A 144,179-nucleotide genomic window follows, 5' to 3' on the forward strand; every position below is an offset into this window, starting at 1 on the left:
TTTACCTCACTGGTGGACGAAGATCACCAATTCCTTGATTTCTTTCTTCTACACAAAAGATAATGTGAGCAAACATACACACACACACATGTACATACACACAAAATGGTCCTCTGTATTTGTTCCTTTCTTTGTTGACTTGTACCTCAGCAGAAGTTGTTTCCCGACTTGCAGTCTGATAGAACATCTGTTGATGTTTCCTCTTCTTTGTTTTAGTCCAGTCTCTATAACTCTCTTACCACACTGATTCCTCTTCACATTCTCTGAAGAGACATTATAAAAATAAATACATAAACCCCAAACTAAAAACCAAAAACAGAAAATTCCAATAATTCTTCCCATTGTAGTCAGGGGGATTTTTCTTTTCTTTCTTTCTTTTTTTTTTGAGACAGAGTCTCACTCCGTTGCCCGGGCTAGAGTGAGTGCCGTGGCATCAGACTAGCTCACAGCAACCTCAAACTCCTGGGCTCAAGCCATCCTTCTGCCTCAGCCTCCCGAGTAGCTGGGACTACAGGCGTGAGCCACCATGCCCGGCTAATTTTTTCTATATATTTTTTAGTTGCCCAGCTAATTTCTTTCTATTTTTAGTAGAGACAGGGTCTCACCCTTGCTGAGGCTGGTCTCAAACTCCTGACCTCAAGTGATCCTCCTGCCTCAGAGGAGTGCTAGCCTCCCAGAGTGCTAGGATTACAGGAGGGATTTTTCCAGATACGATCCAACCATATATATACTTCCCCCTTCCATGCCCCTCACCTCAGCACTTCTCAGGGCTTAGGATATATTTAAAATTCCATCTCATGATGTGTGTGGTTGCTCTCTTCCCAAGTCCTTTTTCCCTTCTACACCCCTCTCTCTTTTCTGCAGGAGTCCAGCTGCTCAAAACAATAAGCCATACATTTTAACTTACTTCCCACTCCTTCCTCAGTCTGTCCTTTCTGATCATTCTGCAGAGACTGCTCTTGAAAAGGTCACTAGTGATCACCAAAACAAATCTCAGCAAATCTAGGGCTCTGCTCTCCATCCTCAACAGCCACTGCAATGTTTGAAGATACTCTACAACATTTCTTCCTAAAATTTTTCTTGTTCATTGACTTTCAAAGAATAAATTATTTTTTCATGCCTTCCCTTTAATTCTGCATTCACTATTTTCATGTCCTCTTTCTGGATCCTCTTTCTTTCCCCATCCCCCAAATACAGAGAGTCTCCCAAAGCTCTTTTTTCCACATATTTCACCCTCTACACACCTGGCTGGATGGCAACATTATTGTCTTTCTTGTGCTTCCAGAGGCCTTTGCACTTAGAGGATTGCACTTGGTCAAGTCGAATTTGCCTGGTGCTAGTTCTATGCATAACTTATTCCCCTTATTTCATTGCAGGTCTCTTTATAGAAGGAACTAAGCTTTAATGACATTTATAGCTTGTTTTATGCCTCTAGATCTGCATGCAGATACTAGAAGCTTAGAATTGTTTGAACTGAATTAATAGAGTCTGGGGAAGCCAAGGTCATGTGCTAGATAGCAGCATCCTATCCCATGATCATAGCCTAAGTCAAGGGCTTCATGTTTTTGTATTCCTTGAGTCAAAGGGTAAAATGGTTAACAAATATGGACTAACTAGTAAAACTTAATCACAGACCTAGATAAAATAAATCAAAATTATGTGTTAAAAATCCTATATATAACCTGTAGTCAGCAGTCAAATTTCATTAGGAATTTCTTTAGTATTATTTTAGCCTTTTGATCCTCTCTTAGTTCTGCTTATCAATCTGGGGTCTGGGAGATACAAAGGAGTACTCCTTTTCCTAGCTACTATTACTATGTGCCCAATATGGGAAGAGCAATTCCATTTAATCCTCACCATGCAGCAGATAAGATATTATACTCTTCATTTTTAAGATTATAAAATGATAAAAGTAGAATAAATTGTCCAAGGTAAAATATCTAGGAAGAGGCACAGCTAGACAGAAATCAGGACCTATCTGACTGCAATGCCCATGATGTTTAATAGTATGCTGTCTAAGGTAGGGGTCAGATCCAAGGGCTGAATCTTTCTCTGGAGAATGATTCTGTTTGGGTGCCACAGTGCTCACCTATATTTCCATTTAATTTGGATGCTTTTAGGTGGGGTGTGCCCCAGGCCCAGGACTCCCTCCCTTCCTGGGACCACCTAGCTGATTCACACATTCATGCTGCACGCCTAACACCATTATTCATCTCAACTCTCCATGATGAGGCATCCTTCCTGGCTTTACTGAGATTATATTAATACTACATTGAGGGGATAAGAAGAGAAACAAAGAAAAGATATCCAATATTACAATTCTAGTAGATCTTAGGACATATTTTAAGGTTCCCCATAGGTGAGGGAAATGTACTATGGAGCTGCAGCTTACATTTATAGAGCTGTGTGCTGGAAACTGCACTATTTTATAATCATCACCTGATCTACACTTCCTAATAACACTCTGAGGTGAGGCTTTTATGATCCATCTTTTACCAGTGAGGCATCTGAGTTCTGGAGAGGTTAGGTCATTTTCTAAGACTACAGCTGGTAATGGGCAGGCGCAGGACTCAAACAGAAGCCGCCAGATCCCAAATTCAAGATGATAAGCACTCCTCTATACTAATTCTGATTTAGTCCATTACTGTAAAAAATGGGCATGTGGAGGCACTTCTAGTAGGATCTTAAAAAGCAACATTTTATCCAAGCATAACATACCTACAAAAAGGTACGTGTCTCAGAAATGTATATACCACACTGAATTTTCACCAACTGAGTGCACTGAGATAATCAAGACCCAGCTGAAAAAACAGAAGAGACCAGCACCCCTGAAGTCCCCACTGGTGCCCATGCTTAAAGCTAAACACTGTCCTGATACTTAATAGCATAAATAAATTTTGCCTGTTTTCTGATAAATGGACGCACACAGTATGTCCTCCTTTGGGTTTTCCCTCTCTCACTACGTTTGTGAGTTTCATCCATACGGTTGCATGTATTTGTATATCGGTTCTTTTCATTGTGATTTAGCTGAATGGGATTTTATTATTACATTCTGCTTTTGTATTAAATGAAGATATTGCTGATCATTTTCTTTCCTGGCACAGAAAAAAAATTGATGTTCAACTAAAGATTCATGAAATACTATCATTTAAGTAGATGCAAGAAAGTATTAAAAGGTGAAAGTAGCTTATTCCAGGATATTACCCATGTGTGTTTGTAAATTTATAACAGTTTTGATGGAGAATGCCACAGTTTATTTTAGGAGATTATATATTTCACTTTCATAACCTGCTATGAATACTTATTTTGTTTAATGTAAATTGTTTATTCATTTGATTTTTTGAAAAATTCTTCATATCTAGAATGAGTCATATACAATAAGGTGGAAAATACCATGAGCAAAATTAATCATAAATATTTGCATATTAAAATAAGTATCACATCTGTGTTTTAAATAGATTCTTTAAAAAATAGGAATGATAAACATAGGAGTAAATGATATGTTTTCATTTAAATTTTTCATATTTTATAATCATTTAAATTATTTTGCATTTAATTAGTTTTAATTTGAAAGTTTCTTCAAACAACCCCTTCAACTACCCAAATATGAACCTGGAGGACACTAAAGTTTTATATTTCATCAGCAATGAAATTTTTTCTTTCATTAAGATGCTCTCTCCTCTAGGCTTTTCATTCTATTACTGTATCCCTCCACTCCTCCACCCAGAAGTCTAAGTTAAACAAAAATAGAAGAAACAGATCTTCCAGTTGTAGACTTGTTTTTCAGCAATAAATAAATAAGGCACGGAAATGCATAGTACCCAATAATTATTATTTTAAAGTAATGTTTCACTGATTGCCTTGTTTTAATCTCTAGTGCATGAACATGATCCTACTTTGAATGTGTCTCCTAGTTCTAATCCAAGCTGTGCCTTGGTTGCTGGTTTTCAGAAAGCCCCCTGGCTAGGCTTGCTTCTACTCTGCTTCTAGTTCTGCTTTGATTCTTCTGGGTTAGATCTCTTGCCATCTCCACAGCCTCCTCTACCTGATCCTGGTACTTCCAACTTAATGTTGAACCTCTTGGTTGCATCAGTTTTCTTCTGGTGCACAGCCTAATGGGCAGCTGATTTGTTATCAGCCTGGGAGTTTGATTTCCTTCAGAGATGGCAAGGGAATATTATTCTGCTTGGCTGTCACACTACAGCAGTGGTCCTTAACTTTGGCTGGTCATTATAATCAAGTTGAGTGCTTTAAAAAGCTCTGAAGCCCAAGTCCCAACTCTCAAGATTCCGAATTAATTGGTATGGGGTGTGGCCTGGATATTGGGATTTTAAAGCTTTAGGCAGCCAGGTTTGAAAAACACTTGCATTCCTTTTAGCTCTGAAGTCCAGGGTACTCTAAATATGAGATACATTCCTACTTTGATGAGAGCCCTTTAGGATGGTATTAAACTATTTTCTTTTGTCTTTTTCCTATTATCTAAATTTTTTGCCCAACTGAGTAAGAGTACACTTGTTTTCTCATCTGAGTTCTTAATCTTGTTACCTGCCTATTTGGACTTTTCCTCCCACCTCCTGATTTTCCATTTCCATTTCCTTCCCACTTCATTTTACAAGTGTCAATGGTCCATCCCATCGCAGGAGCACCCACTCCCTGTTCTCACTGTAGACCAAGCCCCAACCCGATCCCTGTGGCTCCTCTGGGAATCCATATATTCTGGTCACCTGCCTGGAGCTCCCCTATTTGTTTGGCTCACTTTACCTCTTGGTTCTTGCCTCTTACACTGAAATTTCTTTATGCTTTGGACTCACTGTGAGGTGGGGAAGGATAGGGAGTGTGTCTGGTCCACTGTAGGACAGTAAGTGGAGAACATCTCACTATGGTTTCTCTAGGTCCATTTGTGATCATCTCCTGGTCACCTCTCTTTCTGATGTGGCTTCTTACATCAATGGAGTTCTTAACAGCACCAATTTATTAATTCATTCGTAAACATTCATTGAGTATGCTGTGAGTCTGTTTTTAGTTTTATAAAGTAATCAAAGGTTGATACATTGAATCTGTTAGTTATTGCTGCATTTTCATCTAGAAATAAAGAAGTCCATAGTGGATAAACATCTTTTTAGACAGCCAATTGGCTGATGACTACCAATTTAAATATATAACAGAAGTGGTCTTCAATATCTTTGATACTGTCAAGACGTATCCTAAAATCTAGAGTGCTTAAGCAGGGTAACAGATAACAGCACCACAAAAGGAAAATTTCCTTTTTATTATTTTTTGATTCATGGAACAAAAGTTGAGTGTGTATCATAAGGCAGATATTGTTCCCACCCTTAAAAATATAGTTGAATGGGATACACAGACATATAAAATATAGTAACACAATGATATGTAACAGCCATACACACATATATGAGAGAGAGAGATAATAGATAATGTGACATAAGCACAAAACCCACAGGAAGTAACTCTGGGTGGGAAGGGGCCAGTTGGAAAAGACTTAGTGAGGAGATGCCATTTAAACTGTGTTTTGTAGAGTGAGCAGAATTTTAGCAGGCATGAAGAAGGTGGATAGATGGTCATTCCAGGCACAGGACATCACATGTAAGGGCATAGGGCAGTGAGAAGGCTGGTGGGAAAATTTCAACAAGCTAAAATATTAGCATGAGTGACACAAGAAAAGTGTATACCTAGTCAATATTTAGCTCAGAGTAGATACCCCACAAAAGGGTATCAAATGAATGACTGGTAGGAAAGATTCCTGAAGGAATTCACTAGGTGGCACTCTTTCTTCTTTGGCAGTATCTTCCTAATAAGTGGCAGAATATTTGAAATTATGGATGAATTTTTGAGATTCCTCCAGATGCGTGGTGTAAATAGATACAACCTGAGACACTGTAGCCTTTCTGTCTCTGTGGGTGGTTCAGGGAATGCTAGGAATGAGGATTCTCAAGTGATATAGAAAACACTAACAGAATAATTGAGATTCTTGGGTGTGTGATAGTCTGGAATTCTTTTTACCTTGGTAAATTTTTGCCTGTATTTGCAATTCTTCTATTTCAATCATTTATTTAAAGTTCTCTACTCCTGGGGAATGTTCATAATTTTTTTTATATATATCTTGCATTTGAAAGTCATCTACTGACTCTATTAGAATCAAAACTTTTTTCACTTTTCATTTTGGAAATAAGAATATTAAAACATAAGTTTCTGTACTCTCAAAGCCATAAAATAGAAAACTTCATGTAAAAGGATTTTACCAATATATAGCTAATAGTTTTTAATTACAATTAATTCAATGTCTTCTGGAAATAGTTGAAATATATAAAATTCATAAATAAAATTATAGCACATATTGGGTCACATGTTAATTTTGAAATATACAAGTTCTCAAATCAATTAATTAGAAATTATTTTTGCCATTGATTTTGACATGTTTGGAGAGAGATTGGCAGGTACTTGAATAACATGTGCAGTGAAGTGGCAATTTAAATCCAAAATTCTCTGGAATAATTACACTTCCAATTATCCTTAATAATAGTGCAGATCACATTTTGTTGTTGTTGGTTCTTAATGAAACAAGAAACATTGTCCTAATGTGCCCTTTCCGGGTTCTTCATCTCTTAACAATTGTTAATTATTTAGGAAAAAACATTAAAAAAAAGTTGCAATAGAAATTCACATTTTAGGAAGGTTTTTTTTAAATGGAATCCTGATAAGAAAGAAGCAACAAAGTTTTCTAAGACTTCCAGGTAAACCAGCCAATATTCTCGCTGAGGATAGAGAGTAAAGTTAGGGGAGGAGAAAGATAAAAATCAAAATGAACATGTAAACAAACTTTAAAGAGAAAGTCTGTGAGTAATATTTCTATGTATTTGATGCAAGAGTATGGAGAGCTCATTACATGTAGTAGAATATAGTAAGCCTTGTGAAAGGAGAAGAAACTAACAAAATAAATATACAAAGTTTTTTGTTTTTTCCCTATCTTCATATTGTTTGCACCAAGAGCAGATCTTAGACATTGATTGCTAACTTGTCTGGAAATACCCTTCAGATGAAGTACTGACAACGGTTTTGAAAAGTAGCTTTCTTGCACATGTAGGATGATGTGTGATTGTACCTCTTACCCGTCTCCCTTATGATTCATGATGTATGTATGATAAGGTATGCTCTGGACATACTCTGTTCTTGAGACGTAGAATGTCTTCCCTGATTTCCCAGTGAACTGTTCTTCAAGGCTCAGGTTGAATATTGCTGCCTTTTAATATGTCCAAGAACTCCCATTGGTGTTCTCCCAGTTCTGCTTCCATCGTACCAAAGCTGGTTGCTTGCTGTGCAGGTGAATGCTGATGCTCCCCAACCTTTGGGCTTCTCTGCTTCTTCCTATGTGCCTACTATATGATTTCCCAGTTCCCTGAAGTTAAAGGGAATTGTTTCGATTCTAGCCAATTGAATGTGGATTGCATGGATAAATGCTACTTCTACATTTACTTTAAAAAAAGCCCCCACATGCAAAAATTCACTCTTTATCACCCTTCTGATCCTGAAGACCATTTATTGAAGATGGTGGCACCAAAAGATGGGAAGAACCTGTGTCCCTATGTCACTTGTTGGACTCATTCTACTGTGAAGGGAGAATGAAAGTTCAATTTATTAAGCCACGTGATATTCTGGGGCTGATTTATTACACAAGCTAGTATTACTGAGGTTATTTTCTGTCCTCACTCTATTCCTTGTTCCCAGCACTCCCCTCTCCAACTACTTTTGCTAAGATTCTCAATGGCCTATGTATTGCTAATTCAATGGGATCCAGTGGGATCCAATGGGATTAGCAATGCATAGGTATTGCTATGAAGGAAGCCTTCAGTTGCTAGACTCTTCACTTCCTTGATTCCTCCTAAAGCTGCATCTAACCCTTATTCCTGAGCTTCCCACAAGGGCATTAAGTGCTTATTTGACATCTTTGCCTGGATGTCTCTGAAACACCTTAAGTTAAATTCATCATCTTTCTTGCCCAATTTACTTCTCCTCCAGTGTCCTTATCTCAATCACTGGTTCCTCTTAACCAAGCCAGAAACCCCAGTTTCTCCCCCATATCTTCCATCCAATCAGTTTTAAATACTATTAGTTCCATCTCCTAAGATGATATATACATAAATTATATATTATATATACAAATTATATATTACATATACTATATATAAATTATATTTTACATAGATATATAAAGTTTTTTCCCATCTTGATAACTATCACCTCAGTCTACAATACCAGCTTCTCTCCTTAGGCCAGTGAAGTCACCTATACACTGGTCCTCTAGCACTCAAAGTAGTCTGTGGTCTGGCCTGAATCAGGGTGATGAAATTCCAAATCTGATTTGCTTGAAACTTTTCTGGGATTTCCCATTGCCTTTAGGGTAAAGCTCAATACTTCCTGCACCTGCATCCTTCTCCAGTCTATCCCTCTTCCCACTTTCAGTACATACTTTTAAGACAATAAACTTCTCTCAGCTCTTGCTATGTGCCAATCCTATCTAGCCTCTAGGCCTCCACACATGCCAATTCCTCTGCCTCAGGTTTGACAAAATCTTAGTTATCCTTCAGATAAATGCTTAAAGGTCATTTCTTCAGGGATGCCAGACCTGGTTCCTTAGACTATATCTCTACCTAACATGTTTTCTGCATTAAATTTATATCTTTTGTCCCTATACTTTTCACCACTGTATCCTTAGATCTTTACACCATGTCTAGCACAAAGGAGAAAAATTAAAGTTAAATAATTGAATCATTTTATTTATTAAACGGGAACAAAAATGTTATTTTTATGCATCTTTCTTTCACTATATTTTGAAATCCTTAAGCTCAGAGACCAGAATTTCCATTGCTAGCACAGCATCTGGCTCAGAGCTGGTATCTAAAAGCGCTGAATGAATAATTATATGATTGAATTAGCAAAAGGAGTTCCTATGCTTGACCCCTGTCCTAAGAAGTAAGATGTGACAGTTAAGTGTGATCACGGTTATGATGGTGGAACTTCAGAGAGTCCTGAGAGACTACAATGTCTATGTGTTTGTGTGGGTATGGTGGGGGGGGGGGGCTTGAAGAGCTTCTCTAGAGTTCTACTCATCACATATATAAAACAGGAACATAAACTACAAACGTAGTTTGATATTCATGGGTGGGATTTTTCTGCACCCTTAAGAAAAGATATTGATGGAGCAAATGTGAAGTGTAGGAAAAGCTAGTACTTGCTGGGTTAGAGTAAGAGATTTCAGTGAAGAGTTAAAAATGAGATGTGAGGAGAGAAGCTTTAGGATAGATATGGGTGAAAGGACAAATGAAATGCAAGAAGAATGAGGATGAAAGAGGGAATTTTAAGAAGCTGTGGATTAGCAATTCATATTCATTGAGGAACATAAATCATAATTTTAATAAATATTTAATTACTTTGGATGTTGGACTGTTTGGTTAAACATAACTCCATGCTGAGACGGGGCCATATAAATCCAAGGGATTTATTTGGGAAAGAAAAAGAGCACTTATTTTTTTAAGTTTTACATTTAATTTTCAAATAATAGTTGTACGTATTTATGGAGTACAGTGTGATGTTTCAATACATGTATACAGTGTATAATGATTGAGCATTTATCATTTTTTGTGGTGTAAACATTCAAAATCCTATCTTCTAGCTATTTTGAAATATACAATGTTATTGTTAACTATAGTCACCTACGGTACAATGGAACACTAGAAATTATTCTTTCTATTTAACTGTAATATTGTATCCATTAACCAATCTCTCCCATTCTCCCCTCCCTACCACCCTTCCCAGCCTCTGGTAATCACTATTCTACTCCCCACTTCTATGAAGTCACCTTTTTATAGTCCACATATGAGTGAAATCATGTGCCTGGCTTATTTCATTTAACATAATATCCTCCAGTCTCCTCTAGGCTGCTACAAATGACAGGATTTCATTAGTTTTTATGGTTGAATAGTATTCTATTGTGCAAATATATGACATTTTTTTTATCCATTCATCTGTTGATGGATACTTAGGTTGAGTCCATATTTTGGCTATTGTGAATAGTGCTGCAATAAACATGGGAGTGTGGATATCTCGCCAACATACTGATTTTATTAACATTTCCTTTGGATATATACCCAGTGGTGGGATTGTTGGATCACATGGTAGTTCTATTTTGAATTTTTTGAAAAACCTCCATACTGTTTTCCATCATGGCTGTACTAATATACATTCCCACCCATGGTTTATGAGAGTTCCCCTTTCTTTGCGTCTTCACAAACATTTATTTTTTTGTCCTTTTATTTTTCATTCTGTGAACGTATTTAGTTTATTTGGCTTTTGTCCCTCCCCTCACCCCCAAACAAAGAGAGTAGAATGAAAAATATGTAAGTGAAAAAGGCTAAGATTCAGTATTTAGTTCAACTCTGGTTTTATGATACTTAGTTTTTCTTTTTCCTTTTTAAACAAATCATTTAGAGGAAAGAATAATCTGAGAAATAAGACAGAAAATGCAAAAACAAAAAGATTTCTCTCTTTCTCTCTCTCTCTCTCTCTCTCTCTCTCTCTCTCACACACACACACACACACACACACACACACACACACACAGAGAGACACAATTTAATAGAGATTGGATCAAAATAGCCAACCAAGCATAAGCACATACACCTTGCCTGTCACCTAAAATCAGATGAAATGACAAAGGGGACACTTTTAAAAGGTAAAAAATATCCTAAGGAAACAAGAAAAATTGCCATCAACAAACCAGAAATGTTGAGAAAAGACAATACAGATACATTACAACTCAGAAAAACAAAATGAAAGGAAAATTCAGCTCAAATCATGAGGGGGAGGTGTGTAAGGCAAAGGTAGGAGCAGTTGGGGAGGGCGTGAAAGCTCATAGTTATCAGGTCAAGATGCGAGGGGGAGGGCACTGAGGCATTTGTCAGGGAGAGTAATTGGGGAAAACATTTAGAGTAGTTAGTCTAATCAACTCCTTTCTCCTCCCCAACTGGATCTAAATTGTGGCCCAAGGAAGCTAGACTGCCAGAAAAAACAGGAGTCTCCTACCCCTTGAAAATGAGCTATCAACACATCCTTGCTTGCTTTTTTTTTTCTGAGGTTTTTTAAAATAAATGACACATAATAATTCTACCTATTTATGAAGTACAGAGTGATATTTCCATATATGTATACAATGTGTAATAATCAAATCAGGTCATTGAATGTCCATCACCTCAAACATCTATCATTTCTTTGTGTTAGGAGCATTCAAAATCCTCTTCTCTAGCTATTTGAAAATATACAACAAATTATTGTTAACTATAATCACCCTAGTATAGAATACTAGAACTTATTCTTCTTTAGCTGCAATTTTGTATTCATTAACCAACCTCTCTCTAATCCCCCATCTCAGCTTCTAATAACCACAATTCTAATCTCCAGTTCTATAAGATCAACTTTTTAAGCTCTCACATCTGAGAACATGTGGTACTCACCTTTCTGTGCTTGACTTATTTCATTTAACATAATGTCCTCCAGCCTCATCCATGTTGCTGTGAACAACAGAATTTCATTCATTTTTATGGCTGAATAGTATTCCTTTGTGCAAATATATCACATTTTCTTCATCCATTTATCTGTTGGTGGACACTTAGGTTGAATCTGTATCTTGGATGTTGTGAATAGTGCTGCAATAAAACGTGGGAGTGCATGTATTACTTTGATATACTAATTTCCTTTCCTTTGGATAAAGCTCTGACTTGGGTGGTGCAAAGGCAATGTATGTAACCAGAGTGTTTGTACCCCTGTAATATTCTGAAATTTAAAAAAATACCCAGTAGTAGGATTGCTGGATAATATGGTATTTCTATTTTTAGTTTTTTAAGGAAACTTCACACTGGTTTTCGTAATACACGTTTTCAACAACAGTGTATTAGAGTTCCCTTTTCTCTGCATCCTAACCAGCATTTATTATTTTTTGTCCTTTTGATAATAGCCACCCCTAACTGGGTTGATATATCTCATTGTGATTTTGATTTGTATTTCCCTGATGATTAGTAATGCTGAACATTTTTTCATATGCCTGTTTGCCATTTGTGTGTCTACTTAGACCCTTTGCCCATTTTTTAGTGGGTTTATTTTGGTTTATTTCCTTTTTTTTTGCTGTTGAGTTGTTTGAGTTCCTTTTATATTCTGAATATTAATCCTTGTCAGATAAATAGTTTGAAAATATTTTCTCTTAATATGCAAGTTGTCCCTTCACTCTATTGATTATTTCTTTTTCTGTACAGAAGGTTTTTAATTTGACATAATCCCATTTGTCTAGATTTGCTTTTGTTTCCTGTGCTTTTAAGTTCTTATCTAAAAATCCTTGCTCAGATCAGTGTCAAAAAGCATTTCCTCTATGTTTTCTTCCAGTAGTTTCATAGTGTGGAGTCTCACATATAAGTCTCAACCTATTTTGAGTTGATTATTATGAGTGGTGAGAGATAATGGTCTAGTTGCATTCTTCTGCATGTGGTGTTCAGTTTTCCCAAAATCCTTAACAAAATACCAGCAAACTGAATCCAACAGGATGTCAAAGAGATTCACTGCTGTGATCAAGTAGAACTCATCCTAGGATTCAAGGATGGTTCAACATATGCAAATCAATAACTGTGATACATCACACTAACAGGATATGATCATCTAAATAGATGTAGACAAGACATTTGGTATAATTCAACGACCCATTATGAGAAAAGCTTTCAACAAATTAGGCATAGAAGGAACATAACTCAAAATAATAAAGGCCATATATGACAAAGCCACAGCTAACAATGTATTCAATGGGGAAATATTAAAAGTTTTTCCTCTAAGAACTGGACCAAGACTGGAATGCCCACATTAACCACTTTTATTCAACATAGTATAGCAAGTCCTAGCCAGAGCAAGTAGGCAAGGGAAAGAAATAAAAGGAATTCAAATTGAAAAAGAGGAAGTCAGATTGTCTTAAATTCAATCATATGTAGAAAACCCTACATGCTCCACCAAAAATCTGATAGAACTAATAAACAAATTCGGTAAAGTTGAAGCATACAAAATCAATGTACAAAAATCAGTAGTTTTTCCATATAGCAATAACAAACTATTTAAAAAAGAAATCAAGAAATCAACTCCATTTACAGTAGCTATAAAAATAAAATACCTAGGAATAAAGTTAACCAAGGAGGTGAAAGAGCTCCACACTAAAACCATAAAACACTAATGGAAGAAATTAAAAGGAACACAAATAAATGAAAATAAATCCTGTGTTCATAGATGGGAAGGATTAATACTTTTTAAATGCCCACACTACCCAAAGTCATCTATACATTACTTATTATATTATATCCAATGTAATCCATATAAAAATACCAATGACATTCTTCAAAAAAAAAATAGAAAAACAATCCTAAAATTTATATGGAACCACAAAAGATTTTGAATAGGCAAAGCAAACTTGAGCAAAAAGAATGAAGCCGGAGGTATCACACTATCTGACTTAAAAATACACTGCAAAGCAATAGTAACCAAATCAGCATGGTACTGGCACAATAACAGACACATAAACCAGTGGAGCAGAATAGAGAATCCAGAAATAAATCTACACATTTACAGCCAACCAATTTCTGACAAAGGTGCCAAGAACACACATGGGGAAAGGACAGTATCTTCAATTTAAAAAAATCAGTTCTTATTGACATTTTTATATGGCTATCTCATTTGACCTGCACCAAAATCAAATAAGTAGTTTGGATCAGTATTCTTATGACCATTTTACACACAGAAATCTAGACTTTGAGAAGTTAATAGGCCTAACCAAATTCACAGATAGTACACGAAAAATGGGAAGTCATCCAGGTTTTCCCACATTAAGCCCACACACCACATGGTATCTACCACCCTTTATGCTACCACTGAAAAAAGAAGACAGAATATTTTATTCATTATTTTATAATTAAGCTTTTAAAAATGAAAATAGTTAAAACTGAAAGAATCATTACGTAAGATTCTTACAAATAGTTTTATAGAATAAGAAATAAATCTTGCTTTTACATACTTTTAACATCAAACTCATGTGCTTATTTGCCCACAGGAGAATCTATTTCTAGTTAAGCATTTTTCTCTATACACTATCACATTAACTGACTGACTTTTTATTTATTCATTCATCCTTTCATCTATTCAACAAACATTTATGAGGACCTGTTAATACCAGCAAGAAGACTAAAAGATAAATAAGATAGAGCCTGTTCTCAAGGAGTTCACCCATAGTAGGCAAGAAGATGTATTTATAGAAAATGAGAACATAATAACGTTAAATACGTTGATAGAAAATGGATGGAGTGTTATAGGAGCACCAAGATGAGTTATCTAGTTCATTCTGGAAGTGGGACCATGAAAGACTTTCTTAGTGGTTGACCTGAGCGGAGTCTTATAGGTGGAGGAAGCATTTCAGACAGTAAGATCAACATAATCATACAGTGTAGATGGCAAAGCATTTTGTGTGTGTGTGTGTGTGTGTGTGTGTGTGTGTGTGTGTGATTTGACCATTATCAAGTGTATGTCTGGCAGAAGAACATTTACAAGGTAAGGAGTAGAGAAAATATGAAATAAAATATGAAGAGTCTCGTGTGGCAAGGAGTTCAGACTTTATGCTATATGTACACGATGAGGGAATCATTAAAGGGTGTGTCATGATTAGATCTGCATTCAGATAGATGGCCCTGGCTATTAGGTGAAAAATGGATTTGAAGAGCAGAAGATTGAAAGTATTTTATTTGATTATCTTTAAGCCATTTATCCTATGAAGCAAAGATTGATCTAATTCATATATTCATATGAATGAAGCAATGCCAAAACAAATTAATAACATCAACAAATTTTATAGGAATAGAATACAATTCAATTTTCTCATGTTTTATACTTCTGTGTACATTAGTAGCGTCTAAAGATTTTGAAACTTTAGATTTTTTTCCATGTATTTCAAGTTTACAGGGTAAGGGTTAAGAATTCATCAAATAAGGAAAAAATATCCATCAATCACTCATTAAAAAGACAATAACTGCTCAATATAGAAAAGATGATTTTTTTTTAAAAAAGGTGTTTCTGAAAATAATCAGAAAAGGAGAATTTATAAGAAAGATGCTGAGAAACTATGATATGAGACAATGAGTGATCAAGGTTAACAGGTAAGGGCATGCCATGCTGTATAGCACCTGGACATTTGGACCACATGACTGAAAATTTTTATCTGACTGGATTTCTGCTTATAAATGAGAGCTCTATTATCCTCAGTCAACAGATAATTAAGGATAGAGCCTTATATCAAAAGGTCCCAAAACAACAAATGCTGGCATGGATGTGGAGAGATAGGAACACTCATACACTGCTGGTAGGACTGCAAACTAGTACAACCTGTATGGAAAGTAGTATGCAGATACCTCAAAGAACTAAAAGTAGAACTACCATTTCATCCAGCAACCCACTAGTGGGTATTTATCCAAAGGAACAAAAGACATTCTATAAAAAAGATGCCTGCATTTGAACGTTTATAGCAACACAATTCACAATTGCAAAGATGTGGAAACAATCCATGTCCATCAATACATGAGTGGATTAACAAAATGTGGTGTGTGTATACCATGGAGTACTACTCAGCCATAAAACAGTGGTGAACTAATACCTCTTGTATTAATCTGGATGGAACTGGAGCCCATTCTTCTAAGTGAAGTATCACAAGAATGAAAAAAAAAAAAAAACCACATGTACTCATCATTAAATTGGAACTAATCAATCAACACTTATGTGCATATATGAAAATAACAGTCATCAGAAATCAAGCAGGTGAGAGGGGGAGGAGGGAATGAGTAAATTCACACAATGGGTACAATGCCCACCATCTGGGAGATGGGCACACTTATAACTTTGACTCAAATGGTACGAAGGCAATTTATGTAACCAAACATTTTCACCCCTGTAATATTCTGAAATAATAAATTAAAAAAGTGAAAAAAGAAAAAAAAAAGAATCAAGCCAATGCTTCAAAATGAGAGGACCAGGAGGAGTTTATATTATGGACAAAATTCTATTTCTCTTATATTTTTCATACATAAAATGAAATGATGAATATAGGTACAGCTTGGATTTTAAATCCTACCAGGAAATTGTACTACTGCATTTGAGATGACAAATTGTTTTCTACTGATTACTTTTTCTTGGACCAGACAAGTATGCAGGAAGAAAGATCAATCTCAAACTTGAAGGGCTAACACTGAATTTCTGCAAATGGTATTAAGTATCTTTGTGAACGATAGTAGTTACACTATTATAAAAAATTATATTCTTAAAAATAGTCCAAAAGAAGAAAAAATGGTGAATATTTTCTACAAGTTTCGCTCCAAAGATAATTGCAGCTCTATATTGCCTGTCACAGTGTTATAAACAACACTAAAATCTTAGGATATAATAGTTTTGAAGAATGTATCCCTTTTCTCATTCTGTGGATAGCTTCAGAGGTCTCAAGTAATAACTTTGAAGTTACTGCTAAAAGGAAAAAGCAGGTATAAGATTTCAAGGAAAAAGACATATTCATGCAAAACCTAGTTTTTAAAAATTCTGCTATCTCCAGCCATTGTGACCACTTTAATTGTTTTTAAACTTTGTTGAACATCAGAATCATTTGAAGAACTTGTTAAATAAGTTTTCCTGGGTTCCATGTAAAAAGTACTGAATCAGATATTACTGATTACTGGATGTCTCAGAGTTCATATGTGCTTTGAGAGATATAAAAGGAACAAACATTTTTTACATTGGTGAATTATGGTACAGTGCCATAAAGTGAGTTGTAAAAACCAATGGCTACTGTCCCCTGCCTTTACTCCATTAACTCATGTATACTTTTTCAATTTTGTTTAAAGATCAGTGCTAGTTGGTGTAGTCAAAGATTTATTAAGCATGTCATTCCTTCTTAGGAATAATTGTCTTTGGGTTTTTAGAACTCTTCCCTCAAATAATGGTTAAATACAACTCAAAAGTAAAAATTTAAAAAATCACAAAATTAGGTTTTCTGGACTGCCTTTACTTGCTCTTAAAAGATGCACACATTTCAACATGGAAACGAATTTTATACAGATATCTGCTGCTTTCTATGTGTGTGTTCTTTGGTCAATATTACATTTTTGTGATATTTGTAAGATGAAGGAAATTAAGTATCAAAAAAGTTAAAAAAGAAAATGATACTTTTTGATAGAATGCTCTGTAATGGCCTGTGAGTTGCAGAACATCAAACTTGTTTTTGCAATGAAAACTTTCATTTCCTGTATTTAAAAAATAGAACACAGTACAATGACTCCAGAGGAAAGTTTAAAAAAAAAAAAAAACAGAAGTGCCTTCATAAGTGACTTCTAGTGATCTTGTAAGAAAATATACTATAAAATAAGAAATGAAACTTTTCGTACTCGCACATGCATTTTTATTTTCATATCTTTTACTATTAAATGTCTCCACATGTAGGAGTTTAACAATAATATTTTTGCATTTCTCCTTGCAGCCTACACAGAGGGTAAATAAAGAAATAGATTGATTATAAAAATAGGTAACACCAACGTACACAACAGAGTGTGGTACATCTATCTGGTAGTCTCACTGAGTGCTTCCACTTTCTTGATTCCTTAAGTAAGAACACATAATCATTTCACCATTATATATTCTGGAGTACATTAGTTTACCCAAGCACCGCCTCTAGTATTCATTTGTCATTCATTTGACTGGCTTAATTGTATGATCAATGACTGTCATGCACATATTTCTTAGGATGTATGATGAGGGGAACAAAATTTGCAGTCTTTCAAGCCTTCTGAAAGTACAAACACCAGGAAAATAGTATTAACAGCACAGCAAGATAATATGGAAAGATGTGGAGAGTCAGAGGCAGGGAGGAAATGTCTAAGAAGAAACAGTAAGTGAGTTCAGAAGATGTTATCAAATGGACAACTGAAGGGTTAAGAACAATTGAAGAGTTAAGGACATACATGACCAGTTCTAAAGAAGGTGAAAGCCTGGAGTCTTCCCTTTCTTTTATTCTCGTGAAGCCCATACCATATATGATACAATAATATCAACCTGTCCCCAGCAACACCCTCACCTTTGGCACTTAGTGTTCTCGCCTGCCGTGTGTGGCAGCAACACTTTAGCACCATGCAAAGGTGGGGGTGCACCCTGACTTCACGTGTGAGCCTGGGCATAAAGTCCCTGCCACCAGTGGGGTTGCAGTCACCACTCATCACCACAGACAGGTGGCCTCGTGTCTCACCTTCTCCAGCCTTTGGTGGTAGCAGGAGTGGGTACGCAGCAGGGAAGGAGGGATTCGGTTATCCACATGACAGCTCAAGCACAAAGGCTGTTCTGCTGGTGGGAGGGGAATTCACATTTACTTGCAAAGCCAGACACAGAGTTTGTGCCATTGTTGCAGGCAGTGTCACTTCTTATAGCCCCAGACAGGGAACTCTCAGACTCTGGAAAGCATACACTTTGGTTTCCTTTGTCCCACAGCTGCATTTTGGGTACATTCCACCTTTCTTTCCTTGGAGAGAACAATACCCTGCGGACTAAAGCACTGTGGGGACCTTGGAGCACCTTTGGCTCCAGCCAGAACAGTGCCACTGTAGCTTTCTGAGTGGATGCTGGGGAATATCAGTGAAAGCATCTGGGATTTGGAGATACAAGGACTATTTCTCCAAAAGTAGGATGCAGTCCCATGATGACTGCACTCCCAAAATAGGTCTTTGCTGCAGATCTCAGGTTGGGTGAGTGACCAAGTGCAAGTTCCTTGTCTGGTACAATTCCCTTATGGGATGTTCAAATCACTGCCCCTGCTAGTGTCAGGGCTCATGAGAGTAGAAGAGCTCTCTTGTGATTTGGATCACAGCAATCTGAAGCAGGTATGTGGACTGCCAAAGCTCTCTCACCCTTTGCTTGCAATACTGAGCCCCTCTGGGCTCCTGCTTGATCCCTGATCCCAGCTGAGCTGTCTGCTCACCTCCATCTCCTTCTATGCCTCAGGCATTTCCCATGAGCTCTCCATAGAGCCTAGTATTCTTTCCTAGATATTCTATTCAATATATGCTTTCTATTCATAATTTTGGTCCTTCTTTCTTTCTGGAGAGGGTGGGTGTCTGATGTCTCTAGTCAGCCATCTTGAACCAGAATCCTTTTATTTATTTTTCTTGCTATTTGCTCTGGCTAGGACTTCTAGTACTATGTTGAATATAAATGGTAAGTGTGGATATTCTTGTCTTGTTCCTGATATTAGAGGTAAGATTTTAACTTTTTACCACTGAATATGTTAGCTATGTGCTTGTCATTTATATCCTTTACTGTGTTGCAGTACATTTCTGTGGCTAATCTGTTGAGAATTTTTATCATGAAAGGATATTGAATCATTTAGTCAAATGATTTTTCGGTATCTATTGAGATTATCATATAGTTTTTGTCCTTTGTTCTGTTGTTATGGTGTATAATACTTACTGATTTGCACATGTTGAACCACCCTTGCATCCCAGGGATAAATTCCACTTGATCATGATGAATGATCTTTTTAATGTGCTGTTGAACTTATTTTTTTCTTTTAGTGTTTAGTATATTTTCCATTTTTATATGGAAGCTAGATTATTGTGTGCACAAAAATTTACACTTATGACATCTCCCATTTAAATTGAACTCATCATGAAATATACTTTATACTTATTAAAGATTACTTTGTCCAAAATTGATATAGATATACCAGCTTTTTTTTGATTAGTGATTGTATCTTTTTTCAAAATTTGATTATTATATTAATGTATATTTCATTTTTTAAAATTTAGTTTGTACACTCTGTATTTTATTTAAAATATTTAGTCCCCTTAATTTAAATGTAATCACAGTTATATTTAGGATTAAATATACTATCTTACTATTTGTTTTCTGTTTAAGATATGTTTTCTGTTCTTTTTTTCTCCTTCTCCTCTTCATCCTCCTTCTTCTTTCTCTTTTTCTCTGAATCAAACATTTTTATCATTCATTTTTCCCAAATTTACCAGCTTGTTAGTCATGTATTCTTTTATTTGCTTTTAGTGGTTTCCTTGGATTATCAGAGTATAAAAATGAGTATTTTTATTGCTTTATAGGCAATGTGAAAAACTTAGAACATTTTAATCCTTTCCCACCTTTGGGCTGTCTGTGGTTGTGTATTTTGATTCCACATATAATTTAAATCACACAAGACCTTATTATCATTGTCATATAGACAATATGTTGATTTAAATATGTAACCTTTTCATTGCTTTTAATGTCCTCTTACATTTTCAAGATTTCACTAGTTTTATTTTTCTTTCATATTTCTTTTAAAGTAGTTTGTTGTGAAAGAATCTTCTTAGTTCCTTTTCAGTTCTTTTTTTTAAGAACTTCTTTAGGACATAGAATTTCAAATAGTTGTATCCTTTAATTGCTTTAAAAGTATCTTTTAGTTTTCTTCTAGCATATATAATTTCTGCTGAGAAGTTGATTTTTAGTATTATTGCCTCATTTGAGGTAATAGGCCTTTAAAGCAGCCTTTTTCTTTGGCTGCTTTAAATATTTTTGTTGTTTTTGACTCTCAGAAGTTCAACTATGGTGTGCCTACTTTTGATTTTCTTTTTTGAAAATTTATTCTTCTATGGATTTGTACATTCTTTAATCTATAGAATGGTGTCTCTCATCATTTTAGAAAAATTTTTGTCATTATATCTTCATATATTGCTTCTACCTTCTGTCTCTCTCCTGTGCTTCTGGAACTACAATTGCACATATACTAGAACTTTTCACTATGTCCCACATTTTTCTCAAGCTGTTTTTTTACTTCCCATATTTTTTACTTTGCTTTAGTCTGAACATTTTCTATTGACCTGTTTTGTGGTTTGCTATCCCTTTCTTCTGTTGTAACTAATCTGTCATTATTTGTTTCTAAAATTCAGTTGTTGCATTTTCCATTTGATTATAATTTTCTATAGATTTGATTTGACAGTGTCTAATATTTTGGTGAAATTCTCCATCTTTTCATTTATTTTCCTGAGCATTTACAGTTAATTTAAACTTCTTGTCGGTTAACTTCAGTATCTTGATCACGTGATATTGATGAAAAATATATCACCATCTATTTGCATTGTCCTTCTTTTCTCTTGGCTTTTGATAATTTGCTTTGTCTCTTGAAATTTCTAAAAGTGTTTTATTGAAGGTTGAATAACATGTATGGAAAATATTAGTAATATTTTGAGGCTCTGCATACTACTGTTTTACTCCTCCAGAGAAAATTTATTTTGCTTTTTCACAGGCAGTTATAGTACAGGAACCTGGACTGGAATTGATTCAGTTTTGTAAGATCCACTTTATTTCCAGTTTATTTTTACTCTTATGATACTGTTCTTTCTGGATGTTTACCATGGCTCCTCCTCCTTGGTAAGCCCTGGGCTCCATTTTTTTCTCTCTTGCTGTATGATTTTTTCCCAAGAGCCCTGTTGCTTATCTTTCCAGACTACTAGACACTGTTTTGTGCTTAGCATCTTTGCCTTGAGCTCCTGTGCTGTTTAAAAGATAGCACATTCCTTCAGGGAAAATATGATGAAGAATATTGTGCTTCCCTTAATGTGTTTTGTTTCTCTCTGGATTCATTTTTCTGAAATTTCAGCCTACCCTGATAGCCCTGAACTTTTAAGTTTTGCCTACCCAACCTTGATAGACTGCCAAAAGCTCATCTCAGGTTTCTACCTGCTAGCGTGTATGTTAGCAACCTCTTTCTGCTTTTTCTTTTTTAGCTTAGAAATCAGAAAATGTCTCAACTGAAAAAATACTACAGAATATAACGTTCACTTCAATGTGTTTCTCTTCTTTCTGGAATTCTGTCTCCTTTGGTATCTCACTCATGCCTTCAAATGGATGTTTTTGTGTGTGTGCTCTAATCTGACTTTTTCAATTGTTCTGGGTGGGAGTATTCATCAACACAAATCAATAGGAAAACTAGAAATTTTTATTATATTTTTCCTTTTTGTTACTGTATTTTGAGTTCTTAAATTTCCATTTGGTTCTTCTTTATATCTTCTTTTGCTTTGCTGAGAATGTCTATGTTTTCTTCTGTTTCAAGATGGTTCATAATTGCTCATTGAAGCATTTTTTTTTAATAATAGCTGCTTTAAAGTCTGGTTAAATAATTCCAGCATCTGTGCCATCTTGGTGTTGTGTCTGTTGATTTTTTTCTCATTCCACTTGAGATTTTCCTGGTTCTTGGTGTGACATGTGACTTTTTATTGTATTTAGATCATGTTACTCAATAATACCAGGCTGAGATGGCAGTCAGGTCCCACCAACACACATAGCCTCCACAGACATACACTGTCTAGAAGTAGGCACCTTGCAGTTACTGCTGGGTTGTGGTGGTGACCTCTGCTCACATGGCCCTGGTGTCAGCTGCCACAGATGACAGGTTGGGGAAGGGCAAAATTTTTTCTGGAGTGTGTCTGGTGTTGGTCAAAAGGTTATGCCTTACAAGGCCACTGCTTTCCAGATCCTTTGGCTAAAGAGACCATGCTTATTTTGTTTGGTGGGTTTTTTTGTTTTTTTTTTTTTTGCTCTGCACTTATTCTTCTTTCTGGCTTATGAAATTCTCTAGTACCCAGGCTGGGATATTTAGGAGGCAGAAAAAAATTCTGCCAGCTTATTCATTGAGTCTCAGTGTCTCTAAGAAGAATAGCTTCTTTTCTTCATATTTCAAAGACTTCTGATGTTTGTTTTATGTATTTTGTTCAAGGTTCTTTAGGTGTTATAAGCTGAGCAAAATAGGGTAAAATGCATCTGGTTCATTTAGATAGGGTGAACTGGAAATCCTCCTTATCTTTTAATATATATCTTCCATTTAAACATCATTTTACAACCTTTTAACTCTCTAGCTTTACTCAGTATAAAATTGTTATAGAAATCATGCTCCAGGGTGAAAAGGGTCAGTCTGGACAGAGCTTTGTACAAATCACTTAGATTCCAGCACCTCAGCTCACATGCAGAGAATTGGACCCTGGTGACCAGCCTTTGTCTGTAAAATGAGGTGGACTGTTCTTATTTTTCTGAAGATAAAATAAATCTTTATTCACCAGAGTAATTTTAAACATTCCTATAATTCTAATAAAGGCTTTAAAATCTCAAATCCAGATCCCCAAATCCAGGCATGTAAAACAAATTTTATTTTGGTATATCTTACTATCCTATTTAAAAATTACTTCATACTTTTAATTTCTGAACTCTTGATAACCTCTTCGTTAGTAATTAAACATGTGCATATCTTTTATTAAAATCAAACAATAGCAACAAATTTCTAGACTTCACATCCCTCTTTAGCTACCACCCATCGTTTCACTTACTAGCCAGTTTGTCAAAATACTTAAGTCTCTACTTCACCATGTGATACTTCCCAAGTTGTTGCTCTCTGGGTGCTCTCAAGTGACCTCCCTGCTCCTAAATGTGGTGGGCACTTTCTAGCCTTTACCTTGCTTAATCTCTGACCAGCATTTGATTACTAGTTGACATTTTCTCCTCCTCTCCGTTTTCTGTTTTAAATAGTTTTTCTTTTTTCTTACTATATCGGAAATACAAATTCATGCAAAACATTCAAATGATACTTAAGAGAAAACTAAATCTGTTTTCCTTATCAACTCTTCATGTACTTCTCCAGAGGAGGGCATAGTTAGCTTTCTGCTTATAATTTCAGTAAATAAAAGCTTTCTATTTTACATGATAATATTTTGATACACTTAAGAATGTATTAATATTTCCAATTCATGGTAACTTTTTAATTGCCCTTTGGTTATCCCCCTTCCGATGATGTTAACCCGTCTCTTGAGAGGGTGAAATAATTTTTAAAAACATTTCTCACTCTTCTGAGTTTCAAAATAGACTGTTGAAACTCATGTTAAAGTAATAGTTTTGAGGAAAAAAATTTTTGAGCTCTGAATTAATGCTATTTGCTGAATTAATGCTCAACGCTATTTGATATAAGCCCTATTTCAATGTTTGCTGTCTCACATAAATGGTGCCCTCGTCTACACAGTTGTGCAATTCAGAAACCCAGAATTCATCCCAGCACTTTCTCACTCTCATCCTCACCTCTCTCTAATTATAGGCTCCTACCAAGTGTACTTCCTAAACATCGCTAGGTTATTCTAGTTTTTCCCATCTTCACTGCCATCACTCAACGTCTAAGCTACTAGAATCTCTTGTCTGGATGTTATTCCATTGTAGACACTATTTCCATAAATCTTCATCCAAAACTTGTATCTATCTGGCTCACCCAAAACTACTTCCACATTTGCAGCAAGAATGATGCTTTCAGAGTGGAAATATTATCTCATTTTAAAACTTTAAAAGCTCTTCAGAAATGCTTTATTACTTTAAGAATGGAGGAGGAAGAATCCCAATCATGGCTTACAAAGCCCTGTGTATTAGGCTCTCATTTTAACTCTCCAACCTCATTTTTCATTCTCTCTCCCCTTACTCTCAGCTGGAGTCATACAGCTTTCCTACGCCCTCCTGATAAGGTTTGAATCTACTCACACACACAGAGTTGACTTCCTGCACTTTCCTCAAGTGTTTATTCTGAGATAGTTAATATTTCTCATTTTTATTACATATTCAGATTTTTTGGTATATTTTAAAACTTCCCAAATCTTTTTATTGTTTTGATACTTTCTAGACCTGATTTTCTTCTTTGTTTTTTTAAAATTCAGTCTCCATAGAGACCGTTAAAAATTGTCAGTGCTGACTATATTGCAAGTTGTCATAGTGGGGTATTGGGAAAAGTTTTCAATTAGCAGTAATTGTGCCTAGGTAGACCTCACTGGCTATGATACTGCCACTGTGTGAAGCTAGAATTGATTTTCAAATATAAAATGGTATCATTCTTAAATAATAATGTGTTACTTACTTTACAATATTCTGCTAGCTTTCTTCCTTCTTAATTAATTATATTGCTTAGTACTTCTAAAATAATATTCAGTGATAATGAAGAGACAGGGTATCTCTCCTGTTTTTCTAATATGTGTCTAACCATCATACTGACTTTTGAATATGTATGTGTATTTATGCGTGTGCGTGTGTGTGTGTGTGTGTGTGTATAGAAAGAGAGAGAGTGTGTGTGTTAACATAGCAAACGTGGGAGTGCTGTCTTTATGAAGGCCTGCTTGCAAGGTTGGCCGTTGGCTGGCATCTGGATTTCTAGAGGGTTCCCACAATTACCTAGTAAGAATGGCTTACTGTGCCTAAATTCTTTCTGTAAACAATATGGTTCATGTGGAACTTCTTCTTTCCTTCTGAGAATTTAGAAAATGCTAGGAAGACAGTGCCTGTGTGCCCAGCTCCCAGTAAAAACCTTAGGCACTGAGTCTCTAATGCGAATCCCTGGTAGACATTTCACTCATATTGCTGGAGGAATTAAGCTCAGCCTATGTGACTCCAGTGGGGGAGGACTCTTGGAAGCTTGTGCCTGTTTTCCTCTGGACTTCACCCCATGCACTTTTCTCCTTTGCTGGTTTTACTTTACATCCTTTCACTGTAATAAATCATAGCTATGATTACACACAATTATATGCTGAGTCCTGTGAGTTCTCTTAGTGAACTGGCAAAACTGGAATCGTCTTGGGGACTCCCAACACACATACACACACACACACCTGCATGCATCAACACAACCACACCAACATACACACACACACATCCATGCATGTGTATGCATATATTATTATGTCAAAATATCCATTGAGTTCTACCAACTCTTTTATAATCTGTCAATATGATTATATCATTTTTCCCTTTGGCTCAGTCATATATATTTTATAAATAGATTCCTATCACCAAGTTATTCTTTTATCCTGATGTGCTCTCTCTCCTTGACCTCTGTGACACTGCACTATACTGGATTATTTCCCCACCTCTTTGATGGCTATTTCTAAGTCTCCTCCCTGCACACATTTCTCTTTCTTTGCCTGTCCTTTAGGTATGCTTGTGCTTTGTCCTCAGCTCCTTTTCTTTTCTCACTTTTTAATTATAAAGATTATAATTAAAAATTATAATTTAATTCTTAGACTCTTTCATGCACACTCATTATTTGAAGTATGCTCCATATGCTCATGACATATCAAACTCTGTCTCCAGTAGCTCTGACCCCGTCCTGAATTTCAGATGCATTTATCGAATTGCCTCCTGGGCATCACCTCTAGATGTTCCATTTGTACTACAAACTCATCGTGTTTAAAATTGAACTCATTATCTTTCCCTCACTTACTTCTCTGTTTTCAATATTAGTTAATTACACTAAGCTATAAATATGGGCTTTATCCTTGACTCCTTTCCCTTATTCATCCCACACAAATTATCATTCTCCAAGTTCAGTGGATTCTAAACATCTTTCAAGTTCAACTAGTTTGTTCTCCCTCCTCTGTACTAGCCCCAGGACAGGCTACTTCATCTTTGCTGTCATTGCTAATGCAGTTTCACATTGGTCTCCTGACTCCAGGCTGCCCATCAGCCACTATATTATCTATATTGCCATCATGGATTATTATAATTTACAAATCTGATCACCTCTCTCTCCTCCTAAAAGTTACAGTAGTCATCCATTGCCACTCAGAAGTGAAACAAGTTCTACTGAGGGTTACAAAACTCTTCATACTCCCTAATCCCTTAAACTACACCACTTGACATAACCTCTTACAAACACACAGATACAAATTCCAGCCATTCTAAACTATTTTCTCAAGAAGAAATGAATTGGACATCCTTTCTTGACTTTCCTACAAGTTTGGGTTGGGAATGTTTTCATGCTGCTCTCTTAGTATTAGCACATGCGCATAGTAGCATCACATACATGGATTTTAATTTCCTTTATTCTATTTTAAACTATTAGTATAAGGGCAGGGACCATGTGTGCCCTGTTGCCACCTTATGGTGCATGTTCAACGCATGTATGTTGAGTGAGTAAATAATGATGCTATAAATGTTTTGAGTACTGCTTTATTTATTTTAACATCACCATCATTGTGCTATCTCCCCATAAGCCTTTCAGAGGGAAGCTTCTCTCTACTTAACCCAGGCTGAAGGACAGTGATATACAGCCATGTCTGGAAACGTGGGCATGTGTTTCAGTCTTCCATTGTCAGAAACAGATTAATGGGATGGCCATAGGAAAAAAAGCAGAGATGCAGAGAATGGACAAACCCTTTGCAGCTTCCAAAAGTCTCCCCAATTCTGGATGGTTTTTTTATTCCATACTAGTTTTACTTCATACCTACCCTCATGAAAAAAATGCCCCCTTACTTGAGACAACTTGAGTGAAACTCTTTTCCTTGGAGTGAGAAAAAGAGAAAATTTCAACCAGAAGTATTTTTCTCATGTCATTTAAAGTTCTCTAAAACCCCTTTAATAGCTACATATATTCAATGTGGACTAATGACAATTTATTTAACTAACATTTTATTGCTCATTCACAATTTTTCTTTTCTATTATAAATATCTTGATCATATACATTTTTGTACTTAAAAATCTGTGTGCATTTAAATTATTTCTTTAGTGTGTAGTCTTACAAAATGACACTCTGGATCAAATATATAACATTTTTAAAAAGGTAATTGACAAATATGGCCAAATTCTCTAAATTGCTTTCTGGAAATTTTCTACCAATTAATACTTCCATTAAAATGGGCCTCATGTTCAAGCTTTCGTTTGGAAAGAGACAGGCATGGGCTGCAAAGTCAAGCTCAGCAACAGTTTTTCACCTCCCAACCCACCCACCACTGCTCTCCCATCTCATATCCACAAATAGTGCTGAGTGGTCAGGCAAGACAAGGGTATGATGCACGACTTATGAAGGCTGCAGGAACAGAATAGCTAGTTGACTCCTGATACGGTAATAACAATATTGGTGTTACTATTTCTATTCCTATTTGCTTTTGGCACAGATGACAGCCAGTTCTGCAAAGGCTGGAGCTGTTTTCCACTGCCAACATGTTCTACTAATGATCACTGCAAAAATGCCAGCTGCAGCTATGGAGGGAAGGAGTTTTTTCTGATTTTCCTGCCTTTAGGAATGAAAAGAAGAAACAGTACTAACTGAATGTTAATTGGAATCCAGTTGGGTAGTAATCCTTCCTTCTCTGGTTCCATACCTTCTACCCAAAGCTGTCACGCTATACTGCTGGTGATGCAATTCCCCCACTTGCTCTCTAATCAGATTTTTCTGCCTTTACTGTGTATTACATCCTCATTACATTCAGAAAGGGGTGAGCCTCATCATTATATTCCTATGAAAATAGGAGAAAAGTGCCAACTCTCTTCTTCTGAACTGGCATCCTTTGAAAGTTCTGAAAGGTCTGCAAGGGCAATCAGTGCTTCAGTCTTCATTTAGTCCCCTCTGATCTCTGGAAGTGGCACTGATCAGGACCAACCTAGGGAGCACAAATGCTGCTTGGAATTAATAGCCAGAACCAAATTCAGCCAGTGACAAGGCAACTACCTCTCTCTGGAGTGTTCTGGGAATGGGAGTGGGCAGGTTAATTGCACTCCAGAATCCCCAAGGCCACCTGGCCATGGCATTCACAGTTATTTCAGCCATTGTCCTGTCAGGTTGATTACATAGTTAAACCCAAGACTGTTTTGCATAGGTTTCAGGAGCAGCTCAGCTGCTTAGCTCCTCAGAAGCACTAATGACTTAGAATCAGAGTGACAGGAGAGTCCCAGGGCCCAGTCCTCTACTGTGAGCTCCTGCCAGTGTCTGTTTGTCTTGAAAAGAAGAACTGGAAAACAGGAAATTTGCTCATGCCATTTTGTCCTTAGCAATAAATATGTATACTGCTCATGGAGGGCCTACTCTGTGCCAGAGGCCTTACATAAATGATCTTCAATTTTCACAGCCCTCTGAGATAGCTACTTTGATTTCCATTTTGAAGGTGAGAAAACTGAGGCTCAGAGAGTTTAAGGGATTTCCCAAGGACACACAGCTAAAGCTGCCAAAGCCAAGATTTGATTCAAGACTGTCTGGTGCCATGACTTGGGCTCTTCTTCCCAGGAAATACTTCCCACAATCTTCCTTAGCAGCTGATGAGAGCAATGGTGTATCTGTCCAATATTAGTGACCAACACAATAGAAGCAACCACAGAAGGCAGTGGTTCAGGCTAAGAGAATAGCAGCTAAATATGTTAGTGTTGGGAAGGAGATGTGATATTTAAATTTAGCTAGAGATTTTAACATGAAGCAGCTTCTTTGTATTTAAAACAGACTATTAAAACTTCACAGTAAAGATCTAAACTGCTCCGCTAACCCATTGTCTGGTGACTGTAACTCCTCTTGCTCTCCCAGTCCACACTGGCAAGGATTTAGGGTGCTCCTCAGACTTTGAAAATCAGATCACAACACTCCTTCATTTACAAACCTTCAGTGATTTCTCATTACCTTAAAGATTAATTCCAAACTCTTTAAAGTAGCAAATTAAGTTCATACCTTTCACTACTCCCACTTTCTTCTCTAGCCCCTCTCATTCTATCCATACTGAATTATATGGAGTTCCTGGAGCAAAGCCTCCTTCTTCTCTCAGTTTTTGTATGTGCTGTTGCTTCTGGCAGTAGCATCCTCCCTCACTCCCACTTCTATCTTCCAAATCTCAGACATTTAAGAATCAACTACTCTCAGAAGAACTCCCTGACTAATCTTCTCATAAGACCTGCTTATGTGCTCTTCCTCTGTGACTCTAGCATTCCACACTGACTGTTATCATCACACATCATGAGAAGATGTGGTTGGGTCCACTTGACTTCTCTCTGACTAGACTGTGGACTCCTTGGGAACATGTGTTGCTAGTAGCACGTATTAGGCAGTATTAATAAATACTGGATTTAAAGAATCTAGCAAAGTTTGAGTTAGGCTCTCTCTGGCAATTTTTTGGTTCTTACCTTCCTTGGTTCAAAGAGGTAAAAGACTTCTGGATTACCACTTTTCCTGAAAATGTATAATTAATTTAGGATCCGTTCACTTTCAAGTATGTATTGAACTTCTGTGGCAAGCTCCTCTTGGGGTCCTGTTTCTTCATGGTAAATGGAAATACTATTCATCTAAAAAATAGAGCTGACATAGACAAGGTTAGAAGCTAAAGTTTTTAAAATAAGAATTTGCTGCAAATATTAGTAATGTAAAACATGTATTCTATGCCAAACTGATCATATGCAGCATATATAGCATAAAGACCCGAGTCAGTCTGTAAACTGATATTTGCTTTGATACCAAGTACAAGGAGTGAATAATAATATCCTCCAGAGGAGTTAAATAACAAAAGTCAAATGCCTGCTTAAAATATATCTTCATGTGAGACAAACATCTGAAAACAATATGGATTTGTTTGGCTTCAGATATATTCTTTCTTTATACTTTTGGAATATGTGGAGTGAGAGGAGGCATAAAGAATAAGGTTGGTTTAATAAAAACTTTTGGTTTATCTTGAAATTAGCATGTAAATAATTCAAATGCCTTATTCATGGGCAATACTTGTGTGTCCTGTCATAGGTTTAGCTTAAGTTATTTAAAATGCATAGGTGTGTTATATTATTTCATGCATACATATCAAATAGAAGTGGTTGAATTACAGGATTGGACTCAGAGTGGAAGACTGCATTTTCAGTCCAGACCCTGTCATAGAGCCTGTGGTCTGCAAATGGAGTGTAGTATAGACTCCCAGAGTAAGGATAACAGCAGAGCAGATGAAAGTTTATTACACATTCTTGAAGAGTCTGTACATTCACATCATCCATGATGTGGTTTTCATTAGAAGAATATTTTAAAGATCCCTCATTTAGAATAAAGCAGCATAACTCCTTAATGCAGAAAAGGGTGAAGAGTACTGTGAATATATTTTTGTTTGCAGAATGTTTTCAAATGTTAGCAGACTAAACCAAATATATATGGATTATTTGTACAAGGATTTCACATTTGAGAGTTCAAAAAACAAACAAAAAGTTTAAGGTTGATTAATGTGGTCAAAGAAAAAGCAACCTTTACTAGGGTTAAAAAACTTATTTCTAGATGACAATGTGCATTTCAGAACCTTTTTTAAGCTATTGCCCCACTGGACTAAAAAGATTTTATAGAGCTTAACTTTTCTGCTTGCATTATGAATTTCATGTTATTTATTTCCCATTTGTAATAACACATTATTAGACATGATTTTTCAAACTCCATGGTACCCTTACCCTACTACCTTGAAAATCACATCAACTTTTGTAAGCATAGACATTTTACCTACCACTTAATTAACCACCAGACTTCAAAAGACAAGGTTTAGATGAGAAATTATTTCATGGCATCAGCTTCTACCCAAAGCATTACGTAGTTCTGAGAATATTTTATTCCTGGTCCAAAAGGCTTATTAAGGGAGGAGAACCCAACCTGTAAGAGGGGTTCCATGGAGTGACTAACAGTTCAGGAAATAACTCATCATATATAAATCTACTTCCTTAAAGAGAACAGGGCATAGATGTGGAAAGGTTAGGAAAACACTCACTTATTATATAATTATATTTTCAGCTTTCTCCGTGAACTTTAAGAACTAATGCTTGTGTCCATACAAACCTTCACTTTTAAATATCATAAAACTATCTGTTTTTAAAAATAGGTTGTAAAAAATCTTCATGCTCTATACTTAAACTTAGTTACATAATGGAATTTCATTAAGCCTACTTTAGATAGCTAGCAATCCTGATTAAACATTTAAAATTTAAAAGATGAATATTTCAGACTTTTCTCTCTTGGGAACTTTTAATTTGGTAATCTGTTTACTGTTTCATTAGGTGAGCAATATAATCAGAGACCCACAGTGGCTTTAGAAATTACTAACTTTAATGATTCAGGAATTTCCCTGAAGTGAAAATAATAACTAAACTGAATAATCTAAATTGATTAGTTTTGCTTGTGTCATAACATCTCTTGGGACCCTAATATTAAACTTATCAGTTCAGTATTTGAATTAATTCATGTATATTCCAGTATCCAAAAGCAATTCTGCAAATGCAGTTTACCATTTCATTTTTTAAATTGCTTTTGGCTTTGTTGTTTGGTGACTTTGAGATCTTATAATGCAAAATCATCATATAAATCTCATAACGAAATTAAGAATCATTTAAAATATGTGGCCTATCTCTCTGATTCTTAAATTGTCCGATGAAGCAAACTATTGACTAAGTCCATTGAAACTGCCACAGTACAGTAATTTTGGAATGCTGTCATTTGGATTTGCTTTCAGAGTGAATTACAAAACCACATGGGAATACCTGTATTTTATTGATACACTTTTTTTAAACCTGAAGATACAGTGGGCCAGATTCATTAACTTGACTTTTACTTATTTTCATCTGATTCTAAAATCACATTTCTCATGCTGAGGATATTAAAATTACATATGTGCCTCAGCATCTGAAAGCACCTGCATTAAAGAGAAGTATGGAATTACCTTAACAAAATGCATGATTTTTCAAGTTGGCAAAATTGTATGTCTAGTATTTGTATAAAATGTATGTATTTATATAATGAATACATATTTGTACAATAGAATACAATGCTATAGGATTTCAGATGAATGAGACTTGGATAGCAGACAGAAAGGACAGGGCATTCCTGGTAGAGAAAAAAAAAAAAAAGTAAAGGAACAGTGGAAGGAATTAAACCACAGGGAGACCAGTAAGCATTTCAAAAGATGACTGAAAAGTGATTTTGACACATTTGATAAACAGTTAAAAAAAGCAGGGGGGAAAAATTCAAACAACTGAAAGATTTCTAGCTATGGTTGTTAGTACTCATTATAGAATGAGAGGTGTTGACACTCAAGTAAAGATGGTAATTTTGTATTTAGAAACATGGGGATAACATAATTTTAAAGCTAGAAAAAAAACCCTTAGATGCTATCTAGTTAGAGCTCCCTTCCTTTGTAGAAAATAAATGGAGATTCTTATTTATGCATGCAAATTATTAATAGTACTAAGATGTAAATATGAAAAATATTAACTTTAGAATATTTATTTCTGGTGAGGAAAAGCAGAAAATGTAATTGCAGAGGGATACAAAGAAGAATTCATCTAATCAGTGAAGTATCATTTTTAAAAAGATAGACTTAAGAGATTAATACTTGCTAAATATGGGTAGTAAATATATGTATGTTTATAGTATGTTCTAATTTTCTGTGTATCTCACAGTAAAAGAGAGTGGAGTTGGAATTTCTAAAGAAAACAAATGGAAAATGTATTTGACTAAAAGCATGAAGCCAGTCCAAAGAGGCAGAGCTGACACCTGCTAATATTTCCTCTTTAAAATAGAAGTGTGCCTTTCTGAGCAGGGGAGACAGTCTAGTGGACAGAGCGGTGATTTGGGGTAAAATAAAAAGTTTGATAAAAGAGGTCTGGCTGTGTTCACAGAGAGCTGAAGGTAGAAACCCCCAGACTCAGGACTTTCAAAAGGAAACACGGGGAACAACGAGGCTCAGCTGGGGCCAAGAACACTAGAAGTGTTACAATGCCAAGTTCACTAGTGAGAAGGTAGTAGCTGAAAGATCAGGTAAGAAACTTTCTTATTTTCAAGTTTAAAAAATAAAATTAAAAATTATATATACATTTAATAATAAATAATATCGATACTCTTAAAATAATTATGTACTATTAAGGAAATTGAATTCATAATGTAAATAATTTTAATAGAGAAATCTCCAGGCCAATATGGTTTCACTGGTGAATTCTACCAAATGCTTAAAGAAGAATTAACACCAGTTCTTCCTAATATATTCCAGAGAGTAGAAGAGAAGAGAACACTTTCCAACTCATGTTATTAAAATCCTGATATCAAGGCCAAAGTACAAAAAAAACCCTATATATCTATATATATCTATATAAATATATATCCCTCATGAATAGAGATGTAAAAATTCTTAAAGTATTAACAAATAGAATTCAGCAATATAAAATATTAATATATAATATTAATAGTATGTATTAAGAATTATCTACCATAAAGAACTGGAGTTTATTGCAGGGATGTAAGCCATCATATTAAAAAGCTAAAAAAAAAATCACATTTTCGTATAAGTCAATGCAGTAAAGGCACTTGACAAAATTCAGCATATTTTTACAGTAAAACACTCAAAAAACAGGCATAGAGGGAAACTTACTCATCTTGATAAAGAACATCTGCAAAAGCCCTATAGCTAAATATTAAGCTTAATGATAAAAGACTGAATGCTTCTCTCCTAAGATCAGGAATAAGGCAAGATGTTCACTCTACCACACTTATTCAACATAATACTGGAAATTTTAGCCAGTGCAATAAGGCAAGCAAATGAAATAAAAGACACACATTTCAGAGAGGAAGAAATAAAACTGTCCCTATTTTCCAATGGTATGATTATCTACCCAGGAAATCCCAACAAATGTACAAAAACCTGCAAAATTTTGTTTGTAACTCTTAAAATTCATATGGAGATGAAAAGGGCCCAGAATACTCAAAACAAATTTTGAAGAGAACAAAGCTGTAGTAGCCATAATTCCTGTTTTAAAACTTACTACAAAGCAACTATAATGAATCCCATGTGGTACTAGCATAAAGATAGAAATATGGATCAATGAAATAGAATTGAAAGTCATTTTAGAAATAAACTATTACATTTATGGTCAATTGATTTTCAACAAGGGTGCCAAGATTTTCAATAGGGAAAGAATAATCCTTTCAACAAATGGTGCAGGCACTTCTGGATATAAATATGCAAAAGGTAGACCCCTACTTCACATCATATATAAAATATTAACTCAAAATTGATCATAGGCCCAAATGTAAGAGCTCAAATGGTGATATAGGAGTAAATTTTCTTGACCTTAAGTTAGGCAACGATTTTATAGATATAGCATCAATAGTACAGCTATCTTGTGACAAAAGAAAAAGAAATTGGCATATGGGAACTCATCAAAATTAAAACATTTGTGATTTAAGGGATACCATCAAATATTGAAAAGCTAATGGGAGAAAATATTTGTAGATAATATATCTGACAAGGAACTGGCATCAAGAATATACAAAGCACTTTTACAATTCAAAAATAAAAAATTAATGACCCAGATAAAAAAATGGGAAAAATATTTGAATAGACACTTTTCCAAAAAAGATATACAAATGATCAATAAACACATGAAAAGAGTCTTAACACTATTAATTATTAGACAAAAGCAAATCAAAACCACAATGAGATAACACTTCACACCACTAGGATGATTATAATAAAAAAGATACAAGAGATGAATGGATAAAGAAAATGTGGCATATATATACAATGGGATACTGTTCAGCTATAAAAAATGAAATTTCATCTTTCGTGGCGACATGAATAAGCCTGGAGGACGTTATGTCAAGCGAAATAAGTCAGGCATGGAAAAATAAATACTGCATATTCTCACTCGTATGTGGGAGCTAAAAACAAATTGAGCTCATAGAAATACAGTAGAATTGTGGTTAAAGAGGCTGAAAAGGGGAGGGAGGAGGAGAGGATAGGGAGACATTGGTTAATGGTTATAAAGTTATAGCTAGATGGGAGGAATAAGTTCTAGTGTTCTGTAGCACTATAGGATGAATATGGTTAACAATAATTTAGTGTATATTTTCAAAAAGCTAGGAGAGAGGATTTTAAATGTTCATAACACAAAGAAATGATAAGTGTTTGGAGGGATGAATATGCTAATTGGCCTGATTTGGTTAAACATTGTATAAAGGTATCAAAGTATCATTCTGTATTCCATAAATATGTACAATTATTACATGTCAATCAAAAATAAAAGGAAAAAAGATGAACAATAAATATCGACAAGAATGTGGAGTAATTAGAATCCTCAGACATTGCTGGTAGGAATGTAAAATAGTGGAATCATTTTGGAAAATGGTTTTGAGTTCCTCAAAGAGTGAAACAGAGTTACCATATGACCCAGAGATTCTACACCTAGGCATATATAGAAAAGAACTGAAAACATATGGGCATGCAAAAACTTGTACATGAGTATTCATACTATTTATGACAGCCAAATGTGGAAACAGTTCCAACATTTATCAGTTGATGAATGGAAAAACAAAATGTGATATGTCCACATAATGGAATATCGTTTGGCCATAAAAAGGAATGAAGTACTGATACAAACTACAACATGGATGAAATGTGATGATATTATGCTAAGTGAAAGGAGTTAGACACAAAAAGTCACATATTATATAATTCTTTTTATATTAAATGTCCAGATTTGGCAAATTCTTAGGGACAGAAAGAGGGCTAGTGATTGCCAGTGACTGGAGGGAGAGGAGAATGGGGAGTCACTGCTCATTGATGTGGGGTTTCATTTTTGGGTGATGAAAATGTTCTGCAATTACACAGTAGTGATGGTGGCACAATTCTGTGAATATTCTAAAAACCATTAAATTTTATAATTTAAAGGAGTGAACTTTATGTGAATTATATCTCAATAAAGATTTTATTGAAATAATAATAATAATAAACTTAGTCATCTAGTGCTTTTAAAACCGTCAACTTAAAATATTTACCTGAAATCATACATTAATACGAAAGCAAGTTGTGCCTGAATATACCTAACTTGACCTACATGGAGTGTAGATCCTTTTCTACATCTAATCTCTCCACATTGGGGAAAAAGCATAAGTTGTTGAATTAGATATTTGAAACCCTTAAATTATATAAAGAAACATTAAATAATATAATGATTTATTTATATTTATCAAACAATTGCTACTGATTTTAATTTCTCATACTTTATAGTAAAGTAAAAGCATCATGAATTTGAAATACCTCTTGCTCATATAAAATCTTCAAATTTTCAAATAAACTGTAAACTAATCATAAAAATCTTGAACAATGTAAGTATTCTATCTGTTTTTAAAACTAATAGGAATCTGGTAGGTCAATATGTTCTTTCATTATTTCACATTTCATTATAGCACTTTGAATGTTCCTGTTTGGCAAAGACAGACTTAGAGTGTTATAAAAGTTTACCAATATATGAACAATGAACAGATATTATTATATTTATATACATATATATATATTCCTCAAATTAGATAAACAATTCTTGCCTCATGAGAAAGTCTTATTCTGAAGTGATTCTATTTCTTATGTTGATAATCATATTGATAGTTGATATTTTGTTGTTCTTAATATATTTGTGACAGAAAACCTGTATGTTTTTGTTTTTGCTGCTGTCAATTTGTTTCATTGTCTGTGATGTGAAAGTGAGGAGGAGGGATGAAACTGGAATGATTGGGTGAGTTTATAGTTTGCTTTGGTGCCATCAATCTCATAATTGGGATGTCGGAAGAGACCCCTCTGCTTCCATATTTATTTATTTATTTAGTTAGTTAGTTTTACATTTTTTTAATTTCAGCATATTACAGGGGTATTAATGTTTAGGTTACATATATTTCCTTTGCCCTACCTGAGTCATAGCTTCAAGCATGTCCATCCCTCAGATGGTACGCACCGCATCCATTAGGTGTGAATAGACCCATCCTTTCCTCCTCCCTCCCATCTACCCGACACCTGATGAATGTTACTACTGTATGTGCACATAAGTGTTGATCAGTTAATACCAATTTGATGGTGAGTACATGTGGTGCTTATTTTTCCATTCTTGTGATACTTCACTTAGTGGAATGGGTTCCAGCTCTATCCAGCATAATACAAGAGGTGCTAAATCACCTTTCTTTTTTGTGGCTGTGTAGAACTCCATGGTACACATATACCACATTTTATTAATCCAGTCATGTATTGATGGGCACTTGGGTTGTTTCCACATCTTTGCAATTGTGAACTGTGCTGCTATAAACATTAGAGTGCTGATGTCTTTTTTATAGAATGCCTTTTTTTGTTTTGGGTAGGTGCCCAGTGATGGGATTGTTGGATCAAATGGTAGTTCTACTTTTAGCTCTTTGAGATATCTCCACAGCACTTTCCGTGGAGGTTGTACTAGTTTGCAGTCCCACCATCAGTATATGAGTGTTCCTATCCCTCTGCATCCATGCCAACATTTGTTGTTTTGGGACTTTTTGACAAAAGCCAATCTCACTGTAGTTAAGTGAAATCTCATTGTGGTTTTGATTTGCATTTCCCTATGATTAGAGATGTTGAACATTTTTTCATGTTTGTTGGCCATGAGTTTGTCTTCTTTTGAAAAGTTTCTTTTCATGGCCTTTGTCCACTTTCTCATGGGATTGTTTGATTTTTTCCTGCTGATTTGCCTGAGTTCTTTATAGAGTCTAGTTATCAGCCCTTTACTGAATGTATAGCATGCAAATATTTTTTCCCATTCTGTAGGTTGTCTATTCACTCTAATGATAGTTCCTTGGCTATGCAGAAGCTTTTTAACTTGATCAGTTCCCATTTATTTATTTTTGTTGTTGCTGTGATTGTTTTTGAGGTCTTCTTAATAAATTCTTTGCCTAGGCTATTGTCTATAAAAGTTTTTCCAACATTTTATTCTAGAATTATTATGGTTTCTTGCCTTAGGTTTAAGTCTGTTATCCACTGTGAGTTGATTTTTGTGACAGGTGCAGATCCTGTTTCAGTCTTCTACATTTGGCTATCCAATTTTCCCAGCACCATTTATTAAGGATTCTTTTCTCCATTGTATGTTTGTCTGCTTTGTCAAAAATCAGGTGGCAATATAAAGATAGTTTTACATCTGGGTTCTCTGTTCTGTTCAAGTGGTCTATGTCTCTGTTCTTTTGCCAGTACCATGCTGTTTTGCTTACTATAAGCTTGTAATATGGCTTGAAGTCTGGTAAATTGGTGCCTACCAATTTGTTCTTTTTGCTTAATATTATTTTGGCTATATGGGGTCTTCAATGTTTCCATACAAAGCGTAGAATTATTTTTTCTAGATCTGCAAAAAATGAGACATTTTAACAGTGTTGATTCAGCTGATCCATGAGCATGGTATTATTTTCCATCTCTTTATGTTCTCTGCTATTTCCTTCCTCAATGTTTCATAGTTCTTGTAGAGGAAGATATAGATAGTTAGATATATTACTAGATATTTTATTTTCTTTGTTGCTATTGTGAAAGTTATTGAGTCTTTGATTTGATTCTCAGCTTGACTGTTGTTGGTGTATAGGAATGCTAGTGATTTGTGTACATTGATTTTGTAACCTGAGACTTTGCTGAATTTATTTATCAATTCCAGGAGTCTCTTGACAGATTCTTTCAGGTTTTCTAGATATGAAATCATAGCATCAGCAAAGAGCAATAGTTTGACCTCTTCTGCCCCCATTTGGATGCCCTTGATTTCCTTCTGTTGTCTGACTGCTCTGGCTAGGACTTCCAACACTATATTGAATAAAAGTGGTGATAGAGGATAACTTTGTCTGGTTCCAGTTCTAAGTGGGAATGCTTTCAATTTTTCCCCATTCAGTTGATGTTGGCTGGGGGTTTGTGGTGTATGGCTTTTAACATTTTTAGGTAAGTCCTGTCTATGCCTATTTTGTTAAGCATTCTTATCATTAAAAGGGTGCTGAATTTTGTCAAATGCTTTTTCTACACATATTGAGAGGTTCATATGGCAATAATGTATTTTTTGTGATATTTTAAATTATATTGATAACAGATGAGTTCCTTTAAGTAACGTCACAGATCAAACTTATTAATGTGGTCCTTCCCTAACAAAATTATGTGTGGATTTTGGTTGACAATTTATGCAACCATTTATTTTTAGCTTATTCAAAGATTGGTTAATTCATCTGTTTTAAACTTCTGATACTCTTAATTTCTACATTTAACCACTGCTCATGATCTCAGGATGTATCTGAGTATTGTAATTGTTTTAGTGCCTCATTGTCAAGTGGCATGAAGAAGGAATTTGGTGGCAGTCATTGGAATTTCTTTTTCTGCAAACTGGTACGAGACATCTTCCAAAGTAGAATATCTGACATACCCATAATTGGTAATGAATTTGGGATAAAAAATATTATTGCTACATATATGTGTTGCCCAAGAGAAGGAACAAAATTTTACTAATAGATCTCTCCAATCTTTTCAAGATTTAGTAGGTAAATTTGTTGGCCCCAAGGTTTTTTGGCTGGTGAACAACCTTGTCTGATGGGAAAAGATTCTTTCGAAATACTGTGGATTTTTTTCATGAATTAAATTAGTCAAGGACAATGAAGAATTGAGGATCAAGGATAACTCAGTAAAGAAATGGATCATTGTAAAGGAGGGAGACTCTTGCAGCATAACAACTAAGGGAAATAAGAAACTTGAGCAGGTCAGGCAGTAGAAACCCAAGCATTAGAGGGTTTGAGGGCTTAAATAACAATCTAAGAGAAAGAATAGATCCTATATAAGTGGTAAATCAAAAAATATAAAAATTTAACTAGAAGTGGTAGAGTTAAAGTGTTTATTGAAAGTAAGAATGTGTTAGGTGTGTAAATATTTACGATTGTTATGTCTTCCTGTTGAATTGCTACCTTTTCCATTATGTAATGACCATCTTCATCTTTCTTTACTATTATTGATTTAAAGTTTATTTTATCTGATAAAAGAATGGCTACACTTGCTTTCTTTTTGTTACCATTTGCATGAAATATTTTTAACCTTGAGTCTGTAAAAGTCATTGTGTGTTAGATATGTTTCCTGGAAATGGTAGAAACTTGACTTATATTTTTTTATCCATTCAGCTGGCCTATGTCTCTTGAGAGGGGAATTCAAATCATTCACATTAATTAATAGAATTGATATGTAGGATAATATTCTGTTCATCTGGTTAGGTAGTACCTCATTTTGTTTTACCTCTTGTACTATTGTTTTATATGAGCTCTGATATTTAGCTTTTGGGTGGTTTTACACTTGTAGGTGACCATTATGCTGATCCATGTATAATGAAGTTCTGAGTATTTCCTGCAGGGCAGGTCTGGTCTTGACAAATTCCCTCAGTGTTTGATTGTCTGGAAAAGTCTCTACTTCTCTTTCATCTATGAAACTCAGTTTTGTAAGATACAAAATTCTAGGCTAGCTGTTGTTCTGTTTAAGAAGACTGAAGATGGGGGTCCAATCCCTTCTGGATTGTAAGGTCTCTGTTGAGAAGTCTGCTGTTAGCCTGATGGGTTATCCTTCGTATGTTACTTGATGTTTTCTGCTTCCAGCTCACAGGAGTTTCTCCTTCATGTTGACTTTGGTCAGTCTGATGACTATATGTCTTGGTGATTGCCTCTTTGCTATGAGTCTCCCAGGTATTCATTATGTTTTTTGAATCTGGATGTGTAAATCTCTAGAAAGATCAGGGAAGTTTTCCTCAATTATTGCCCCAAATATGTTTTCCATCCCTTGTGTGCTTTCTTTTTCACCCTCAGGGATGCCTGTGATTCTTATAGTTGGCCATTTTACATAATCCCATACTTCTTGTAGGACTTGCTTTTACATTAATTCTCTGTTCATTATTTTTGACTGACTGAGTTAATTTGAAAGAGTTGTCTTTAAGCTCTGATATTCTTTCTCCAGCTTGGTCTACTCTATTCTTAACCTTCCACTGTGTTTTGTATGTCCTTAAATGAATTTTTTATTTCCGAAAGTTCTATTTGTTTTTTCTTTAATGTGTCTATCTCTTCAGTGAATTTTTCATTCTAGTCCTGAATTGTTTCTCTGGTTCCTGTGTGATGATTGTCCATTTTATTTTAAATTTTGTTGAGTTTCCTTACAATCCATATTTGGAATTCTTTATCTGTCCCTTCAACATTTTCATTTTGGTCATATCCATTGGGAGAGAGCTGGTGTTCCCTTTTGGGGTGTCCTTTCACTCTGATTTTTCATACTTCTGGAGTTGTTTCAATGATTCCTTGTCCTTTGAAGAGATGATGCTTCTTATATTTAGATTTTCTTTTGGGTAGATGGGGCTCCCCTCCCACTCACACAGGTGTATTTGTAGTATATAAAGATTCTCAAACTGGATGACAAAGGGGACACAAACTATCAAAATCTTTGGGATTCAGCCAAAGCAGTCCTGGGGGAAATTCATAGCCTTAAATGCCTACAACAAAAAGACATAAAGATCAGAAATTAACAATCCAATGACATGTCTCAAGGAACTAGAAAAAGAAGAGCAAACCAAACCCAAAGCAAGCAGAAGAAAAGAAATAACAAAGGTGATGGCAGAACTAAATGAAATCAAAACCAAGAAAATAATACAGAAGATCAATGAAACAAAATGTTGGTTCTTTGAAAAGATCAACAAAGTCAATATACTTCTAGCTAGATTCACCAGGAATAGAAGAGAAAGGGCTCTAATAAGATCAATCAGAAATGAAAAAGGACGTATTACAACTGATACCACAGAGATACAAAATGACATTGGTAAATACTATGAAAATCTCTGTGCACATAAACTTGAAAATGTAGAGGAAATGGACAAATTCCTGGAATCACACAACCTCCCAAGACTCAATCAGGAAGAAATAGAATACCTGAACACCAATAATGAGCAAGGAGTTTTAAGCAGCACTAAAAAATCTTCCAAAGGAAAAAAATTCCCAGACCAGATGGATTCACAGCCAAATTTTATCAGATCTATGAAGAACGGTTAGTACCCATACTACAAAAATTAATCCAAAACATTGAGAAGGAGGGAATCCTCCTTAATTCATTCTATGAGGCCAGTATCACCTTATATTGAAGACAGGAAAGGACAGTACAAAAAAAGAAAACTACAGACCAATATCCCTCATGAATATAGATGCAAAAATCCTCAATAAAATACTAGCAAAACAAATTCAATAGGACTTCAAAAAAATAATCCGCTATGACTAAGTGGGCTTCATCCTAGGGATGCAAGGATGGTTCAACATATGTAAATCAATAAATGTGATTCACTACATAAACAAGTAAAAACAAAGATCATAGGATCATCTCAATTGATGCAGAAAAATCATTCAACACAATCAGCACTGTTTCATCATAAAAACCCTCCACAAATTAGGCAGAGATAGAACATATCTCAATATTACAAAAGCCATATATGGCAAACCCAAATCCAACATCATACTGAATGGGGAAAAGCTGGAAGCATTCCCCCTAACAACTGGAACAAGACAAGGATTCCCATTGTCACCACTTCTATTCAACATAGTGCTCAATGTCCTAGCCAGAGCAATGAGGCAAGAGAAAGCAATTAGGCATATCCAAATGGGGAAAGAGGAAGTCAAACTATTGTTGTTCGGTGATGATATGATGTTATATCTAGAAAACCCCAGAGATTCTACCAAGAGACTCCTGGAATTGATAAATAAATTATACAAAATCTTAAGGTATGAAATCAATGTACTCAAATCAGTAGCATTCCTATACATCAATAACAGGCAAGCCAAGAGTCAAATCAAAGACTCAACATCATTCACAATAGCTACAAAGAAAATAAAATACCTAGGAATATACTTAACCAAGGAGGTGAAAGATCTCTACAAAGGAACTACAAAACACTGACAAAGAAATTGCAGATGATACAAACAAGTGGAAAAACATATCATGCTCATTGATTGGTAGTAATAATATTGTTAAAATGTCCATACTACCAAAAGTAATTTACAGATTCAATGCAATCCTCACCAAAATACCAATGTCATATTTCACAGATCTTGAAAAAATAATTCTATGCTTCTTTTGGAACCATAAAAGAGCCAGAATAACCAAAGCAATCTTAAGCAAAAGTAACAAATCTGGAGACATATTACTACAAGAGTTCACTATATAATACAAGGCTTTAGTAACCAAAAGAGCATGATATTGGCACAAAAATAGAGACATAGACCAATGGAACAGAACAGAAAACTCACATATAAAACCGTCCACATACAGCCAACTAATATTTGACAAAGCAAACAGTGATATACACTGGGGAAAATAATCCCTATTTAATAAATGGTGGTGGGAAAATTGGACAGGCACATGCAGAAGAATGAAATAGGAACCATATCTCTCACCACACACAATTAAGTCAATGTGGGTAAAAGACTTAGATCTAGGACATGAAACCATAAGAATACTAGAAGAAAATGTTGGAAAAACTCTTAGATATTGGCCTAGGCAAAGAATTTATGAAGAAGACTCTAGTGGCAATTATAGCAACAACAAAAATAAATAAATGGGACTTGGTTAAATTAAAAAGCTTTTGTACACCAACAAAATAATCACTAGAGCAAATAGATAACCTACAGAATGGGAAAAAATATTCATAAGCTATATATCTGATAAAGGGCTAATTACCAGAATTCACAAAGGACCCAAGCAAATCAGTAATAAAATATCAAGTAACCCCATCAAAAAGTGGGCAAAAGACATGAACAGAGGCTTTTCAAAAGAAAATAGACAAATGGACAATAAACATATGGAAAAGTGCTCAATGTCACTAATCATCAGGGAAATGCAAATTAAAAGCACAATGAGATATCACTTTACCCCTGTTAGAATGACTTTTATTTAAAAGTCCAAAAATAATAGATGCTGACGTGGATGTAGAGAGAAAGGAATGCTTATACACGGTCAGTGGGACTGTAAATTAGTACAACCTCTATGGAAAACAGTGTAAAAATACCTCAAAGACCTAAAAGCAGACCTACCATTTGGTCCAGCAATCCTACTACTGGACATTTACCCAAAGGAAAAGATGTCATTTTATCAAAAGACACCTGTACTAAAACATTTATTGCAGCACAATTCACAATTACAACAATGTTGAATCAACCCAAATGCCCACCATTTCATGAGTGGATTAACAAAACATAGTATATGTATACCAGGGAATACTACTCAGCCATTAAGAAGGATGACTTAAAGCCATTTGCAACAATTGGGGTAGACCTGGAGACCATTATCCTAAGTGAAATATCTAAAGACTGGAAAAACAAATACCACATGTTCTCACTATTATATTGGAACTAAATGATGAGCACACATGTGCATAGAGGGAATTAAAAACTGAAACTGAATGGAAATCCAACAGAGGGGAGAAGGGTGGAAGGGATGGGCAATAATCTACTTAACCGATACAATGAACACTATCTGGGTGATGGGCACACTTATAACTGTGACTCAGACATTATAAAAGTGATCCATGTAACCAAAAATATTTTCACCCCCATAATACTTTGAAATTAAAATAAAAGAAAATGTGGTATATATATATATATATATATATATGGTATATGAATAGTACTCCCTGATATGTGTGTGTATATTCAGGAAGTACTATTCAGCAATAAAAAGGAATAAAATGTCTTTTGCAGCAACCTGGATGGAACTGGATGCCATTATCTTAAGTGAAGTAACTCAGGAACAAAAATACAAATACTGCATGTTCTCACTTATAAGTGGGAGGTAAACAATGGATATGAATTCATACGGAGTAGCATAATGGACATTGGAGACTCAGCGGAGGAGGTTTGGAGAGAGGGTATATGATGAAATATTACCTATTGGGTGCAATGTACACTATTCAAGTGATGGGTACACTAAAAGCCTAGACTTCTCCAGTATCCAGTTCATCCATGTAACAACAAAACATTTGTATCCCTAAATCTATTAAAATAAAGTTCAAAAAAGGACATTTTAATCAATAGGAGATTGTTAAATTATAGTTCTTTCTTATAATGCACTAGGTAAAACAACTGAGGGAGATTTATTTCTGTACTCAAGTCAAAATTTTAAGTCCATAAAATAAACCAAGTCACAGTATGGGATAGCTGGCATGATCTAATTCAAGTTAAAATGCTCTTATGTTTATATGTATTTATGTGGGAAAAAGTCTAGAAGGCTACTGTCGCTTCAACTTTTTTCAGTCTTATATATATTAAATGTTCACAGGGGCTTTTTATCACTTTAGCAGTTATAACACTCAGTAAAGAGATTTTGAAATATGAGATTGTTAGAAGCCCAGAAAGGAGAATGTCTTGCCCAGGATTAACCAGAAAACTAGTGGTAGAGTCAGGACTAAAATCCAATCAGTAGAGGTATCGCCAAGGCTTCGGAAATTTTAACTTTCCCCCTATATTTCTATCAATACTCCTAAACCACCCTTAATAATAGTAACAATGATAATAAATATGTGTTAAATCTAATGTAAAGTGTGAATAAAAGTATCTTCAGTGGGAAAAAAAATCTGACATTTTGAGGAGGGCTAGAGGAAATGATTGGGAAAAGCTAAATAAAGGAGATGTTAAATGAGAGAAGCCTTGAAAACCGGCGTAGGTTTTCTGACAGACTGACATGGGAATGGAGCTGTGATCAGAATTACATCAAGTCATGTGAGGGCACAAAAACAAAACAAAACTTTATTTGACAAACATAGTCTTTTCTGCTCCTACTCTTGTTTTTATCACAAGAATTAATACAGAATTGATAAAGAGGGGAAAGTATTGAGTTAATGTGGTAGTCTCTTTAGTTTATAAGTGATTTTTCTTGGAGTGTTAATGGTTTTTGTCATCAGGTAGTAGCAGCTGAACGAAAAAAAAAAGAAAGAAATAAAGAAAAAAAGAACATTCTCCTGGTTATTTATGAGAAATTGTACAGGGCAGGGGTAGAGCTGTTTTTGTCTGTTTATCTCTAGGATCTGGCACTTCTGGAAAAGAAGTAAAATGAATCAGCAAAGTCAGACAGTTAAAAATAAATGATCAGTGAATAGTTGGAAGAAGCAATGACACATATAACCCCCAAAGAGCAAGCAACCCCAGAACCTCTAGAGTAGTACATAGATAATCTATCTCCATGGCTTCTCTCTCTCTCTCTCTCTCTCTCTCTCTCTTGCTCTCATACACACACATGCACACACACACGCACATGCACACACACACACATGCACACACACACACACACACACACACACACACACACCTGGTAGAAATCTTCACCTCATAAGGACTTAATACGGAGAGAGCACCTTCTGCTGCTGGTTGTTACAAATCCAGTCTGGGAATTTTTAATAGGTTCTGACAGGATGGTTAGTGAGACCCAACACTTCTTAATTTACTAGGAATTATCTGTAGAGTAAAATATGTATGCTTATTGATTTAACACCATGACCTGACTCTAATTTTCTTAAAACTTTTGATCTAAGGTGATTTTCACAGAGTGTGTTCCACAGGCACTCATCACTGTGAGATAACCACAAAAAATGGATTCTTTGTTCAAATAACATTGGAAAAGACCAGGTTAAGCAAAGTTAAACAGGTTTTTCCATGACAGAAATTCTCAGGACCTTTAAAATATACTTCATGAATCAGAAAGAAGCGGTCATCTGTATTAGTACTGTGCGGCTGTTTCTGACCCTCATTCCAATGTGCGTAATATTTGTAAGAAGAAAATTATTTAATAGAATGTTCTTATTCTATGGCCAGCACACAAAGTAGTTGAGCCAGCTCTAGACAACCTTATCCTTTATCTCATTTGTTTTTATTTGGTTTGTCTTTGATACAAATGGTTTTAAATTTTTTGAAAAATTTTTGAAAAGAAAAGTACTGTAACACAGACATTTTTTTTTTCATTCAAGAAAATGTTTTACATCTTTATTGGTTCTGAGGAGGCAAAACTCTGGGAGAAGAAAAAAGTTCAGGGGATTTTGGAATTAATTCTGCCAGGTCTGTCCATCAGTGTTAGTGGCCTTCTTGCTACTCCCTTCCTCCTCAGTGGGTGCAAATAGGTGGTGTTAGGGAGACCTGGTGTTAGGGAGTCTCCTTTTATACCCACGTGCCACGACCTCCACTAGATCAACAAGCCTGGTCTCCAACCTCACCCTTATTCACTCTTCCCCTGGAGGAAGGCAGATGTTGTCTCTCTGGGAAATCACAAGGGGGTGATCTATGGAAATGCCATAGTTTGGGGATTGCATTTTTCTTTTTTCCTCGCCACTCCAGACCAGTGTGAAGTAAGGATCCGGGCAATTGTATCTGCCCTGCAGAACCAAATATTTCCTTAAGTTACCTTGAGAATTTTGAGGAGTGTTGATATTAAAAGATTCCCATCTCTTCAATTGAGATAAGCTGTTGTTTTTATCATGACTAGACTGGGGTTATGTGTTTGGGAGAGGAAGACTATACAGGTAAAGTGCCATTCTTATCATACTATATTAAGAGCACACACTATCAACGTGTCTTTCCACTGTTGATGTTGACCATGAACACTCAGGTAAAGAAATGTTAGTTAAGTTTCTCCACTGAAAATGTTGTGGAGTTTCGCCATAACACTGTAAGTAATTACCACTCTTTTTTTCCCCTTTCCATAATATATTACAGGCATATCTTGTTTTGTTGCATTTTGCTTTATTGTACTTTGCAGATAATTGCATTTATCATACATTGAAGGTTTGTGCTAACTGCATCACACAAGTCATTTGGCTCCATTTTTTTAAACAGTATGTGCACACTTCATATCTCTGTGTTACATTTTGGTAATTATCACAATATTTGAAACTTCTTCATTTTTATTATATATGTTATGATGATCTGTGACTAGTGATCTTTGATGTTACTATTGTAAGTGTATTGGAGTGCCATGAACTGTGCCACTATAAGATGGTGAACTTAATTGATAAATGTTGGGAGTGTTCTGAGTGCCCCACTGACAGGCCATTCCTCCAGCTCTCTCCCTCTCCTTGGGCCTCCCTAGTCCCTGAGACCCAAGAGTATTAAAAAATAGGCCAATTAACAACATTACAAATGGCCTCTAAGTGCTCAAGTCAAAGGAAGAGTAGCATATCTCCAACTTTAAATCAAAAGCTAGAAATAATTAAGCTTATTAAGGAGGGGATGTAGAAAGCAAGATAGGTCTCTCTTGTCATATAGCCAAGGTATGTATGCAAAGGAAATGTTCTTGAAGGAAATTAAAAGTTCTACTTCAGTGAACACACAAATGATAAGAATGTGAAACTGTCTTATTGCTGATATGAAAGAATTTTAGTGGTCCGGATAGAAGGTCAAACCAGCCACAACATTCCTTTAAGCCAAAGCCTAATTCAGAGCAAGGCTGTAACTCTATCCAATTCTATGAAGGCTGAGAGAGGTGAGGAAGCTGCAGAAGGAAAGTGTGAAACTAGGAGAGATTAGTTCATGAAGTTTTAAAAAAGAAGCTGTCTCTATAACAAAAGTACAAAGTGAAGTAGCAAGTGCTGGTGGAGAAACTGCAACAAATCATCCAGAAAATCTAGTTAAGATCACTGATGAAGATGGTTACACTAAACAGATTTTCAGTGGAGACAAAACAGCCTTCTACTGGAAGAAGATGCCACCTAGGACTTTCATAGATAAAGAGGAGAAGTCAGTGCCGGGCTTCAAAGTGTGAAAGGACAGGCTGACTCTTGTTAGGGGCTAATGCAGCTGAGGATTTTAAGTTGAAGTCAGTGCTCATTTATCATTCTGAAATCCTAGAGCCTTTAGCAATTGTGCTAAATCTACTCTGCCTGTGCTCTATAAATGGAACAACAAAGCCTGGATAACAGCACATCTGTTTATGTACTTCTAGTTAGCATGGCTTACTGAATATTTTAAGTCCACCGTTGAGACCAACTTCTCAGAAAAAAGATTCCTTTCAAAATATTACTGCTCATTGACAACACAACTGTTTACCCAAGAGCTCTGATGGAAATGTACAAGGATATTCACTTTATTGCAGTGGTCTGGAACAGAACCTCCAATATCTCTGTGGTATGCCTCTCTTTGGAAGGAAGTCACTGTGTACAACCCACACTTAAGGAGTGGGGAAAGTATGCCCCACCTCATCAAAGACTGAGTATACTCTGTTGAATTTTACTGTTAGGTCTATTATACCCATGTTTTATACAAATTTTACAAGGGTTATGCTGCTTAGTTACTAAGAATATTTATGGACTTATAAGACAATTGGCATACTATCAGTAAAAGTGCAGAACTGAGTAAAGAAAGGAAATGCATTTGTTCATTCACTGTACACTTTGGGAGTTAGTATGACCCTGGCCTCAAACTTAATGCTGTGTCAAAGATCCACTCTCAAGAAGGTTACAATAAAACACAACAAGCTAATACAATTTTTAAAATATCATATCTGCACTAGGACATGTGGATAAGAATTTTAAGATACAAATAAAACATTTTTTGATGGCTGGAGGCAAATTTCCAGTGTGGTGTTTCCCAGAGTCTGTTGGGAATTTAGTGTGAATAGACATACGGAGTTGGGTCTTTCAAATACTCAGAATGTGACCCTGTTGCTGTCTAGAGAACAGGCATGGTACCTAACCCTTAGCTTCTGCTGGTGAGTTCCCACAGGGCGTGAGAGCAGTATGATCCCCTGAGGCATCTGTGCAGTAGGGCAAAAGATGAGGGGGCCAGTAAAAATAATTCTCCCATTTTATTTTTCACAAGCTGCTTAAGTTTATTTATTTCTTTCATTTGAATAAAATAGTAATTTTGCTCCATTTATTTAATCATTATTTGGGGCTTTAAAACCTCACCTGTACATCCTTGACAAGAAGTTCTCAAAGAATATTCCAAATCACCAGGTCACAGGATGTCCATATACGATATGCCAAAAAATTCTTTCGGTAGTTAAATAATCTTGAAGTTTCATTGGGCTTAGTGAACTTGAGGTTTATTTTTACTCTTTTCTTTTTATTAATCAGACCTAAAATAAATATAGCTTGCACCAAGAGTATCATAAGTGACTTTAAATTATTTGTTTTCCTCTTCTTCCATGTTGAAAGAGGCTTAATCATATACAGTGTCCAGCTTTGACCAGAATGACTACTGAGAACACTCTGATTGTTCTAAACCTACTACAGTGATCCCGTTCTTCCAGCCAGGGGTTTGTTTAGGGTGGGTCCTGAATGGAACTTAGGGAAAGTCTACTGAGAAGAAAGCTTTGGGAAAGAGTTTGCATCATTCCTTAAATTAAATGAATGAAGGAGAGACTTTGTATGTCATTCTATATGGATTGACACACCATGGACTGCTGTGGCCATTTGTGAGCATCCCCTGTGGCTTCAGGGCAGTCAGACATGCCAAGAATGGCAGAACAGAAAGATGAAAAGAGCTTTGGTGCCCATGATATGATTGAGCAATTGAATTAACAAACTGTGAAGTATCTGTGAGATGACAAGCTTTCCTCCTTGTTCTTTAAGCCAGTGGGTCAAGGTTATTTGCTATTTGCAGCAAAGGCATCCTACAAGGTACTAGGGTTGTGTACATAAAACCACATACATGAAGGGATTTAGAGATATTTATAAGATATTTCAAAAATAATTTTGTCTGTACTTAGTTTTGTAATGTGTGCTAACTCTAGAACCTAATCCCTACTAATAGGCAATTCCACAGAATGTTTACTGATGAAAGCTAGTAATTTCTTTTTGGTAATATCTATCTAGTTGTCTTATATTTTGGGTTAATGTTCTAACTATGTTTCCTTTGCCTGGAAAATTTTTATCCCACTATAGTGGTTAGCCTCATTGTATCTCAATAGCCTTGACCTCTAGTTATAGTTTTCTTTGAGAAAGGAAAAACAACAATAAGGTATTTTTCCTATTCTCAAATTCAACACTTAACACAACACTTTTGATACCACATATGTGGGGAATTTTCCCAACAAACCAGTGGACACCAACTGGTGTCCTACAATTTAACTCAATTCTAACACTATTTACCTGGAGTTAGAGTCAGATTCCACAGGTTCAGGGCTCAGTCTCACAAGACTGTCCCCTCCCAGATGCCAATTGCAAGTATTAAGTTGTCACCTATACTTCTGACTGATCAGCTATAGACCCTGGTTCTCATTACCCCCTCCTTAGGTTCAATTAATTTGCTAAGACAACTCACAGATTTCAGGGAAAAATTTACTTATGTTTCCTGGTTTATTACAAAGGATATTTATTACAAAGGATGGAGATTAACAGTCAGATAAAAAGCTGCATAAAGGGGAGTATGTGGGAAAGAGCATGAAACTTCCATGCTCTCTCTGGGCAAGCCACCTTCCAGGCACCTTCATGTATTTAGCTGTATGGAAGCTCCCTGAATCTTGTCCTTTTGGGTTTTTATGAAGGTTTCATTACATAGGCATGATTAATTACATCACCAACCATTGATGATCAACTCAACCTTCCGTACCTCTTTCCTCTCCAGAGGTCTGAGAGTGGGGCTGAAAGTTCTAACCCTTTAATCACATGGTTAGTTCTCTTGACAACAATCCACTATGACCCCCTCCCACCATTCTGAGACTATCCAGTAGCCCACCATCTTCTCATTAGAACAAAAGTTGCTTCTATCACCCAGGAAATTCCAGGGGATTTGGGTGTTCTGTGTCAGATACTCCTATCACTCAGGTCTTAGGAGTTCTGTGTCAGGAACCAGGTCAAAGACCAAATAGTAGAACAACAGATTCTCCTAGTCCTCCTATCTACAACCAGAGGCAGAGACCAAATATATATTTCTTATTATATTACAATATCACAAATTTGGACTGAGATGGACCTCTGGTCCAAGGCAGGCCACTTATGCTCTCTTTGGGGTATCTGGATTTGGGTCTGTGAGATGTGGCTCAGTCTTTATTAGTTCTTGAACTGAGATGTGATACAAATTAAGGTCTGTGTCAGTCATGTTTGGCCTTGTGCATGTCAAAGCAGAGAAAGCAATTTTTCAGAAAAAGAGAAAAATTGAAAGAAGAGAAGTGGAATTAAGAGACCATGGCACTCCAGAGACAGGGAGTAATTTGGGGTTCTTTATTATCCAATTTCTGAATCCATTTGTTTCCAAAGGATGGTCTTGGGTTCCATGAGATAAATTTATACTTGCTAATGTTTCACTCTTTCTGTTGAAAAACTGAGGGGGCTTGTGTTACTTGAAGCTTTTTAATACTTGACCAAGACACTTGTGAACAGAAAGAGAATCATGTAACAAGATTTAATTGTTCCTGTTGTGGTTATGCCATAGCAATTCACATTCACTTATGACACTAATTTCAAACTACCTTGTATTAGAGCTACTTGGTGACTTTCATAATCTATTTTGGTACTGTGTAAATTAAAGAGCAAAGAGTTGTCTTATTCATTTTTTCTTACTCTACTAAATTATGAGGTATTATTCTTTGCCTATAATAGGAACTTAAAATATTTTTTGAAAGGTAACAATCGCTTGAGGAAGGAGGAAATGACATTTTTACCCATCCAAATTGAGTGTTTCTCTCTGGTATTTTGGGAATACCTGAAGTACTGAATAAAGACATATCTAAATAAAAATTATTTACTTATATGAAGTTATGTAATACAATTAACTCCTTTTTCAGCACTAATCAACCCCCTTACCTGAGGGATGTTTCAAAATAATGGATGCCATTGTAAGGCTTTTGCATATTATTGGAGATTAGTTCTTTTTAAAATAAACATGTTCTTTTTTAATTAACTTGAAGACAATAAATTCCAAATGGGATTTTATTATCAATGATCTTAAAACATTTTATTAATAGAAGGCATTGCTATAGGGGTAGCATTGCCCTAATTACCCTTCTTTTAAACAGTGCATGAATTATTCTCTTTGAACAGTGAGAGTCAAAGAAGCTCTGAAAATATCATGACTATGTTGAGCTTAAAGTTTCCCTCAGTTTGACTAAACAGTAGACAGTTTTCTTCCCAACTCTAGGCCCCTGATCTTTCTTTTCCTAGAGCATATACTTTAGAAAACTTGTAACTGCAAATTCTTTCTCTGTCCCTCTGAAATGTTTATAATTCTTCTCCCAGCCTCTTTCCAGTTTTGCAACTCAGGAATGTCTTACTTAAGGACCTGGGAGCCTTCCCTTTAAAATGTAATCATGGAGGAAGACAGTGCAAGTGGCTGTCAGAGACCAGCTATGTCCCACTGCCTTGGGCACTTTGCTCCAAGTAGGAAAACTACTTTCTGTCATGAAGATAAGAGAAAGTATACTTTTCCTTTGGGTAAGGCCAGTTAGCAAAGACAGATGGTCTACAATCCCTCCCTCTCTCCCCAGCTCTTAAAACTCTCCAGCCCTTTTTTGGCAGAGTTGAGTTGAGACCGCATTCTGGTCTCTCTTATTGCAACAATCTTGAATAAAGTCTTCCTTGACTGTTTAAACTCAGTGCAGTGAAATTTTTGCTTCATCAGTTTCTATAAAAGAAAAAGGCAATTTCCCTCAGTACTGCTTATAAAATGCTACTGGGACACTATTTTTTATTAAATGATATCAATTTTGAGATATTTAATTGCTTTATGCATTTTATTTGTAAGGTAGTACTAGATTGCCCTTGAATAAGGATATGCTAATAGGCTTAGCATCACTTACTGTCAAGGGAGCACACTGCCCGGATTTACTTCTGCCCAGCTGGGTGGGGCAGATGGCTCTAATTCCCCGTTAGTGCTGGGGTGTTTGGAGTTTCTGGAATCATTTGCTTCCGAAACTCAGAGTGCACTTAAGAGGGATCACTTTGGTAATAAGCAAGGATTGTCCTACTGAAGTTTGCCATTTCAATACTTTTTGATGTTTACTGCTTGTGACAATTACCTCCTAGTGCTTCATGCTTTAACAACTCTTGATAATGGATATTTACATCTGTGTCAATTATTTTCCCCAGCTTTGATAAGAGCATCTTTTCAGATGAGCACAAATATGTTAGGGACCCAGATGTAGGTAAATGACTAAGCTGTGGTCAGGGCTCCTCTCTTGCCTTCCAGCTCTGCTCACCTCTTCAGAAACCTGGCTCCTGCACATGGGCCCCTTTTCCTGGGATTTCTCATCAGGGAGACTATTCAAGGGCTAGACTGGAGAACCGCTCACAGATGAGGAGCAGGAAGAGGAAGGAGAGGATTTGTAAAGGAGTGTCAAGGAAAGAGGAACGAAAGGACAAACGAGAAGAAAGTTACCGCATGGCACAGAAAGCAAACAATGGGATCTGGAAGGGATGTTTGACCCAGAAATAGTCAAGAAAATAAGAAATTTTAAAAAGAAAATTTTAAACTAAGGAAAAACACAAAGGATGATAAAACAGGCACACATTCTCACCATTCAGGATTACTATCTGTGAACACTGGATCACATTTTTGCACCTAACACTGCATTCAAGAACACAGTTGAACTGAATAAATTAATCCAATAATAAACATCTTGCCTCATTTTCTGTGATATTGCCTATTTTAAAGCATATCAAAGAAGACATCTTAAAGAATGCTATAGATTTGGGACAGCACTAACAGGAGTATCAGAATTAGAAAAAGTTCCTAAATCACATGTATTCATCATTTTTTTAATATTTAGAATTTGTTGAAGATTTATTCTAAATTTTAATAAGTATTTTTTTTTTATTTACACTCTCCAAATACCTGGAGTGAAATGCTTTCCACCTGTCATCAACTGTATTTTGACTATTTGCTACTTCTTGAGAGATTTTAGACATGAGGTGATGGTATTTTTATTTACTTGAAGGATGGCCTGTCTTCAGGGTCTGGTCCGGGAGAGACTGGCTAAGCAAAGGCTGAATTGAGGCTGTGCTTATAATGGGAAGATACGTGTGCAAGACCTCCGGAAAATGCTGGTTTATAGAGGGTGATGCCATCAAGCTGGTGGAAGGTTAGAGAGAGTAACAGGAATGCCAGTAGTGTGGCAGAAGAGGGACTTTGGGAAGAAGAGATATGTAACATAATATTAATTAAGCTGATTGCTTTGGGGTGTGCATTCAAATCACCTCTCTTAAAAGCTTCTCTAAAACTTACTGAAAAAATCTTTTGGAAAGATCTGTATCTCTTGCTGCTGCTTTTGATGAGAGAGGATTCTTTATGGTGACTAAAAATGGTTAAAGTTGTCTTGAACAGTGGTTACTATTGAGCCAACCACATGAGAATTACCTCCAAAAGACTGTGCAGAACTCCTTCACCATGTACAAATGGAAGAATTTATCAACTGGTAATATTTCACGAATATCAACACCATGTGGATCTTGTTAACTGGTAGAATTAACATATGCTATTGACATTGTCCATCTTACACATTGAATAAGGTGTTTGTTCCATCATTTTTATATAGCCTAGCTAGGCTTAAATATATAAGCATGGCTTTATTATTCCTTGGTTATGGAATTACTCATTTACTTAACATTTATTAAGCAAGTACTATGCTAGATGCAATAGTGCCAGAGATGGCTTCTTCAAGTTGCTCATGATTGAGAAGCTGAGACAGACATCTAAACTGATGATTATGATACAACACAACCTGTGCAATAATAGAGGAATTTTTTAAAGTCTTATCTAAGCTTGGGAAGAGGGAGTAGTGTTTGAATGCAGAGAAGGTTAGGAAAGATACTAAATATTATACCTGCTTATTCTATTATCTTCCAAACCAGAACTTTCTTACACACTTTTACAGAGACTTTCCAATTATGGTTTAGTGGCAGGAGCTGTTCTGATAACACAGATATGGTTTGCTAGAATGTGATTATTTTTTGTTTTCTGGTCAGTTAACAAACATTGGCATTAATGCACTAGTTATAGAGCTTGGCACCCAAATTTTGGAATGGAGGGGAGATGAAAGCAATCTGCTCCAAAATGAAGCCAACGAGATATTTCTGCCAAAAGATGATAGCACTGCTCTAAATGGAGTCTGCTTGTGATGGTAGAAATATTTCTCATTTTCCTTCCCTTTATAGCATATCTTGTTTACATTTGCTTAATAAATGCAAATGCAAATTACCATCACAGAGCGGGCCACTTTAAGTAAGTTTGTTTCCAGAGAATTTCATTTAGGTTGTGTTTGACCCACATTTATCTATGGAATACCCTCATTATGTTACCTACTTTGTCTGCATCTAGATATCACCAACAGGACTACTGAGCACATATTTGGTTTTCATGTGAGGCATATGTTCATCTAGGCAGCTACTATAGTTTCTGTGCTGTCAGTAGAATTCCGAAATTAATCAAGGCAATGTGTACAAACCCAAAGACCTAGAATAAAAACCAGTGAATGATTATCTATCCTTTCCAAGTCGAAGCAAAAGAAATTTTACTTAAATAAGGAGAATATGCAGCATGTAGATATTTAAAAGTGAATAACAGTAAAAATTTTATTTAAAATATATCAATATTAAGAAAAAATATAAGGAGGTTAGAGGGTACATAGTACAGGAGAATACATTGGCATCTTGGCATCCTGGATACAAAATAATGCGGTAGAGAAGAAAATGTGCTCTCTGTAGGATTCTGTCTCCAGGTGTGGTTATTTGGCTGTTGCTGCTGTTGGTGGTGGTGGTAGTGGTGATTTTTGCTTTCTATCAGGATTTTGAGTCCTATCTTAGAGAATTTACCTTCCTGGTTAGGATCATTTGTCATCGTGATTTAGTCAGACTCTAATATTCCTGAGGAAGAATAATTTCCTCAGTACCAGTGGGACCCAAACTTTAGTAGGCTCTAGAAATATGTATGGATGTTCAACTCAAAATGCAGATTTCCAAACTTCCACTTTGAAATTCTGCATTAGTATACTGGGCATGGGGACCTCTGTAGTTGCATTCCTATTAATAGCCCTAGGAGATTTTATCTTTGTTTACTGTTAATATTTTTGGTATACATTTACTTATGCCATCTGTATTGTTTCTTTTGTAGATTACTATTTTGTGTCCTTTGCCAATTTTCTACTTTCTTTTTTACTGATTTAGATCAAATCTTGAAATATATATATCTTCTTGATATACATCATCTCTCTCTGTATATATATCATAATAAGTAGATATTAACTTTGCTTTCTTATTTGCATTACAAAAATGTTCCCCATGTGCTGTTGGCATTTAATTGTACATTTGTTTGTGCTGGGGGAGCTGTGTGTGCATGATAAGCAGATTGTAAAAGACAGTGATTCTTGGCCCCATGATCTGCAGCATATTCCACTGCTTACAGAGGGAGAACTAGAGCAATTGGTTTCAGTGGGATTATGTGTTTGAAATATTAACCAGATTTAAACTAATTTTTCCCTGCCATTTTCTGTTCCCTTTTCCTCCTCTATCCTCAATTCAAGGTGAGAAGTGATTCCAGACTCATTGCTTTAGGGAAAGAATGTATTGCCAAAAAGCAGCAGAGGAAGAGCTATTTCTGGGTTTAAGTTTCAAGAGTTCAGGCCCTGCCAGTAATAGAAAGGACTAAGTGTAGCAAACAATAGATCTGAGAGAAAAATATGATGAATCAGTTTTTTCATCTTCAAATTTTAAGGAAAAAAAAAACCAACAGTATTCCTTTGACTAAGGGGAGGGGTCATTTGGAAGGGAAGCTAAGAGGCTGCCTGTGAGAAGTGGGCCTTGTCCCTTCCCTCCCCAGGGGTGTGTGCAGGAACAGAACCCCCAGCAGGCTGGTGGTGTCTGAAAGAAGGGGGAACTTGTGGCCCATGTTCTTAGTTGATTTCTTAGTAGATCCCTAGGGACGAGGCAAATCCCAAGAAACAGTTTCTACCATGTGCCTAGGAACATAAGACCCCAGATGGCCTCATAAAGTTTCTAGTTCTCCAACACGGTAGGAGAACAGAATGAGCCCTTTATACTTGACAGTTGAGAAAAATAGCAGAGATTGACACTGGATCTGTAACGAACTTGCAGACAGAAATAAAAGACGACTGGATGGCTAACTGTGTGAAACAACAGTCGGGGGTCGAGAGCTCTTGCACTCTCTTTATCCCAGCTCTTGTCCATGTGCAAAGTTGATCCTCTGGAGGAATGTAGAGCCAACCTCAGGAAAAAGGCAGAGAGAGGTGCCAAATGTAAACTAAATTGATTTCTGAAAAATAGGGAAAGGTACTTTATATTCACCCATTTTGTGTACAGTGCTAAGCCTGGCAGATGTCCTCTTGGAATTGCAATGGAAGCCAGGTGCAGACGAGAGTCACATGTCATAGACATGCCCCAGAAGATGGAATTCTTGACTCCTCTCCAGATCTCCCCAGTCTCCAAACAGATTTGTGTCAATTGCCAAAGTCCTCTCTTTATCCTGGTCACCAGTGTGAAAGAGGGGAGGGAGAGGTGTTCAGAGTAGGATATCACCTTTTGTAGTGAGGCTTCATCTGCTCTCTCACTCCCATATCGGACCCTGTGAAGTCAGTTGGGTGTTTACAGAGTGAGCTGCTGAATCTCCTACTTCACCTTCTTTCATCTTGCTTTTTTTCTTGATTCCCTTTTATTGGGTCTAATAATTCTCTGGTGCAGGTTCAGTTGAGTTGCCTTGGCGTATTCACCAAGGGGCTAGCTTTCTGGCTCCTATATTTCAGTCTACATTTCCTGACCTTAGATCAAGGCTTGGCAAATGTTTTCTTCAAAGGGCCAGACAGTAAATATTTTTAGCTTTACAGGTGATACGGTCTCTTAGTTTGCCAGCTCCTACCTTAGATAGTGCCACCCTCCACTTTTTGTCTAACAGTCTTTTTGTTGGAGACCAGGAGTTGAGCTATGGTGGGAGGGATATTCAAGTCTAATCTGTTTGCCTTTCCAAACCAGGTGCTGGAATGACCTTGCAGAGCACAACCTTGACTAGACTATTCGTGTTATTTAAGAATGAAGACTTATCCAAACTTTGAGAAGTGGTCTAAGCTCTGATCCTAGCTATAGGAGTCAGACAGACGGCATTAGTAGGAAATAAGATTATCCCAGAGGCAATGGATACTTTTTTTTTTTTTTGCTTGCTGTAAGATTTATTTATTTATTTATTTCAGGATATTATGGGGGTACAAACATTTTGGTTACATGTTATGACTTTGCCATACCCAAACCATGATTTTTTTCCCAATCACCCTGGGCAGGCATGAAGGCTAGCATCTTCTCTCTTGGGCTGTGAGCACATGGGTGGTGGGCTTGGTTTATGCTTCTTTTCTGATGTATAGAGAGTCCTGTTGGTAAAGGCTGAGAGCCCCTTGCCATGTGGGATCCTGTTGGGTCCTGATGGGTTATTAAGGTTGAGTTTGGGATGTTCAGCACTGTCACTTTCACCAGCAGCAGTAAGCAGTTGCCTTCTGGGCTGCACTTCTCTTAACCCTTAGCTTTCAGAGAGACACAATAAATGCCACAGTTCTTCTCAGTTGTGTTGGGGGAACAGAGGAGGAAGTGCCTCTTCCACAGGGCCAGAGGGCCGCTTCAGTTACGGTCACTGGTTGTTCTGGTGGAAGACCATCTGCATCCAAGGGAGCTGAGTGGCTGTGGGAGCCGAGGGAGCTGGAAAACAGCTGAGAGGCTCCCCTGCAGCAAGTGTGGGCTGGTGATGTTGAAAATGCCCAGAACAGCTCTAGGAACTCTCTGAGCAGGATGGACTTTTGACATACACACTGTTGGGGGCTTGAGTTATAATTGGAATATAAAGAGAAATACAAGCATATTTCATATTCAGCAGCTGATGAGGCCACTGGAATAGGTTAAAACTGGTTTCTAAACCCCACACATGTGCTTGTTGATATACATATATTGTATTGTAATGTTTTGTTGTATACACCTTATGGTCAGTTTTATTTTTGAATTTTTTCTAAATATTTAGGAAGATTCAAACTTTTCACTGTTATAATTTTTATAACTATCATTGTGAATAAAGTGTAATCTGTGTTTTTTAAATGACTTCTTTGAGATAGATTCTTAGAAAGAGATTTGCTGGGTCAAATTAAATGAGCATTTTTAAGTTTCCTGGTACACACTTATATTTTGTTTCTAATGGAGTGTGAAAGTGCCTGTCTCATTTAGCCTTCATCAACATTGGGTATTTGGAGAGATCGTTGCTCATTCGAGAGATATTTTAATTGTATTTATTAATATTTGATTACTAATTAAGTTGAACATTTTATGTGTTTATTAACCATTTGTATGTTATTTACTTTTTCAATTGGTGAGTATGATTAGCTTCACTTCCCAGGTGAGGAAGACACGGCTTAAGTGACTAGCCTCGGGTCAAACAGCTAGGAAGCTTCAGACCTGGGATTTCAGCATAAATTCCGGTTCTCACTCAGTGCTCATTCCACTGTTCAATAATATCCTGGAAGAAAAAGACATAGGGCTTTCTCAATTTTCTGTTTCTGATTCTCTCTCAAAGTATTCTTTTTTTTTTTTTTATTAATTCTTGGAAATTGCAACTGACACCAAAAATCTCAGGAGAAATTCATTTAAGAGCTTACAAAGCCTCATTCAAAGATGAAGGTCAACAGAGACAAAGTTGGTGCAGTTTCAATCTGTTTTAATGAATCAAGACTGATGGAATGAATTCCCTTTTGTGTAGAAAAAAAAGACTTACTGTGGTTTCCTTTCAAAAGAAGATTTTATTCAGTCTTTGATTAGACTAAAGAGAACATAATATTTCAAGGACAAAATTCACCTTTATCCAGATGTAGAAACATTTTATCATTTGGAATCCATACTTATTTTCTATTAAAATTTAGATTTGTGGAAAGTAGAATTGGGGTTACATAAAAAAAAAGGTGGGAGAGACGACAAAGAAAATTCTTTGGCAAAAGCCAAAATGTCTTTACTTAAGTTGATCCTTTCTGTTGCATCCTTTCCTTTCTCAACTATAAAGTTCTGCTCGAAGTTCTTGTTCCTGAGATTTGTATTTCTTGTTCTGTCTTATTCACTGATAGCCCTTCAGTCTGTAACTCTTGCTTCCCAGTTTGAATTTTCCCTTATTTTTTATAAATTTTATTGTGTATATTTAAGGTATACCACATGCTCTTTTGGGATATGTAGAGATAATAAAACAGTTACTATAGTGAAGTAGATTAACATATCTATCATCTCACATAGTAACCCCTTTTTATCACATTTCCCCTTCTGAAGAATCCTTTTCAAGCGATTTCTGAACTGGGGCAGCTGCTACTGGGGCAGCTGCTACCCCAGCCTGCTCACTCAGGGTTGATGACAAACACTTCCTTCTACCAGAAGCTGCTGCTTAAAATCCCCACTGTCCTGAGCTTCTGAATTTCCCAGGCACCTTTACTTCTAGTAGCACATATTTCCTTTCCATCATCTTTTTCTGTCATGGATCTTTTCCTGAGAATTATCTTTCTAGTCGAAGTAGTAGAAAGGCTCCGCGGTATGTGAGTGGAAATTCTCTGTAAACATGACTTGGGTTGGCAGGATTTTGGATCCTGACAAGGAGAAAAAGTAGGTAGAATAGAGCCCAGGAAGAAGGGCAAGGGCCTTTCGTAGGTCCATGTCTAGATTGAACCTTGTGTGAACACAGCCAATGATCTCTGAGACTCAGGTGGACTAAACCTTTCTCAAAAGGTTGAAACCAGATGGAAATTTGGAGTTAGGCCTAAGTTAGTGATGAACAATGACTTGGGAACCTAATGGATGGGGCTTTGGCTAATAGGAAGCTGTTGAACATCCAGATATTTGAAAAGATACCTTTCAAGTATTTCTTAATCATTGATAATATTTTCTATAACTGTGTTACTTTCTTGGTCTGCTGCAGCACTTTACAATGGCTTTAAATGTTTGACATGGATACATATATTAAGATCAATTCATATTTTGTGGGACAAATTATTTTTTATTTATTATTGAATATCATCTTTAAGTACCAATACAGCAGAAATTCTTGAAAAGCAATTACGAATAAAAACAAATTTAAACCTTAAATTATTAATTGGTAGATTTGATCCACATTTTTACTATTTTATGCTTTCTTGATTTGTAAACTGAAACTCCGAATTCTTAGCATGAATTTCCTGACTCTTTTATGCTTTAAACTAATGCCCCAAATCCAAATTCTGGTATGTATCAACTTAGATTTTTCTGTTTGTTTGTTTATTTCTTAATAGTTTCTCTTGTCTCTCCAACATATATGTGTATAGTTAAATTTTATTGTAAGGAAAAATTTAAACGGTATAGATAAATCAAATTATATTCTTAAAAGTATTTCTCTTTCTTTTTTTTTTTTTTCTTTTTGAGACAGAGTCTCACTTTGTTGCCCAGGCTAGAGTGAGTGCCATGGCGTCAGCCTAGCTCACAGCACTCTCAAACTCCTGGGTTTAAGCAATCCTACTGCCTCAGCCTCCTGAGTAGCAGGGACTACAGGCATGTGCCACCATGCCCAGCTAATTTTTTCTATATATATTTTTAGTTGTCTAGATAATTTTTATTTCTATTTTTAGTAGAGACGGGGTCTCGCTCAGGCTGGTCTCAAACTCCTGACCTCCAGCGATCCGCCTGCCTCGGCCTCCCAGAGGGCTAGGATTACAGGCGTGAGCCACCACACCCGGCCAACTTCAATAATTTTTATCAGTATGTGTGAGATATACTAATAGCCAGAAGACAAAAGCTTTGCCTGCAATTATATTTCCATCATTTTCTAAAGACATTTCCTAATGAATATATTTAGACATTATGATGTGTGTTTATGTATATGTGTTTTAAAACTCTTAACATTTGTACGAGGGCTACAATCTTAATGTGAACTTGTGCTAAAACAAGTCCATCAAAATATTTTACATATAACAGGAACAAATTATATAATAGTGTCAGTCTTAACAGAAATAAGAAGTGCCTTGTGTTTTCAAGGTGTTAATTGGTATATTCAGAAAGATCACAGCATTGGATCTTGGGATAATTTCCAATTAGATTATTAAAATATTGGGCTACAGGTAAATGGCCCCCACATAAGAAAGATGATCTAATTCAAAGCACTATAAGTTCAACATGAATCTTTAAAACAAAACCTGTCAACAGTTCAGTTTATAGAAGACATTAATATATGAAACAATGTTGGTAAAAAAACAACACAAATAGCTAATGGAATTGACAAAGTAAGTTTCATACTTTACAACATATATATCACAAACAAAATATTTTTCTCATTACCTACTTGAAAGAAAGAAACTTATATAAAAATGTTAATTTACAATAGTAAAAACAGCCTAAAAAACTGTGTGAGGTTTATACAGAATGAAAAAAAAGGAGTTACTCAGCAAACAACCATTCATTGATACACTCACCTTTAACACATATGTAATGAACACCTACTAGTAGCCAGGCACTGTTCCACACCCTGGGTAGAGCAGTGAACAACACAGGCAACAGTCCCTGCTCTTGTGCTGCAAACATTTTGGTGGGAAGACATATGCAATAAACAAACAAATATATGTGTCAGTTGGTTATAGGATTATGGAGTAAAGTTAAACAGAATAAAAAGGGACAGGGCAAGAAGTGGTATTTAGACAGATGGTTAGGAAAGACCTGTCTGATGGCGAGTATTTGAAGGGAAATGGAGAAAGAGAGAAACATGTGGTTTTCTCAGAGAAGAACATACCATCCAGAAAGAGCAGGAGCATACCTGGAACATTCAGTAAGGGGATGCACTGAGCAAGGTGTAGGGTGGAGGAAGAGGAGATGGGAGATCGGTGGAGGGCTGCATCATGCAGGGCCTCAGAGGCCACTGCAGGGGCTTAGGATTTACTTGGAGGAAGATCAGAAGGTATTGGAGAGTTTTGAACAGAGGAGTGACATGAAATGATTTATATTTTTGAAAGAGTGGGCTCCTGTGTGGAAAACAGATTGTAAGGAGAAAGACAGAAGTAGGAAGACCAGTTATATCAATAAGATGAATGCCAGATAGCAGTGGTTTGGAGCAGAAGGGTAGGATAAAGGTGATAAGAAGGGGTCATAGTCAAGATAGGTTTGAACACAGAACCTACAGGATTTGCTAATTGACTGCTAAGGTAGAAAGTGGAGTCAAGGATGATTTCAGAGTTGAGGGCCTGAGCAGCTGGGTGAAGCATGGAATCAAATACTGATTTCAGGCACACCCACATAAAGAGAAAGTTTTGTGGTGAGGTGAGGCTGGGCAGGAGCACAGCTTTGGGTATGCTGAGTTAGAGATGCCTATTGGCTAGAATTCAGGTGAAAGGTTTTAGTGGAGATTAATTTGGGCAGGTGTTTGGCATTACAGATGGTACTTAAAGCACCAGGATTGGATGTACCATTTAGAATGTGTATTCAGTTGAAGAAGAGAAGAGATCCAAAGGACTTGTCCTTACAGGATCCTAAAGAGGCTCTCCAAAATTCAGAATTTGAGAAAGAAGGAGGAGCCAGTAAAGGAGGACTGGCAGGAGTAGCCAGTGTATTAGGAGGTGAAGAACGTGTTCAAGGCAGATGTGATGACCTGTGTCAGAGTGAACATTGCAGTTGGCAGCATGGAATTGAATGATGATCTTGACAAGAGATTAGGCGGAGCAGTGGTGTTAAGAGCATCACTGGAGAGTGTTCAAGAGAGAACAGCATCAGTGAAAGTACAGACAGAGAGAAGTAAATTCTTTCTGGGGTTTTGCTGTGTGAAGAGGCAGTGAAAGAAGAGCAGATTTTTAGAGGAGAATCTAGGAAAAGTTGGGTTGAAGTAGCACTTCAGAGCACTTCTGATAACCCAGATAATACGTATGATTGGGAATGATAATATAAGAAACCCAGCTATATTATTTTCAGGTATTCCAGGTGCTTCATTTGCATTTCTGAAAATAAATTTATGTTTTTATGCACACAATTACATTTAAAATTCACTGTGAAAAACTTGCCCAAGCACTGAAGCACTGACAGCTCTTCTATCTTTTTCCATCCAAATCCCTTATGATCTTTGTATCTAAATATTATACATACTTTAACTTGCTACAGATATTTAATTTGTATTAAAAAAATGCAACTCAGAACATTTTAAAACCGTGAAGATTGTGTTAGACATTGTTAGCTGTCTACCTAGAAGCCATACCCTATTTTCCTTTTCAATAAAATTCTAGTTTTGTATAGAATGGCAACCTGTTTAGCTCTCGGCAATGAAAATTCCACCCCCATTTGTCAGATGCTATCTTTGTAGCTGTGGCAGTCATCTCGTGATCGTAAGGAAAAAGCAAGAAGCTGAGATTGGTAGAGGAGAAGGTTAGTAAGAGCCTTGGTCTTTGATGATGTTGTTGAGCTCCTACACCGAATCCATAAGCTCTTACCACTAGTCTTCTTATTAGATATAAGATAATTAAATCTCTTCATTGATAAAGCCACGATTACTTAGGTATGCTGTTACTTACAGCTGAAAACATTCATAACTGATATAATTTTAAATTTAATTGGTGACTAGCAATCACAGGTGGAAGCAACTTAGTTTTCTCACTAAAGAACACCCTTTATTGACATTGTGGTACTTTCATCTAAAGGAGTCTATAAATGTATTTTTAGTAATAATGATATCAACAATAATAATAGCTAAAACTCATATAGTACTTACTATATTCCAAGCATTCTTCTAAGTACCTTAATTGTATTATTTCATTTAACCCAATGAGGTAAGTATTATTATGTTTCCCACTTTACAGATGAGAAAACTGACCACAGAGGGATTAATAATGTCCCTAGGTTTACACAATTAGTTCTTAGCAAAGGTGAGATCAGAAGCTGTAGTATCTGCCTCCAAAGTCTGTGCTCACATGATCATTCCTCCCCAGGGTTATGAGGAGGGTCTCTACTTGCCCAGTGCTTCCTACGGTGACCCTATGGTCAACAAGCCCTGATTGCCAGATGTCCTATTTTAGTTTACTCTTTTCCTTATCAGCATGTCTTAGTCATCTTATTTTAATTGTAGGGTTGAACAAAGCCTTCATTTTCCAGGAGGAAGGGGATGGCACACATCAAATATCCTCTCGTCCTGATATTTTGGGCTGGTCCTCAATCTTGCAACACACTCTTGTGCCCTCCTTCCACCTAGCAATTTTGTGTGATTATCAGTGCTGATCATTCTTCCCTTTTCTTGGTAAAAATCTTGTTTCCTGGAATTATATCAATTCTCTTTGTCCACCAGCACCACTAACATAGATTGTAAGTAAAATGTAGAATATACATGGGCAATAAAAAAATAGAATGTCTACATGTATGCATAGCAATTAATAAATCACTTCATGTACAACTACTAAATAGGATATATGTGTTTGTAGGTATAATATAAATTATCCATCTATACATACTGGGTGTATTGCCAGTTAAAGTTTACAAATCCCTGTGACGTATTTTTAGCTTCTATTTTAGAGAGGCTCAAAACAGTGAAGTTACTTGTCCAAGATAGCACTGTTAGTAAGTGGCTATATCATCTCACTGTAAACTTTTAAGGCATCCAGTACCTCTCCTTCCTAATGATTATCCTCAGTTATAATGTATACCTATTTTTTGTGATTAATGTTTTCCTTATCTATAAGGCAGGTTTTGTGTCTTTTTTTGCTCAGTATTTTATTACCTTTACCTAAAACAATGACTAATGCATAGTAGCTGCTCAGGAAATATTGAAAAAAAATTGAATTTTAAAAATATATTTGATTAAAGTAAGATTTTTTAATATTTTAAAGATAAGATACTTAAAAATAAATTAAAATTGTAGAGCCTACATTCAAATAAAATCTGACTCCAAATCCAGTCTTCTCTGGCTTGTTTAGTGCTCTCCCATTCAATGTAACTATGAAATCATCTTAGTTACTAAATCAAAGGTGTCATATAAATCAGGGGTGTCATCTCAATCAGGGGTGTCAAATCAAACATATAAGCTGCCACTCTCTCCTTTTGTTCCCACAACATACCTTTGCCCACTGAACCTAGGTGAGGCTTCAGAATTCTTTTCCACTCAGGACTTTAGACAATCACTACAGATCAACTGTTGTTGACTAAAAGACATAAAATATATTTTCCATTCCAGATCTAGAGAGTAATTGAAAGAAGTTTATCCTATTTAATTTATACTAGCTCTGTCTCCTCCACAGCTATTTCAACACTGCAGAGAGGGGAAAACATGGATGTTAGGAACAATTATATCACATTATCACACTTATTAACAAATTCTGAGAGTGGAAAAAATCTATCTATCTATCTATGGAGAGAGAGAGAAAGAAAGCACATATCACCCTTCTGACAAAATTTCCTAGAAATCCCTTTTCTCAGTGCATGGGCCCTAAATATTATAGGCCAGAATGATAGGTGTATCTTTATCTCGAGCAAGTTATGTCAAACGTAAGGATGTCTGTAAAGGGACACTCTTATCTTGACTGGGCTTTGTTTCAGATAATGATTTGTCCTTTAAGGAATATTGGCCAACAATACGATTACGTACTCACACTAGGCAAAACCAGCCTCAAAATGGTTGCCAGGCTCACAATTCCCTTCTGAGGAAACCTGCACATTTCCCAGTGATGGAATCTTCCATAGACAGTCCCTTAATGGGCTGCCTGCCTGGTGCTGCATGACCTCAGCCTTGCTCACAGGGGATGGAATTGGATGTGAATATCGATGCAATGAAAGTAGAGGAATAAGCTAGGCAAGGGGCTTTGAGGCCAAGTGGCCCCTGGATTTTCTCAGGAAGTTTAGATGAGAGATACAGAGAAAGTTGAGGATGTTAGCATTAGAGGCAGATGCTAAAAAGACAGAGAGAGACACAGCAGCAGGCAGAAGCCATGAGACAATGGGTTTGGCAAGAATGTTTCTAGTTTGTATGTCTCTATGAAAAATTTAAAAAGTCAAGGCATACATGTCTAATGGGTCTAATATCCTGAGAAGTACTTTTTTCTGTTAATATGCTGAGTTTTATATAAAATCTGGATACTTTTTATAGCATCTTTTTCCATGAATTGATTTTAATAATATTCCTACAGTATTTTTCAAGATATAAATTAAAATTTATATTTTTTTCATACTTCCCAGATTTGGCTCCCTTTACTTTTCTAACAGTTCCTATTTGATTTGCATTCCCCAGAAAACACATCCAAGGGTATTCTGCAGGTTATAATGGCAAATGTTTAAATTAGTCAATAATGACAAAGGATGTAGAGTACTTTAGGAAATGGAATTCTAACTTAAGAGATGCTGTGCCTCATATAGGAAGAGTAGAAGGAGATGGTCATTGATTAGGTGTTGGATGAGTATATAGTAATGATTTGGGTAAATGGGATTTGCTAATTTTCTGTCTGAGTAAATACACTAATAATGAGACACACTTAGGTGGCTGTTAATTAGCATTTCTGTTAGTAATGAGACTGAAAAATATTGATTTGGCTGTGACCGTAGACATCCAATAAATACAGTATGGACCCATGACTGGTCTCTTGGCTACAGGATATTTTTGACATAATTCAGGGTAATCAGGAGGCAAGAGGGACACATTAGACAACAACATGATCTAGTATCTTTTGCAATCAGCAACATCATCATTACCTTTATTTTCTTTACTAATTAATATACAGAGCAAGATATTTTGAATTTTGAATTTAATGTATTTTTATTTGAAGCTAATCATGACAATTTTCTAGTATTTATTAATTAATTTTATTTTTTCTAACACATATCTCAGATTTGTTTGGTTGGCTTATTCATTTTGTTTTTTGTTCTGTTTTACTCTATAATATATTAGGCAGAGGTTATTACTGTTATTAATATTTTATTTAAAATTTCCATTATCTGTGATTCTCATTATCTTTGGTTAGATCTTTTTCTTAATTAAAATGCAACATACTTTTATTACTGAAAAGCTAGAAAATATAGAAAAGTAGGAAAATAAACATTAAAATTCTTTTTTAAATTTTTATTTATTTTTTATTTTTTTTTATTTCAGCATATTACAGGGGTACAAATGTTTAGGTTACATAATTGCCTTTGCCCCACCTGAGTCAGAGCTTCAAGCCTATCCATCCCCTAGATGGTGCGCCCAGCACCCATTAGTTGTGAATATACCCATCCCCTCCTCCCCACTCCCATCTGCCCGACACCTGATAAATGTTATTACTATATGTGCACTTAAGTGTTGATCAGTTAGTACCAATTTGATGCTGAGTACATGTGGTGCTTGTTTTCCATTCTTGTGATACTTTGAAACCACAAGGATGACCAGTCTTTTTTCCAGCACATAATGAATTATTATTTTATAATACCCAGAAGAAAAAAAGACAACTTTGGATGTTAGAGAGCTAACATTTATTCCTTTTTCATATATAATTGAAAGAACTTAAGTTGTAAGACTAATCATATATTTTTAAACTACAAGATACAAATAAAAACTTGTGCCAACCTCCTCCTCCTCATTTTGAATATTAATTAGCTACTTTCACAGCTAAAAAGAGAGAAACAAGAATAACTTAAATTTTTGTAGAAGGAAAGATAATGAAAATAAGAGCAGAACTATAATAGAAAATTCATATGTAATAGCAAAGGTGAATGTTGCAAAAAGTATTAGTTTCCCCCAATATCTATTTTTTATTCTTATTAATACAATACCCAATATTAAGGTTGACATACAGTGGCCCAGAAGAATAACTATAATTGCAGCACAGCATAGTTATGGGAACAGATTCTGGCCAGTGATAAATTAGTGAATGTGTTTTGTGGTAGCTTTGGGGAATCTTTCTTAAAAGAGAGCTACTGGGGGTTCTTTGCTCTTTTCTTACTTATTTCTTCCTTTATTTTGGACCATGAGGACAAAGATGAAATGATGTTCTGGAAAGAGCCTGATTCTTTAAGGTCTTCATGAATGAAGCCACTATGCTGACCTAAAGAGTCGTCCCTGAACTTTTATATGAGACAGAGATAAAATTCTGTATTTATTAGCCAACTGCTATTTGGAATTTCCCTGTTACTGTCATTTAAAACTAACTCCCTACCTCATAAAATCAACAAAGCCAAAGAATGGCTCTTTAAAAATAGTAATATTTACAAATCTCTCTCCCGTCTCTTTCAAAGAAAGAAAGAAAACTGAAGAGAAAGAAAGAAAGCTCAAATTTGTAATGTGGGGGAAATACAAGTTGGTACTTAAGTACTGCTGGCATTAGAAAGATAAAAAAGGTATTTAAAAAGTTATATCAATAAATTTGTATATATGGATAAAATTTTAAGAATTTTATCACTTATCAAATTGATTTAAGATAGAAAATGTAGTCTTTTAACCATTAAGGAAATTTAATCAATATTTAAAAACCTTCCCATATAGAAAACACCTGAATTGTTTTACCAGTAAGTTCTACAGAATTTTTAAGGTATAGAATATAAGTCAAATTTTGCTGGATTATGCTATGTAGAAGCAATCTTAAAGTAGCAGTGTCTTATACAACATACATATATATATTTCTTGTTTACATTTTTAGGTTATTATTATTATTGCTACAACTTTGCTGTAGCTCTTTCCTAGCTGTGCAATAGAATCATGTCTCCTACATGTCTCTTCTAATTCTGGCACTCAGACCGAAGGAACTGTCTCTATCCTGGATATGCCTTCCTCACCATGAGGAAGGACACACGAGTAAGAAGGACTCTGCATGACAATCCAATTGCATTATGGCTTCTGCTTGAAAGTGGCATTTGTTACATCCATTTACATTCCACTAGCCAGAGCAAGTCTCGTGGCCAATTCGAAATTCAGTGAGGTCAGAAATTATACTCCTTCCAGAAAGTATAGGGCTTGGGAAGAAAGATATTTGTGAAAATAAAACAGACTATATACAATAACACCCAAACTTTAGACAAACTCAGAGTATAAAGAAGAGTGTGAAAACCCTTCAACTCATTTTGTGAAGATATTACAAAATTAAAACCGAAAAGCAGGAGCAGTAAGAGAAAGAAATAGGACAGCCAATCTTACTCATTAATATAGACATAAAAATTCCAAACAAGGGAATGAACTGATATAGCAATATTTGAAAAGATGATACTTAGTGACAGCATTGTTTTATCCCAAGATTGCAAGTTTTGATTAACATTAACAGATAATAAATCAATTTACCATATTAATTGATAAAAGAAAAAATATTGTCATCACAATAGATATAGGGAAATTATTGGATAAAATGCAATATTCAATATTTCAATAAAAATTACAAGCAAATGAATAATAAGTAAGAACTTTAGATTTCAATTAAATTTTCTTTCCTTCTGAAACAAGTTTAAACTTACCAAAAACTTGCAAAAATTGTACAAAGGATTTCTGTATACCTTTTCTCAGCTTATCTAAATGTTAAGATCTTACACAACTACAGTGTAGATATCAAAACCCAGAAATAAACATCAATACAATACTTATTCAGTAATCTATAGACCTTGTTCAGATATCATAATTGTCTCACTGACTTAGTTTTTCTGAACCAGAATTCAATCAAGGATCAGACACTGATTTTAGTTGTCATATTTCCTTTGTCACTTCTAATGTGAGACAATTTCTTACTTTTTTCCTTGATACTTTTGAAGAGTACTGCCAATTTACAGACATACCTCATTTTATTGTGCCTTGCTTTATCACACTTCCCAGATATTGTGCTTTTACAAATTGAAGATTTGTGACAACCCTGCCTTGAGCAAGCCCATCGATGCCATTTTTCCAATAGCACATGCTCACTTCTTGTCACTGTGTCACGTTTTGGTAATTCTTGCAATATTTCAAACATTTTAGTTATTATATCTGTTATGGTGATCTGTGATCAGTGATCTTTTACGTTACTATTGTTACTGGGTGCTCCGTGGGCTGTGCCCATGTAAGACTGTAACCTTAATATAATAAATGTTATGTCTATTTTCACTGTTCCACTGACCAGCTGTTTCCTGTCTCTCTCTTTCTCTCCTGGATCCTCCCTATTCCTTGAGACACAACAATATTGAAATGAGGTCAATTAACACTACAAATGGCCTCTAAATGTTCAAATAAAACAAAGAGTAGCACGTCTCATTTTAAATCAAAAGCTAAAGTGATTAAGTTTAGTGAGTAAGGCATGTCAGAAGCTGAGATGGGCAAAAACTAGGCCTTTTGCACCAGACAAATAGGCAAGTTGTGAATGTAAAGGAAAGTTTTTGAAAGAATTAGAAGTGCTACTCTGGTGAACACATGACTGAAAAGAATGTAAAACAGCCTCGTTGTTATGGAAAAAGTTTGAGTGGTCTGGATAAGAGATCAAACCAGCCACAATATTCCCTGAAGCCAAAACCTAATTCAAAGAAAATTCCTAACTCTCTTGAATTCTGTGAAGACTGAGAGAGGTAAGAAAGCTGTAGAAGAAAAGTTTGAAGCTAGTAGAGGTTAGTTCATAAGGTTAGAAGAAAGAAGTTGCCTCTACAATCTAAAACTGCAAGGTAATCAGCAAATGCTCATGTAGAAGCTATAGCAACTTATCCAGAAGATCTAGCTAAAATAATTGATGAAGGTGACTACATGAAAGAACAGATTTTCAGTGGATACAAAAAAGCCTTCTATTGGAAGAAGATGCCATCTAGGACTTTCATAGATATAAGTAAGTGCTTGGTGTCAAAGTTTGAAAGGACAGCCTGACTCTTGTTAGGAGCTAATGCAGCTGGTGATTTGAAGCTGAAGCCAATGCTCATTTATCATTCAAAAAATCCTAAGGCTCTTAAGAATTATGCTAAATCTACTCTGCCTCTTCTCCATAAATGGAACAACAAAGCCTTGATGACAGCACATCTGTTTACAGCATGTTTTACTGAATAATTTAAGCCCATGTTGAGACTTATTGCTCAGAAAAAAAGATTCCTTTCAAAATATTACTGCTCATTGACAATGCACCTGGTCACCCAAAAGTTCTGATGGAGATGTACAAGGAGATTAATATTTTCATGTCTGCTAACACAACATCAATTCTGCAGCCCATGGATCAAGGAATAATTTTGACTTTCAAGTCTTATTATTTTAACAAATACATTTTATAATGCTATAGTTGCCATGGATAGTAATTTCTCTGAGGGATCTGGGGGAAAAAAGTAAAGGGAAAACATTCTGGAAAGAACTCATCATTTTAGATATCATTAGGAACATTCATGATCCATGGGGAAAGCTGAAATATCAACATTAACAGGAGTTTGGAAGAAGTTGATTCCAATCCTCATGGATAACTTTAAAGGATTGAATATTTCAGTGGAGGAAGTCACTACAGTTGTGGTAGAAATGGAAAGAGAACTAGAATTAGAAGCAGAACCTGAAGATGTGACTGATTTGCTGCAGTATCATGATAAAACTTGAACAGATGAGTAGTTGCTTGTTACAGGGGGCAAAGAAAATGGTTTCTTGAGATGGAATGTACTCCTGGGGCAGATGCTGTGAACATTATTGAAATGACAATGAAGGATTTCAAATATTACATAAATGTAGTTGATAAAGCAGTGACAGTGTTTGGGAGAGACTCCAATTTTAAAAGCCGTTCTACCGTGGGTAAAATACTATTACTATCAAACAGCATTGCATGCTATAGAGAAATATTTGTGAAAGATAGAGTCCTTCAAAGTGGCAAACTTCATTGTTTTATTTTTGAAAATTCCTAAAGCCACCCCAACTTTCAGCAACCACCATCCTGATCATTCAGCAGCCATCAACATGGAAGCAAAACCCTCTACCAGCAAAAGGATTACATCATGCTAAAGGCACAGAAGATCATTATCATTCTTTTAGAATTGAAGTATGTTTTAATTAAGGTATGTATGTTGTTCTTTTAGACATAATGCTATTGCACACTGAATAGACTGACTAGACAGAGTAAACATAACTTTTATATATACTGGGAAACCCCAATATTCATGTGATTCCTTTCACTGTGATATTCACTCTATTAACAGTGATCTGAAACCAAACCCTCAATAGCCCTAAGGTATGCCTGTATTTTGTAGCAGGTTCTTTCATTTAGGTTTGTTTTATGATTTCCAATGATTAAACTCAGGTTTTGCATTTTTTAGCAAGAATACCACAGAAGTGATAAACCGTCTCTGTACATCATATTAGGAAGCTTGTCATGTTGATATGTCTCATTAATAAGGACACTATGTATAATCAACTGGTTAAGGTAGTGCATGCTAGGTATTTTTATTGTATAGTTACAATTTTGCCCTTTCTAAATAAATAGATATATTGTGAAAATATTCTTTTGATTTTGTAAATATTCTGTTTCTCATCATACTTTTGCCCACTACTTTGAATATCCATCAGTCATGCTTGCTGCAAAAATTATTATGGTAGTATTTGCTAAAATTGTCATTTTCTATTTCCAAGATTATTTCTATGACTAATAATTGAAATTCTGCTGTGAGGAAGAGCTTCCATTTCTCCTCCTTTTATTCATTCATTTACTTATCTATATTCAGTATGGATTTGTGAATATTTCTTTTACTCCCTGGGTTATAATTCATTATTCTTATTATATCTTTTATTTCTCAAATTGTCCTAGTTTTGGCCATTGGGTGCCATTTCAAGTTGGCTGCTATGTCCTTTCAAAATGTCCCCATCATTTCTTAGAGTACTTTCTTGTTTTCTAGACTGAAAAGACGTTTCAGTCTCATGTTGCATCTTCTGTTTCCAGTCCACCAATCAGCCATTTCTCCATGGTGCTCTAGTTCCTTTTATTGGAGAATGATAATTAGAAACAAAGACCGGGGCACTAGATGCGCTCAGTGCCACTGGGATATTATTGCTTTTAGGCCTCCATCAGCAAACTGAGCTAGAAAGTAAAACAATTAAAACATATTAATGTTTATACATACACACACACATTACTTGTGAATGTATATTTAAATGTAGATTAAAAATCATGAGTTCATCCTGATGCCATTGATTCCGATCCCATCTCAGAATGTTCTAGCCTTGCCCTGCCTCCTGAGGCTCTGGGTGAAGATCAGTCCTTGCTTCTTCCAGCTTCCGGCGGCTGCCCAGCATTCTTAGAGTTCCTTTGCTGTAGCCACCTCACTCCCATCTCTGCTTCTGTCTTCATATCACCTTGTCCTCTGCGTGTCTGTGTGGAACGTCCCTCTGCCTCTTTCTTAGGAAGACCGTTGTGATTGTATTTAGGGCCCACCCAGATAATCTGGGATCATCTCCCCACCTCAACATTCTTAATCCTGTCTACAAAGACCCTCTTCCCAAACAAAATAATATTCACAGGTTCTGGGGATTAGGGCATGAGCAGCCTGCCTCAGTAATAAATCTCACTAGTTGCTGGTTCATCTTTTCTGTGTGTGTGTGTTGTTGTTTTTTTTCCCACCAATGAATAGACACATATAAATCTTCTTATTTTTCTTTCTTTTTATATTAAAGGTAGCATATAATAGATAATCTTTTGCACTTTTATCATTTAACAGTATATCTGGGGAATAAGTCTATATCCATTCACACAGATTATTTCATTATTTGGACAACTTCATAGAACTCCACTTTGTGAATCTACTATGGTTTATTTGTCTGTTCTCATATATGTGGATATTTAGGTTGTTATTCATATTAATAACTTGCAATCCCAAACAGTGCTGCATGTATATTTTTAAATTGTTGAAGGAGTATCTTCAGGGCAAATTCCTAGAAGTAATATAGCTGGGTCAAAATATAAGTGCATATATTGTATCATTGGTGTTTCCAAAAGCCCCTCAAAAAGGATTTTGCAGATCAGATTTGCATTTTTAGCAGCAGTATGTTGCAGTTCCTATTTCTCAGTAGTCTCACCACAATTACATTGTCATACTTTTAATAATCACAAGTTGGATAGATAAGAAATATTTTAATTTTCACTTCTTTAATCATGAGTGAGGTTGAACATCTTTTCATGTATTTAAGAGCCATTTTAATATATTTTTATTTTTAATTGTCTTTTCATGCATAAAGGAATTTCTGTGGCCAGGTGAATTGTATCTCTCAATAAATCTACAAGCACATCAAATTCGTAAAAAATTGTTTAAACTATTCCATTTTAGATTAGAAACAATAAAAGAATGGTATCGCTATTTTTTTATTCAACATTGACTTAATTGCCCTGGCTAGTGAAGTTAGGCATAAAAAGAAACAAAAGTAAAAGGATTAGGAAGGAAGAAATAAAACCGTAAGTATTCATAGCTATTACAATTGTCTATGTAATAAAACTCAAAAGAATTCATAATTAATATATTAGGATTATTGAGATGATTTAACAATGTTCCCGGTTAGAAATTATCTTAGGACAATTGCATTTCTGAATACCAAAAAGACAAAATGTAATTTATAAAAACATATAATGAAAAACCAAATAAAATGTTAAGTAATTAGAAACAATTCAACTTAAACATTCAAGGGGTTTATGGAGAAAATTATAAATTTCATATTTTTTTGAGAATTATTAAAGAAGATCTGAAAAATGAAGACTTGTGTTTATGGATAAATGACATACAGTTATAAAATGTAACCATTCTTCTCAGGCTGAGAAGTACAGTTCCATTCAAAATCCCAAGTCACTGCAGTGAAACTTGACTAGTTGAGCCTAAAATTTATGTGGAAGATCAAAGCCATTCCTGAAGAACTAAGGACCGGTTTGGAGCACTTGACCTATGAAACACTAAGACTTCACAGAAGAGGAACCCTGAGTGGTTAATAAGCATAGGCAGAGCTGCTCAACCTCACCCATATTCAGAAAAGTGTGTATCAAAAATCACAAGATACCATTTCACACTAAGCTAGTTAGCAAAAATGATAAAGATGAACAAGTATTGCCATAAATAGAAAGCAAGTGAATACTTTATACCTTACTGGTGAGAACATAAAATTTAAAAATATATTCTAAAGCATATGGTTGTATTGAAAGAGGTTAAAAATGGGTATATATTTTATTGGAAAAATTCCACTTTCAGACATATACCGAAAAGAAAGTATTTGACATGCACACTCAGAGATAAGTATAACAATGTTCCTAACAACAACTTGTAAGAATAAAAGATTGGTGAAGAATTCAAATTTTCATCCACTTGGGAATAAATAAACTATCTATGTAGTGGTGAAAATAGATGACCTTCAGCTGCATGTGCCAATGTGGATAAATCTCAAGAACAATAATGAGCAAAAAATAAGCACAGAAGACTATATATATCTTACAAAAAATGTATAAATAGATAAAGCTTAAAAATACACAGTTTAGGGATACATTGCTACAGATATGTGGTAAAGCTATTTTTAAAAAGTAAGGATATGATAAACACAAACTTCACGATAGTGACTACCTCAGATGTTGAGGGGTGAGTGGGCTGAGATCGGGAAAGAGCACACAAGGAGATTTTTAAGGCTCTAAGAGGTTTTGTTGTTTAACATGGACATATTCTTCATGACTTACATATATACTATACACACTTTTGTGAGTATATAAAAACTGAGTAAAAATAGATATTAGTTGGAAGCATAGATGTGGCTTGAGACCTTTTGAGGAAATGTTTACTGATGTGCTTTGTCATGAGAGGCTGATGGGTCCTCTGTCCCCACCCCACTTAACATTTTCACATACACTTATTCACATCTAGCTGAATATTTTGGTCTAGAGTATCATTCTCCACTAAAAAATTAAAAAAAAAAATCAAAGCTCAGAGGGGATCCTATTCTACGTCTCGGGACAAGATAAGCCTAGGATGTGACATCTTATTAGCAGAAAGCAAGAAGCTTTCAGAGCGACAGAGGGAGAGCCGTGTGGCAGTGCTGGAAAGGTGAAACAGGAGGTGAGCACTGCTGGTTTCCGAGTATTAATAATGTGAATATCTAACAAAAGCCATGAATATCATTAATTTGAACCAATCGAATTTGGGAAAGGTCATGAGTCCATAGTGACGCTTCGAAAGAATAAAATGTTCTACGCTGCTAGAGAAAATCATGTCCTTCAACATGAGTCAATTTAATACGAGCCCAGTTTCTCGCAGATGAAAGGAGGGGTTAAGTCACCTGATTTAAAGGAAAGCAGACGACTTTGATTTGTTAGTTAGAACAGTACCGTCCTCTCACTGAGTCATTCAAGTAGTTATTGAAGTATCAGTGAGGAGCATTTGCTCTGCTTGGGTGTAAGAAATGCCTTACAACAAAGAAAGATGAGCCTGCTGAGTTAACACTGAGAAATATCGATCCGAGGCCAGAGGCTGGATTGCAAGTGTCCGCCTCAGGCATAACAGAAGAAATGCTCACCTAAGTGCCGAACTTTCAGGAATGAGCTGCAGTGTGCTTCACCTGGGAGGCAGGCAGGCATGCCGCCAGTGTGCGGGAGAGTTTAGGGGCTCTCAGGAGCTTAATGGAATGCTCATTCCAATCAGGTGGAATTATTGATGCCTGACCCTCTTGTGTGGCTGTGAAGCTAGCATTGTTTGTGTTCCTGCTCTGCAGATACCTATTACATCCTTCACTTGCATTAAAGTGTATACATTCTTGGCTTGGGTCTGCCTTTTTATCAATCACTGACACTATTGTGACAGCTGTGCATGTTCCAAAAACACTAGCTCTGAGGCACTTTGAAAAGTGTCATTAAAAATAAAAAGTATTGTGAGATCAAATAAATCTGGGGAATGCTGTGTCAATCAGAGTTAAACAGGAGTCACTGAGATTTCCCAGAGCCTTTACTAGGCATCGTGAATCTCCATAAAAGGGGTTGCAGGTAATCAAGATTTTCCATACCGATTTTACCATGATTCCTTATTTCAAGCAGCCTCTGCTTGATGAAATGTATTACATCTCTCTAAGACTATTTACCATAAGGGTCATTTCTACCGCTTCCACCACAAGGACCACACTTCCCAGCTTAGAGAAGCACAGCATTCTGTCCAGTTACATGAGTCAAGTGGAAAACTCGTATTTCTGGAGCCTTCTCCCCATATTCTACTTAATAATCTCTTTCCTGGGCGACAGGGAAATAATTTTCCTTCTCATTATCAGATTATAATTTTGGATTTTTTGATAAAATGTTGGTAACATTGATTGGGTAGACATGAAAGGAAAGAAATAATAATAAATAAATTATTGGGGACATTGGAGGAGACCCTAGTTATCTTCAGACGAGATGCTTTCTAATAGAGAACGGAATCTTCAGATTTAAGCTAAAGTCCAAAGCACCAATACATTCATTCATTTGGGGAGCATTTTCAGGGGGCTACTACTTTAGGCTAGGCATTGAGTCTTGCTCAGAGCTATAAAGATGTCCCCAAGGAGCTCACTCATAGACTAATGGGTCCTGAGTAATCAATCCAGTCATTGTGTCAGAGCTATGACCAAGATGTTACTGGCATACAAAGAAGACACACAAATTTATGTGGAATGGATTGTCATTCTCATTTAGAAAACTTCTATTATCAACCCCCTGACCGTGTTGTTGTCAGGTCTAATAGACAGCTCAAAAATATGTCCAAAATGGAACTCTAGATCCCTATTTTCCAACCACCCTCCAAACCTGTCCCTCTCATATTCTTCCCTATCTAATGGAGTAAATGCCACTGCCAACCACCCACAAACTTGAGCCAAAAACTTAGGAAGGATCCTTGAAACTTTTTTTTGGAGGAGAAAGCTTATTTCACCTTCCTGATATAATGCAAATATTATTGTTCTATGACAAATATGTATCTTTGATCTGTCAGCCACTCCTCCCATCTTGTGTTTAACCTCCAGTCTTTACTCAGAAATGCTGAAATGACCTCTTAGTCTCTCTGACTCCACTCTTATCAACCCATCTCCTCCTTGCCTTCTATACCCAAGTCTATTCCCTCTGCAGCTATCATTTTGTAAAAATGTATAAAAACCATGTTATCCTTCTATACTATAGTTTAGCAATTCCTCATTGTTTCCTCAGAGTAGAATCCTCAGTGATTACTCAAGACCCTAGAGCCCTGAATAATCTGGCCCAGCCCTCTTCTCCAGGGTCATCTCTTACCACTTCCCCTGTCAAGTAGCAGGCTCTGATCTATAGGACACTGGTTTCTCAAACACTCTGTCCTGTCTAGGTTTGTTGACACTTGCTGTTCACTTTCCTGGCTCAACTTTATTCCATGGGTGGCAGCTGAAATGCCATCTCCTTAGCTGAGTCCTCCCTGAACATCCTGTACTCCTCTCCACCCCACCCAACTATTCATGGTCATATAACTATGTTTATTGCCTTCATAGCACTTGTCACAGTCTGAAATAATGTTGTGTGCGCCTGTTGTTTTGTTTGTTTGTTTTGTTTTTGTCTTTCTCCCATTGATAAGACACAAGCTCCACTAAAGAAGGCACTTTGCCTTATTTTTCTCCCTTCTATCTCCCCAGTGCCTTGCACAAATAGATGCTCAGTGAATTCTTGGTGAATGAATGTGGAAGAATTGAGAGACCTGAGTGCATCCGTCCACTGGGAAGTCTGGTCGATATAGTAAAGCAGGAGCAATAAAAATATCTACAACAGTCATTATTTATTGAGAGGACTTTTATGCCAGGTATGATTCTGACCACTTTATATGCATTATCTCACTTAACTTTTACAACAGCCCTGTGAATTGGATATTACTACAGATGATGCAAGTGAGGCTCAGAGAGGTTAAGGAATTTGAAATATAATTTTTAAGTGGAAGAGAAGGGATTTAAACTTAGGTGTGACTTTGACATGTGTCCTCCTGACAGCACTGGCAGCCAAACTTCGGCAGAGCAACTGATGAGATCTGAAGAATCCGTCAGTGCTGTGTTAAACCAGCCATGCGACAGCCATTCTGTTGGAATTCCTGCCATCCAGATCGCTCCTGCAGGTCTTCTATTTGTATAGTTAAGGCACAATAAACAAGCTTGTTAAACGATTTGCTAAATTATTGTGTTTGTCTAGTTTATCACAGTTCCCTTTCGCCTGATACAGAATATTACCCCAAGAGAAAGCAACACGAGAAGACCCAGTTTGGTAAGTAAGATTGCCGGTAGGGGGCAATTTAGACGCTTAAGCAAGTAGAAGAAGAAGATACTGGGAAACTTAACAGCAAAATAGACAAATGATTAAATGTTATATCTATATATTCTCCCATTTGTAGATCTAAGTTTCCATATTAAAATAATACGATCACAGATTTTATAGCAAGAGAACCCATATGAATCTATGCTGTCCAAGTTTCTACCTTCAGCCAGCTGAGATATTACCTACCTTTTGCCTAGACAAAGCCCAGGAAAGTTAAGTATTTGCCCATGCTTGGCCTGAAGTGAGGAGCATGTCTATAGAGAGGTCTCTGAGTTCCAGGTGAAGCGCTTCTTCCAGTGCAACAGGTTCTTTATAAGATGTGGATGGCAGAATGCCCTCTTCTCACCTCCTGGATGTCCAAGTCCTAATCCTAGAACCTGTGAATACGTTGCCTTACATGACAAAAGGAATTTTGCAGATGTGATAAAAGATAAAGACTTTGAGTTGGGAAAATTATTCTTGAGTATCCAGGTGGACTCAATTTAACCATATGGATTCTTAAAAGCAGAGAATCTTTCCCCATTGTGGTCAGAGGAAACATGAGCGCAGAAGGGCTGGAGAGATGCAAACTTGCTGGCTTTGAGATGGAGTGTAAGCGTCACAGGCTTAGGAATATGGGCAGCTTCTAGAAGGTAGAAAAGGCAAAGAAATGGATTCTCCCTAGAATCTCCAAAATGGGAACGAGGCCTGCAGATACCTAAAATTTAGCCCAATGGCAGACTTCTAACCTATAGAAATATTTACCATAAGATAATAAATTTGTGTTTTTAAGCTCCTAAGGTTGAGGTAATTTGTTGTGATAGCAATAAGAAACTAACAAATGGAAAATTAGAATTTTAAACTGTTATTTAAATTTTACATAAAAGAATTCAAAATAGAGCATATTTCAGTAACTCAGGTTGAGAGGTTTAGATGACTTTATTACTCTCAGGACTCCCCCATGAGTAAAAACATTCATTCAATGAACACTGGTGGTCTGCTTGTTTCAGTAACTCGTTTGGCTATTGTTCAAAGCCCAGATAACACCGACTCCTCTTTCACAAAAGAACACAAAATTGTCTTCTTTGACAGATGATGTGAGACAACATTTCATGAGAGAAGCTATGGCTCTAATGCTAGCCAGCAGGCGTGGCTTATTTGTTTTGTCCCAAATATGATTAGCCAATATCTCATCCTTATGATAAATTTGGGACAGTTAATGAGAATTTAGAATTCTTATACTATTGAAAGGTAAAGTAAGAGTTTTAAATGCAATCCGTGTTTTTATGAACCACCTGCTTTTGGTTAACTTCTTGATTATTTTGAAGACTACGTGGGGGTCACTGTTGCTTCACCTCATTTACTGTAGAAGGTATGATCTTCAGGTTTATGATTCATCTTATTTCCCTCCTTCCCCCAGAAAAGATAAGAAAGCAGCTATCCTGGGAATTAGAACTGTTGTCAGGCTCAAACATTTAATTAAACAGTACATTTGATTATTTCTAATTATATTGTACTAACTTCTTAGTTCTGTCCTTACATTAGTTGGGAAAGGCTAGGCTATGCTGTAGTAACAAATAAATTCTTAGTGGCTAAACATGACAAAAGTTATTTCTCATTCGAAGTCTGCAACCTTCCTGAGTCAGGTTCCCATATACAGTAAGTAAAAAAATCCAGATTTGTTCCAACGTGTGGCTTGACACCTCATTTTGAGGCTTCCGTGTATGCCTAGGCAAGAGTAAAAAGAGCTGGATGATTCTACTACACCAGATTTTAAATGCTTTGGTTTAAAAGTGACACATCACACGGACCCCTAACTTCATGGTAGCTAGCAAGTTAGGAGCACATGGGTATGCAGTGAGAAGTAAATGTCTGCCACAGTCCCCCCAAGTCCTACTATCGAATTTCATAAAGAAGTTCCTAAGACATGTAAACTTTCCACTGGTAATTTAAGAGTAACAAATGTTGTAAGTTGCATTTTGTCATAAGGCACCAATTTGGCTGGCTTATAGTAAAAACTTCAACACAAGGAAAGAAAGTAATAAAGTACTAATAAACACAAAATTTAGATCTGAGGTCCCATTAGGAGAAAGCAGAGCACACGCAGTATGTAGAAAGAGCAGTGGTTGAAGAGTTGTTTTCTGTTCCTAGCTCCGCACATATTGGTGCTCAGTAAGTACTTGAATAAGTGAATGAACTGCCAGTGTAATCAGGATAGAGCCTCTTGATGCCTGTATTCTTATTTATAAAATGAGAAGCCTGGCTGATTTAGATTTTTTCCATGTCTAAAATTCTATTAATCGCAGAATTATAGCAACCCAATCTCCAAAGTGAATAATCCTAATGATTTGTGTAAAGTAATTATTTTCGAAGTGTGATCTGAGGACCCATAGGGGTCTCTAAGACCTTTTCAGGGGTTCTGTGAGGTAAAAAAAAACCACATGAATAAAAGATTCATTCAGAGTGAAAGGTAGACCAATTGGTTTTAATGGAATAGAGTGTGAAAGATGGTTGTTACGGTTTAAGATTCAAACATTGCAAGTGATCTTTAAGAAATTACTACTTTTTAGCTTTTGGTATAGTATCAACAAAGCATATCCATGATCATTTGAAAAGGCTCTTAAAATTCTTTTTCCTTTTCTGATGACATACATGTGTGCAGTCAGATCTTCTTCATATACTTTAACCAAAACAACATATCATAGTAGATTGAGTGAAGATCAGTTATGAGAATCCAGCTGTGTTCTATTAAGCTAGGCATGAAAGAGATTAGCAAAAATGTAAAACAATGCCACTCTTCTCACTGTTTTGAAAATATAGTTATTTTTCATAAAATAGGGTATTTATGTTAATATATAATGGATTTATTATTGTTATTTTTTAATGAATTAACAAATACATATGTGAAACTACTCAGTTTTAATCTCTACTATGGTACATATTAGTGTTTAATCTAATAATTTAATCTCTAATATGGTACATATATCAATAGATACAACATACATAAACAAAAGCTCTTTGAGTTCTTCAATAATGTTCAACAGTGTAAAGGGATCCTGAGACCAAAATATTTGAGAATGACTGACTTAGAGGGTGAGACAGAATTTGACTCAAAGAACATGTCTTCACATGTGAATATCTTTTCTAGTAGAGGTATGTTTTTAAAGAAACATACAGAAGGAAATAACATAATAATCCTGTTTTCCAATTGTAGAATGTGAAGTAATTTACAGAGTGTCTTTATGTACTGGGACAGAGACTGTAATTTCCTTTCCAATATACATTCCCTCTTTCTTTACTAAGAAAACTATAATGTTGTTGAGTTTCCATCTTAACAGATAAACTGCCTAGACTCCCTTGCAGATAGTTAGTACCAGCCAATAAAAGAGAATTTTTATAATTGGAAGTTACTGGGTAGGACTTTGGAATAGTCTCTTGGAAAGATAGGTAAATCATTTGTTTTCTGTTTTTGCTCTTTTTCCTTTTGCTATTTGTACTTCTCTTTTTGCATGGGACTGTGATGTATTAGCTTGAACTCAGCATCCATATTGCAAGTATGAGGACAAGGTTCATACTCTAAGAATGAAAGAACAAAAATCTAGAAGAATCTTTGGTCCCAGATAGTATCAAACCACCACACAAATATGGGCCTACCTGCTCAGTGTATTTTTGTTGTGAAGAGAGAAATAAGTTCTTATATTGCTTAAATCATTCGTATTTGTGATTTCTTAACTCAGTTATTGACTAATGCATAGATATTACCTCACTTGATTTCAACAATTCCTTGTATGGTGGATTAGAAGTTGCTATACTATCCAATTTATATTAATAAATGAGGAGATTGAAGGTTTGAGAGGTTAAGTGAACCCCCTTTAATTGTGTCCTAGGGCTGTCATTTTTTTTTTTTTTTTTTTTTTTTTTTTGAGACAGAGTCTCACTTTGTTGCCCGGGCTAGAGTGAGTGCCGTGGCATCAGCCTAGCTCACAGCAACCTCAGACTCCTGGGCTTAAGCGATCCTACTGCCTCAGCCTCCCGAGTAGCTGGGACTACAGGCATGAGCCACCATGCCCGGCTAATTTTTTTTGTATATATATTTTTAGTGGCCAGATAATTTCTTTCTATTTTTAGTAGAGACGGGGTCTCACTCTTGCTCAGGCTGGTCTCGAACTCCTGACCTCGAGCGATCCACCCGCCTCGGCCTCCCAGAGCTAGGATTACAGGCGTGAGCCACCACGCCCGGCCTGGGCTGTCATTTTAAAGTACCACAAACTGGTTAGATTAAACAACATATTGTCTCACAGTTTTGGAGGCTAGAAATCTGAAATTGAAGTGTCTGCAGGGTTGGTCCCTTTGTGGGCTATGACAGAGAATGTGTCCCATGCCTCTCTCCCTGCTTCTGGAAGTTTGCTGGCAATCTTTGGCATTCCTGGGCTTGTGGATGCTTTAGCCTAATCTTTGTTATTACATTCACATGAGTTCTTCCTGTGTGTATGTCTCTGTGGCCAAATTTATCCCTTTTTAAAAGAACACCAGTCATACCAGATTAAGGCTGAATTTGATGACCTCATTTTAACTTGATTACCTCTGTGAGGACCCAATCTCCAAATAAGATCACATTCTGAGTTACTGGGGATTAAGACTCCACAATACATATTTTTGATGGGTCACAATTTAACTCACAATAGTACCCAAAATCATGTAGCTATTAATTGGCAGGATTCTATACTCCAATCTTCTAATTTTCAATCCAATGCATTTTCTTCTAAAGTGGCATTTCTTGAAGTGTGGATTACGTTTGTCAGAACACTTGAACATGCATATAGGAGTATAGGTTTAAATTCAGATTTCTGGGCCCCACTTCATGTCTACTGAATCAAATACTTTGAGGGTAGGAGCCTTGAATTGTCTTTTTTTAACATTTAGTAACATTGATATTTTTGGTATAAAGTTTTATGAAGTTTAACACGTATAACCACCACCACAATCAAGATATGGAACAGTTTCATCACCCCTAAAAATGTCCCTCTTGCTATCCCTTTGTGATCAGATCCTTGTCACTAACCCCTATTACCACTAATCTGTTTTCCACTACTACAGTTTTGCTTCTTTCAAGAATATAAATAAATGGAAACAGATAATATGTTACATTTTGAGACTGGCTTCATCTCCTCGTAATGCCTTTGAGAGTCATACAAGTTGTTGTGTGTATCCACAGTTCCTCCCCTTTTATTGCTGAGTAGTAATTCCACTGTGCGGATGAGCAGGGTTGGTTCATCCATTCATCCATTACAGGACACCTGGATTGTTCCCAGGTTTGGACAATTATAAATAAAACTGCTGTATACATCTGTGCACAGGTTTTTGTGAGAACTTAGGTTGTCATTTTCCCAGGACAAATCCCTAGGTGTGTGATTGCTGGGTCACATGAAAAGTGTAACATCTGACTTTATAAGAAGCCGACAAATTGGTTTCCAGAGTGGCTCCACCATTTTGGTGTTCAATTTGATTTTTTAACAAGTGTCCTAGGTGATTCTTAGACACAGAATAGTTAAAAATTTCTACTCAATGCTTCCGGTGGTTCATCCAAAGTGTAAATCTTTTAGTTAATAATGATAAGATACATGGTGAAATTGGGTTTGTTTTTCTCTAAGGCACATTCACTTTCTATATCAAGTAAATTATAATCCATCTACAGAATTCTATTATCTGTACTTTTCACTGATTTAAAGCATGTTTCTCCAAAGATATGAATACAAATATTCACAGACAATATGCCTTCCCATCTAATAATAACTTGCTCTCTATTAGCAAAAAGCTTATTAGAGCAATTTTAAAATGGACTATTTTAAGTATACAGTTATAAATAGTTGTGCTGAGTAATTAATCCAGACTTTTCTCTAGAAGTATATATTATTTATAAAAACTCTTAGGTATGTTTTTAATTTTTAGTATTAAACAAACAGAATAAAAACTGATTTGAGACCTTTACAAATAAAATGTAAACTCATTCTTATTTTTCAAAGTCTCTTACACACTGAAATCTGTCCTTTGTTCTGTGGGATTTTGTCAGTCACTACTGCAAGCAAACAGTAGAATTTGCCAGGTGTAATCATAACAAATATCTCAAGACCCTATACACAGTATTAGACTAATGGTGATCTCAATCAATATCACATACAAAATGCAATTGGGCCAGCTAAAGTCATTAAGAGACAGCTAAGATCGTTAAAAGAAAATAACCTAGAGCCCTATATATACTGTTTGGCTAACATTGATTTCTACCACTATTATTGGAATCAATTTGGTACCATACCTATTCTGCACAATAATTAGTTAATTGTTTAAGGGCAGGGAATTGACAGAAATTTTCATATATTGTGTAGTAATTGAGAAATGTAACAAACTAAATGACTTCTGGTAGAAATGTATTCTGGAGTGTGCCATATGGGGTATTCTAACATTGCAGAAAAATTGATAATAATATAAAAGAGACTGTTCTCCTTTCAGGTGTGTATTTTGCAGATCTCATCATTCCTTGCATTAGCCAAATTACCTTCATCCATGCTTCTTATTCCTAAATTTGGAACCAACTAACATTATTGAAAATTGCCCAAACCATCTCTCTTGTTGGGTTTTTAGAGGAATAATTAATGAATATAAAGTACTCTGGAAATTTAATATGCTATTTAAGTACTAAAAAAAGTCATTTGCTGCTCAGTGAAGAGATCTAATCATTGCAGTAGATTAAAAGTTTGTTTTTCTTTATCAGATTGCATTTTTGCAAAGGCACTATATCATTGAATGTTGATGGAGTGGTTTTTCATAAAGATTTCAATTTTAGTACACTTTCATCATGAATGTTTGAAGGACAACCCTTAAGTAGCTACTAGTTTTCATCAGAAGAGTTTCTAAACATGTTTTATGACAAATATTAATACTATGGAAAAGTATGCATCATTTTTACCATTTTAAAAGCATCAGATAGGCTGGGTGATTTATATGCTTAAATGCCTAGCTACCTCAACATTTTTGGTGAGTAAATAGAATATCAGTATATGGTTTACTTTATGAGGGTATTATTAATGTATCAGGGTGAACATGTTGATTACTGTTTTGCCACTAAGTTATACTTAATCTCTCTAAGCCTTAATTTCCTATACATGATGTGAAAATTGATATTTTGTTAGAGATATGAAAATTCTGTTTACTTGACCTTATAAAATTTTCCCCTGGGAAGCTATTGAAGAAAGATTAAAATTGGTTATTCAAGTTTTTACCCATCTGACATTCTCTATAATTTTCAGAGGTAACATATTAAAAAATATTTTGTGTTTGTTATGAAATGTAATTAAATAGATGTTTCCTAGACAATCTCTAAGTATTAGTAAAGTTTACATTAGCTTCTTAAGGGCCACAGAAACCTATGAGCCTAGAACAGAACACTTAAATGGTGCTCAATAAATATACATAAGTGAATAAAGGAATTTAAAATAACTGAGTTCAGCTATCAAGCCAGGCATAATGATGCATCTTCATATATGTAAATGATATGAAATAAAATTCTACTATAAGCATATTGAAATTCCCCTATCCACACTGAAATTATGACTGAAAGACAAATGACCAGGATTATAAACTATGTCCCAATCATATACAGTTTTGCCTCTCAAAGGATGGCCTTAAAATTGACTATTGGAAGCTAAAATCACCTAAACCATAAAATTAGCTAAAGGATTAGGAAATGACCATTGCTGGTATTCTTGTATCTGAACACAAATTCTTTGTTTTAACAGATCAATGCACATAGGTTCAAATGATCAACAGAGAGAAAAAGCAATGTGTCTACAGTAAACAGAAAATATCAAAACAATGACAACCTTTGAATAAAATGATCTCTGTAAAATTTCAAAGATTGACAGGGCAAGGGTACTAAGAATTGGAAACACTATCTTAGAAAATTCTTTTTTATTGCTTAGCAATTTCTGACTTTCATTAAATCTAAGATGTCATTGATTGGAAGGCACACTATTGTTTTATGCATGAGTAAGGAACAAAAAATATCACTAACAATTATAATTGAAGGACATTATTAGTTATACCAATTTCAGAGATGCAAAGAACATGCATAATAGAATGAACAAAATACAATATGCAAAGCACAAGTTGGGGATAACAACCACTGCTTAGACAATTTTTTAAAAAAGCAAACACCTGTACTCGAATGTTTATAGCAGCACAATTCACAATCGCAAAGATGTGGAAACAACCCAAGTGCCCATCAATCCACGAATGGATTAGTAAACTGTGGTATATGTATACCATGGAGTACTACTCAGCTATAAGAAATAATGGTGATACGACATCTCTTTGGTTCTCCTGGAGAGAGTTGGAACCCATTATATTAAGTGAAATATCCAAAGAATGGAAAAACAAGCATCACATGTACTCACCAGAAAACTGGTTTCCCTGATCATCACCTAAATGCACATCGGGGAAAGATACCAATCGGATATCAGACTGAGACAGGGGGTGGGGGGAGGGGATGGGTGTATGCCTACATGATGAGTGCATTGCGCACTGCACCGTCTGGGGAATGGTCATGCTTGAAGGTGCTGACTCGGGGGGAGGTGGGGGGGAGGGGATGGAGGTATGACTACATGGTGAATGCCAGGTGCACTGTCTGGAGAATGGACACGCTTGAGGCTCTGACTCAGGGGGATGGGCAGGACACAGATAATGTATATAACCTGAGCTTTTGTACCCCCATGAAGAGCTGAAATAAAAAAAAAAAAAAGCAGCAAGAAAACACAATAATGGGGCCAAGACCAACTGAAAGAGTTCCCAATGGCCAAAGCCAGAACAATTTGAGCAATAATAATAACAATAATAATGTAATAATGTGTCATAGTCCAAAGTATAAAATACTCATGAATCCATGCTGATATAAATGGTTGAATAAATAAATGGGGAATATAGAAAAATCTATCATGAAGAAAAATTCCAAATAATTTGAGTATGTACTCTGCCCTCAAGGAAGTAGAGAATAACTCACCACTCCATAAGTGTGGGCTGTGCACAGGGACTTCTTTCCAAAAAGTACTGCATGGAGAGGGGTTAAAAAGAATAACTTTGCAGTGCAGAAACCTGACAAACACTACCTCATTCAGGTGATCAAGGTTAACATCAACAGTGATAAGTCATGTTGACAATACATACCCTTAATAGGATGTGATCAAAATGACACTTTACCTTTCCAAAAGGCATTAACTCCAGTCTAACCATGAGGAAAATATCAGCAAATTCCAGTAGAGAGGCATCTTACAATATATCCGAGCAGTACTCCTCAAAAATCCTGAGGTCATCCAAAACAAGGAAAGTCTGAGAAACTTCGTGTCTCAGTCAAGAGGAGCCTAAGGAGACATGATCACTAAATGTAATATGATACGCTGTATGGGATTCTGGAGGAGAAAAATGATGTTCTGTGAAAAGTAAGGAAATCTGAATAAAGTATAGACTTTAGTTAATAATGTATCATTGTTAATTATTAATTGTAACGAATGTATCAGACTAACGTAAGCTGTTAATAATAGGCAAAACAGGGTTTGGGGGGTATGGGGACTCTCAGTTCTATCTTTACAATTTTTCTGTGAGTCTAAAACTGTTCTAAAATAAAATAAATAAGTTTAAAAGTTTATTTTAAAATGTGCATTGCAGAATCAACAAGACACAGTGTACAAGGCACCCGTTGAGGATGACCAACACTGTCTTCCCATTCTCAATCAGAAGCAAAACATTGGGAATGTAATATTGATTAGTGTGTTTGCACCTAACAGATCCTTAATGAATTTGCCAAGGATAATTCATGAATATGGTATTTCATGTTGTGAACTTAAGTGAAAAAAGTAGTTCTTATATTTCTTAAGTGGTTTAATTTTTTAAAGCATCATGTTAGGCACTTAATTATCAAACCCATAGGCATTAAGTCTTTTTTAAAACAAAGAAATCCTGATCTAAGCTGTTAGAAAACCTGTTTGTATTAGTTTTCTAGAGCTGCCATAACAAAGCACAACAGACTAGGTGGCTTAAACCGCAGAAATTTATTTTCTCACGGTTCTGGAGGCTAGAAATCTGAAATCAAGGTGTGGGCAGCGTTTATTTCTTCTGAGGCCTTCCTCTGGATTGTAAATGGCTGTCTTGATTTCTTCTTCTTATAAGGACACCAGTCATATTAGAGCCCACATGAATGACCTCATTTTAATTTAATTACCTCTTTAAAGACTTTGTCTCCAAATACCGTCACATTCTGAGGTACTGAGGGTTAGGATGTCAACATATGAATTTTGGAGGGACACAATTCAGCCCATAACAATGTCTGAATTAATCTCTTTGCTCTCATTCCACTGATAGAGGTGTGATTCTAATCCAGGTCTTCAGTACTCCAAAACCTGTGCTCATTTCTGTACAGTGTCATAGTGGTCATTAGCCATGGTTAACATCTCTTATAATAGTTCATCCACAGAAGGTGAATTTTTGTCTTTTTTTAAAAACATACTAATCCTTTGTGAACATTTTACCTAAAAGTGGGAGCTAATGCTATAGAGGTATAGTAGACTCCAATCAAACAGACCTAGATTTAAACACTTGTTCTGTTAACTATATAACTGTGCTATGTTCCTCCCAAGATTTTAGGAAGCATTAAATGAGATTATGCAGATAAACACTTAGCTTGAAACAAATATTGTTAGCATTGCCCTTAGTTAGAAAGAACAGTATTATAGCAATACTACCTGTCTAGTAAGCACAGTAAATATATGAGGAATACAGTGAGATGTTCTCCAAGAATTTAGAAGTAAAAGAAATATGATTGCCTCTTGAAATTTCAAAATCATCACATAGTGGATAAAAACAGTCTCTTCTTCTAGCAGCAGGAGTTGATGTAATATGACTGGAGCTATTAATACAGCTAACGGAAGGATGTGTCACTCCGAGGTAGGGGGGTTAGACAACCCATGGGAGCTTAGAAAAAGGAGCCACAGAGACAAATAATAGTAGAACCCATCTGGGCACTTTCAGAAAACAGGGAATTTGAGCCAGCAGATTTTTTTAAATACTAAGTTCCCATTGCCAAGCTCCCTACTGTGGGATTAATACCTCAGCCTGTTTTAGTCTTGAACAATAAAACATTCACACTTTACAATGAGTTCCTTGTGTTTGAAAACAAATTTTACCTGCTCACAGTGTGATACAGATGTGCTTATAGAGATTGTATGGGCCTATCATGCTAACTTGGGTATTCAGCGATCCACCTGTTTTTTTTTGTTTTGTTTTGTTTTGTTTTTTGTCTTTTTTATGTAAATAAATAGACTGGAGTTATGGACTCAATATTTTTGTACTTAGAAAGTCTGGTGTCTGTCTATGAAAGGATGTGGACCCAATTCTACCATATTCTGAATTTCATCTCTAATGTCCAAGATTTAAGTTGTCAGATTTAACAAATAAAAATATGAATGCCCAGTTAAATCTGAATTTCAAATAAACAATGAATTTTTTTTTGGTATAAGTATGTTGCAGACAAAACTTGGGATATACTTGCATAAAAAGTTATGATTATTCATTTGAAATTTAAATTTAACTAGCCATTCCATATTTTACCCAGTAACTCTGGAAAGACTTCTTTTAATACAGCTTCTAGTTTGAATATACTTAGAGCCCTTAGCACAGATTCTGGCACATAAACACTATAAATGGTAGCACATTTTAGTTTTATGTAAAAGAAGTTATATTAAGTGAAAAGTACCATCATTGATGCCCACTAACTAAATATAAAACCTATAAATCTGTATCCTTTTACTCTTCACAATGAAGATCTCAAAAGTTGGTTATTGAGCCTTGTGGTTAAGCAAGATCATATTGCTTTTATTTTGCCCATGAAGTCTCCAAATAAGATATTTATGAAATGGCCAAAATACTTTGCTTCCCTTCTAAGCCTGAATGCTTATACAATAGTCTAGATTCCTCTATTTGACATTCTTTCTTGCTGGCTGGGATGAACGTGTATGATGGACACTAATCTAAAACTCCCAAGGTTTATTTTTCAACCCAGCCACACTACTTGTGATCACTTTCCATTAGCACAATGGGAACGGCAAGGAGGGGTAATTGACATGAACCACCCTAAGACTTTTGTAGGGTGGATGAATGTCACCGTAGGGAAGGAAAAATATCTTTCCCTCACCTATTCTAGGTTAATGGATGAGGGCCCTATAACAAAAGATGGATTAATAAGAGATATTTTTAATATAAGTTGTACACGACACAGAAGCCTTCATAAAAGACCCAAAGCAACAGTTAAATGTGACTATATTTTATAGAAGGTTTGAAGAAGAGTGGACTCTGGAGGAGAAATACGATAGGACAAAGTGGGTAATAAGCTGGGGAAACTCAGCGAGGCCTGTTTGCTCAGATTCCTTGCCATGTCCCTTCGCATTCAGAGATAAATAAGGATATTCTTTCCCTTCAGATACGGGGAGAGCACCTCTCACAAGAGGGTCTTATGATCCACCTCAGGGGAAGGTCAGAAAATCCTTCCTAAGTGTTATGACCTGCTCAGGGGACAGTGACCTTCCTGCTTTTGTGATTTTCTCAAATTTTTACAGCTTAAAATATTTTGGGATAGTATGCCTGGCCTGAACCCCATCATCAGAAGAGTGAGTGAGGCTCAGCACAAAGAGGCAACTGTACCCAGTAGAAAAAAAAGTCATTTTATCAAAAAGACACGTGGTGCACTAGAATGTTTATTGCAGCACAATTCTCAATCTCAAAGATGTGCAATTAACCCAAGTGCCCATCAGTTCATGAGTGGATTAATACAATGTGGTATAGGTACACTGTGGAGTACTACTCAGCCATTAAAAAATGAATTGCAACAATCTGGATGGCACTGGAGACCATCCTCCTAAGTGAAGTATCTAGAGAATGGAAAAACGAACACCACATGTACACACTATTAAATTAGAACTAACCGATCAGCTCTCATGTGCACAGCTGGAAGGAAAACTCAACAGAAATCATGCAGGTGGGAGGCGGGAGAAGAAGATGTGTGAAATCACACCTAATGGGTACAATGTACACTATGCGGGTGATTGGCACAGTTGTAACTTTGACTCAAGCAGTACAAAAGCAGTCCATATAACCAAAACATTTGTACCCCCATACTATTCTGAAATTTAAAACAATTAAAATTAAAAAACAAAAAGGAGCAGCTATAATCTGTGCTATGCAAAGCCCTAAGATATTTCTGGAAAAAAAAAAGTAAAGAAAAAAGAAAGTCTTGATGGATAGTTTAAAAATCTTTTTCTTTCCACATTTATCTGCTACACTAAAAATTTCTATAAGATTAAAAGATGTTAAGGGCTCTTTTCAATTACTTGGTTTATTGCTATCCACACAGCAACTTTCTCTGGATAATTTGTGTCAAGCTAATCAATATGTTCTTTCTTTCGTTTTTCCTTTTTTTTTCTGCACTGTTCTTTACAAAGACCTCTAACGTCATGAAATATACCAACCAGTCCATTCTCGGCTGGGAGCAATCAACTGAAGTGGGCCACGAGGAGCAGAAATCTACCATTCTGTGTAGCCCTTGATTTAGACATCTATGACCATGTAGAAATGACCAGCAAAAATAAATGGTTAAGCTAGAGTTGGGGATACCTTTTTTTCTGAGTCTAGGTTTTGTATCTTTTTTCTCTCTTATAAGAAGACGATGGCATCATTAAAAAGCAAAATGCACAAAACACGTTACAAGAAGTGTAAGTGTGCTATATATTATCATTCAGCATTCTACATTCATATGTGCATGTATTTTAATATGACAATAATTTGGAAGGAAAATGATGTATCATAAAGCAAATTTTCATTTATGGGAATTATACGTAAAAACTCTGGCCTGCCTTTTGCAGCCTGCTTTAAAGAAACAGTTAAAATAAGCTCTCCTGTTACTTAATTTCAACAAATAAGATGAAATGGTGGTTTAAGTTACGTGTCTCGTGCAGTGATTTGGTTGGCAAAGCCAAAGTGTGTGCATTCTTTAGGAAATAATTACCCTAACAACAACAAGCACTTACTTGGCTTCTTTTACAAAGACTCACAAGATGCTTTACAATTAAAACACAGCAAACCGACCTACTTTCTTAAGGGTGTTCAGGAGTAGGAATGAACAGATATATCTTCAGTTTTAAGTGTCCAGACAGAAGGGTACTATGAATAGAATCTGCAAAGAGATACTGGGACTCCAAGAGCCCGGAGCTCATGAGTGGGAGAGAGCAAATAGCCCGCTGACTCTGACCTTAATGATCGACCAGGGACACATGGTTGTCACAAAAGATCTAACAAATTTCCTGGACCTCAGCCATTAACCGACTCATCAGTGAATGATACACCATTTAAGTCAGTATTGAGTTTTATGGGGATTCAATTCTGGAATGTATAACTGGAAAGCTGAGCCACCTGAGCCCAGCAGCCAACAGCACTGACCGGGGGCTACGTCATCTTCAGTTCCAGGTCACAGTGGGTTACTGTATTGCTGGTGATGGTGCCAAGGCTGTTCTCTAAAGCAGATTGTGGGTGGGCAGTGGAGGGAGGTGTCTGCAAGACAGCAGAAGAAACTGAGGTCAGACCGCTTATGGAGCAGAATTCCCCGGAGCCAGCAGTGGTAATATCCAGGAGAGGCTTGAGCCACCAACAGTTCCAAATGCTTTATCTGACTTTTCAAGACAAAGCAGCTTTAGCTGAGCTGATCAGGCATCTACTCTGGATTTTAAGAGGCCACTTATCATCTCTGGCTGGTCTTTCTTACCATTAGGGTCCTTGGATTGAGAGAAGAAAAAAACCTGAACATTTCCCAGGGATTTGGACTCAGCCCTGTGGTATCCATCCCCAGGGCCCTGGGCCCCAAAGTCTGTGGTCATCTGACAATACGCAAAAACAACTAGCCTGCACTATTTCAGTATGGAAATTATGATTAATAAAATCAAATGTCACAGCTAAATTTATTTTTAATAACAAATATAAAACAATTTCTAACATCAGGGTAGATCAGAAGTTCTCAACCAAGGGCAATTTTTTTCCCCCAGGGGATATTTGGCAATGTCTAGAGACATTTTTGATTGTCACAACTGGGGGTGCTACTGGCATCTAGCGTGTTGAAGCCAAGAATGTTGCTAAACATCCTACAATACATAGGACAGGCCCCTGCAATGAAGAATTATCTGGCCCCAAATGCCAATAGTGTTGCAGTAGAGAGACACTGGATTAGATTATATTGTATTCAAATTATTTCAGGCTAGTTGGGGATCGGTATATACAGATACTTTGAGAAAGTTCTAAGGTAGTGAAATCATGGCCTAAATTAGGATATAGGAACATATGCTGCCATATTTGAGGGAAGAACCCAATCAGGGTAACATAGAATGTGTAGGGAAGGGTTCAGAGAGGAGGTGAGGCTTCAGCTAGGCTTTAACAATTATATAAGCAGAGAAGAGCCATTCTTGAAAGAAGAAACAGCATATCAACACTGGAGAGAAGTGCTCAAAAGTACAGCAAAACCATCCTTTTCCTTTAGTTCCATGTGAATCCACAGAGGACTGGAGAGCCTCCAAAAATGTTCCTGTGACTGAGTCACTCCCACTCCTTTTCTGTCTCCTCCATATCCCAGGAAGTATCTATCCCTGATGGTGAGAGTTGGCAGAGAGGGGACACTGGACGGGGACTGTGAGACAACTTGTCAATTGCACGATGGTGCCTAGAACATGGCTGTTAAGGTGGCCACACCCATGGCCATGTAGGCTTTTGGTTTACAAGAGGACTTAACTGCTAGCATATTCACATTTTAGTCAGTTTGGGCTGCTATAACATAATGCCATGAACTATGTGGCTTAGAAACAGGAGAAATTTGTTTCTCACAGTTCTGGAGGCTAGAAAGTCCAAGAACACGGCAGTGGTAGATTTGGTGTCTGGTGAGGGCCCGATTCCTGGTTCACAGCATCTTCTCTTTGTGTCCTCACATGGCAGTAGGGGTAAGGAAGCTCTCTGGCTCTTTCTTATATGGGGACTAATCCCATTCGTGACGGCTCTGCCTTCATGACCTAATCGTCTCCCAAAGGCCCCACATTCAAACACCATCACATTAGCGATTAGCTTACAACATGTGAATTTTGGGAGAACATAAACAGCCTAATAGCAATTAAGAAATTTTCTAATTAATGTGAACCTTAAACTTTTCATGTTTTTTTTGTTTCCTATAGTCGAGGATACAGGGTTTTTGCCTTACTTACATAGGCTTTATTAACACCATCTATCATATATTTCTTTGTCTTAGGCAATAGCAAAAGTTGTGTGACTCTGAAGCATTCTTGTGTCTCAATTGGTCTGAAGACAGAAGACTTTCATTCTTCATAATCAGTTCATGTGTACCCAGTAAGGTCAGGAAAAGGTGACTCTGAAATTGGAGGATGTAAAAATGCTAAAAGAAATAGATACTTTACTTTTAAAGATCCTGAGCTAACAATAAATGCATTATAAGGAATTAGATTTCTCAAATCATTTTGAGATTTGGCCAGTCATTCATTTCATAGGCTCACCACATTTAATCAACCAAGTATGATGGACGAGGTTACCCTTTTGCAGAAGGAATCCATCCTACTAGATAGCGTAGGTGATGACATTTTCCAAGTATATATTTAATAGGCCAGAATATAATTTCAGGTAGAGGGGATTCAATTCAACAATTATGGCAAAACTGTTATCTACAACTGTATTGGGCTACATGACTAGTATTAAGTATCTGATAAGTAGTCCTAGCAATAACCGGTAGTAAATGCATCATAGGTAATAATCAGAGGATCTGGTTGGTGATTTGCTACCAGGAAGTTAGTGATCTGCATGAAGTCCAGAGAAAGGAAAGCCAAAGTAATTCTTACTCATCAGTTTTTAGTAATAGAACACTCTAATTCTGGAAACTCATTACCTATTCTTCAGTTAAATAGAAACATCCCTCCTAAGTAAGATGGGTCATTTCTTGAGCACTTTGTGACTATCTTTTCCAATTTTTTTTTTTTTTTTTAGTGATGCTTTGATCTTGACGTCATTCCTTTCAGCAGCCATGCCCAGTAGAGGGAAATGCTCTGCATAGTAATGAGCTTCTGCTCTCAAATTAAGAACCTCAACAGGACTTTTTGTCTATAAAATACTTGAACTTCCACATAAGCTTATTGTACCTGGTTACAAATCCAATGAGGTTGAGTAAACAGTGATTTTTATCAGTGCACCATATGGAAAAGGAAAAGAAAAAAGGCCAGCTGGTTTCTTAAAGTTCAGTCCATTGGTCTGTGCCAGAGCTGAGACTCAAAAGCAAGTAAACCTACTCTTTGCATGATACCACCATCCTAGGAGAGTTAGAAACACAAAGATCAAGAGGGGAGAGAATGAGCCCTAAGGACAAAAAATGTGAATGCTTCTCTCTAACACTTCTCCCAATCTGTACTCTTTCCACTTCTGCTGCCCCCTGGTCCCTGTGGTTTCCATTCAGGAGACCTTTGGGTGACTCCTATTCCTCTCTCATACCCTGGAGGCATTAGGGTGACATCAGAGACGAGGGGGAAAGAAATCGTGGCATCTCCAGAGACATGCTTAGAAGAGGAGAGATTCTTCCAAGTAACCTGTGAGAGGAAGTGACAGTTACAGAGGTGAATGCCAAAGTGGCCTGAGGAGGCGGATATTTTGAATCATAAGCTTAGCATGTCTTTCTTGATTTTTAGGTGATTGGACATGTAGCTGCATCTGTCTGCTTTAGTACTGTTGTTCTTTATTTTTTTATTTCAAAATATTAAGGGAGTACAAATGTTTTTGTTACATTCATGCCTTTTATAATGCTTAAGTCGTGGCTTTTAAGTGCACCCATCACCCAAAGTTCGTTGTACTGGAAGTTCATAGTGTTCGTTGTAGCTGATAGGTAGGTATTTACCCCTTCCCCCCTCCTGCTTCCCCTTCCTCTTCTTGATTTCCAATGACCTTTATGTCTCCTTGTGCCCATGTATGCCCATGGATTAGGTCCCAATTATTAGATAGTACACGTGGTGTTTGTTTTTCCAATCCTAAGATACCTTACTTAGGATAATGATCTCCAGTTTCATCCAAGTTGCTGTAAAAGATATTATTCATCCCTTTTTGTGGCTAAGTAGTACTGTGGTATATATTATATATACATATATATCATAATATATACCACATTATACCAGTGTGGTATATATATACATATATACCAATATATACCACATTATAATATATACCACATTTTCTTAATCCACTCATGAATTGATGGGTACTTAGGCTGATTCCACATCTATGTGATTGTGAATTATGCTACAATAAACATTCAAGTGCAGGTGTCTTTTTGATAAAATGACTTCTTTTCCTTTGAGTAGATATCCAGTAGTGGGATTGATGGTAAGTCTACATTTATTTTTTTGAGGAATCTCCATACTGTTTTCCATAGAGGTTGTATTAATTTGCAGTCCTACAAACAGTATATAAGCATTCCTTTCTCTCTGCACCCATGCAAGCATCTATTGTTTTTTGACTTTTTGATAGTGGCCATTCTTACAGGGGCAAGGTAGTATCTCATTGTGGTTTTAATATGAATTTTCCTGATGATTAGTGATAGTGAGCATTTTTTTATATGTTTGTTGGCCATTTGTGTATCTTCCTTTGATAAACTTCTGCTCATGTCTTTTACCTACTTTTTAATGGGGTTGTTTGTTTTTTTCTTGCTCATTTGTTTGAGTTCTTCTTAATTCTAGCAAGAGGGTGCCAAAATGCTAAAAGGAATAGTAAATCTTTTATTTTTAAAGATACTAAGCTCATAATAAATGTATTATAAGGAATTAGATTTCTCAAATCATTTTAAGATTTGGCCAATCATTCATTTCATAGACTTACCACATTTATTCAACCAGTTATAGTAAGCATTCTAGGCACTAGAAAAACATTTTCTGCCTTATTTGTTTGTTTCTTAATAGTTAACTGATTCAGTTCCTTTGGGAAGGTGACATACATTATGCTTTTCTTGGGGCTTAGCTTTCTTTCCAAACTTTGAATTTCCCATATTTACTTATTGTTAAATATACGACATCAAGAAATTCAGAAAAATGAACTTTCTTTAAAGAAATTTGTATGTGAGAAAAATTTTGGATAAATTCAATCATATTTAAGACCATACCTAATTATCAAAATAATTCAATAAAATGTTTAAGGGACATTTAACATTAACATTTATATTTAAGTATAAAACGTAGACTGGGAGTTTGAGAATTTTTTTTTTTTTTTTTTTTTGAGACAGAGTCTCACTTTGTTGCACGGGCTAGAGTGAGTGCCGTGGCGTCAGCCTAGCTCACAGCAACCTCAAACTACTGGGCTTAAGTGATCCTACTGCCTCAGCCTCCCAAGTAGCTGGGACTACAGGCATGTGCCACCATGCCCAGCTAATTTTTTCTATATATATATTTTTAGCTGTCCATATAATTTCTTTCTATTTTTAGTAGAGACGGGGTCTCGCTCTTGCTCAGGCTGGTCTCGAACTCCTAATCTCTGAGCGATCACTCGCCTCGGCCTCCCAGAGTGCTAGGATTACAGACGTGAGCCACCGCGCCTGGCCGAGAATTATTAAATTGAATTATTAAAGTGCTACAGAGTCTGTGATGCAGAGATTAAAAACTTCCAGAAAGCAAATCCCAGCCAGTAAAAGTTAATTATTCTTTCTTTCTTTAAACTGGCACTAACCAGATTCCAAATTTACTTAATAGCTTTAAAGAAAAGCATATTGTTTATACTTATGTATCTTCAGATGCAAAGGTTTGTCACCCAGTTTCATCTCTAAGTGATTCCTTTGAGCTAATTTGCCTTTCTCCTCCGAGTAGCAACAGTGTAAGATGCTGAAACTCTTGTTACATTTGTTCAAGAAGTGCTGCATGCCTCTGGAGCTGCCTAGGTTCCATGATTATGTACTTTGTGTTCTGCCAATTTTGATTCATTCTTATTCCTTATGAAATCTCTGTACCAGAAGATTTGGGAATAAAAAGATTTGCAACAATAACTTGCTACAGTACAGGAACCTGCTGCTACTTATTGTTTTTTTCCTTCCTTGAAAAGAGATAGAAAAAATGTTCTAAAATTATATGCTGCGAAACTGCGGTCCCCAAACCCTGGGCCACAGACCTGTGATGGGCAATGGCCTTCTGGGAACTGGGCCACACAGCAGGAGGTGAGCAGTGGGCAAGCAAGTGAAGCTTCATCTATGTTTATATTAATAGCTGCTCCCCATCACTGGAATCAGCGCATAAGCTCCGCCCCCTGTCAGATCAGTGGTGGCATTAGATTCTCATAAGAGCCTGAACCCTACAGTAAACTGCACATGGGAGGAAATCTAGGCTGTGTGCTCCTTATGAGAATCTAATGCCTGCTAATCTAAGGTGGAGCTAAGGCGGTAATGCTAGCTCTGGGGAGTGGCTACAAATATAGATTATCATTAGCAGAGAGGTTTGACTGCACAATAAATGTAATGCTCTTGAATCATCCAGAAACCATCCCTCATCCCCACCTCAAGTCCATGGGAAAATTTTCTTCCATGAAATTGGTCCCCGGTGCCTAAAAAGTTGGGGACTGCTGCTGTAAAGTCCCAAAAGAACCTCCCCCCTGTATAAAAGATAAATTCAAAAGCCTCAAACTGAAAATCAAAACTTTAAAATACCCCTGACTAGAGTTTGTCATCTAAATTTAGCTGTAGTACATGGGCAGGTTTTTAATTAGGAAAGTGTGAAAACAAATGGAATCCTAAGCAAATTTCTTATTTTGGAAGATTCTTGTGACTCTGAGGCTGAAAATTTGCAAGAACGTGCCTTGTTTTTGTAAAACTTTTTCTAATAGAAAAGAATTTCTAATAGAAAAGAAAAGTTTCAATAATGTAGTTTCAATAATGTGTGTTTGTGTGTGTGTGTGTGTGTGTGTATGCTTAATGTCACATGGTAGGCTCACCAATTGCTGGTCAGAATGTGGATTCTTCTTGCTGTGAATCTGATTCCTGAGACTCTCTTGATTCATTAAAAGCTTTAGGTCAGGTAAATATTTCTTGCAACTCCCCTTTTCTTCAAGTGTGGTCAAGAGCAAATAAGGAAAAACATAGCATTATAGTCTAAAAATTTTTAGACAGGTAGATGTGACCTTATTCAGAAAACACATACTTTTAAAAAAATGATTTATTGGGATGTTTTAGAATAGGGGATGCTTCATTAATATGATCCAATAAAGAGGAAAGAAAAGAAAAATATTGTTCATATTTTTATGCAATTTAGGTAATTTCTAAATTTTTATTATTGCAAACAATACTCAGATCTGCCATACTTATGTGTTTTATTTTTATTTTTTAATTTTTTAATTTTTTTATTTCAGCATATTATGGAGGTACAAAGCTTGAAGCTCTGACTCGGGTGGGGCAAAGGCAATATATGTTCATATTTCTTTGGCTAGAATCTCAAAATCTTATAAATGGTAAGAGATGCTCCTAGTAATTTGTTATCCAATTCTGAGAAATGTCTTTCTTGATTTGGTCACACTTGGGAGCATTCAAATGAATTCAACAGAATTGAATTTAAAGCACTTTAGTAAGTATAGCAGAGGGCACAAAAGTTAACACAATATACCATATTCTCCCATAGTGCGCTTCTCATGACATTGACTTAAGAATTCTACAAGAGCATTTACATTTATTATACTTGGGCTGCTTTCCCTTCCTAATAGATGGCAAGTTCTTTGACTAGGAGGGCAGGACTTGCCTATCTGTATCACCAGCAGTAGTACCATGCCAGAATCAGAGCAGACACTCGAGAGTATTTCTAGAGTAAGTGCTGAATTTCGTTTTGTGATAGGAAAAGAAATGATATCTAATGTTAATACCTTTCTGTGTAGTTTCTTTTATTAACCAACCTTGCTAGGCCTGCTAGATTAAAATAAGAATAAATAAAAAGGTTTCCAGCTGTCCCCTTATTAAACCAAGATCTACTATGTTTACCAGGGGCAATATCTAAACACAATTATTAATATGTTTCTTTTACTGTGCTTTCATGACTAGGAATGTCACCCTAATTGTCCAGAACCATCTTTTGGGAGAAAAAGTCAGGGGGGAGAAATTAAGACTCTCACAAGATGAATGTAAAGAGGAAAACATAGATAATATGCAGCTTGGGACACTCAAAGTAGAAAAAATATACTTTCAAGCTATGCTATTTCTCTGGAAAAGGATTTTCCAAATTCTTGCCATTCTCATTTATCATTATCAAGGGTTTAAACTGGTTTTATAGTTAGATAGAAGAAGGATTTGCTATAGGGATAGTAAAAAGAAACCCAAGCTCTTTCCTGGGGTTTATGGCACAAGTAGACAGGCACAAAGAGAGAGAGAGAATTAACCAGATTTATATGTCCAGGTTTTTCTTTCTATGTGCTTAGCTCACTAAGGGTTTATAAGTAAGGGTCTCATTACAGATGTATGTGGGAATATTCTTGCCTGCACTCCTAGTTTTGGACTCGAGAAAGAGATAACTTTCTTTAGCTTCCCCTAAATAACCTGAGGCATGGTAACATCAACTTGAGGTCTCAGTGAACAATTAAAGGTGTGAATGAGTCATTTTAGTTCTCTCAAACTATCCAAAGTTCCCATGAGGCATGGATGCTGAGTTGAGGAGTAGAGGACCAGCCATCCAGTCCTTTGTGGCAACAAAGTCTGCAGGTAAATGACTGGGGTAGGACACTGAATGGAAGAAGTGTGCAGACTGGGAAATCTTGAGGCAGTAAGAGTTGAGAAGGGACCGGGTCAGCCAGGGAGCTTCACCCAGCTCTAGCCAAGGGCAGACGGCACACTTCCCCAGTCACAAATTCCACCAGCTATGAATGAGGACAAGCAGCTGGCTGTTAGAGAGAGGACATGATTCCCTGAGACAACATGACTGAACTTGACAACCAGTAGGTGAGAACTTCTGAAGAATATGTAATCATATGTGGATGAAAATGTTACCTTTCATCTGCACATCAAAATTGTGATTAAACTCTGCAAACCTAATTATGAGGGCAGCAGTTTGCCAAAGTGTGGGCGCAGACTAGTCTCGTTTCGACTTGTCAATGATCAGGCAGTATTAATACAGGGCAAAGTTTCTCTTAATAAACATTTGGGGTGGTATATTTGCAATTCTTTTTTTTGTTGTTGTTGTTGAGACAGAGTCTCACTCTGTTGTCTGGGCTAGAGTGCCGTGGTGGTGTCAGCCTCGCTCACAACAACCTCAAACTCCTGGGTTCAAGCAATCCTTCTGCCTCAGCCTCCCGAGTGGCTGGGACTACAGGCATGTGCCACCATGCCCGGCTAATTTTCTTCTATATATATTTTTAGCTGTCCATATAATTTCTTTCTATTTTTAGTAGAGACGGGGTCTCACTCTTGCTCAGGCTGGTCTCGAACTCCTGAGCTCAAACGATCCACCCGCCTCGGCCTCCCAGAGTGCTAGGATTATAGGCGTGAGCCACCACGCCCAGTCATATTTGCAATTCTTAATCTAAAAGTGTTACTGATAGAAGAGCCTCACCCTCACCCCACCTAATTCCTCTGATATTTGTCATTCCAGGTTTTATATAAGCAGACGTGAGGACATTTATTTCAAAGGTTGGGATAGGGAAGTAATGACTATTTTTAATTCACTCTAGATATCCACAATAACAATAGCTTTAAACAATGATGTAGGTTTCTAGTTCCTAGGTCTTATTCCATTGTTTCCTAAGCAGCAGCAGAAATAACAATTTATTATGTATTAAATTTAATTATACATGTAATCTTTGAAAATTCTTACAATCACCCTGAGAATAGATATTATTATCCTTATGTTTTCAGGAAACTAACTTTCCAAGACTATATACAGGTAAATTGCCAAATATTACAGCTAATAAAAGGAAGGTGAAAGCATTTATTGTCATGGGTCAAGAGTTTTCCATAAGTGATTTGACTTAATCTTCAAGACAACCCTGTCAAGTGGATATTACTATGTCTATTTTAGAGATGAGAAAGATGAAATAATTTGCTCAAGATTCTGCAGCAAGATTAGCACTCAGTTCTGATTTGATCTAAAAGCTGCTGTTCTTTCCACTCTTTTATTCTGCCTCATAATTGTGTCTATTTAAAGACCAATTTGACCACTAATTTATAAATTTATAATATATTATACAGCTTCCTACATTATTTGAAGAATGAAAGAGCAAATCAAAACATATCAAATTGTGATGCAGTCCAAACTTTCTGAAATCTTATTGTCCTAGGTTTAATTTTCCTATCTTGCAGAAATTAGATGTGATAATGTATTCAAAGTGCAAAAATAAGCCTGACACATAGTATACCTTTAAATCATTTTACTTCTTTCTACTCTATAAGCTCAGAATACAAATAGATAGATGGATAGATACATAGATACACACACACACCCCTTTATATAATATAGATATCGCTATATAATATATACTTTTATATAACATATAATATATATAATTACATTGGTAGTATAAACCATAAAGGCTAAAAATAAAATATATGAGCTATTTGTATTTGGATTTTTTAATAGATACAAAATAATTTAAAATGAGGTTCTCACAAAGAAAACTGAACACTTAGGAGAAACATCACAATTTGATCAAGCCTAAAAGTCTTGAATTAACATTATCAAAATTATAAAACTTTATTTTAGTTAGTTGACTATATATTGTTGTTGCTGTTCAATGAAATGGTATTTGTTATAGTCAGTGGCAAGAGTTTAAATGTAATTTGAAAATCAAAATGTTTTAAAATGTACCAAATTATGGGTTTTTAAAAAACCTATAATCAGGGAAAATATACCTTGGTAAATGCACAAAGCAAAAACACTCTGCAATGCTGGGCAATGGAATGTCTGTGTAGCCCTTTTGCTCCCTGGGACTTCAGCCAGTCCATATGGCCATCTAATAGGGGGCCTGAAGACTGTGGGTGATCTTGCAGACCATATGTGCTGCCATACCTAGGAACAACTGGAGCTTGGCTAATCACGTGGCAAGAACCTAAATTTGGATTTAACTTGTTTTTACTGAACAGAACCCAAACCTCACTGTTATTTTTGCATATTGCTTGCTTTGTTTATCATTAACTTTGAAACGGGGCTGCAAAAATATACACATTTCCACTACAGACATTCATCAACTTATCTGTTAACCAATGTCTTACCTTTCATTCTATGGAAATTTTTTAAAAACTGAAAGAAAAGATGTTGCAATTCTCCTTTTATGGAGAGATATTAAGACTGGAGCCCACCAGTGAGCTGACATTAAAATTGCAGCTGTGAATGACCCAAGCTGCCTCTCTGAGCCAAGACTGTTCTCTAATCTAAGAGCTGAAATAAGAAAACATGAGTATGTGGGTGCTGAGATTATAATGGAAGCCCACAGGGAGTGATTTAACCCAGGAATGGACAAGAAGAAAGTCAAAACAGATAGAAAATAAAAGTCTGATGAGATGATCATCAAACTCATGGGATGATGGAGTTCTCCCTAAATTTTCACTTTCTTGTCTGTTCTTAGATGAACATCCTCTTTTGTGAGAGGTTATCTCATATAAACACTTTACCTTGTTCCTGTCACTTTAGCACCATTTACAAATACAGCAAAATTTATCACCAGGGAGTAGAGTAATGGAGACAGAGCCAAGCAAGATAGCATTCAGGGAGAGTGATATTATTCTCAGCTGGGATTTCTGTTTAAATTCACTAATTAATTATTTGCTTTATCTCCAATTTCATGTTGATCAACAGACACAATCAAGGAAGTGCCAATATTAAGAAGCTCATTCTCAAAGAAGCTTAGTCTCAAAGTTTCTGTAAAGAAGCTTTGTATTGTTAAAAAATAATTATAAAATGGAGGAACATTCCTTTACATAAAAGATAAGCAGGAAAATAAGATGACTGATGCACCTACTTTGAAGAAATTCTACTCTCTGAGGAGGGATAAGGGGTGTTTTCTATCTACAGAGTTACTTATCTACCTCAGTATCTTTGTGAACAATTTGCACTGGATTAAGAAGCATTAACTCTGATCCTCCTTCTTAGGTTTCACATATCAAAGACTACATCTGATGCTTAGAAGCAAATTAAAAGTCCAATTAAGCTTTATGTAAATGCCAACATCTATTTAATTTCTTTTAACAGGTTAGAAATCAGAAGGGTGTGGGGCCCTTTTTTTAGTTTGTATTGTGTTGCTTTAAATTCCAATTTGTCTGGTTTATGATTTAAAAACTGGTAAATATGCCAGAGAGATGCCACATTCAATTTAGCAATGTGTTGTCAGATTGCTAGGAAGCAATTTCTTTCTTGAACAGAAGTGAGATCATTTGAGTAATATTAACTTTAATGTTTAAAATTGGCTTGGGTTACTCCCAACATCACACTTGCTGGAAGATTACAAAATGGGAGAATTAGTGTTTAGGTGTTTAGAGGGCTCTAAACATGTTAAGCGCTGAATTCTCTGTTAATTTATCAGCAGGCTATTTGATTACCACTAAGTAACAAAATTTATTCTATTTTTGTGGAAACTAATATAGAGAATGATATTGAGACTCATAGGTTCTCCATGTAGTAGTGGTGTCGTAAGGATGAGAAATGTATTTATTACTGGTTCTAGACACTGAATGCTGTATTTCATATTGAACAGAAATTTCTATACTGTTTAGGTGAGCACAAAATAATACTTTCATTTAAGATAGAGGCAATAATAAAAAGAACAATGAGCAAGTAGAAGCATGAAATTATGGTCATTGAGCTACATCTGAAAAAGAAATTAATACTGCAGATGATAAGAATTTCTATACCAAGAGTCCTGTGGGTATTTTCTCTGAAAATTTTGTGGCACAGTCTCCATAAAAATAAATGTACTGATCCATTGAACAAATAAACAACCAAATAAAATAATTTCCAGAAAGTGATATGTGGCTATGAAATAGCTGATGATAAATAGGGAAAGTCATCTAATCTGAAGAGCTGAAATTTGGGACTAAAGCCTAAATAATAGGACGGAGGTAGGAAAGTCAGGCACGTGTGAATACTGGGAGCAGGTTAGTTTGGCTGGAGCACAAAAATAAGAATGAGAGCATGAGAGGATGTTAAAACAGTAGGTAGAGTTCAGATTATAAGGAGCCCTGTAGACCATGGTTGAGGTGTTTGGCTTTATTCTATTTTCAATAAACCCCAAGAGAAGATTTTAAGCACAGGAGTGGTACAATGTGAATGATTCCTTGGGAAGATAATTCTGGTCACCTTAGTAAAAGGGACTTTCCTGACACCCTATCTCAAATTTCACCCTTACCTCTACCTTTTCCAACATTTCATATCCTTTTATTTCCGCATATTTTTTCCTATACTTATCATTAATGTATAGTGTATGCTACTTCTTCATTTAGTATATTGTCTAGCTCTCCCACTGGGATGGAAACTCCTCCAGGGCAGAGATTCATTCCTTTTTTTGAGTCAGTATTCTATTTCCAGGACCTAGAAGAATACCTATTTCTATCACATAATATGTGCAAAATCAATATGTATTAAATGGAAAAACAACAAATATAAATGGCTGCTACGTAGATAATGAGCTGAGAAGGTGAACAGAGCCTAGAGACAGGTGAATATTATGCGTAGAGCAGTGGCCCAGGTGAGAGAAGAGGGTGGCCTGGATCAAAGCTTTTGTGGTGGAGACAATGAGAACTTGGCTCATTCCGGGCACATTTGAGAGTAGAGCACTTGGTGATAGATTGAGTGTTTGGGTTATATGGAGAGAGGGAAATCAAGAATGACATTTGACCTGAGCAACTAAGTAAATAAATGTTGCCACCATTAACAGAGATGGCAAAGATTGGTGGAAAAAGGTTTGGATTGTAAATATGTGATTGGAGAAGGTACTTTCTGCAGCATAGAAGAACAGGGAGGAGGCAGATCTGTTTTTGTAGGTCCTTCTTTAGTGATTTGCATGGTTATTGAAAACATCAGAGAATGGAATGAGGAATTAGAGGTAGCAGGGATCTGTAATTTCAGTAGCTTAACTAGAGGGGTGAAGCATGGAATAACTGGTTATTACTAGTTCTGGGCCAGAGGAAACCTGTTATCAGTCCAGCCTCTCCTTCATAGTAGTGTGACAGATTTATGCTCAAGTGTGTTGATCCTTTAAACAATAAAAGTCCTGGACCATCCGCAGATTTTGAATGTTAGAGTGATTTAGACATGCACCTGTACCAGGGATCATAATCAAACTATCAAATTCCATTGTCAACAATATCAAATGCATTTGATCGATCTAAATATGATGGAAATGGCATCCAGTGGAGACCACAAGAAAGAATGTCATCAAATGCTAAAATGGCAGTATTTCCCTCTCCAAGCCAGAGAAAACATTTTTCTAAACCGTTATGCAAACACCAATACAGTTATACAAAATAATGCTACCTTAAAAGCTGCTAGTAGGTGATTGGTAAAGAAGCCAATAACAGGCAATTCATTTCTCCAACAGCCAGGAAGGACGTGTTGAGGTTGGCATACCCATCAAGGACAGTAACTACCATGGCTTCCAGCACTTTGACGAAACCTCAGATGCGCGGCCTCCTGGCCGGGTGTCTGTGGTTTCATATTGTTGGAGCATTCGTTGTATCCCTGGGGGTTGCAGCTTTGTATAAGTTTCGTGTGGCCAAACCAAGAAAGAAGGCATATGCAGATTTCTACAGAAATTGTGATTCTATGAAAGATTTTGAGGAGATGAGGAAGGCTCAGAATCTTTCAGAGTGCAAAGTGATTTTGGAATATAAAAGAATTTCTTTGAGTTGATTTACATAGAAGTTTGTCACTGATCTGTGTTCCTAAGTTATGAATATGTAGGCTGAGGAATAGTTTCTCTTGATAAATAAACCAGTAACAAATACTGTGAAAAAAAAAAGGAAGCCAATAACAAAAGAACAAAACACTTTTGGGAAACTCCACATCCTCTATCTATCTCTTTCCATATACAGAATGCAGAGGTTTTCAACCTTGGTTGCCCATTAAAGTCACATAGGAAGCCTTTAAAAATCCTGATTCCTGAGCCACACATCATACCAATTAGCACAGACCTCTGGGGGTCAGATCCAGGCATCAGAATGTTTTTAAGTCTCCAGGTGATTTTAATGTGTAGCTAACACTGATAAGCACTGTTTGAGAGATTCTTGAGGCACATTAGCAGATTAAAGACCCTGAGGGATATAATATCATTTTTCTTTCTTTAACCCACAGTTTGAAAAATAAAGTTATTCATTCTTTGTGCATTACTTATAACATCTCAAGGAATACTAGTATTACACTGATATATTTTGAGAATGCTTCTGCAGATAATTTAAACATAACCTGTACTTTCAAAGCACGTAAATCTGAAGGGTAAAAAAAAAAAAATCACATGTCATTGTTTTATTCCATTTGCATTTCCTTGTTTATTAGTGAGGTGAACATCTGTTCAGATGTTTATTTAAAGGTCAGAAAGCTTGCAGGGTTGCTGCTTGTGGTTATGGATAATTCAAATAAGGGATTAGGGGAAGAAGCTTCTTAACATAGAGGAGAGGGAAGCCAATGTTCTGGGGGAATCAGTCGTTTGAAAGCAGAGTCCTGGGTTTTTCACTGATATCAGTGTGGCACCATGTTTTTCCCATGAAAATTTAGACAGGCGGTGATGTTGAAGACCTTGTTTCCTTATTCATATGTGTAGCCTGAAAAATTAGCACAGTGTGTGCCAGATGCTCCAAAAACATTTGGTAAATGAAAGAATGAGTGAAGTCTATTGCTATGGCATTTCTGGACCTTGATAGGTGTCCATGGACATTGTATCTGTTTGCTCTGGCTGCCATAACACAGACATAATAACATTAAGCCTCCTGGATGGCTTAACCAACAGAAATTTATTTTCTCATAATTATGGAGGCTACTTCAAGATCAAGTTGTTAGTAGGATTTGTTTCTTTTGAGACCTTTCTCCTTGGCTTGTAGATGGCCATCTTCAAACCGTGTCTTCACATGGTTTTCTCTTTATTTATGTCCTAATCTGCTCTTCTTGTAAGAACATCAGTCATATTGAATAAGTCCACAAATTGACCTCATTTTAACTTAATTACTGCTTTAAGGACTGTTTAAAAGTCTCAAGGACAGTTACATTCTGGGGACTTAAACAAACGAATTTTGGATGAAACACAGTTCAGCCCATAAAAGACACTATCCAGGCAATTGTATTTCCAAGTAGTCTGAAGAGATGGCATTGGGACTGTCCGCAGATTATCTTAAGTTCATGTGTTCTTTCTCCAGCCTGAACTTTTGTGGGTCTAGAAAACTTATTTTTGCCTTCATACCAGTCTTGTGTTTGTGTGTGTGTGTGTGTGTGTGTGTGTGTTTTGGATGTGTGTGTCCCAGAGAGAGAGAAACTGTTAGAAAGGAGGCTTCTAAATAAGTCAGGCTATTGAAGTAGTCTAAAAAGGGCTTGGTCTGCACAGGTGTTAATGAGGGTGATAGACTGGTCATATTTCTCCTCTCCTGTTTTGTTCCTTTGAAGAATTACTTCTTTGATAGTTTAGAACATCATACTTAGGAAAATTGGAGAAGAAATCTAGTCTATGTGTAATCTTGTTTTTCTCTCTAACTCTAATCCATTTAACAATAAGTGCTATTTACCTATCTCTATAATAGGTATAATTTCACTTCTTCTGCAGTAATATTTTTCTAATAATGAATATAAGTCCTGTGAAGGCATAAAATATACTGGCTATATGTAGCGAATTCTACCTCAGCTATTTTAATATGTGATTAGAAACTGATAATTTAAACATTTGGGGAGAAAGGTCTTTAGAAAAGTCTTACTTCTGCCTTAACTTCTCAAGGTAAGCATGTTTGCTGAAATGTTTGAGCTGTAAAATGGGTGTAATAATTGCATCTTGAAATGATTATGACAATTAAGTGAAATGAGGCATATATTAATAGAATATATATGTGCAACACACTAAAGGCTTGGTAATTGATGTAACCAAGATTCTAGGGAAAGATTGTTTCAAGAACTCTTGCATGACAGCTGGAACAAGGAAGTATAATGTAACTGATTAATGAGGAACTTTGACTTATTAAGGTATGACAAAGAAACAGTCTGATCATTCCAGTAACTGTACTGTCTATGAGCTGCAGAATTCCTATTTCACTCTAAAGAGTGACTCTTTAAACTATCCTATTATTTTCAGTCACTTTAGATTTTGTTAATACTTAAGATTCAGTTCCTTTTTTCCAGACAAATAGGTTGCCATAATCTCTGTGCTGGCTCATTGTTGATGGCCGTTTATTAACTGGCACATTTGACTCCCAGAAAAGATTGTTTTGTTTGTTTGTTTTATCATCCCTGTCTTCTGTACAACAACACTATGTTCATTACTAATCATAAAATGAAACAAATAATTAATGGTCAGAAAAGAAATGCAGATAGTGATCGTTTTCTTTTATTTAACTTCATATATATATAATCACGCCAGTCAAATTTTTAATTAAAAATAAAATAATTATCAAAGTACAGAAAAGAGTAAAAGGAATAGTTTAATACTATTCAATTACAATAATAAATTTTTTAAAAGAAGAAAAACTTGTACCCACATATTGGCCTGTCACAGTAAGGAATAATAAAATTAAACTTTCTGTTTCAAGAATTCAGTTTTACAAATTTGTAAGTGACTTTGTGACAATTGGTCTCTTACTGTATGTTCAACAAACAGTATAGATAGATTAAATCAATCTTCACTTACACTTCATTAGAAACACTTTTCCTTAGTTTTAATTTCAAAAAGTATCATTTTCATTAAGCAACAGGTACTCCAGTTATCACGAAAAGTTTTAAACATGAGAATACATCTGAAAGTAATTTGTAAAATCTCATTTCACAATAAATTCCAGAAATGTCACATGTTTTATCCACAGGACTAATTGTAGCAGCTTTCAAATGTCTCTTCAATGTAAAAAATTTAAACATAGGTAAAAACTCCAGATAGTCACATAGAATGGCATAATGGAAATAACTCAAGTTCTATTTCTTCATCTTTATGATTCTTGTGCTTTTAACTGTTTAACGCAGAAATATAGTGTCCTTCATAGGTTGTGATTACAACTATGCCCAAAGTGAGCTCAAATTGTTCTGAACTATTGCAAACTTACTCTATAAAGCAACACATGTGACTGAGTCTCATGTGTTGGGAGACACAACCCATTGCATGGGCAAGTATCACCCAGCCTTCTTCAAATCACACTGTGGGAACTGGAGCTAAGGAAACTGGATCAAATGCTTATATTGTGCCTTCTGCTATTACTCTGAGTAATAATGTTCTTTATCTCTGACAGAGGAGTCTCATGTCTTCCACCGGCACCCATGAAACTGTATCAGCCTAACGTGTTACCTTGCAAGTAGGGTAAAATCTCACTTAGCACATAACACGATTCAGTGACAAATATTTTGAAGATAAATTAACCTATTAAAAGCACCAAGGATTGTAGGTGACTTAAAGGAATAAAGAAGCTTTCTTGATTTCTTAGGTGGGGTTATAAATAAAATGTTTTAGTCTTTAAAAGTTAGCCACATCATGTTGAGGTCATCTGTGTGTTGACATGGTGACAAGGGGCATGTCAGGACAAAACCAGAGACATTCAAGAGCCCTGGGAGAACAGAGTGGGCAAGTGTTCGATGTGCTCCGTAACAAAAGCAGCGGCTTGTTGGGAGGGATGCAGTTAGGGTTAATGTGAGTGGTTAAGCAGGAAGTGCCATGAGGAAGCTGATTGAGAGAGGGAGGACAGAAGTTAAGAAAGAGTGATGGCCAAGGAAGGCAAAGTGGCTGCAGGCTGGATTAGAGGAGTGCAACCTAGTGCAACCTGACGACTTTTGTCTTGCCCCCAGTCCTTTAAACCTGCTGAGAGGCTCATGGGCCACTCCACATCTTAACCTACTTGCCTCAGACATGAAATCCGCAGGCATAGTATAAATTTAACTTGCTTTATATCTCATTTCTTTATAATTTTTTCATTTTGTATTACTCCCTTCCAAACCTGAACATTTAAAGAAGAAAATCAATTAAAGTGAGTTCATCACACCTTCCCACCTCTGGATATTATTGTGGAAGGTTTTTGTTTGTTCGCATCCCTTTATTTTAATTTATTGTTCATGATCACCATTACAACTCATTTAGAGACTCCTTTTCCCTGGTTACTAATCCCTTCAGAGCTGATGGCTATATCACAAGTACTAACACCATCATTATTATGCACTGGCATGTTTTTATGGAGACAGAGTAGGGAACAGAAAACATCTACATCTTTTCCCTGGAGGAAACTCTAAATGTACCATGATAGAGGTTAAAGAGCCCATATTAATGTCACAGACTCTAGAGAATATATTATCTGCAGACTTTTTGTAGTCACAAAGATAATACTAGACTGAAAGTATATTTTTATTAAAGTTCCAAAAATTATGATTTAGCCTAGAATTCTACTATGACTACTAAAAATTTAAAAAGCACTTATATGAGACCAGGTTGAAAATGACTCCTTATTTCCTGGTTTTTAGAGCTAACTTTCAACTGTAATAGAAAACTCTACTTTGAGAGACTGAGACTATCTGGGCTTAATTAAATTCAATTCCCTGTTTACTGAGCATCCACTGGGTTCCAGGTCGAGATTCAGTGGATTAAAGATCTCTTAAGGAGCAGGACCTGCCTTTTCAAAACTGTAATATTCATTTAGGAAATTGGACATCAGTATGAACTTCTTTTTTTTTTTTAGACAGAGTCTCACTTTGTTGCCCGGGCTAGAGTGAGTGCCGTGGCGTCAGCCTAGCTCACAGCAACCTCAAACTCCTGGGCTTAAGCGACCCTACTGCCTCAGCCTCCCGAGTAGCTGGGACTACAGGCATGCGCCACCATGCCCGGCTAATTTTTTCTATATATATTTTTAGTTGTCTAGATAATTTTTATTTCTATTTTTAGTAGAGACGGGGTCTCGCTCAGGCTGGTCCCGAACTCCTGACCTCGAGCAATCCACCTGCCTCGGCCTCCCAGAGGGCTAGGATTACAGGCGTGAGCCACCGCGCCCGGCCAGTATGAACTTCTTGAAAGATATTTCTAATATTTTAGAAAGAAATTTTTGAAGAATAATCTTAAGTAAAAGCTCTAAGTAATACTATCTCCTTTTAAAATGCAGATATATTTTTGTTTGTTTTTGGCTACATAGGTGCTGCTTTTAACCACATTGGTTTTAACCAGGCAAGCCTCTTGAATAAAATCATTAGCATTAGCTAGTTGGTGCTACGAGCAACATTTTAGAGACAGCTTACGGACATGACTGATGTCTACCTTTGATAGACATTGATAGACATGCTCTGAGAAAAGCTGAAGATGAGGGGATCTCATTAAGGAGGCAATTTGGTGTCTTGAGCCTGCACCTGATCACATGCTCTCAGTCAGGGCTGCAGATATGAAGCTGGAGAATGCGAACAGAAGCAAAATGTAACTTCTCTCCTGCGTGAGCAAGCGTCAGCACAAGTGAGCAAGGCCAAGTGTTTCTCAGGAGGCTGGGGCGGGCCGATGCAGCAAGAGGCTCTGCACACTCCTGCTTTGGTTCCCCCACCCCCCGCCTTTTTAATGCCACCTCACACTGTTTTCACATATCTGCTTTCATTTTCTCTACCAGAGAGTATCAAGTTTATCAAAAAGGGGAAAATCAGCACTTGCTTATTATGGGAAAGGGGGAAATAATTGGATAAGATGAAGATTTAAAAATTGATTCAATTTGAAAAATCGTTAGATAAAAGGTTATTGAAAAAAGTATGGAGGTTAAGACCAAAAGAGGTTAGACAGTATATCTGAAGAATAATTTACCACTTCTAACTTCTATCTTCATTTGAATTATTCAAATGAAGCTTTTACCAGTGGATATTTATAATGGATAGATTTGTAATTATGAAACGTTGAGCGATTTCCAACATTTACAAAAGCGTTAGCATTGCTGTGGGTGCCTTGATCTCGTTCATTTGCTGGTTACGTGCTACCCAAGGACAGAGGCCATGTTCTACTCTTGACCATCAAAGAGGGACTTGTAACACTGAGTCTCCTGTAGACACAAAAGTACTTGCTGCATGGACTAGTGTGTAAAGAAATGGGAAGAAAAGTTTGGAAAGATATATCCTACAGAAAGGTTTCTAAATCTTTCTTTTAGGTGATCCTGTATGTGTTATGTAATAAGAATTTGTTTATATTTTTGCCTCAACTACTGGACCTGAAAATATTTTCAGAATAGCACTATACTTTTTCATTTTTGGTAATCGCTGAAACCAACACAGTGCCAGAAACATCATGAATGCTTAATAAATGTTTATTGTTTTATTTAACTACTTGTGACTACATGTAGCAGCAAGCAACAAGAGATCCTCCTCCCATAAAAAGTTAAAGAAAAAACATGAAATCTTTATCAAGGGATATTAAAAAAACTAAAGATTTAAATAAATGAAAGGCATATATGTTCCTGAATTAGAGAGATTGAATATTTTAATGTTATACTTCTTAAATTAATTTATATGTTCAATGCAATTCAACAAGAACCTCAATGAGGAAAACAGATAATCGATAAATGATAGATAGATAGAGATTTCAATAAATTTTGGAAACTTAAAAGGTGATTTCAAGTTCACTCTGACAAAAATAGCCGTAACAATTTGGGACAATTTTTCATGAGTGAGAAATGTCCTACTAGATGTAAAAATAAAAAGCTACATTAATTAGAACGTGGTTCTGAGAGAAGATGTAGCAGCTCAAACAGAGCAGACTTGATAGCTTAGAAATAGACAAGGAGGATGTAAATAATTAGTGTATGATAAACGGTATCATAAGATATTCGGAAGAAGAATTATTCAATAAACTATGCTGGGAAAATTGTGTATAGTTCAATGACTGCTCCTCAACAATGCTGCTTTATCAAAATGAATTCTAGAGGTATTAAAACATTAAATGGAAGACATAAAACTATTAGGAAAAAAGAAAGACACTACAGAAGTTTATTTTACTGATCTTGGGAAAGGAAATGCAAGACATTCAAATGAAATAATTTATATTGTTATTATAAAAAGTAAAGTGTTCTGTGGATTATTATAATTCAAAGGCAAAAACATGGTAAGTTGAAAAACATGTTTGTAACATATACAGCAATTTTTTTTGTCATTTATACATGAAGATTTAGTGGAGAAAATTCACTAAATCTCCCAATTACAGAGAGCAAAGGATATCATGGAGGAGACTGACAACTGGCTAACAAAATCATTCTCCTTTTCTTCAATAGTGGCAGAAGTGTAGTCTGGCACATGGCCCTACCCATTCCCAGCCTCCTTCACGGCCACATATCTAAGTTCTCTCTAGTGGAATAGGAACAGAAATGATGTGCCACTTCAAGGCCAGGGTGTTTCAAAGAGTGAATGTCTCCCTTCTCCTTCTTCTTCAGCTAGTGTGATGTGAGCCAACTTCAAAAATAAGGCTTTAGGGGGTGGCAGAGTCACAGGAAAATGGGAGCCTGGGTCTCTCAATCAGCATGTGTCCCCCTGCCAACTTAATACCTGTTGGACATTGTGCTAAATAAACCTCTATTTATTTCAGCCTTTACATGGTTACCATTTGTTATAGCAGTTTAGCCCACCCTAATACACAGTGCTTAAAAGAAGAAACATAAATGACTAAGAACCACATAAAATATATTCATTTTCATTAATACTAAAAAATTAGAAAAGTGAGAATCCATTTTTGTCTATCTAATAATTATTGCAAACATAGAAAACAAATGCAAAAAGTTCATTTTAAGCAAGGGTTCAGGGTAACTACCATTCTCACACACAGTTACTGACAATGCATACTGGTCCCAATTTTTTAGAAATAATTTTGCAACATATATTTTTTGAGGAGTCTTGGAAAAATCACATATTTTAACCTAATAATTTGTTTTTGATAAATTTATCCTAAGTAAACAGTATTAATAAAGATGTATGTGCAAAGATGTTCACTGCAATGTTCCTTATAATAAAACATTTGGAAGTAAATTAATGCTTCCATATAATAAGATGAATAACTAAAATTTAGTGCATTCATATGATGAATTATTATGGACCCATTCAAACTGTGTTTAAGAAGATTTTTAAATTATATTTAAATACTCATAATGATTAGTGTAAAAAAGCAGCACATAAAATGAAATACAGAATATGCATCTAATATTTGGAAGGAGAGCCAGAACTATAAATACTTATAAATATAGACAATTTTATGCACATACACTTATATATTTGAAAGGATATATGCCAAAATATTGGATTTTGTACAACTTATTTCTGTAATCTTCCCTTTACCTTTGCGCATTTTATGAAACACTCTGCAGTAGGTATTTAGTGGTTTATAATTGGAAAAGAAGCAATTTTGGAAAGAGAAAACAGGCTATCAAAAAACTGAAGTAGGTTTATAAAATTGTATTTGTCAATGTAGCAGCCATTTTAGCAATTAATTTAAAATATGCTGCTATTTAGAGGACTATGTTAGCTTTATTTATTTTTGTTGTCTGGTTACAAAACATTTTATAGTTTTAGAGCTTCAGAGGGGTAGCACTTCTATAGAATATTATGAAACTGATACGTTGGATATTTTTAAAACTTTTTATTAAAGTATAAAATACATACAGAAAAGTGCACATATTTAAAGTATACAGTTTTATGAATTGTCATAAACTGAGAGCATCCATGTAACCCATACGTAGACCAAGAAACAGAACCTCAGCACCCAGAGGACTTTCTTATGTTCCCTTTTTGTCATTTCCACCAAAGGTAACTGCACAGACTAATTTTGTATATATGTTGAAAGGAATGAAATCATATAGAGTGATTTCTGTTGTGTCTTGCTTCTATCACTCAGCCTTGTGTGTATGACAGTGTGTGAGCTTTGATTGCCTTACACTCTCCCTAACACTTAGACATATCTATTTCTTTCTGTTTTCTTTTTTTAGTCATTCCAGTGGCATGAAATGGTTGACATCTTAACAATACTGGGTCTTCCAATCAATTAATATGGTATATTTCCCCGTTTATGAGTCTTTACATTTTTCCTTTTTAATACATATTAGTTTACAGTGAATACACATTAGAAATACAGTAAATGTTTCTTTAGATTTATTCCCAGTTATTTGATGTTATTTGTCTCCACTGTCAATGATACGTATCATTTTTAAAATTTTGTTTTTCCATTTGTTTGCAGTAGTCCCTGGTGCTCTATCCCATGAACTCTGTTGCCCTGGTCTCCCCAGATTTTCAGCTCTGTCTCCCCCACCCAGGGAGTCCTCCCTGCTATCTTGCCTCCCGCCTCCTTGTACTGTGGCCCAGAAACTCTCTCACAACACTACGCTGGGACAAGTTTAAGTTTCACCTCATTTGATTCCTGCCCCCTATGGATTATAGCCCTTCATATCCAGTTTCTCAAAAATTGTTTTTTATATAATTTTTTCTTTTGTGTGTGTGTGGTTGTTTCAGGCAGGTGTGCAAATCTAGTCCCTTTTACTCCATGTTGACCAAAACACAAAAGATACAAAGTCCATAGGTGTTTGCCTTATTACTGTTTTTTTAAACCATGCAAATACATTTTTGTACTTTTTCAATACATGTCAAATTTTACATACATAGCATTTTTAGTGAAATTTTTAAGAGCTATGGAGTCCCAATTTTGAAAAGTTACCACGGTTTAAAACAGGTTAGTATATTGTAAGGTTTTTTTCAATCCTCTCTTTCTTTTGAAACATTAGTAGAGGAAGGAATTGGGGGAGCCATATAGAGACTGTTCAATAACAATTGGGGCTTTTGTCACTGGTAAATAGAAGTAGTGTTAAGTAGATAGTGAAAGATTCTGGGTCTTCTAGGGATGAAAGGGTGCTGTTGCCCCCATCTTGGTCCTACCATACCCTAATTCTCCCTACCTGGGGGAGGAGGCAATACCCTATGAATCTGCCAATCAGAACTTGGCGCCAGCTGCAAAAGAATGCAGAGGACTCTCTAGCCCACAGGCCAAGCAGCAGGGGTACCATAAAGTCTGGAAAGTGACCTAGAACCCACATGCGTAGTTAAGGCTCAGGTCACGTGACTCCCAACTGTCCAATCAAAGTGGTTGCATGGTGACCTCTGAACCATGAGGGAGATCCCTATCCAGGCACTATAAAATGAGACACAGACCATAGCCAGCCTCTCTCTTTGCCCTTCCTTTCGCTTGCTCCACTGTGACAATGGTTGTAGTCGTCATCTGTGGTGTATGTACCATGCTCTGTAAAACTATATCTTGCTCTTGCTCTACAATCCTATCTTTCTCTCCTCAATAAACCTCATTTTCGTGCTTGCCTAAGTTTGGTGTGTCTGATCATTTTTTGGCCACAAACATGCCAAGAGCCAACAATTTCAGACTAAAACCTGACAGTGGTAGATGAATTTTCTGCTATTCCTTGCTTCAATGAAGATTATGTTACTGGAAGCCTGTAGAAGCAAAAAGGTGGCAGAGTTGTGGAGTTAGAAATGCAGGAGCTGAAAAAGCCCAGGTCAGTTTAAAAATGTATATCAGAATGAAGCTATTCTCTCCAAGTTTAAGGGAAAAAAACACACAAATTTAATTAAGCAAAAATTGATGATACTTTTGACATTCTGATGGCACTAAATCCTACTTAGATTTTTGTACTCTCTTAGGATCCTTCTCTAAATTATATGTTTTTGAAAACTAACCTCTACTTTGTTATATCGGGCTTACTTTAGTCAGAGAAGACTCCAGGTTCAATCTTATCTGCAGGCAAGTTTATTTGGAAGCTACAAGTTATAAACTCTCTAGTCTAACCTATCCGCTCCATACTGTTACCTGATATCATAGCAGCTTCATTCTCTTACACGGTCTCTGGAAGCATCTGAATTTGTGGCTCCTCTTACCTGTACCTGGGTGTCTAGCAAGAGCTTTCACATATTGATGTTTAAGACAGCTATAATAAAAGGCAGGAAACTGAAGCTTAAAATTACACATTAGGAAGAAGTCAAATGCAGATGTGAACATCAATCTCTCTTTATTTCAATACCTATTCTCTTTTCACAGTCGTTTGATTTGCTCCTCTCCTGGTGGTGATGGTGGGGAGAGGACACAAAGGACAGGCAAGCAGCCGGTTGCCTTTCATCAGAAGTTGAACACCTGCAACATGGAAGTGGAGAGGGGCAAGGCAATTCTCACTGGCCTTGTAGATCCAAACCTCAACGTGAAGGCAAAGTTACCATAACAAATGTAGGTGTTAGTCCTAAATCAAAATACTGAAGAAAAGAGTATGTGTTTAGTCAGGTGGTCCTGAGTGCTAGCCAGTTGTCCTTCTCACACTTACTAGTGGTTCTACCTCAGGCAAGTACCTATGATTTCTGAACTGCAGGCTCTTTGTAATCTGTAAATTACAGGTAATAATACTCATACAAGTGTCGTGCTGGTGAATTTTTAACCATTGGCTCTCTGGGGAAAATGTTTGTATATTTATTATAAATCTCTGATATAGGCAATTTAAACAATTTACAAATAATAAGATATGCAATATTCTTTATTGCAAATTTTAAGCAATTATACTAATTTCTGTGTGACTTGCTATTTCTTTACAAATCTGTTAGGTAGATAGCGAGGGATTCCGGACCTCCCAGACAGAAAGTGGCTGTCTTGCCTTGATGCAATTGCCCCACCTGGGAAGAAGGACAAGGTGGGTGCTAGGCCCCCATCGTGGTCCTGCCTAACCTTAATCTTGTCCAGAGCAAATGCCATACCTGAGGTAGGAGGGAACACCCCACAAACCTGCCAATCAGAACTTGGTGAGCCAGCTGCAAAAGAATGCAGAGGACTCTCTAGCCCTCCGGCCAAGTTGCATAGATACCATAGAGTCTGGGAAGGGACCTAGAACCCACATGCCCAGTAAGACTCAGGTCATGCAGGTCCCAACTCTCCAATCAAAGTGGTTCCATGGTGACGTTTGAACCACAGGGAGGTCCCTATCTGGACACCATAAAACAAGACCCAGACTATAACCAAACTCTCTTTTTCTGCTGCAACAAAGGGTCCAGTCTTCATCTGTGGTGTACGTATCTCACTTTGTAAACCTAAGTCTTGCTCTTGCTCTATAATCCTGTCTTGCTCCCCCTCAATAAATTTCACCTCATGCTTGCCTTACTTTGGTGCCTCTGGTCATTCTTCAGCCATGAACGCACCAAGAACTGACATTTCAGACTAAACCCTGACAAAACCACTATTATTTTTATAATCTAATCACCAAACAGTGTCACAATATCAGACTATGAATAAATGCTTGATTACTATACAATTTAGCAAAGAAGTTCTTTATGTCATTGACAAGTGACTATAGTTCTGACATGAATATTGGCTGATATTTTTATTTATGTTAATGAGTGAGACAAAAATGAAGCAGTGAGGACTTAAGCTAGAATTTCTCTCATTAATCAACGACATGAATGCCTTCTTTGCAGAATCCAATAATAGTTTTGAAATACTGGAAGAATGTTACTTGAATATTTTGTGCTATTCACAATATAATAGCTACTGACACAAAGAAGCAAGAAATAGTCAGATATTTCCTGTTTTCATGAAAATTACGTTAACGGTCGCCTGCAGCAGCACTCTTAATACTTTTACATTTCATCTGCCTCAGTGGTATCACTGTCTTAGATCTACACAATCAACAAAAGAGTATATTAAGGCCTTTCATAGTGTGGCTGATTTCCATGATGTGAAGACTCCCACCATGGCCAATTTGAAGTTCCCTATGTGATGTCACCAAACATGGAGTTGGGAAGAGAAGTGCCATAGCACACCACTGTACTGTGTTTCCACCATCTGGATACCAAAAATATAAATAACTCCAAGAGCACAATTTATAGAAAATGGACTAAAATAATTAGGAAGTATTAGGTTTTTAAGATTTAGTACCTTTGTTCTTAATACAATTTATTTTTAATGTATGTTTATATAATTTAATTTTTAATAGTGATAAGATTCATTAACTGTCTCAAATATGTTCTGAAAATTTAAAAGTCCACTCTCACAAGCTGGCATGAGCTGGCTCAAGCACACTTCTGCTTAACTACAGGACAGTTGAGTTGCTTAGAAATTATATAAGCAAAGTTCCTGATATATAGAAGGTGCTACATAAAGCATAGCTATAAGCTACACAATCTCTCCTACCCCTCACTAAGGAAGAGAGGCTCACTAGAAATATTTTTACTTTGCTGATTATAAAATAGGTAACATATTGTGGAAAAATCTTTAAGGGAAGGACTCAGTATGGAGGAGGAGGATTCAGAATTGCTTGCATGCGTTGAACTGTCTCTCGGTTGACTATTCTAAACTTTAGTTTCCTTATCAGTAAAGTAAGGATAATAATTGTATATGCATCCTTGTATAAGGCTGTTGTACATATTAAATAAAATAATGCACACAAAGTGCTTAGAACAACTCCTCATAAGCATAAAATGCTAAATTTTAAACAGTGATTGGGCATCAAATTCATATCTAAACTGGAAACAGTTCCCATGAACAAAGGTCTTTGTCCTTCTCTCCTCCTTTCTGGCTCCATTATGTACTCACTCTGCTATCACTTGTCTCTGCAGCACTAGAAATATCTTCCAGACTCATTCATTCAACATTTGAATGTGTTCAATCAGATATATTGAGCTTTAAAAAAAAAAATTGAAGGAAACAACCATAAAAACAAATCAGTATCCACACGTGTGTCATAACACCCCTCAAACTGTTTGAGCAGTATACTACCCCTATTAAAATGCTGTAAAGCATAGATTTGTTACTTAAATTAAAGTGACTTGGCTTAGAGAATTTTTTGAAAATTGCATGATACTCCTTGAGGTAATGAAAACACTCTAGGTATCGCAAAAGCAGGAAAGAGAATTACTAAGAGGAGCTTAAGCAAACCATTAGTAAGCAGGGAAGAGAAAGTGGGCTGAGTGCTTAGCTGCATCTGGGGCTGAGCCTGGCATTGAACCTGAGACCCAAGATAAGAAGTGTGGACTAACGAGAACAGATCGCAAAGGGAACCTGGAGTGACTTTCTTCCCCGCATGGAGCCATGCATGAGGTGGATGCAGAAAGGAGAACACTGTAGGAAAAGAAAGAAAACAGAAAGGAATGAAGTGTTCTTCTTTTCCCTCTAAAAAAACCATTTTGTATTGTATCTGGAGCTTTCAGAATAATTAAGGAGGTGAGCATAGAGCTAGATTACAGAACTATCTGCCTCCCAAATCTGATTGTAAGAGAGCTGGAAGTTCAGCATTCAAATAAAAAATAATAAGAGGTTTTGTTGGCGGAGCAGAGGTCAGGGGCTTTAAGCAGGAAGACCGTGCATATCTGCAAATGTTTTGAATGAAGTCAAAGATGTATAATGGTCTTGAGGGATCAAAGAAGGCTTGTCAGCCTCTGATACCATTGACAAACTAGTGTAGTTTATGGACCGGATTATACTGTCACGAGCTTGTTGACAGTCTGAGCTCAGCAGTGCACCCTTTATTTTTCTCTATCGTTGTTTTGAAATAGGTTCCATCAGGCCTCTTAGCACTTGGCTAATGTCATAATTTTAAGTCACTCTCCGATATCAAAAACAAATCCATTTTTAGTAAAATTTCTAGCTAATTTAAATGCATTCTGAGATTATCCCCCTTTTAGAGCCCAAGTTAGATCCACGGATTAGAGACCTGCAGTAATGATGAGGATGTGTTGTGATTTCAATTTTCATCTTTCTCCTCTTTCTCTCCCATGTACTATTGCTATTTCTCTAGCTTCTCACGTTTGGAGGTGGGGGGATGTGCAAGAAAGAAGAGAAGAAAGAAGGAAAGGAGTAGCGTACTTTTAATTAGCCGATACAGTTTTTGATTCCTTCTTGGGGACTGGCATGTCATTGTAGGTAAACAAATACTGGTTCTTCCATAGAGCATCTCTCCAGAAATCCCTTCTGGAAGCTTCCAAACTGCAGTATTCCCCAACATGTGTGATGTTCTCTCTAGCTGATTTCCTGATCTCCTGAAAAAAAATTTTGTCAATGCAAGTTCTAAACAATTGCTCTAGTTCTTTTTTAGTATCAATAATACATAGTAAGCATCAAAGTAGCACATTATTATTACTTTTCCTTCAGCAAAGATTGTATCCTATAAGGGCATTAATTTGGAGAATTCCCATTTATACAGTTGCCGGCTGACAGACATAGACTCAGCTATAGTGATTCATTTTTGAGAGTAACTTCATAACAGTTTGGAATGGCTGGCACTGCCTTCAAGTATGATCTGTGTCTCCAAGCCCTGTGGTGCTACAGAGTCCTGCATTTAAATAGTAGATTCCAAATAAACAATGATAGCACAGTGATCATGATGACAAAGGAAGAGAACACAAGTTACTCCACTTCTGTTCACTGTGATCAACTGGAGTTTTTAAAATCTTAAACAGTGAAACAGGTACAAACTACAAGGGGTAATAGATTTGTATAGTAAGTACAAATGTTAGTTTACTCATAAAATTACTTTTAATAATACCCTTAAATGGAAATTTATTATTTTTTAAAATCGCTTTTGTTCTTATTTGTTATTTAATTGCACTAAATTATAATGTTATTCATTACTGTGACAGACCAATATGTAGAGAGAATTTTTTTCAAAATATGTATTAATGTAGTTAAAATGTTAATTCATTGCATTTTTCTCTTTTGTACTATAATATTAATTTTATTTTGACTTTATTTTTTGCTAACATGATTACATATATGAAGCTTAATAAAAAAATTTTTGCACCCTGCATTTATTTTCTGGCTAATATTATTATTTGTTTCATTTTAGGATTATTACAGAGGAGACAGGTTGTTAAAAAATGACCCATAATCAAATATAGAGCTATGGGCTAAGCTCCCAATCTCTCCATTTTGTAAACACCTTTCTCAATCTGTCCAAAAAGTTTTCTTGAGGCCTTCTCACTTGGCTCACCATTATCCCAAATGGTTTAGAATTTGAGTTAAGGGAAAGTCTACAGCAACTAAAACCTTACCTCATCTTTTCTTATAGGAAAACTCCTTTCTAAAATCCCTCTACCCCCTCAATAAAGATATTTGTATGTGCATGTGTAGGCTAAGTATTAATCTAACAGACATTAAAGGAATACTGTGGCAAAAAGAGGGGCCTTTCTGACCCATTCCTCCCTGGGTCTCCATTCATAGAGGGACATGGGGGTGTTGACTAGCAAGTGCACTCTGGCTCCACATGGGGGCTGAGAGGCCATGCTGCAGAGCTCCCGCAGGGCAGCCAGCACATGCAAGAAGACCTACTTGTCTGGCAGAGATGTTCCAGAGAGATCCTAGGCCAAAGCCTGAGACCAAACTTCTGATTTCCTTGTCCATTAGGAAAGCCTGCACTTTGGTAAAGGGAGCCAGCAGTTCAAGGGAGCTCCTGGATTACAACCCTATTTTACGAGTGTTTGCAATTTACGGTGTGCCAGAAAAGGACAGAGCTTGGTTTAATGTAATTGATACTCCCTGATGTACTATATACTCTGCAAAGCAGGCCATTCATTCTGGTTGCTTTATGTCCGCAAGAGTCAGCACAGAGGTGACATTCAATGCTGACCTATTTCGTACTACAGCCCCCAAAGCCCTCTGCATAGTCCCAGTGATCCCTCACTGAATCAGGTACATGATGCATTTCAACATTTTTCACTTTGTTATTAAAAGATTTTCAGTCTCTGAGTTTAAACTCAAACATCATTTCCTTGATTAAACATTCCAAAAACCCCCAAATTAACTATGTTTTCATCTGCCTACTCATGACATTCTGAGTCCATTTCTTTTATCATTTTTTATCTAATTTTGAATTATAATTGCTTTGTTTTCACAGAAGTTACACCTACCAAACTTTAAGCTCTTTGAAGTTAGAGTACATGTCCTATGTACTTTTGTATTCATATCTATCCTTCTCTTCAGTGTTTACTGAAACACATTTTTAAAAATTTCTCCTAGTAGTTATTCAATAGATATGTTTGGAGAATAACTTAATTAAATGCAAAAATAATAACTAGTTTTTATTGAATATCTATTATACTCCACACTATATTCATAACACAATAGATATTTCAACGAATGAAGAAAATGTGAAAGGCTTTTCCCAACTGTTTCTAGGATCAGAGATATAATAGTCAGCTGAATTGGAGCAATTAAAGAGAGCATCTCAGTCCATTTTGTGTTGCTATAACAGAATACCTTAGACTTGGTAATTTATAAAGAACAGAAATTTATTTCCTTATAGTTCTAGAGGCTAGGAAGTCCAAGACACTGGCATCTTGTGAGGGCTTTCTTTTTGCTTTATAACATGGCAGAAGGCATCACAAGGGTGAGAAAGAGCACCCACTTCTGGACTAAGATCATTAATCCATTCATGAGTATGGTGCCCCATGACCCCCAAACCTCCCATCTATTAGGCCCCACCTTGCAACACCACTGCATTGGGGATCAAGTTTCCAACACATGAATTTTGGGGGACACATTCAAACCACAGGTACCAGAGAGGTACCTTTCTCTGCTATGAGAGCTCTATTACCAATCTCATTAGGATTGATTTAATGAGTCTAGCCACAGGCCATGGTCAAGGTTACAGAAATAAAATTGTCATAGCAAGGATGCAACCAGGAGTCAGAATCAGGTTATCAGCCTAGGTTCAGAGACATCAAGACAGGGAAATCTTGGGGTGAAAAAAAGAAAAAAACCAAAGACTAATATAAGCCTAAGATCAGAGTGAGGTGGTAGGGTAGAGGTAATTTAGTTTAGCCTTTGTTGAAATAGGATGGTTCAGAGAATCAGACCATTATCAGTAAAGAACCTTTTAGGGGATTTTAAGTTAGTGGAGTATATCAGTGTCTTCTCTGTTTACTTTTAGTTCCCTTTTATTTCTCTTTTACAGGTTTTAGTCCATGTGCCTGGATCAGGTTCTATTAAGAATCCTGAATAATTTATGATTTGAGGACAAAATGAAGATGTAAATAGATGAGTACTGAACAAATTACATGGAGACCACCATCCAAGTTACTGTATAATTTTGATACAGAAAAACATGTATTCTGCTTCAATGTCTCATTCTCATCTGAATATTCTATTTATATTCAATGTCTCCAATATTACAGATGTGCCCCACATTCTTAAGAACAAGTATGCAAAGATTCACATTTTCAGGGTAGAAAATAGCTCTTTCATTTATGAAAGATATATTTAAAATATTGATATTGCAAATCATACATTTTTGATTCCACTAAAGGTAGCATTTGTTTTGTTTTCTGTTTTTGTCTTCATAAAATTTTGGTTTATAGAGCTTTACCTGGGAAAAGGGACAGGAAACTTTACCTGAGAAGAGGAAACTTTACTGTAATAGGTGGGAAACTCCAAGTAAGTAAACAATTTTTAAATCCCCAACTCAAATTTCACTTCCTTAGTGAAGCCTTTCCAAGTTTCCTAGTCAGAATCCCTCATGTTAACAATAAGAAAGGAAACTGAGTTACTAAAATTATTTATAGAAGAATACTCCTTAATATAGCACAAAAGCAACTGTGTACAACTTCAGAAACTAAAATATCACATAAAGTTGTATGCTGGTGTGCCTTCTGTAGAGTAACAAAATATTAAAACTGCTATTCAGCATGATGTATGGAAAACCTACAAATACCAGCACCTATGATTTTGCAAGTTAAACCTTACATTTATGTCCATCATTGTGGAAGCAAACAAGACTGGAGAACTCATTTCATTGTATGAGATAGGTTTCTATATGGCTACTGCTCACTGCTCTTATTGGAATAAAAATTAGTTATGGTTCAGTGAAAAAATGTTCAACTATACAACGAAAGATGTGGGTTCGAAAATGGACTTTTCCATTTCTGAGGTGGGTAAATTTGAGGAAGTCACTCTACCATTCTGAAATTTAGTCACTCAGCTACAAAACAACATAATGAGCCCACTTCACACAGCTGTTGTGAAAATTTATTGTGATCATATATGCAAAACATATTTTATACAATATCTGCTGCTGAGTAGAAGGTCAGTGGAGCCTTATTTGGTTTTCACTTTCAGTAGCATACTGATGACTTGTCTGCTGCTTTGTTTTTCTGTTACTTTCAAAAGAAAAAGCTGGGAAGCACTAAGGGATGATATGAAACAATGTAAACCAGAGAGAGCTGTGTGTCCTGGTAAAGCACTATGGAATCTTTCATACCTGGAAAGAGTCATATGTGTAGAGCTTGAAGAAACCTTTGAAAATCTAGGTGAGGCTCTGCACCTCCAGGAAGAAATGCGGCCTGTGGATGTATTATTTGCTCATTAGGTAGGGGGGATGGGGAAGAATGGCCAGCACATAGGTTTATTATTGATGTTGGTGTTGTTTCAATTTGAATTCAATTCCCTTTGGGTTGAGCATTTCTCCTCCTTTTTTTAATATACCCTTGTATATTCCACAATATGCAAGTTGCTGTACCTTAACCCTGAGAGCTGGGAATCTAGTCTCCTCCACTCCCCTGTTTACTAGATACCTAAGGAAGGTAATGACCGGTCCAGAGCCGCAGAGCTCTTCATGGACAGAAGTACTGATTTGCATGGCAGGATTCTGGCTCTATCTCCCCTCACCCCCGACCTTAATCTCTCAGAATTTTCACTTTCCTTATTTGTAAAATGTGGAGGGTTTTGTTAGCACCAGATGATCTCTAAGATCTTCCCTAGTTCTAAGACTGTGAAGTCAGGTCTTATGAAGTTGAATCAAATGCTCTTTTCTCTGTAATCACAACTCCTCCATTCTCTCCTTTAAGGGAATAGGAAGCTTCTGTACTTGGGAGACAATATAAATCTGACTTCAAAAAAAGTCCATACATACGATTTCACAGATTCAATTTTACATAACAGAACTGATACACTGCCAACCTGTGACCTTCTGAAGTTGCCGACAATCTAAAAGGAAAGTAAAAGTTCAAATAATTTGATTTTTTTTTTCCTGACACAACAAGGAATAAAAGTAATTTCGCCTCTAATCTTATGGCTATTGCTGACAATTCATTATATCAGAAAAAAAAGTGGGTCAGGTTTAAATATCCTGCTGCTTATAAAAATATAAGAAACTATAAAAGTCTTTGTATGTGTCTTTTTTGGAAGAGTAGATATTTTAAATGACCCAGCCGGCTTTGTGGATCAAGTCTTTGTTTTCCTGACACTGCCACTGGCAGAGGGCAAACAGCTGGTTGCTTCACTGGCTTTTTTAAGAGGCAGAGATGATTGCAGCAGCAAGTTTCCTAACACCTACAGGTACTAAGAGCTTGCTGTACTAACTTTAGAAAGGATGATATTTAATAGGAATTATGATTTCTTTCCATTTTACTTTTACCCAATTCTTATCGTTAAAGGTGATTCAAGACATTCCCAGTGACAAAGATAGACATTACCCATTATACTCCACACTGATTTGTAGTCTTCATTTTATGATCCTCTTCATCAAATCCCGTGGTGCATCTATAAAGAAAATCTTGTCCCGATGCCACTTGTAGGGTGATCAAAGCACTTATTTTTATTGCATATTCATCCACATACAACCACAAGATCTATTTTGTTTTTATCCTATGCTAAAGAATAGAATTTCTTGAGTCTGTCATGTGCTCATTTGTTTTTGGGCCATTGCCATGATCTATTTGCAAAACTGTAAATCTATTTAAGTAGCAGAAAGCTATCAACCTGACACGTAACTAAAAATGTACTTAATTCTGTTGTTTCTTTTATTCATCTCTCTGATTTTGATTTCCACCCCTAGGGCAGTCACAGGGCTGGCCACTTACTTAGGGGGTGGAAAGGGGTGAGGAATGACTTATTGCTGCCTATAAATTGAATGGGTGAAGCAGAAAGTGACAAGAGAGGGAGAACTAAAGTTACATAGACCTTGAAGAAGCCACTTGGGGCTGCTCTTGCTGCCAAATCATCGGTATTTATGACATCTTTTTTGGTGTTGTAAAATGCTGGCCCTGGGTATTATAGGCAGTTATATTACATGGGTCACCTATCCTGCTTCTAAATTTTTTCTTAAAATATCACCTATGTCTGCTCCTTCAGTAAGTTTGACTGTTGTGGCTACACTTGAATCTAAACTCTAAACTTGATTCTTCAAGAAATTCTTTCAGAGGTGATGCATGCTACTCCTTTAAGTATTCTTCTTACCCTTTCAAAGATGATGGTTTCTGTTAAATTTAAATTTTAAAAGTATTTTAAATACCTACTATAAGACAAGCACCGCAGTAGTCTATTTTGTAACCGTGAAAATGTAAGTGTATATTGTCAGAATTTGCAAAAATGAAATCTCAGATTCCATGGGGACTGGGTGAGACCTTCTGACCCAAAACAACCCTCCATAAATCAGGGCAGGAAATCCAATCATCTCTTGGCCTTCTTTCTTGTCCTAAATTAAACAGTCTACTCTTGAGTGAAGTGACAAAAAAATTAGTCATTAACACTCAGATGTGATAGGTTTACTCAGCCTTGCAATATGAAGGGTCTAGAGAATGCTTGTGAGGAAGAGAATGTTCTGTAATTGCAGGACAATGACGACAGTCTGAATCAAACCCACAGCTTCCACATGCTTCCTGAACAAAGCAAGGAGATTTCCAGTTGCCTTCCAGGAACTACTAACAGCTCCCTCTGGCACAGCCTTCTCTGCAAGGTCTTCTCTTCAGACAGGCAACTCTGAAAGAATATTTTTGCACAGTCAAAAATATTCTCTTTTTTTAATAGAAACGCAAAGGGCTCAAAATACTCGCTTCCCATCTCTGAAGGGACCTTGTTACAGCATCAGTTACCCTGAAGCAGAAGCTCCTGACTGTGCCCTTGCTCTCCCCACCTGCTTTGCCTTTATGCCGCGTAATGATGAAAAAGTCTTTCTGCCACCCTTTTGTCTCCATTAAGGTTACTGATGAAGCACAATCATGTATACCGAATCCCATTTCTCCATTTACACACATTTAGAACTAGGGCAAGGGTTTCAGTGAGATACCAACAAGCCCCAGTCCCTGGAAGCCCTCTACTTGCCGCTCAGACTGCTTGTGAGATGCCATTCTGTGCAACAGAGAATCCCACCATGCAGCTTTGATTCTATTTACTTAGAAGAGCAAAAATCATCAGGACTTGCTCAGAGTAAGTCTTTGGGAAGGAACTCATGGGCTCTTTAATTTACCAATTGTAATAAACTAAAATTCTGTATCAAATATCAGTGCATACCCATAAAGGAAACTCTTAGTGTCTTGTAGTAAATGTTTGCAATGAAAAAAAGAAGTAATTGAGTACGATCAAAAGAAGTGGCTTATCTGAGACTAGAAATCTAACCCAGGGAAATTGCCTCTCCTCTCCTTCCCTTTCCCTCTCACACACACAATTCCAGCTCATAGGGCTGATCTCACCTAGTGTGATCTTCTTACAGCAGGTGACAATGAAGTGTGATGGCTGAGAGCTTTAACCCATTCAATGAAGGATTTTTAATCCGATTTCTCGTTTCTTTGAGCTGCAGGCATTCCCGTGTGTGCTTGTTCTGGGAGGTCCCTAATTCTCTTCCCCTCTTAGAATCTGGAGTTCCCTTGCCACACCCGCCTCTGACCTTGGTAAGGTGCTTAACAGTTTCACAGGCTCAGCACAAGTTCTATCCAGAACAAGACATTAGAGATTGTCAAAGCACATGGAAAAATCCCAGCTGAAATTCCCCCATGCAGAGAGTCTAGTAATTCAGTTGTGGATTTAAGTGCTGCTGTGACATAGAATTCATTATCATTTCTACTGTTAGTTCTACGCATCACATTTTCTTCCTTATTCTTTTAAAAATAACTGCCCATAATTTTTATGATATTTTAAAAAATGTTTGCCAAACTAATACTTACATACAGTTTAAAAAGCAAAGGTGTTCTGAATGACAGTCTTCAGCCACACCCTGGCCCTATCCCTAGTTTTGTTCCTCAGAAACAATCATGTCTAACTCTTTTACCTGTTTCTCTGGCATCTGCTTTCATATTTCTAACTAGTATTCTTATTTCGTTTTTTATTTATTAGTAAAGTTTAGCTGTTACCTTTAGCCATACTTATCATTAGAGGACAGATGAGGATTTAACTCTAACTCAGTCTCTTCTCTGCACTGCCACTTTCCCCATAAGAGAAAACCAAATATTCTTTGTTTAAATTAGTATGACTATGTGAATGTTGTTTTCACTCAGCTAAATATTGCACTATAATTTCTTTTGTTGTACAAAATTTTTGATAATCCTGAAGTTAACACTTCCCTTGTTTTGTCATTTTATTAGTTGTCTTTGTAAAGATCACTAATTCTTTCTACACCTTTCTAACAACTTCTCAGTGTAATTTGCCACCCAATCTTATTTTTCATTTTTACATTCTTTTTGGTGTTGTTGTTGTTTTGGAGACTTTCCTCCTGGAAGTCTGAGTGCTCCAATTCAGTGTGGATTGGTGGCTGTCCACACCTGCTCACAGGTGTCGCCCTGGAACTTCCCTACAGCAGCCTCTAGAGAATTTCCTTTGCATCTATTCTACGTGAAGCCTCTGGATACCCAGGCCCATGTTGTTCTCCTCTTTCTGGTTAACTTTCTTGTTTTATACTTCATACCCTTGAGTTGCTTCCTGAGGAAGGAGGCCTGGGAGACAAAATTTCGAGACCTTTCAAATCTCCAAATGTTTTTACTCTACTTCCTCATTATTTAATGACTAGTGTAATTATGTATAGAAATCTAGGATGAAAATTATTTTACTCACTGGCTTCTGCTTCTCAGTGTGGGTGATGAAAACTGATTTACTTCTAATTTTCATTTCTTTTTTATGTAATTTATGTTGTTCCACTCTGGAAAATTTTAAAGGTTGTCTCTTTATCCTTGGTGTTGTGAAATTCATAATGCTGTGCCTTGATGTCTTTTTTCCCCCCATATATCATGCTTGGCTTTGATAGACCATTTGAATCCATTGATCCATGGCTTTCAGGTTAAGGAAATTCTTTGTATTATTATTTTTAAATATCTCCATTTCTATTTTTTGGGTGTCCTTTCAGATGGACACTGCATCTTTCAGATTATCCTGATATTTTCTTGTATTTTCTCTTATACTCTTCATCTCTCTTTTTGTTTTACTTTCTGGGAGTTGTTTCCATCAGATTTCTGGGGTAGGTATTACTAGAGCTTATCAACATTTATGGTTCTCCTCCCCTTCCTGAACATGGGAAATGATTACAAATGTCCTTGTACTTCCAAGAAACCATATGATTTGCTTTAGCCAATGAAATATTGGGACTTTGGGGTAGAACTGTTTAAGAGCTGCTATGTGATTTTCCATGTTCTCTTTCCCTTCCATAGTGAACCCTGAAGCATCATATTAAAATAGGGGCTTCACAAGTCTGGAGCAGCCTACTTGAGAAGTTCTGCTCCATATAGGGAACAGCTGTTTGGAGAGTCACAGGCTAACAACAGACTATGCAAGCAAGGGATAAACTTTCATTGCGTTAAACCCTTGAGACTTTCTATGTTGTCACCACGGTAAAATTTTGTGTGTATTAAATGATCCCATTTTAAGAGATTTTCTTGTGATTTCACTTTTCTCTTTGTGTGGCAATTCATTCTTTTTCCATGAATATAATAGTGTTTCATAGCCTCAAACTCATGAGAATATCATGGTATATTCCATTGCCTCTGTCAAATCTGGGTTCGTTTTTGCTTCCCTAATTTGCATGTTTTCATCTCTAGCTTTTCTCAAATATCAAAGGATTGTTGGCTCTCAGTTCCTTTTAGGGTGAGGCACTAAAAAGTTGATTGGAAGCACCATGTGCACGGTCGGCTTGTTGGTTTTTGGATTTCACTGCAGCATAGTCAGCATAGTCAAAGGGAAGCCTGAGAAGGGCTCTTCTATCCATCACCATTTTGCCCTTCATGATCTAAGCTTGGCTGCAAGAGTTGGGGGAGATAAGTAAAGGAAGGGAAGTAGGAGGAGATTTCACTTTCCAGGATGCCTGCTTGAAATTAGCCCCGTATTTGTTGATCCGCACCTACTTCTGTGATCTTCTACTGCCCTTGAGTCCACTTCTGTATAGTTCAATTTTTCCAGAAAAGATAATATAAATCTCCATGCTCAAATGGGGCTGGGGTAGACATCTGACTGTTTAGGATAGCGTTGAGGTCCTGGAGGTCTAATCGTTCTTCCAGCAGGACTGCAACCAATTCTCCTGTTTCCAGCTCCCTGCCTGTCGTCACTGCCTTTCACAGTCCTCATGCCTGTGGAAATTCTGAGACAATCCGGGGTCCTGTGAACAACTCTGCTTTCTTCTTGTTGAATCCCTTCTGTATGTATTTAAGTTCAAGCTTCTCTACTCTTCTATGTCACTCGCCTCTCCTCTGCCTGTTTTTCATTTTCTAAAAATGGTTGAAGGCTCTCATCTGCTGATGCTCTCATTTTCTGTTCCTTGTAGTTTTATACCCCATTTTTTCCTCTACTGACATTTTAGAAGAGATTTATTTTTGAGCAAAGAGATAGGGGCAATCTGCTTCGTTCATCTAGAATTGTCTCTCAAAATCAACTCTTATTATAAGCTAATAAGGTCAACATCCAGATACTTATTTGTTATATAAAATGCAATATATGCCTTTATGCCCTATGATATGTGAAGTCCTATATAGGAGGCTGTGAAGAATAAGTTGGAAACAAGGTAAAGAGAGAAAAAGGTATGCAAAGGCACAAGATAAAAGAAAATCAGTAATTGAAAGGAGGTCAGCTAGTTGGAACACAGCATGGAGAAAGATGATGTCAGAAAGAACTGCAGGAGTAGTCATGAATAGCCTTCTAAGCCATGTTAAGAATTCGAAATTTAATCTAAGTGCAACAATGAGCCACTTTCCACTTTTAAGGAGGATAGTGACAAGATCAAATTTGCATTATAGAAAAATAATTCAGGCTGCAGTGTGGAAAGACTAGAGGCAAGTAGACTAATTAGGAAGTTGTAGCAGGATAGTAGGAAAGAGATGGTAGTAAAATTATGGATGTTAAAAAAGAAGCGGGTATGGAGATCATGACAGTGATGTCAGTTTTAGGGATACTGAGTTTCCAGGGCCTATGAGAAAGCCAATATGACCAGAAGGCAGTCAGAGTCTGAAGCTCAGACAGTCAGTATGACTTTTAAATATAGACTTGGGAACATAAATTGTAATAGACAACATGGGGTAATGAGTAGCCAGAATATGTATAAAAATAAGAAAAGCAGATGGCCTAGGAATCAACATTTGAGAGGTGGATAAGGAAATGATTCTCAAAAAGAGTCTGAGAAGACATGAATAGGAGAGAAAAAGCAAAAGCAATAAAGTATTATGCTATGGAAGGCAAGCATAAAATTGCCTTTTAAGGAGGATGGTCAATAGCATCCACTCCTGAAGAGATGCCAATCAATTTAAATACTGAGCAGGATGTGATTGAGGGATATTTAGTGGGTATAACTGACAGGGACTAGAGGTTGGTTGACTTTACAGGGAGAGGAAAAATCTCCCAAGTTCTAGCCTTGGGTCTCCAGATGAACAATGGTACCATTTCCTGAGATCAAAATCCCAGGAGGATGGTCAGATTTGGCTGGCAAAGTTTTGGGGAGTTTGAGGTACCTCTCAAACAGCCAAGATAAAACATTCTTAATGAAATTTAATATGTGGCTTTCAAGCTCGGGAGAGGGATCTTGTTTTCCTGAGGTCAGAAAAGATAAGGACTATGAAAATGAAGGTGTCTTTAATAAAGAGGACATCACTGAAGCAGCTACAATAACAGTGTAAGAAAGAAGCCAGATTACAGTGACTGGGAGAAAACCAGACAGGTGAAGTAAACTCAGCCAGTGTGTGGGTTCACCATCAACTGTGTGGAACTTTTCCCCAAAGCTTAGTTTGTTAGTCACATCCACTCTCCACCCCACTCCCTTTCCCCTTCTGCTTCTCCAAACTTTCCATAAGTTTAGTGTCATCTCTTTATTCATAAAAAATACTGGCAATTCCACTATGCTTACCCTGCCAATCCCTAAGGCTAAATCAATACAATCTATGTCTTTTCTGCTTTTATACTTATGCTGTTAAATAATTTAATTAAGTGTGCACAACTGTATTGTTTGCTTGCAATAAAAATTCATGGCCACCAACTCTATTTCAGCCTGGAAATCTTAAATAATTATTTGCTTTCTCAGAATTCTTCAGAATCATTTCAAGCCTCCAAAATTTTTACTGAAACTTAATGCTAACAACTTGCTACCACGTGAAAAATTTACAGCCCATTGAGCAGGAGGTTCTTCACTTTTCTTTTTTTTCTTTTTTTTTTTTTTTTGAGACAGAGTCTCACTTTGTTGCCCGGGCTAGAGTGAGTGGCGTGGCATCAGCCTAGCTCACAGCAACCTCAAACTCCTGGGCTTAAGCGATCTTCCTGCCTCAGCCTCCCGAGTAGCTGGGACTACACGCATGTGCCACCATGCCTGGCTAATTTTTTCTATATATACTTTTAGTTGTCCAGATAATTTATTTCTATTTTTAATAGAGATGGGGTCTCACTCAGGCTGGCCTCTAACTCCTGACCTCCAGCGATCTGCCCGCCTCGGCCTCCCAGAGGGCTAGGATTACAGGTGTGAGCCACCGCACCCGGCCTTCACTTTTCCACCTATAAAAATATGCATCTCAAATGTAAATGTCCTTTTCTTCTTCTTGTAAGAAACGGTTTGGCATAAGTGTCACCTCATTCCCACCATAGAGGATACTACAGGCAACCTGTAAATTGGTCTTATAGATATACTTAGAATACGTGGTTCCACTTGTCCAAACAACCTCCTCTCAAGTCTGGATCCACCTTTTTAAAATGCACATGTAACAGTGTCACTGCCCAGCTTGACATGCTTCAGAAATTCTTTTGCCTTTAGATTAAATCCAAATTACTTAGCACTCATAATGGACTTTATGTAAATGGATAGAATTGTAAATAAGCATGTTTCTTTAGGGGAATTGAAGCAGTTTAGGGGATAAACAAAAAATGATTTGTTATGGGATTGAAGAGGTAGGCAAGGAACAGCTCACAAAGAACCTTGTATCACAAGCCTGGTGGTAGTGCCCAGAAGGAATGAGAAAAACAATACCACAGCTAATGTGTTAAGGTGCAAAGATTGGTCCTTCCTGTCACCAGGTAGGGGTTACATGGAAAAGACAATTTAATATTTTCCATGAAGATCTTTAAGATGATCTTCTGGTCTTAGAGTGAGTTCCTTCCTGTCTCATTATCACTTGGAAGAATGTGGCCATTGCTGAACGAGGCCTGGTGGGGAGTAGGTGGTGGTGGCGATGCTTCATAGTCTCAAGCATCAGTCTTCATTTTCAATTGGTATAATCATTTTTTCTCCTATTGGAATTCCTGGTCAGGTCTGCTGTATTTGCCTGCTCCTACCTGTATTTTGTATATAACCAATCGCAGGACCCTAAATCTTAGTCAACCGTATAAACTGGAAATGAGAAAGTGCAATGTCAAGTCACTATTTAATACTCTCCACCTGTCCTCAGGCAGTCACTGATTTGCTTTTTGTCACTATAGGTTAGTTGATATTTTCTAGAGTCATATAAATGAAATTATACACTATGTACTTTTTGGTCTGGTTTCTTTCAGTAAGCATAGTTATATTGAGTTAATTCATGTTATGCATATCAATAGTTCATTATTTTTATTGCTGAGTATTAGGCCATTTTATGGACACAAAATTTTATTATCCATTTACCTATTGATGAATATTTGAGTGATTTTCAATTAATGACTATTACAAATAAATACGCTGTAAACATTGGAGTACAACTCCAAATCTTTGTATGTACACATGCTTCCATTTCTCATGGATGAACACACAGAGGTGGAATGGCCTGATAATAAGGTATGGGTATATTTGATTTTAAGAAATTGCCGAACTGTTTCCTAAAGTGGTTTAACATTTTTACATTCCCACTAGCTGTGTATGAGAGTCCCAGTTGCTCTCACCAAAACTTGGTAAGGTTCATTATTTTTTAATTTTAGACATTCTAAATGTATGTATGTAGTGGTATCTCATTGTGGATTTAACTTGTGTTTTCCTAATCAATATGATGTTGAACATCTTTTCATGTGCTTGTTTGCCATATATATAACTTCTTTAGGAGAGTGTGCAAGTTTGTTAACCATTTTTATGTGTTCCTTTCCTTATTATTGAGTTTTGAGTATTAGTTATATATTCTGGATTTAAGTCTGATATTAGACATATACTTGGCAATTGTTTTTCACAGTCTGTGGCTTCTCTTTTTATTCTCTTAAAAGTGTTTTCAAAGAGCCATATTTTAAATTTTGATGAAGTCCAATTTATCAATATTGTCTTTTATAGATCACAAGTTTAGTGCTATATCTAAGAGAATTTTGTCAAACTTAAAGTCCCAGCAATTGCTCCCAAGCTTTTTATAGAAATTTTATAGTTTTAGGATTCATATTTGTTCTAAGGCAAAATTTGAGTAATTTTTATATTTGCTGTATGGACAGAAGTTCATTTTTTGGTATACAGATATCCAGGGTTTTTTTTTAGAACAAATCATTAAAAAAAGCTATCCTTTACCTGCTGAGGTGAATTTACTCCTTTGTAAAAAAAAAATCAAATATATGTGTCAATTCTGTTCCTTAATATATTATATTTGTCTAACTTTAATATGATAGTGACTTGATTACTATAGCTTTATAATAGTTCTTGAAATCAAGTAAATTTTTTCTTCCTATTTTGTTTTTCTTTTTCAAAATAGTTTTGGCTATCCTATGTCTTTTGTAATTCCATTTGGATTTAGATCTCCAACTCAATTTCTCAAAACAAGTGAACAAGCAAACAAAACCTTGGAATTTTGATTGAGACTATGTTTAGTCTATGGATCATTTTGGTGAGAATTGTCATTTTCACATTACGGAGTCTTCCAACCTAGGAGAAGGCATATCTTTCTGTTTATTTAGGTTTTAAATTTCTCTCAGCGATGTTATAGAGATTTCACTGTAGAATTCTAGTCTATAATTCCTCAAATATATTTATATATATAAATTCCTATGTTTGATACTATTGCAAATAGTATTGTTTTCCAATTTCAATTTCTAAGTGTTTGTGGCTAATATTTAGAAATATACTGATCTTGTAAATTTATTGTGTGTCCTTCAACCTTACAAAACTCATTTATCAGTTCCAGTAGCTTATTTGTAGATTCCACTGAATTTTCTACATGAAGGAACATGTTGTTTGGACATAAGGACAGTTTGCAGTCTATATGCCATTATTTTTTTCTTGTTTTATTCCACTGTCCAGAACCTCTAGTATAATGTTAAATAAAGTGAGAATAGATACATCCTTGTTTTGATTCTGAACTTGGGGGTAAAACATCTAGTCTTACACCAGTAAATAGTAAATATGATGTTAACCATTGGTTTCTCAACAATAATCTTTATCAGGTTGAGAAAGTTTCCTTTTATTACAAGTTTTCTGAGAGTTTTCACCTGCAATGGAGGCTTAGTTTCATCAAATGTTTTCTTTATTTACGGAGAGGATCAAATGTTTTCTTTTTAAAAAGATTTAATAGGATAAATTATGTTTATTTATTTTGAGTGTTAAACCAACCCTGCATTGATTTTGATTTGATTTTTTTTTTTTTTACAAATTTTCACATCTCTGTTTCTGAGATATGCTGGTTTTTAGTTTTATTTTCTATGTGAGTTTGTCATCAGGGAAATTCTGGCCTTAGAGAATGAGAGGGAACTGGAACTTTTTTATACTTTTCTGGATAAATTTGGGTACAACTCATATGATTTAATTCTTAAGTACATGGTACAATTTTCCAGTGAATTCATCTAACCAACAGGTGCTCTTTGTGAAAAGTTTTAAATTATAAATTCAATTTATTTGATACATGCAGGGCTATTTACATTGCCTATTTTTTCTTAAATAGGCTTTAATACTTTGTGTTATTTCTTGCATAAACCTTTAGGATTACTATATCCTTTTAATACATTGACATCTTTATCCTTATAAAATGTCCTTCTTTATCTTTGATAATATTCTTTGCTCAGAAACCTAATTTGATACTAATATTGTCACTGCAACTTTTTTACTGTTATTATCATGGTATATATTTTTCTATCTTTAATTTTTGTCTAACCTGTATATTTATATTTAAAATTTATTTCTTCTATGCAATGTATAGTTGGGTCTTGTTTCATTTTTAATAGAATCTGACAATCTCTACCTTTTAATTAGGGTGCTTTGGCCATTTATATTTAATGTGATTATTGATTTGGTTAGTTGTTCATCTATCATTCTGCTATTTGTTTTGTATTTGCCCTATTGTTTATCTATTTTTCCTCTTTTTCTACCTTTTTTAGACTTTTAAAAAATGATTCTATTATATTTCTTTTATAAGCATATTAGTTTACAACTACTTGTTTTGTCATGTTAGGATTTATACTATACGTCTTTAAAGTTTATACTATACATTTTTAACTTAGCACTACCTGTCTTTAAATGATGGTATACTATTTCACATATAGTATAAGAAACTTACTTTCATATCTCTCCTACCATAAATAGTTTTTATGACATTGTTGTCATATGTTTTAATTCTATATGTGCTATAAACACCACAATACATTATTGTTGTTTTTGTTAAATAATCAGGTACCTTTAGCAGAGATTTAAATGTAAAAAAAGTCTATGTACTCACATAGTTATCATTTCTAGTGTTGTTCATTCTTTTGTAGATACAGATTTTCATCTAGCATCATTTTCCTTCTGGCCAAAGTACTTCCTGTAACATTTCTTTTAGTGATAGTTTTTTGGTTGATGGATTTTTTTCAACTTTTATATGTCTTCACCATTGTGTTTAAATATATTTATAATGCATAAAGAATTTTATATTAAATTTTTTCTTTCAGTATTTTTAAAATATTGCTTTACTGTCTTATCAACTGGAATTATTTCCAACAGGAATCTGCTGTCATCCTTATCCTTATTTCTTTTTACATAATGTGTCTTTTTTCTCTGATGACCTTTAAAATTTTTGTTTTTATAACTTATTTTGAACAATTTGACTAGATGTGCATCGATGTAAGTTTCTGTATCTTTCTTATGCTTAGGAATTTTTAAGCTTCTTTTATTTGTGGATTTGTAATTATTATCAATATTGGAAAAAAAATTTCCATTATTTCTTCAAATATTTTTTTTATCCCTTCTCTCTTTTCTCCTTTGGAGACACCAATTACACATACATGTGCACACTTGACATTGTCCCATGGCTCTCTTATGTTCTTTTTATTTTGTAATATTTTTCTCTCTTCAAGTTTCTTTTTGTATAATTTCTATTGCTATATTTTGTAATCTCCTAATCATTTTTTCAGCAGTGACTGACATTAATCTGACATCAATCCAATCCTCTGTATTTTCCATCTAAGACATTATGGTTTTCTTCATTAGAAGCTTGAATTCTTGCATCATCCATGTCTCTACTTAACTTCTTGAACATACAAAAGATGTTTTAATGTCATTTAATGACTTTGTCTACTAATTTTAACATCCATACCAGTTTTGAGTCAGTTTCAATTGGTTTAATTTCCCCTTCCTTATGAATTATATTTTCCTACCTCTTTGTATGCCTTGTGATTGGATATTAGTTACTGTGAATTCTGTCTTGTTGAGTGCTGGGAATTTTTGTATACAAATACTTGTTCCTAAGTTGGGTTCTTTTGTATGCACTTAAGTTATTTCAAACAGCTGGATGCTTTCATGGTGTGTTTATATTTTTAGACATGACCATTTTGATGGTTAATCTAGAGCTAACTATTCACCACTGCTATTCAAGACACTTCTGAGTACCTGACCCAATGCCCTGAGAATCATGAGGTTTCTCAGTCTGCCGTCCTGTGTGAACACCAAGTACTGTCCAATGTTTTGCCCAACTTTAGATAGCTTTCTTACATACATGCGTTGGTCAGTATTCAGCTGAATACTTAAGGAGTCTGTCTGAAGATTTCCAAAGTTCTCTCTGTATGAAGTT

At 36.1% G+C, this 144,179-nt stretch overlaps 1 non-coding gene across 1 annotated transcript; it reads right to left on the reverse strand.

Moving 5' to 3' along the window:
• Window positions 1-24,836: 24,836 nt before the first annotated feature.
• Window positions 24,837-24,976, reverse strand: LOC123633616. Its single transcript, XR_006733647.1, has one exon. It is a non-coding gene; the product is annotated as a U4 spliceosomal RNA (small nuclear RNA).
• Window positions 24,977-144,179: the final 119,203 nt, after the last annotated feature.

Source organism: Lemur catta, chromosome 2, assembly GCF_020740605.2.
Source record: "Lemur catta isolate mLemCat1 chromosome 2, mLemCat1.pri, whole genome shotgun sequence".
NCBI classification, from domain to species: Eukaryota; Metazoa; Chordata; class Mammalia; order Primates; family Lemuridae; genus Lemur; species Lemur catta.